Source organism: Vipera berus (assembly GCF_964194415.1).
Source record: "Vipera berus genome assembly, chromosome: 6".
In the NCBI taxonomy this organism is placed as follows: domain Eukaryota; kingdom Metazoa; phylum Chordata; class Lepidosauria; order Squamata; family Viperidae; genus Vipera; species Vipera berus.
In genome coordinates this window covers 41,700,441-41,844,619 of record NC_138208.1, presented here as the reverse complement: position 1 = coordinate 41,844,619, position 144,179 = coordinate 41,700,441, and the positions used below count along the sequence as shown (strand labels likewise).

The window sequence follows — 144,179 nt, the reverse complement described above, 5'->3', positions numbered from 1 at the left end:
TAGCTCGACCAAAACCCTGCATAATTCCACCTGAGAGGTTTCGACATCAAGAAGGGATCCTGACCCTTGGGGAGCTCGGCCACTTCAAGGAGGCTCCCAACGATGGAGCACCTCCAAGGCTGCCGAGGTGGAATTTCCTCCGATTTCATCCCACAGCCTTTGATCGCATGCACCAAGGAAGGTGGAAAGGCCAGCTGGATGGGATGATTCCAGAAAGTGGAGATACCCGACGGCCATCTACAGCCACTCAGTCAAGAGATTGAGAGAGAAGTTTGACTGGCACGAGGTCGGGGAGATGCTTGTTCTGTAATCTCTGCTGGACAGGATACCAAATGCTCACCGACTCTCCTGCTCCTCGTCGGAGCCCAAGCCCAATCGCGATGGCCCAGGCAGCTTTCCCTGCCACCTTGGCCAGCTTCGCCATCCAGTACCCAGGCCAAGCCTGCAAGCCCAGAGGTCCAGCTGAGGGGGTTCCAAAGGGTGGCACCTCCGCGACCAGTATCAAGTGGCTAGCCACTGCCCAGGATACTGGGGGCAACAGCATCTCCTATCAAGCCTACATTTGATGGAGACCCTGAGTTGTCCTTTTTCTTGAACCCGGTGTAGGCTCACTTGAACCACTATGCCCATTTACCCCAATGATGCCGGGATGATGGATGCAGAGTGGGTAACCAGCCTACACAATGAGCAAGCACCAGAACTGTGGGACATCAATCTATTTACGGGAGAACTAAGAGCCAGATTTGAAGATGAATCCCAGGCTCTGCAAGCTGAGAAGGAGATCCATAGCCTGAGGCAGAGAAGATAGGATGACCAGCCAAAGACTACATCTGGGAATTTCGGAAAGTTGTTTGCAGGATCAGACAGTGGCCGGAATGATCGCTGATTCACCATTTCTTTTTTTATATATAATATTTTATTAGTTTTCTAATTTTACAATTAAGTATTTAAAAAGCAACGTGGTGACTGGGTTAATCAACAGTTCAATAACATATGTAAATCTTTAGTATAAATCTCAAGTTACAACATCAGATATTTCCTCTCTTTTCCCCTTAATATCTACTATCTCATATTAGGCTAATACAGTTCTTATTATTAACTAAGTAAAAACATCTTTATTACATTTATCTATAATTTTTAGCTTATACATATCTTAATTATGTTTGCATTCAATCCTTAAATACAATCAATGTCCTGTTATTGCTTTTTTCCCAAGCTTTAATTTCCCATCAATATTCAAATTAACATTTGTTATTTGTAATTTCCAAGTTTTAGGTAACCAAAGTTTCCCTTATTCTTCCTTTTCCCCTTTTCATAACAAAATATAATATTCTAAATACATATCTATTTGAATATAGTCTTGTTCTGTTTTCTAAACGTTATCTATTTTCCACCATGTTAAACCACCTAATTAATAATACAATATCCCCCCTAATAAATCACAACCAGTATATGTATTGTCTGGGTTAACCAATAAATCAGTAATATACATATTTTTGTTTAGGTCTAATTTTTTTAAGTTATTGTTTTTCCCCATACATTCAGTAATATTTATTCAACAAACATGCTGTCTGAATTTACATTCGCTAACACATATTTAGTTCCTAATCCTTTATTCTTTCCTCTAGCCATCGATAAAATAAGTCCCAAGTTTGGTAATATTCTGTTTCTTCTTTTTCTTTCAGTCTCATAGTCAGTCTATCCATCTCTGTGCATTCTAGTATTTTTTTAAATTATTTCTTCATCTGATAGTATTCCTTCATTTTTCCAGTATTGCGCAAATATAATTCTTGTCGCTGTTGTAACATGCAAAATCAAATATATACTTTGTCTGTCTTTTCTGGCATTATACCTAATAAAAATGTTCAGGTTTAAAATCTACATGTTCTCCAAAACATCTTTTCTAGCCAAGCATGTATCTTTTTCCAACAACTCTTTACTTTGTCACATGTCCACCAAACATGGTAATAAGTGCCTGACTTATGTTTATATTTCCAACATCTATCTGACGTTTTTAAACATTTTTGCTAGTCTTGCTGGTGACACGTGCCATCTATAAAACTTTTTATATAAATTTTCTTTGTAGGAAGTTGACATTGTAAGTTTATAATTTCCCATAAATTTTGCCATTTTTCTAGTTCTACATTGTATCCAAAAAATTTCACCCATCTTATCATTGTTTCTTTAACTTGTTCGCTTTCCATTTTCAAAGTTAATAAGAAATTATATTTTCTTAGTTTCTCATCAGAAGTTACAATATCTTATCAAACTGTTTGTTCCTTATAAAAGCCATAGAGTTTAAGATCTTTATCATACCTAGCTTGCATTTGTAAATGTGCCCACCATGATATTGATACCCTGATTTTCCATTTCTTGTTTAGATTTTAAATTCCCTTCAGAGTTTAGAATATCTCTATATGACCAGATTTTTTCAAAGTCCACTAAATTTGGGTGTACAAATGCTTCCATTGTTGACAACCACCCTGGAATTTTCAAATATATTTTACATTTTATTTTTTTCCATAATGCATTTCTTATATAGTGATTTTTGAAGTATCTATGAATTTTATTTTTCCCGTACCATAAAAAAGCTTGCCACCCCAATTGTAAATCATACCCCTCCAGATATAACAGCCTTTTGTTTCTAAGAGTTATCCATTCTTTTATCCATGTTAATGCAGAAACTTGATAATATAAAACCCACTCTGGTAAACCAAAATCTCCATTTTCCTTAGCATCTTGTAACATTTTCATCTTAATTCTAGCTTTCTTTCCTTGCCAAATAAATTTCAAAATTAATGAATTTAAATCTTCAAAAAAAATTTCTCAAGTTTTATAGGTATTGTTTGGAATAAAAATAAGATATTTGGTAGTATATTCATTTTCACTGTAGCAATTCTTCCTAATATTGACAATTGCAAGTTTTTTCATTTTTCCAAATCCATTCTTATTTGATTCAATAGTTTTGTATAATTATCTTCTTTTATCATTGAACATCTTGCTGTTAAATATATTCCCAGATATTTGACATTTTTAACCAGGGCTTTTTTCCTTAAAAAAAGGTGCCGGAACTCAGAGGTGCTGTCACTGGGAGCGATGCCGGTGTCTGTAAGAACCCCCTCTTGCTACAGCATCACCGCCTGTCCTTTGCATCCCCGCCCCTGCGGCTTGGCGCCACAGGCCGTGGGGATTCCCCTCCCTGCAGTTGCCACGCTGCAGCCCATGCTGAGCCCCCACCTGGAGCTGCTCTGAACCCCGACCCAGAGCTGTGTTCCTTGTGGCAGCAGTCTCTGGTGCTGAACAGCTGATGGTCTCCGGCACCGTCCCTGACACCAGCTGAAGACGCCCCAGCCATGGAGCGTAGCATTGGGCCACCCAGCGTCTCCAGCGCCAAACAGCTGATGGCCTCTGGCCCCGGCACTCGTTCACTTACTGCCCCGTTGCTTCCAAATGCAGTAAGTGAGCAAGCAAGTGGCGTTTGGAAGCATTTAGAAGTGACGGGGCAGTGAGTGAGCGAATGAGCAAATGGCATATGGAAACATTTGGAAGTGTTTAGAAGCAATGGGGCAGTGAGTGTGTGAACGAGCAAATGGTGTTTGGAAGCGACGGGGCAGTAAGTGAGTGAGCAAGCAAGAGGCCTTTGAAAGAGATGGAGTGGGGAAGAGACTGAACGAGGTGCCTTTGAAAGAGATGGAGTGAGTGAGAGCGACTGGAGACTTTTGTGAGCAAAGTGTGAATGAGTGGGGGGGGCTTTTGCAAGTGAAGGGTGAGAGAAAAAGGGAAAAGTGAGGGGGGAAAGGGAAAAAGAAAAGGCACTGACTTCTGACTTCCTCTGTTGCAGGAGTAGAAGGAAGCATTAACATTGAACCTCAACTTTTTACTTTTCTATAACATTATAAACTAGCCATTTCTATAATAGCATTTTCAAAATAGAAGACATTATGGGTGAGTGAGTGAGTGAGAGAAAGAGATGAGATTCTTAACTGAAATGTACAAAGAATATGGAAGAACTATGCAAGGACTTAATGTGGTTTGGGGAACACTTCCTGACACATAATGTCAGCTGACATTTAGGGCTGAGTTGGTGTCTTTCATTTTTTTTAATGTGGCTTGTTTGAACCTGGAACAAATCTGTTGTTCTTTTTGTTTCCAAAACTTTATTTCTTCTGAGCTAATGTATGATTCACTTTTCCACTGAATGAACCATTTCTGTTTCTTGGACTTTTCTTTCTGTTATTTTTCTTTGTGAGGTTTTTGTCTTTTCTTTTTGGAGATATCAACTTTTAAATGTGGTGTGTTAAAGCAATTCAACACGGATTTTTCCTTTTTTCACAATACAATAGCCTCTCATTATAATAATTGAGAGCCAGGGTTGCTAGCAATTGTAAGGGCTGAAGTTAATTTAGAGGGATTTGATAAAGTAAATCATATTCTCCTTTTTGATAAAGTGGAAAAAATGGGCTTAATGGCCCTACTGTGCATGGATTCACAGTTGACTTCAGAGTCATCCTGGTGAGATAGTCAGCATATAAATTTAATAAATAACTTTTTTTTTCAAATGCCCCTATCAGGAATTGAATTTGAATGAAGTTTCAGAAAAGCAAATGTTCTGTGCTGGTGGTACTAAAGTCCCAAAGATCTAACATGGGATAAAATCACTCGGATTCGGACCGGTCTGGACTCCAACTGGGCAGAGTCCGACGATCAGGACACGGGCGGTCTTGTCGATGTTATCTGGGAGGAGTTTGATTCTGTGACCCCTGAGGAAGTGGACAGGATTATGGGGAGGTTGAGCTCCACCACATGTTTATTGGACCCGTGCCCTTCTTGGCTGGTCTATGCAGCTCGGGAGAGGACACGAGGCTGGTTCCAGGCGGTTATATCTGCTTCTTTGAGTGAGGGTAATTTCCCCGCCGTCTTGAAGGAGGCGGTGGTGAGACCTCTCCTCAAGAAGCCTACCCTGGACCCAGCTGTGTTGAATAACTTTCGTCCGGTCTCCAACCTTCGCTTTCTTGCGAAGGTTGTTGAGAGTGTGGTGGCGTATCAGCTCCCCTTGGTTCTGGATGAAGCGGATTATCTAGACCCGTTCCAATCGGGTTTCAGGCCCGGGTACAGCACGGAGACGGCATTGGTCGCTCTGGTGAATGATCTCTGGAGGGCCCGGGACAGAGGACATTCCTCTGTCCTTGTCCTATTAGACCTCTCGGCGGCTTTCGATACCATCGACCATGGTATCCTGCTGCGGCGTCTCAGGGGATTGGGAGTGGGAGGCACAGTTCTTCAGTGGTTCTCCTCCTATCTCCTGGGACGCTCGCAGTCGGTGTTGGCAGGGGGGCAGAGGTCGACCCCACGGACTCTCGTTTGTGGAGTTCCTCAGGGGTCGGTCCTCTCGCCTCTCCTGTTCAACATCTACATGAAACCGCTAGGTGAGATCATTCGTGGTTTTGGAGTTGGGTATCATCAGTACGCCGATGATACCCAGCTTTTCATTTCGACCCTAAACCACCCCAGTGATGCCCTCGATGTGATGTCCCGTTGCCTGGAGGCGGTTCGGGTCTGGATGGGGAGGAACAGACTTCAGCTCAACCCTGACAAGACTGAGTGGCTGTGCATTCCGGCATCCCGGGACATTCAAAATATTCCACCTCTCTCTATGGGGGGTGAGTTTTTACCCCCCGTGGATAGGGCTCGCAACTTGGGAGTCCTCCTAGATTCACAGCTTACCCTGGAAGACCATATAGTAGCCGTGACTAGGGGGGCTTTCGCCCAGGTTCGCCTGGTGCGCCAGTTGCGGCCCTATCTGGACCAGGATGCCCTGTGTACGGTCACTCATGCGCTCGTGACCTCTCGCCTGGACTACTGCAATGCTTTTTACATGGGGCTTCCCTTGAAGACCACTCGGAGGCTCCAACTGGTACAGAATGCGGCCGCGAGAGTTGTCTTGGGAGTTTCCCGGTACTCCCATGTTACACCTTTGCTCCGCGAGCTACATTGGTTACCAGTTGTCTTCCGGGTGAGATTCAAGGTTTTGGTTATGATCTTCAAGTCCTTACATGGCATGGGTCCGGGGTACCTCGGGGACCACCTGCTGCTGGCGTCAACTTCACTCCGCCCTGTGCGTTCCCACAGAGAGGGCCTCCTCAGGGTGCCTCCGGTCAGAGAATGTCGACTGGTGGCCCCCAGGGGGAGGGCCTTCTCTGTGGGCGCTCCGGCTCTATGGAACCAACTGCCAGTTGAGCTCCGGATGGCACCGGACCTTCGCTCCTTCCGGCGCGGTCTGAAGACCCATTTATTTGAACAAGCTGGTCTGGCCTGATGGGGGGACGTTAGGGTTTTTTAATGGGTTTTTTATATTGTTATTGTTTTTTATCTGGGCACTTGTTTAATTCCCTTTTAATTTTTGTATTTGCTATTTATATATGCCCTGTTCACCGCCCTGAGTCATTTGGGAGAAGGGCGGTATACAAATTTAATAAAATGAAATGAAATGAAAATGAAATGAATTCTTCCTAATAAAAATAACTTCCTGCCTTTTTCTAATCATCCCTACAGCAATTTGAAAAGTAAAACAAAGTGAAACAAACCACTACTCCCTCTATGCAGGGGAAATTTCCTTGAGTCATACTTGGATATCCTATTTGCAAATAATATCTTACTTACCTAGTTGAGATGGTGTAGTTGGGGAGCAGGGAGGAGTACAAAGTTCCTGCCTTCGCTGCAACTTGCCTGTGCAACATTTCCCTGCCGAGTCTTTTGGCAAGCTCAGCAGCAATTCCTATTGGCTTTCAAAAGCCAATAGCATAGCTGACTCAGGAATTCTGGGAGTTGAAGTCCATGAGTCATAAAAGAGCAAAGCCTGCAATAGGCTTTCGAAAGCCAATAGCAGCACAGCTTGTTTAAAGGTGCTGGAACGCCGTTCTGAGTGTTCTATGAGAAAAAAGCCCTGTTTTTAACTATTTGCAATTCTATTTTTTCTGACATTTTTTTTGTCTGTAAGATTTTTAACTATTATTTTGGTTTTTTCTCTGTTTATTTTTAGTCCTGTCATTTCTCCATATTATTCTATCTTTCCCAGTAATTTAGGAATCATCTCCAAAGGTTATTCTAAAATAAATACCAAATCATCAACAAATGCTTGTAATTTATATGTTTTGCCTTTTATTTCTAGTCCTTTAATTTCTATATCTTGTCTAATATTTCTATTTAGAACTTCCAAGGTCAAAATAAATAACAATGGAGATAATGGACATCCTTGCCTTGTACCTTTTCTTATCTCAAAGTTCTCAGTATAATCTCCATTCAAAATCATTTTTGCTGTTTTGTTTATTATATATTGTTTTTATCCTATTTATAAAGTTCTGTCCAAAGTTCATTGTTTTTAATTGCTGAATCATAAATTGCCAGGAAACATTATCAAATGCCTTTTGGGCATCCAGAAATATTACTGCCAGTTGTTTCTCTGGATGTAATTCATAATATTCCAATACATCCATTATCACTCTTAAGTTATTTTTAATTTGTCTCTTTGGTAAAAAAAAAAAAAACATTTTGGTGTGAATGTATAAATTCAGTTAAGAATCTTTTCAGTCTCTCTGACATTATTGAAGTAAAAAATTTATAATCCACATTTAGTAACGATATTGGTCTATAATTTTTTATCTGTCTCAAATCTGAATCTTTTGGTATTAAGGTAATATTTGCTTCTATCCATGTATTTGGGAATTTAGCCTCCAACAAAAGTTCATTGGAAACATCTTTCAACGGTTCACTTAATATATCTTGTAAAGCTTTATATAACTCTGCTGGTAGTCCATCTGGCCCCAGTGTTTTCTCGTGTTTTTTTTTTGTCTTCTTATGGCTTCTGTTATTTCCATCATTGTAATTTTTTCCTCTAACATAGTCTTAGAAGTTTTTGAAATTTTTGGAAGATTATTTTCTTCCAGATATTGAATCATTCTCTCTTGGAATTTCTTCTATATCATAGTTTCTTATAATATTCTTATAATAGTTTTCAATTATCTTTTTTATTTCATCATTTTTAAATTGTAGGCAACCTTTTTTATCTACTAAATTCTTTATCAGTTTCTTCTCCTTCTGTTTTTTAAGTTTATAAGCTAACCATCTTCCTGCTTTGTTTGCCTTTTCAAGAAAGTTTTGTTTTGCTCTTTTTATTTGCTGTGACAATTTTTCTGAATCCAACAAATTTAATTTGTGTTTTATTGTTTCCATTTCTCTTTTCAGAATCTTCTTTTGCGGATTCATTTGTAGTTCTGATTCTAGTTTTCCAAATTTTTCTTTTAATAATACATATTGCTATCTTTTCTGTTTTTTTGGGGGGGGGTGTTGCATGTATGTTATAGCTATACCTCTAAAATATGCTTTGGCTGTATCCCACACATTTTGTAATGTTGTATCTTCTTTATTTTCTTTGAAGAAAAACTTTATTATTATTTTTTGCTAGTTCTATAAATCCTCTTCGTTTTAATATAGATTTGTTCAAAGTCCATCTTGATTTTTTTGGTATTCCTCTCCATGTCACTTTTAAGGGGTTGTGATCTGCCCATGTGCCTAGTTCTATCTTAATTTCCTGCATACTTGTCTTCAGTTCAGATGTCATCCAAATCATGTCAATTCTGGACCAGGATTTATGACTGTTTGAATAAAATGTGTATTGTAATTTTCCTGGATTGATTTTGCTCCAAACATATTGTACTCCCAATTTCTTCTATCTTGTAAAAAAAAGTCTTAGGTAATCTTTTTCTTCCACTTTTCCCTGTTTTGCTACTTTTATAGTCTAATGTCCCATCCACTATTGCATTGAAGTCTCCTATTAAGCAAATATTTTGATACTGCATTTCTATTATTTTTCTATGGAGATTTTGATAAAATTCTTTCTGTTTATTTTTTGGTGCGTAGATTACTACTAACAATGATTGTTTGGGATGTAGATATATTTCTACCATCACAATTCTTCCTTCTTCATCTGAATAAATTATTTTAGAATCTATTGTCTCTTTAATATATATGGCTACACCTCTTTTTTCTGTTGTGCTGATGCTTGATAAAGTTTCCCAATTTTCAAGTATTCCAACAGCTTGTAATATTGTCTTTTTATATGTGTCTCTCGCAAACAAATTATATCTATATTTAATTTCTGTAGCTTTCTAAAACATGTGTTTCTTTTTGATGGGGAGTTTAGTTCATTTATATTCACTGAAAAAAATCCATTTTCTTTCTCCATTTCAATTATTTATATTTAGGTCTTATTGATCTTGTGGTCCTGTTTTCTGGGAGTTCCTTCACTCTCTTGGTCAAGTTTCTCTTTCTATTCTACTGTTTGTATAGTTGCTTCTTCAGTTGCTTCTTCTGTTTGTTACTGATCTTTTCTCTCCTCTTGTTGATATTGCACTCCTTCATCTAAGAATGCTCAATTTCTTTCATCAAAGTCTTCTGTTTTCCAAAATGAGTCCATTGGGTATTTTGTATTATTCCACTTTATTAAGATCCCTTCTGGCATTAACCATATGAAATTTGTGTGTTTTGCAATTAGCTTTGTAGTTAGAAAGTGATATTGTCTTTGGGTATCTCTTACTCTCTTGGGGATCTGCTTTAACACCACAATTTCCTTATTCTTGTATTGTAATGGCTCATCTCTAACTTTTCTCAATATTTCATCTCTTTGTTTTCTTTATAAATCTTACATGAACTTCTCTGGGTACTTTATATACTGCTCAAAAAAATAAAGGGAACATCCTACTATTAAATACAGTACATTGTGTTGTTTAAGTGTTCCCTATTTTTTTTGAGCAGTATATTTCCTTGCGTAGCTTGAATTCATTCAAAATATTTCATCTATCTCCATGTGCATCTCTGCTCAGTCTGCTTTCAAATCCTCTGCCAGGAGATTGATAATCACAAATGCTATATTTTCTTCACTGTCTTCAGGAATGTTTTGAAATCTTAAATAGTGTTGCGCTTTCTCCATTTCTAAGATTGCCACTGCCCCTTCTAGATTTTTCATTTTCTTGTATTAGTATTTCCATTTTTTGTCAATATCATCTGATTTATTTTCCATTTTCTGAATTCTTTGTTCATTTTTAACAATAATTTATTGGTGTATTCAAATTGTGTCTTTATATTCGACATTTGTTTAATTTATCAAAATTACTTTTTCTCTTCACAGATTTTTTTGTATTGATTCTTGAATTGATTTTAATGTAGTTTGCATCTCGTTTGGAGCAGTGGTTATTTTCTCACGCTGCATCATTGTTTCAATAGATTCCTGGCTTGTTGGGCTGGATGTTCCAACAGAGGATGCAGAGGAAGTCTTTTTCATAAGTCTGGTGAGATTTGATGCACTCATTTTTCAAGCCAACTATCTTAGGCTAAAATCCAAACTGTAAAAAGAGCCAACTACTTTAGGCTAAATCCAAATTCTCAAGGAGGGAAAACAAGGTTAAAAAAAGAATAAGGAAAAAATTCAACAACAAAAAAATCGAGCCAACTACTTTAGGCCAGATCCAAACCTCCATTCAAATCACAGATGTGAAACGCCCACTGTCCCCCAATAATTCCTGTTTTGGTTATATCCAGAATCAACAGATATAACTGTAGAAAGTCTTTTCACTTACAAACTCACGTGTTGTTTCAAGGTCAAACACTTTTCAAATTCTTTTATTTGGTGTTACTGTGTATCTCCTTTCACCACTAGATGTCCTCATACACTGTTTTGTCAATATCTGGTTTTAAAAGATTGTTACAAAATTTTCTTTTAAAGTTCTTTGTAACTTATTCAGCCTAGAACGTAGATCTATTTTTTCCCCACATCCTGTAAGTTAAGCAATCTTTCTTTGAATCAATCTAAGTTCAATTTTTAAGAATTCTTTTATTTTCCGTAAAATTCTTTCCCCTCCTGTAATTGCTCACTGCTTTAAACTCTCTTCTCCCCTAGTCCTTCAGGCATTTTTACTTCATAGCTTCTTCCAAATCAGGGAATCAACATAACTCTATAAGGAAAAGGAGTAAAAGAACAGGCTCACCCAGTTTCAGACGCTGTTGACAATCAGCTGTTTAGCGGAGCGCTGCAGCTCCTCGCTTTCCTTCCAACTGGTGATGACTTGGGCTGTCTGGGCTTACCAGTCAGCCTTTCTTCCGTCATTTTAGAAGGTTTCTTCAGTCCATCTGGACCAATCGGCATCTGGTCCGGACTCCCGAAGCATCCCTCCTTCTTCGTTGCCCCTCCAGGACAACTTTCCAACCCCTTGGGGTCGCCAGGCAGAACAAAATCGGACTAAGAAGCCGATGCCCTGGTTTCTTCCACCCATCTCGTCAAATGCCAAACTGGAAGTCCCGTTTAGATCTAATTTTTAAAAGCTCAAATACTCCCTCTCTTTTTCTGGTAATATCTATTATAATCATAATATTTATAATATCATAATGGGCAAACAGAATTCTTATTTCCAAATATTTTATATTAGGTGACCAAAAATTCCCTTATTATTCAATTATGTTACTTTATTTTCTAAAATTTATCTAATTTCCACCATATTCAACCCTCTAAGTAGTAATATGAAATCCCCTCTAATAAATCAAACCCTTATTTTCTTCAGCCTTACTCTGGTTTTCTTCCTTTGCTTTTGAATCATCAAATAGTTCTCCCTCTATTATATATATATCATTTGGAATAAGAAAGACCATTTGGTTGCAGGTTTTTTGGAAGAACTAGCCCATTTGTATTTATTAGATCACCTCCCTATTACTCCAATTTCCCACAATTGTCCTGATAGGTTTATCTTCCATTCAATCTGTTCTTCTTCCTTTCCCTCAAATTTCTTCTGATTTTTGTAAAAAGTCTTTTCTATTTTCAGTGTTGTCACTCCCTTTTCTGATTTTTCTGTTGGCTGGATCTGTTGGCTAGAATCCTCAGTCTTAATGTTTGGTTGTTCCACTCCTCCTGTTATTTTCTGCATTGTTAGTTCTTTGGTTGCAGTCAGGATCTGGGTTTGTATAGTTAAGCTGGCATCTTGTTCCTTTACAATGCATCTCATTTCGTCACAAGCTGAAAAAATGGTTTCATGATTTGATTTCAATATGGAAAGGATTTTTTCCTGATCTTCATCCATATTCTCTTGATAGTATGTTAAGTTGAAGACTTTAGAATCAAATGTTAAAAATAGTTTTTTGTTTTTATAGCTAGATATGGGACATCTATTTCATGTGTTATAGGTGGTCTTTATAGTAGAAATTGTTTTATCAAGTAAGTGTATAGTCCAAGGTATTCCATCGTCTCATATAACATATGCTTCTCATGTAAAGAAATAGGAAAGCAATTCCCCACATATAGCTCTAAAAGTCAGTAAAAGTTTATATTCATAGTTCAAACAGACTAGATATGCCACCCATTAAGTTCCTTCTTTGTAGCTGAGTTTTTCACAGGTGGTAGCTGTCAAGGTCAAAGAAGTTTTTTCTGGAGTCTGGGCTTCAAGCCAAGTCTATTTTAGTCAATAACAAGTTGTAATACCATACTTCACCACAAGATGTCACTGATGCTGTTTAACGCTTTTTAAGTCCAAAGTTTTTATGATATCAATTCTTCTTTTTTTTAGATAAAAACAAATGTCTCCAGTAAGAATAGGAACACTTTTAGTCCGCAAGTTTCAAAAGCATATACATCCAATTAGGTTGCTTATAGTTGCTCTGTTTCCCCTGGGTAAATTAATCGCTGCTTTTCTTAGAGGGTGGGGTAGAAATTCCCTTCACTCTCTCCTCACAAGGGAAAAAATACTTTGGGCAGCTTTTACAGGCAAAAAATAATTAAAGTTTTTTTTTAAAAAGATCAGATTTCACCCAGTTTCATCCGTGTTGCTTTAAAGGTGCTTGGTGGTGATTTTGATTTCGGCTATCAGCAGCTTAGTGACAAGCCATATTGCTATGGCTGGTCTCTTCCTCCACCAGTTTGCAGGGCTTCCCCAGATCCAACGGAAGGGCTGCTGGCCTCCCACGGTTAAGTGAGGGTCCCCTGCTTGCTTGTCTCCCCTACAGGGTGACTTTTGACCCTTTCCAGGGTCCCCCAGTAGGACAAAATCGGACACGAAAGACAGAGCTCATCTTCCAGCATCTGTGGTGCCGCGATGGGAAACTGGAAGCTGCTGATTCACCCTTTCACCCTTTATTCCAAACATGCACCTACCAGGGAGTCCATGATCAGCTCCGGGAGTGGTAATGCATGGCTGTGACTCTAGGCATCAAACTGGGTTGTTACCAGAGACTCGCCACCACTGAATCTAAGCTAAAGCGGAGCCAAGAAAAGCACCTATTTGGCAAACGTCCCCAAACTACTGCCACCACCAGTTTTCTCTTAGCATCCACCAGACCTCCGATCAAATGTTTCCAGTGTGGGCAATCAGATCATTGGGCTGCTGATTGTCCGGTTCCTGTTCCCTAGGCCAAAAGTGCACCTGCCACCACCACAAAGCCAAAGAGGAACCCACGACCAGACATGAGAAGTCGAATTGGGCCTGTCAATAGCAAGCTATCTGGGTCACTCCCCCTCTCCAGGGAGAAAAAGAAGCTCCACCTGAGCACCTGCTGATGCCAGCTCCTTATGACAGTGAAGAGGAGGGTGAAGACGACCCGATGGTAAGTCAACACATCCCACCTTTCACCATCTCTGCCTAAATTATAGTACCCAAAACAGGTGCCCAAACAGATTTAAACCTCCTAATTGACTCAAGTTGTACCAGATATTTAATCAAGCTCCCTACAGTGCTGAAGTGGGGGATCCCTGGCCATAAAATTTGAGCAGACAGATGGATCTCTTATCGAAGGAGCTCCTGTCATGCACCTGACTGAACCAGCGCATTTGGAAATGGGGAGACACTGGGAAATCATCTGTTTCATGGTAGTTCTTAAGATGATCGAGGCTGTAATCCTGGGTCTGGCTTGGCTCGATAAGTGGCGCCCCATAATTTGGTGGAAGGATGGAGTGAGGACTCTAAGGTTATCAATGTCAACCATCCACATCGACCAGCTGAGACCCAAGGAACTCTTAAGACTCTAAAAGCTGTTGTAGAACACGTTCCAGGGATCCAACTAATATCGAGCCAATATTGAGATTTGGCGGAGGCATTCAGTGAAAGGGAATGTGATGTCCTCCCCCCACACCGGGCGACTGACTGTGCCATTGAAATCCAGCCTAGAGACAAGCTTCCAAAGCCCAAAATGTACTATATGACACCCAGAGTGATGAAAGAACTGAGAGTACATTGACAAGAACTTACCCAAGGGGTTCATCCAGCCAGCCAAATCACACGTGGCTGCCCCTGTGCTTTTTAAGGAAAAGAAAGATGGATCAATAAGTTGCAAGTCATGTAGCCATGGGAGCAGTACTTTTACAAAGAAACCAAAAAAGGAGACCTACAACCTTGTGCCTACACTTCTAGAAAACTGACAGACACTGAGAGGCAGTGGGCTATGTGGGAGAAGGAGGCTGTCGCAGTGAGGTGGGCGTTGCTAACTTGGTGCCACATCCTTGAAGGGAGGAAAGGGCCTTCTTAAAAACCTTGCATTTAGTTTGATGGCAGTTTTGGTGGCCAGGGATGAAAAAAGACAATGAAAGCTATGTAAAGAGCTGTGCCACTTGTGCAGCCATGAAGAAACGTCCTGAGATCATTAAGCAAATACATGATTGTTCAGTGAATTTGGCTTTCTCTATTGACTTTGCTTGTCAGAAACCACCTACAAGGTCGCAAATGGTGATCATGTGACACTGGAATGCTGCAACCATTGTAAAAACATGCAGATTCCTAAATGCCACAATTTTAAGCATAACTATGAGTTGAACATGCAATGTCTGGCTGTAAAATCACTTTCTTCAGCTCTGTCATAACTTTGAATGGTTGCTAAATGAATGGTCATAAGTCGAGGACTATCTGTAAATTCATGGGGGCACAGTGGTGGTGAAAAAAACTAAGCATCAGCAAGGTAATGGAAAGTGATGCTCTCTCTTCAGTATGATACTATGGATGGACTGTGACATTTCTTGCTTGGCAAATCTAATCTGCAGGCAGTAGGTCTGTGACAAGCCATCTCACTTCAAGAGATTATAATTGCATGCCTTTATACCTCCCAGTTATACAACTCTAAGTACACTTCCAAAAAGCCAGAACTCTGGACCCAATTATCTGATACAAACTTTGCTTTGCTTTCAGTAATATAAGGTGAATGCAGAATAAATCAATTTTCATTTTGACACATAATTAAAAGAATTTAAAAAACATCTACTGATAACTATCACAATATTACTTGTACTATCTAAAGCAGAGTTCTTCCTTGGCATCTGTTATGGATTTTACAATAAAAAATGAAAACAAATTATTGTTAAGGCAGGATTCTCTGTAATCAATATAGTTCATAACATGGCCAGTGAATATCTTCCAGACTGAAATGCTGACTATGTTAAAAACTCTGGATACAATAAAAAACCAGCAACAACATTCTTTGAAGGAATTCATACATATTCTTCTGTAAGTCACCCAGAGACACCATGAGTGAATTGGGTGGCTATGTAAATTTTCTTTAAAAATAAATAAATATACAAGGAAGAAAGGCAGTGATTCTCAAAAAACCTAAGATGGGCTCCAAAGTGTCTCGAAAATGTTGGAAATCCAGTCTTTGGTCAAGGGTATTACAAATTTTAAAAAATGTTTTATCATACTTTTTCACTTGTAATATATGTACAATATATAATCACATAATTATGTCCACTGTAATCACAGAATTAGTCTTTAAGTGCTGTATAGTAGTACTTTAATTTAATTGGATTTTTTAATTTTTGCTAGTCAGTTAACTAAGGTATGTAGGAAGCTCATCACAATAATAATGGGGGACTTTAATTACCCTGACATCAACTGGGAGACAAAACTCTGTACCAAATGGAAGATCAAACAGATTCCTGACAAACATAGCAGACAACTTTTGTCTTCTAAAAAGTAGAGAACTAGAGGAACAGCCATATTGGACTTAATTCTCACTAACAGAGATGAAATCATAGAAGTTGTTGAAACCACAAGAACCTTGGGGGGGGAAGTGATCATGGAATATTGGAATTCAACATTATGCAAGCACAAGCAATACAACATAGTCAAACTAGAGTCTTGGACTTTAAGAGAGCTAATTTCAATAAACTTAGAGAGAGTTTGGGAAGGATTCCATGCATGAGAATCCTCAAGGGGAAAACAACTCAAGTAGCTTGGGAAATTTTGAAAAGTGAGATTATAAAAGCCCAGTCTAACACAATACCAATGAAGAAGAAAAATAACATCTCTCAAAAGAAAGCAGGATGGCTGCATAAAGAACTGTCTGATAAATTGAAAGATAAAAAGGACAAGTAAAAAAAAGTGGAAAGAGGGTCACATAACTAAGGCAGAATATCAGCAAATAGCCCGAGCCTGCAAAGATGAAGTGAGAAAAGCTAAGGCTCAAAATGAACTAAGGCTTGCAACAAAAGTCAAAAATAACAAAAAAAGCTTCTTTCAATATGTAAAAAATAAGAAAAAGGGTAAGGAAATGATTGGTGCATTAGTGGCCATGTAGTGCTTTATCTTCCCATGCCTCTATTCTGTTCTTCATTTGGTCTTTCTTGTAGGCCAGTTTGGTCTCTCCAGTAGTCAGTAAGCCTTCCTGAATTTCAGTGCATCTTCATCATTGTCCTTCAGATATTCTTCCAAAGCCATTTTTTATTCTTCAACCATCTGATGTACTTGCAGCATTCCATGTCCACCTATTTGCCTTGGTAGATAGAGTCTGTCAATGTCACTGCGTGGATGAAGGGCATGATTGTCATTATTTTTCTGGTCTTCCTATCCATTGCTTTTAGTTCTCCTTGAGTCCAGGCCGCTATACCAGCTGTGTGTCTAATGACTGGAATTGCCCAGGTGTTGATTGCCTTCACGATATTTCCTTCATTGAGTTTGGACTTTAAGACAGGGGTCCTCAAACTGCGGCCCGCGGAGCGCATTTACCCGGCCCGCCGGGTGTTTTTGTCTCAGGACATCCGTATGGCCAGATCCGTATGGCCAGCCCCAACCTCCGCAAGTGAAAGCAAGGGAGATTGCAATTGGCTCCTGCGATCTCCCTGCGGCCCAGCTTTCTCTTGCAGAAGGCAGGCTGAAACGGAGCAAGGAATGCGAATCGCTCGATCTCGCGCTCCTGCGATCTCCTCTGCTCGGGTTCAGCTTCACTTGCTACAAGAGAAAGCAGGCTGAAACAAAGCAAGGGAGATTCCCTCGCTCCGTTTCAGCCTGCTTTGTCTTGTAGCAAAAGAAACTGAAACCGAGCAGAGGAGATCGCAGGAGCGCGAGATCGGGCGATTCGCATTCCTTGCTCCGTTTCAGCCTGCCTTCTGCAAGAGAAAGCCGGGCCGCAGGGCTGCCTCCGTAGGTACTGCTCTAACGCGGAGAGGGAAGGACAAAGAGGGAGGGAAGGAGGAAAGAAGGAAGGGACAATGGGAGAGGGAGGGAGGGAGAGGGAGAAAGAGAAAAATAGAGAGAGAGAAGGAAAAAGAAAGAGGGAGGGAAACAGAGGAAGAGGGAGAAATAGAGGGAAAGAGAAAAATAGAGAGGGAGAGAAAGTGGGAGAGAGAGAAGGAGAAAGAAAGGGAGGGAAATAGAGGGAGAGAGAGAAAGAGGGAGAGGGAAAGAGGCAGAGAAAGAAAGGGAGAGAGAAGGAGAAAGAAAGAGGGAGGGAAAGAGAAAAATAGAGAGGGAGAAGGAGAAAGAAAGGGAGGGAAACGGAGAGAAAGAGGGAGAAAGAGAGGGAAAGAGAAAAATAGAGAGGGAGAGAAAGGGAGAGAGAGGAGAAAGAAAGGGAGGGAAATAGAGGGAGAAAGAGGGAGAGGGAAAGAGGGAGAGAAAGAAAGGGAGAGAGACAAGGAGAAAGAAAGAGGGAGGGAAATAGAGGAAGAGGGAGAAATAGAGGGAAAGAGAAAAATAGAGAGGGAGAAGGAGAAAGAAAGGGAGGGAAACGGAGAGAGAGAAAGAGGGAGAAATAGAGGGAAAGAGAAAAATAGGGAAAGAAGGAAAGGGAGAGAGAGAAAGGAGAGGAGAAAGAAAGGGAGGGGGAGAGAGGGAGAGAAAGAGAAGGAGAGAGAGAAATTAAATTAGTAACATGATTGTTAAGTGAATCTGGTTTCCCCACTAACTTTGCTTGTCAGAAGGTTGCAAAAGGCAATCACATGACCCTGGAACAATGTGACCATCATAAATATGAATCGATTGCCAAGCATCTGAATGTAAATCACATGACCCTGGGGATGCTGCAACGGTCATAAATGTGAAAAATGGTCATAAGTCACTTTTTTCAGTGTCGTAACTTTGAACGGTCACTAAGTGAATCATTGTAAGTTGAGGACTACCTGTACTTTATCATTTTTTTCCTTTTTTAGGGGGGGTGTCAAGTTTTTGACACGTTGCTGGGTGACTGGTGGTACTCGGACATTGCCTTGTCCTAAAAGTGGTACAATGGATGAAAAGGTTGAAAAGCCCTGTTTTAGTATACTGGTGCTATTTGGTTCAGAATATTTTTTTTCTTGTTTTCCTGCTCTAAAAACTGGGTGCGTCTTATGGTCAGGTGCATCTACTTCCACAGATTACAGCTTTTCTGCTTTCAAAAAACAAAGAAGTACCAGAGCTCAATGATGCAGAATGGAAATGGCACCTTGCCTTTCTAACAGATGTAACAGAGCTACTCAACAGTTTCAATGTGCAACTTCAAGGAAAAGGGAAGCTCATCTGTGATATGCAATCACATGCCAAACCATTTGAAGTAAAATTAGGCCTCCTCATCAAACAAGTGAAGGAGGAAAACTTCTGCCATCTCCCCACAACTCAAAATCTGTTAGCGGAAAAACCATTGGTTGCATTCCCAAACAAAACATGTGTGGATTCACTGGAAAAATTGCAAAAGGAGTTCCAATTTAGATTTAAAGAGCTTCATCTCCATGAACAGGACATACAGCTTTTCCATAACCCATTTTCTATTGACATTGAAAATGTGGATACAATTTACCAAATGGAACTGGCTGAACTGCAGAATTGTGACTCTCTGAAAGACGCATTCAAGTCAAGCAGCCTTCATAGTTTCTATGCATCTCTCCCCTCTGAGACATATCCTCATCTCAGGAACCATGCACTTAAAATGGCAACCATCTTTGGCAGCACTTATGTCTGTGAACAGACTTTTTCCAGAATGAAACATCTGAAATCTCCAACCAGATCTAGACTAACGGATGAACACTTGCATCACTTGTTACGACTAGCAGTGACAAATATGGAACCGGACATTGACCATCTCATTAGCCAAAAGCAGCCCCATAGTTCCCATTGAAATACTGGAAAGTTTGTTGATTTAACTTTACTTGTTCTTCATTTTAAATATTGTATTTATTCCCGTTTTGTTTCTTTACTTCAAAATAAGATATATGCAGTGTGCATAGGTATTTGTTCATAGTTTTTTTTAAACTATAGTCCGGCCCCCCAACGGTCTGAAAGATCGTGAACTGGCCCCGTTTAAAAAGTTTGAGGACCCCTGCTTTAAGATCTTCTTCACTCTCTTGATGTATTCACCTCTAATCTTTTTCTTGACTTCAGTGTGCTTGATGTTGTCAGCTTGAAGGATACCCAAGTATTTGTAGTAATCTTCCTCATCCAGACTCGTGGGGCATCTTTATTCCTTCAGTTTTCACTATTTTTCCTTGTTTGAGAGTAAGTGTGGCACAGTGTCCAAGCCAAACTCCATTGCTATATCTTGGCTATACATATGGACAGTGTTCAGCAGCGATTCTATTTCAGATGATGTTTTTCCATACAGCTTCTGATCATCCATGTAAAGGAGGTGGGATATTCTGGCAGATGTTTTTGATGTTTGATAGCCATGTCTTGAGTTATTCAGTATTGTTGACAGAGGAAACAGTGCAATAATGAATAGTAGTGGTGATAATGAATATTGAAATATTGAATATTGAATATTGAAATATTCCTCTCTTGATATTAACCTCTCCCAGTCTTTCACCAATGACCTGCAACTGTGTCTTCCCTTGTGCCATCAATGTTTGCACAAATTTTCTGATGTTTCTACTGACTCCTGTTATTTCTAGGCACTTGATTATCCAGTCATGTGGCAGAGAGTCAAATGCCTTTTTGTAGTCAATCCATGCCACATTCAGGTTGCTCTTCCTTTTCTTGCAGTTTTCCAAGATCATTTTGTCTATTAGAAGTTGATCTTTTGTTCCTCTGCTATTGGGGTAGTTTCCTTTCTGCTTGGGTGGAAAGAGATTGTTTTCAACTAGATGCTGTTGTACTGCATCAGCTACCACACCAGTTAGCAATTTGAAAATTGCTGGTAAGCAGATAATTGGCCTGTAATTGCCTGGTGTTGCCCCTTCTGCTGGATTTTTCATTATTAAGTAGGTTTTCCCAGTTGTTAGCCACTTTTCAATTTCTCCTCCTTGTAGTATATTGTTGAACTGCTTGGCAATGAGTGAGTATATAACAGTTAGATGTTTCAACCAAAACCCATGCAGTTCATCTTCACCTGGTGCTGACCAATTTTTGATCTTCCTTGCTCTTTTTTCTACCATTTTTGTTGTTATTACTAGTTCTTTCAACTTCTGTTTTATTTACATCCACCTCTTTTAACCAAGCCACATCCTTGTTGTGTTTCTTTGGATTATCCCATATTTGCTTCCAGAACTGCACTGTTTCTTCCTTGTCAGGTACTGACTGATTCATTGCAGTTTCTCCATTGATGGATTGGTAGAAACATTTCTGATTGGATTGAAATTGCAGGTTCTGCCTATAATCTGCAATTCCAGCGTCGTATCTACTGATTTTCCTGGCTATAGCTGTTATTTGCTGCTTTATTATTTCCAGTGCTTCCTTGTTTCTAAGTGGTATTTCTTGATTAGATATTCTTTGGTCTTCTTGTTCTTCAGCTTTTTTCTTTCATCTGTTCTAGCTTGCTTGCATGTGATCTTAACTTGCTGATCTTATTTTCCAGTCTAACCTTCCATTTTTGTGGTGCACTGTTTGTTTTTCTTCTTTGTTGATTTTGCATCCCAGGTATTCAGTTATAACTGCAGTTGGTTTGTTTCTTGCAGTGAATTGGTGCTTATGCTTCATATTGCAGTATTTGCATCTTTTAATGCTTGTGCTAGCTGTTTCTTTGGAACAAGCTTCAATGCAGGCAGCCTTATTCTGTTGCTTTTGTGCTGTTCTAGATGCCCAGTTATTCTTTGTTTCAATTCTTTTATTTCTTTGAGTCCTGGGTCCTGTAACCCATTTTTCACCAAATATCCAGGAATTCCAATAACTAGTGTGGACCTTAACCCGGGTGACATCCGAGCTGGTATGGTATTCTGAAATTTATCTCTCACCTTATTATTATTTATTATTATTATTATTATTATTATTATTATTATTAATTTATTTAATAACTTTATATTATACAGTTTATGGAAGTTTTTAAGAAGAGACTGGACAGCCATTTGTCTGAAATGGTATAGGGTTTCCTGCCTGAGCAAAGGGTTGGACTAGATCAGGGCTTTTCAACCTTTTCACCCATTGTACCACTTTTAGGATATGGCAACATCCAAGCACCACCAGTCGCCTAGCAAGGTGTCAAAAACTTGATGACCAAAAAAAAAAACCCCCGGAAAAAAGTGATGAAGTACAGGTAGTCCTCGACTTACTATAGTTTGCTTAGTGACTGTTCAAAGTTACAATGGCACTGAAAAAAGTGGCCCCCAAGCCACAGCCGAGCAAGACAACTGCCTGCCTGTCCAGCGGCGCTCTTCCTCCTGTCCAAGGTTTTCACTGTTGTGAGCATTTCTGTTGAGGATTGGCAGTGGGGGTGGGGTGGTGGGTGTTTGGTTTTTATTCCTGTCTGCTGGGTGGTTGCAGGAGGTTTTGGTCACTTCACATAACCCTGGGACACTGTGACTGTCATAAATATGAATCAGTTGCCAAGCATCTGAAGGTAAATCACAAGACCCTGGAGATGCTACAAAATTCCAGCTGATCGGCGCTTCTTCTGGGCTCAGCAGAAGCACTAGGATCAGCACTGAGTTGCTGATCCTGGTGCTTCCACTGAGCCCTGACAGCCCTGCAGCTCCAGCCATCTCTTGCTCAGGCTTGTGCGGTTCAGTTCATTCCCCTCCCCCACTACCACTTTTCTAGGATGGTCGCATACCACCTGCCAGGTGCCAATGTACCACAGGTGGTACCCGTACCACTGGTTGAAAAGCCCTGGACTAGATGACCTCCAAGGTCCCTTCCAACTTTTATTATTATTATTATTATTATTATTATTATTATTATTATTATTATTATTATTATTATTATTATTAATAATAATAATAATAATAATCTTTTATCACTTTTTATCAATTATCCAATTTCTAGAGCTATTAAATGCAGCATAGGAAAGATGGTTTACAGATTCCACTTCTCAGAATGTTTCAAGATGTGTACCAGACCTTGAATAGTACCTGAAAGCAAACTAGTAGCTAATGCTACTTGTGGATCAATAGTATTTATTGTGCCAAATAACAACTGCCATTAATTGCCTGTGCCACCATATTCTGTATCACCTGAAGTTTCTAAACGCTCTTCAAGAGCAGTCCCATGTAGAGCAGTGGTCCCCAACCCCCAAGTTGCAGCTCACTACTGGGCCATGGCCTGTTTAAAACCAGGCTGTGGAAGTGGTGGGCAAGCCCATGCAAATGCATGCAGTTTCACTTGCATGCACAGCAGACAGGGAGCGCAGCCCCATTTCTGAGAGTGGTGTGCGTGCCCGCTACTTGCACAAATGGAGCTGCATGAATGCGCTTGTTCACCCATACACAGAACCATCCCCTCTCCCCTCCCCCCACCGGTCTACAAAGCTGGAAATGTAGAGCATGCTGTAGTAGTCCAGTCAAGAGGTAACCAGCACATGAATAACAATAAGCAGGACTTCTGATCTAAGAACAGGTGCAACCAAACACAATCAGAAGCGGTGTATCCAAGGATATCCCCAGATTGTTCACTTTTTGTCAGAGACAGTGCAACCCCATTGGACAGCATTACAAAACACTGACCTTAATTAGGAGCTTTACATTCTCATGTACAGGCAGGATTTAGAAAAGGTACAGGAACTAGAGATCAAATTGCCAACATACGCTGGATCATGGAGAAAGCTAGGGAGTTCCAGAAAACTGTCTACTTCTGCTTCATTGACTATGCTAAAGCCTTTGATTGTGTGGATCACCACAAACTGTGGCAAGTTCTTAAAGAGATGAGAGTACCAGACCATCTTATTTGTCTCTTGAGAAACCTATGTGCGGGTCAAGAAGCAACAGTGAGAACTGGACACGGAACCACTGATTGGTTCAAAATTGGGAAAGGAGTCCGGCAAGGCTGTATACTGTCGCCCTGCCTATTTAACTTATATGCAGAGCACATCATGAGAAAGGCAGGGCTAGATGAATCAAAAGTTGGAATTAAGATTGCCGGGAGAAATATCAACAACCTAAGATGTGTAGATGATACCACTCTAATGGCAGAAAATGAAGAGGAACTAAAGAGCCTCTTGTTGCGGGTGAAGAAGGAGAGTGCAAAAGTTGGCTTGAAACTTAACATTAAGAAAACCAAGATCATGGCATCCGGCTCTCTCAATTCCTGGCAAATAGATGGGGAAGAAATGGAGGTAGTGACAGATTTTATTTTCCTGGGCTCCAAGATCACTGCAGATATGGACTGCAGCCAAGAAATTAAAAGACGCTTGCTCCTGGGGAGGAAAACTATGGCAAATCTAGACAGCACACTAAAAAGCAGACATCACCCTGTCAACAAAAGTATGTATAGTTAAGGCTATGGTCTTCCCAGTTGCAATGTATGGCTGTGAAAGTTGGACCATAAGAAAGGCTGAGCACCAAAGAATTGAGGCCTTTGAACTATGCTGCTGGAAAAGACTCCTGCGAGTCCCTTGGAGTTCAAGGCGATCAAACCGGTCAGTCCAAGAGATCAACCCTGACTGCTCTTTAGAAGGCCAGATCCTGAAGTTGAAACTCAAATACTTTGGCCACCTAATGAGAAGGAAGGACTCACTGGAGAAGAGCCTAATGCTGGGAAAGATTGAGGGCAAGAGAAGACGACAGAGAATGAGGTGGCTGGATGGAGTCACTGAAGCAGTAGGCGTGAGCTTAAATGCACTCCAGAAGATGGCAGAGGACAGGAAGGCCTGGAGGAATGTTGTCCATGGGGTCACGATGGGTTGGACACGACTTCGCAACTAACAACAACAACATTCTCATTAGATAAAAGTTATTTGCCAAGAGGCAGTTACTATGATCTACACACAAAGGAAGAACTGTTGTATCTTTTAGCAATATAAAACACTGCTGGCCACTGTACTTCATTTTTATTAGCCTTTATCTCTCCTATACTATTCATTATTTAATAGCTCACACTGCGTGAAGTTGTATTATGTCTACCACTAAAATGGCATTTGAGAACTTCTCTAATAGCACACATCTATTCTGTGAAACTGATGGGAATAAATGACCAGATAACAATAATTGGGTGGCAGCAGCATTTTCTGCTCACAGTTGCTCTTTGAGATAGAATAGCTCTTAAGTATGACTGGAGACAGAAATGCAAATTCGCAACAGGGTTGAAAAATACCTTGCAATTGTACCTTATGGGAAACAGAATGAGTGAGCAGTAATAGTAATATTGCTGCTAAATAAAAAATAGGCTGCATCAAAACAAATATAATATCGAAATCATGAGAAGTATGATTTGTGTTCACTAAATTCTTTATTGGCTATATTCCACCTCAACATTGTGTCTACTTCTAAGCATAACAGAAGAATTTAAACAATAGATTAAGAGATGGAATAGATTTAAGAGATGGGCAATAAGTGGATCTGAAAACTAGATTCCATGATAAGAGACTGAAGTAAGTAGAAATGTTTAGTCTTAATAGATAAAGCACTTTTCAAGTTTATGGTAGGCTTTAACACAGAAGGTCTGACCTGTTTTTGATTTTCCAAAAGAGAGATGAGAAATAATGATTTAATCTATTAGAAGGTAGGTTATTATAGAACATTTGGAAAAATTGTTGTTAGCCGCCCTGAGTCCTTCAGGAGATAGAGCGGCATATAAGTCCCATAATTAAATTAAATTAAATTAAATTAAAAAGTTCCTTGTATTAGGAGCAATCTGGTAAAGGAATTAACCAGAGAACTGGCAGATTTCTGTTTACTGGATGCATTCAAGCAGAAGCCATCAGTTACCAGTTAAACCACTATTTAATTTGGGTGCTTGCACTGAGCAGAAGACCAAATCCCATGGCTACATAGCTTCTTCAGCTTTATGATTCTCAGTCTACGAAGATGAGGCCTTAGTGATTAGAACAGGTATCCAGTCTGTAATGCTTGTTACATACTTTTTTCTCCCCTAAAGCTTTAGTAATTAAAAAACTGGAACTATTCTTACCTAGCTTGTAGAGCATTTAGAATTCACACTTCCTCTCTCATCACCTAGTCCTCATTATCAGCTACTAAAGATTCTGATAAGCCATGTGTTCATGACTAATTTGCTGTTTAAATTTTTATAATAAAACCGTATTTTGTATTTCCCTGCATCCAAAGCATGATTTTCTCTTTCTTTTACAATCCTAAAATAAAGGCTTGGTGGAGCTTCTTTTTGCAGACTTCTCAAAATTTTCCTTCTTTGTCAAGCTTTGTGTTGACTTGTTGGGCAGGTGCATCTTTCATTGGACTGAGGACAGGTGCTTAGTTCTGTGTGGGCTGTCAAAGAGGGCACTCTAGGAGTGAGCCCAAACTTGGGGATGGAGCTTTTATGGGTAAAATGGATGCTTTAAGCATCTGCAGTAGTTCATTCTGACTTTAAAAGTGCTGTCTTTTTATATGCAAACTAACTTGGGATTCATATATGCTGAGAGGTCAACAACCGGTTAATAAATATAATAAAAAGAATACCACAGGACCTAACATAAGAAAGACAAGCAGATCAGATGTTCTGTATGCATCCCTCCCTCATAATCTTGAAGCACTTTACAATGTAAGGATCAGGTCCCAGTACGTGTAACCTGGGAGAACCACGCCGCCTGTTAAAAAAAAAACCTGCAAAACTAAACTCTATTCATAAAATCTGTTTAAAAAACCTCATAAAGAATTCACTAAGGGACAGACGACACACAGAGTAAAAAGAGCACCGGTTACATAACTTAAAAAAAAATACTCCCAACTTGAAAATTGCCGTGCTCCTTAAAATATTTAAGGCTGAGGGGGCAACCTACACTCACCTCCAGGGAGTGATTCAATTTAAGCGGGCCTACTTCCAAGCCGAGGTAGAAATGCGTGGCAACTTTCTATTCCGGGAAGACTAATATGGATTCGCCGTTTGCCCTTAAGCCAATTCCCTTCGGTTTTTTCTTCTGCCTCCCCGCCCCCTCGGCTTTCACTACTCGGACGCGAGGCGACGCTCCCTGCCCGCAGCCAGGCCAACCACCGCCGCAGGATCTCGGGGACTGCATCGCACTGGCGGAGAGCGCGCTGCCGCAGCCCAAGGAGTAGGAAGTTCCCGTGGCCGACCAAGCCGGGCAGCTGTCGTCACGTGACGCAGCGCGTGGAGCCGCGCAAGCCGCTCGGCTTGGGTCGACTTCGGGGATCGGCGGCCGCCGTTGCTGTCTTGATAGCGCCACGGTGGCTGCTCGCTTCTCCTCCCCGGCTCGGCGGTTTCCGCGGGTGGCTTCCTCGCCATCCGTTCCATGCAGCCCTTCCGCGGTGGAAGCGTTTCTGCTCCAGGGGCGACGGTAGCAGCGTGAGACCTGCCGTGCCGTAGCCTCGCGCGCCTGCCCGCTTTGGATGGCCCTGTGGGTGCCGCGGACGGCGGGACTACTGTAATATGCTCACTCGGATGAAGTCTGCCGTGGCCAATTTGGTGGGAGGCATCATGTCTGGCAGCTCGGCTTCGGAGCCCGGCGGGGGCTTGGATTTGCCTCCCCGTTTTCCTTACGGCAGACCCGAGTTCCTGGGGCTCTCTCAGGACGAGGTCGAGTGCTCCGCCGATCACATAGCCCGACCCATCCTCATTCTCAAGAAGGAGACCGAGCGCTTGCCCTGGACCACGGGATACGCCGAGTGAGTAGCCGCTGGGGGTAGGCTAGGCTGGGGTTGTCTGTGAAGGCAGAGACGCTCCCCTGGGCCCTCGGTTTGCTTAAGGGAGGCGCCCCGTGCACGCCGCCTTCCTGGCAGCAAGGACGCTGCAGCAGGAGAAGGGGGAAGAGGCGACGGGCCTGTCACCGGCTTGGTGGGAAGAGGGCTGGAAGCAAAGGGGGGCGGGGCGCTACTTTTCTGAACTAAAGGCAGTGCTTAACTTTTCAAATGAGAAGCGCTCAGGCCGGCTTGGAAAAAAAATCTTGCCAAAGATATTGCAACATATCTAGGAAAATATGCTTAATACCAAACCCATTTACTAAATATCAGGTTCAGTTGAAACTTCCTCCCCCAACAAGTCATGGAGTAGCTGTTATATCTTTGTTTTTCTTTCATTTTTTTTCCTTAAGTGAGCGTGAAACACAGTTGGTACGTCAATCGCTGCAGTGTTTTGGCTTTGATTCATCTTTAGTTTGAAGCAAGTCTTTTACCTGTGTGTAGTTTTGCAACCTTGACAGCCAGTTCTGTATACTTGCATGGAAGCAAGCCTCATTCTTAAATTGTTAAGCATATGTAATACATCAAAGTGCTTACTTTTGGCATGTGGTGGGTAGTTGTTTTTGTACATTTGTGCCAAGCAAATGTACAGTTTATAGTACGTAATATTACTGGACTCCTTAAAGAGGGAAAGTACAATAAAGGAAAAAATGAATAAAAAAATAAAAAATCTTGCCATTAGATGTTCATTTCTATAAAAGTCCATCATAGAGCTGTGCCCCCCTCCCACCACTGTTTTGCCTTTGCTTCTGTAGAATAGCATTTAGTCCAGCAATTGGTGTTTGTGCAAGCCCCTGAATTGTTATGGGTGGATAAGATGTCCTGAAAGTATGTGTGTGTTTGTAGGATGATTTAGCATAGTTTTGTTTTCTTTATGTTTTGGTGATGACAAAATGGCATTTAGCTAAAACAAGCCTCCAATCCCATTTTCAGGCCTGTGCTGCAATGATGATATCTAGAATGTTTGCCATTGATCCCTTTCATTCTCAAAATTTTCCATCTTCCCTCCACATGATCCCATGTTGCTGTGAAAGCTGTCCTCCAAAGGTGGAATGAAGGAGACTACAGTCCTTTGCTGGTTTTCCTTTTCCACATTCTTCATCTTTCTGCTTACATGTGTTTTAAAATTATTGTCTTAACTGATTATAACATTTTCTTAAAATTCAAGTACTAAGTTATTGCCACTTTAATTGTTTTAATATAAGAATAAGATGCAGCTTTTCAACTTGTAGCAAATGCCTTGAAAGTCCATATATTGGTTATATTTCTAGGGCTTTAGAGATTTCTGAAAGTTCAGTCAAGGAAAGACGATGAGGAAGAGACAGAATGTTTTGAATTTCATGGTTACCAAATCTGATCCATTTGGTGTACTGTATGTGCGTGTTTTTTGTTGAAAATTTGGAGTGCTACATTACTTTCTCAGTGGCTGATATAAGTAACATAATTTGTTATAAAATATAATAACCAATTTTCTCTGAATATAATAGTGCAGAATGAAAAGTTCAAGAACTTTTCAAGCACCTTTTTTTAAACATGATTTCTTACATGTTGTTGATGTAGTTTTAGAGGCTTACCTTCAAAGATCACCAATGATAGACTAACTTGAGACAGAAGGTTCCCTCTTATCACAGACAAAGCTGTTCAAGATGATTGACAGGAAAAAAAGTATTGGCTGATGTGAGGGTATTTTTATGAGGGGATCTAATTGTCCATTCAGTGGAAAAATTCCTTCATCCATATTATTGACATGTATTCAAGAAATGGCTTTATATTAACCAGTGAATGATGAATAGAATAGAATAGAATAGAATAGAATAGAATAGAATAGAATAGAATAGAATAGAATAGAATAGAATATCTTTATTGTCATTGTGTAATTCACAACAAAATTAAGTACCGGTAGCTCTTGAAATTGTATTAATGTGGGTATTGGTCTTCTGAGCGATTTCTTCAGGTATTTGCCTAAACAATTAGAACTAAGGAATAGGCATACTAATTTTGCCCTTTACTCTTTCTTACTTGCATATTCAGGCATCTGAAAGTGTTCTGTACTTATTGTTGAGCATTTGAGGACAGAACTCCTTGTAATTATGTTTTATTAGAACTCCATGTTGTGCAGGTTTATGTTCAACGTGTGTTCCTTTGAATTTACGATTTCTTTGCATATTATAACAAACTTTGTAGTAGAAATATGGAAAATGGAAAGCTTTCCTCTATATATTTACTGAATTCACAGATTTCTTAATAAATACATATGTAATAGGCTAACTCTATATCCAGATAACCATTGTTCTGAAAACCTATGCACATAATCACCATGTTTCTAGGGGTGAAAAACCATATTCATTATTGTCTGCAAATGCATTCATTTTGTCTATTACTTCTTTATTGTTGCTCTTCACAGGGGCTTTTAAGCAAACTCCCTTGTGACTCACAACACATAGTTCCAGCTTTTAAGAGAGATGACTTGCTACTGTATTGATATCCTTGTATTACTGTCAAACTTCTATTTTTAATGTCCTTATAATTTGAGGGCTATTAATAGTTCTCTACATCTATTTTATGCAGTCTCCTGCTCAGCAATTATAGCAAATGGTGTTCTGCTCATTTTACAAAACAATTCCAGAACAAAAGCTTAAAGTATTAATGTATCATTTCATAACCATGTTTGTATTGACTATTAACTTAAGTGTAGCCCTGGAGTTTTGGGGGTTTCCTAGCTTCACCTGGGTATTTTTTGGAGATTGCCCAAGTTAAAAAAAATCTCTTTGCTTTGAATATTTTAGGTTGTTATAGCATTTGCCTTTCATTAAAGGCAGGGAGATCTTATTACACAGAATTAAATGAAACAACAGCTTTTTTAGATTAAAATGTATTTTATTTATTTATTTGTATTCTGCCTTTATTATTTTTACAAATAACTCAAGGTGGTGGACATATCCAACACATGAAATGAAAATGTATGCCTCTTTAGAGTCTGCACTGCTTGTATGTACAAGATATAAACTGTCAGTTCTGTAACAGAGATGTAAGTGGATTAATATTGTTACATAAAAATGTAATTGCTTTTGTTCAAAGACATACTGTAACATTTTAAAGCTACATTTCATCATGTAGCCAATATAAGTATTGACTTTATCATTAATATTTTTGTGGAAGCACAGTCCCTTTTCTATTTAATGCCCCCTTGGGCATTTGGTACTAGTAGGATTATACCATTAATGTCATTCTTCTGTTAAAATCAGAATAATTTAGAAGAATCAGAAGAAATATCAGAAGAAAAATAATCCCACCGTTCTTAAGTTTTTCCAGAATCTAGACTGTCTATTGTCAATCTCCAAGTCTCAGCTGCAGCTGAGTTACAACCCCTATTGTTGGTTGAGAGTGATAAGAACTGCATCCAAGCATATCTGAAGAATGTGGTTTGGAATATGAAGCTCTTGTGCTGTTCTTATGTCATGTTTGTCCATCATCAAATACATCTCATTTGCCTGCATTTCATTTTCTAAGCTGTAGAAGGCAGATGGTTATTTGCTTTGCCATGGATAACAATAGAAAGGAATCAATCGTTTAATCACGATGCTGACTTACTAGAAATGTGGACTTGTGACATGTTGTTGGGCAGCTCTTTTTTAAGTGCAGAAGATCTGGCCATTTTTTTTACCATATTTTCTGAGGCTGAAAACTATATGATGTCATTGAAATTAGGGATAACTTATTTCTAGGGGAATTCACATGCAAGTGCGCTCTGTTTCTGGTAGGTAATGGTTTGATTAGGAGTATTTAAGATAGGGCTACTTCGCTTCACTTTCAAAAAGCCTTGTTGTATTAAGGAGGAGAGCTAATACCCACCCCCATGTTCTTTGTTTTTGTTTTTAAACACTGTTGTTTAAACTGGCTTTAACTATAACTTTGAAGTCTTCAAAGATTTGAAGTACATTAAAAGCCCAATTAAAAGATTTATGCTCTGATTGGTTCAGGGCATGATTTTTGTTTACCATAACGAGATATTAAAATCTACCCAAATTGTGCGTGTTTGTGTGTTTTTAAAGCTTTGTTTAGTAGTTCATTGAGGGGGATAAGGTAATCTTTGTACTGATCTGAACTGAACTGTGAGTTATTCACATATGGCTAGATCTTCCATCTGTTGAGTGGAGGAGGTTATGTAAGTGCAGTTGATGAATTTGGTGCACTCGGAAGGGCTTTTAATTGGTTGCTTTCTGAAATGCTAAGAAAACCAATTAATGCCACATCAGAGGGATGCAGCTTCCTTGAAAGTATTGTATTTTAAGAATGAGCAGTAAGAGATTCAGTAATATAATGTAGTGTTTATAGAAAACTGATGCTTACAATGGGTGATTATTTGCTAAGAACCTGTTTGACAGAACACCTTGCTTAGTATGGGTTCTTCCTGGATTTGCCAACAAACATTTGGCTTTAGAGAATGTTTACAATAATTAAGCACTGGACAGTTCAGAACAGCCATTATTCTGTTGTAGAGTTAATCCATTTTATGCACAGATCTGGGGAAAATATAATATTCATGCACACTAAGTTGCTTGGGGAGTTAGTAACTAGCCATGAGAAAACTGGTAGATCATGGTTGATCTGAGACTTGTATTCTCTTTATGTACTTGACCATATTGATTTGGCTTCATATCTTCCAAAGGATATGCAGTTTGTGAATAGATGCACTATAATTGTTGAAGTGCTATTTTAGGTGTAATAACCAATCAAAGAATTTGTCTAATTGGAGAAAGATTTTTGACATGAATATATGGATAATTTAGTTAACTGGGTTTTAGAACTTTCGCTGGCTTTATTAGTTAAGGAATTCTTATAGGAGTTACATGATCCATTTCAGTACTTAATAAATAATTTTGAAGAATTTGGACATATATTAATGTCATATCTATGTCTTTGATAGCAGGAAACACATTTTTCTCCACTATGTAATCTACTTGGATATGATTTCCTGTATACCATTATTAAAACCCTCTGTATAAATACAATAATTTAGTCAAGTTTGTTAAAAAAGACTACAGAATCTTTGGTGCATGGTTTTTGTTTGCCAATCATGATAGTTGTTAGATGATCAAAGGAATTGCATTTTTATTGTCATTATTTCTTGCATTTCCTCCAAAAGCTCACTGTGATTTTTATGGAAATATTTATTTTATGATCATAGCAACCAACCTCATGTGTAAGTATCCATAGATGAATGTGGACTTATCCTGAGTCTCTATAGTCCTAATTCATCATCTCAACCACTACACTACCATGAGCCCTTTCCAAGGAAAATTATGTATATTCAGGCTAATTTATAGTTTCCATCATTTTACTCTCACATTAATTATAAATGGAACTGTTTGTGAAAAACGTCAGCATGTATAATTTGTATTTGATCAGAACCTGGTTCTTTCCTAGCTATCATGTTTGTTTTACATACAAGACCTCTCTATACTTGAGCTGTCCTTGAAGACTAAACAAAATTATGTTTATCTACTGGGCACTTTCCTTACTGTCTTAATTTTGCTGTAGGAGCTGCATTGACTATTGATATGTTTCCATGTACAATTCAAAGTGTTGTTTATTATCTATAAAGCCCTATCTCACTCAATACCTAGATATCTATGAGACCATCTTTCCAAGATAAGCTTTGCCTGTTGACTTTGAGTGAACAGAAAATGTCTGTTGAAGATCTCCAGCTACCAAAAGATAAGAGTGGAGGGCACCCCAAAATGGTTATTTTCTGTGGTGGCTTCTCTTCTTTGAAATGGCTTGTTACCTAGAACAAAGATGGCCCCCATTTTCATGCTCCCCAGGTATTTTATAAAAACCTTACTGTTCTAAAAAATCCTTGGAATTTGACTTTCTGTTGGTGCCAGGTGTAAATGCTGCTGCTATTATAACAATTATTATTATATAAGATTATTCTATGGTTTTTGTTATATATATTGCATTGTTGCATTGGCTGTGTTGGTGTTGTATGCTGTCTAAAGTGTTTTAGATTGTGAATAATCAGTCTTTAAGAGAGTTCCTCAATGTGGTTGATGTTTAAATCTTATGATCTGTGAGTCCATGCTGGAGAAGGTTGGTCGTCTATAAGTGGTCAGATATCTTTCAGCTTACACCATTTTTTTATTTTTTCCGTTAAAGCCTTTTTATTTTTGTTTTTAAATCTGTGAATTAAAAAAAATCAGAAACTTATAATGTAATGAATAATTTCTTCAGAATAATATTTATATGCATATTTAATATATTTAAATTGCCAGAAAAATGTCCTGAATCAAGTTTTGTAAACATTCCTAAAAAGAATGTTCCTAAAAGTTCTTTTACATAAAAAGAACAGATCACATTTATGTATGCTTTGTGTTACAGAATTGTTTTTGTTAGGAGGATGGTTCTTGGCAATTCCACAGTTGTGGAACAAGGCTTGGCATTGCATCTTGCACCACATCTCTTAGTAAGGTTCTGTTTATTAAGCTTTTTAGAATTATGAAGGCTACTTTATCTTGATGTGCAGTACAAGAAAGGAAATTTCTGCTTTACCTTCTTGTAATATTTTGCTTTCTGTCCCACTACTTTCTGTCAGCATGATTTAACCTTTCTCTTCTTCCTCCCCAGTGATATTACTTGTACTATATGCTCCAGTTGTCATTATAGATTCATAACTGTTTGATATCAATTATTGCTACTTCACTGTGTTGCTAATGATGGCTGAGTAACATGATTTGTCAAGATAAATAAAACTACAGCCAAATGAGACATTATCTTTTGAGAATGGCAGCTCCTCGTTCTCCCTTCATGCTTTGATGTCAAAGGAATAAGTAAAAGAAAATCTCATTTAAGATGTCTTTGAATTTAGCCATTTATATTTTGTTGATTATTGCTTTTCATTGATCTGCATGCTAGTTAGTATGTAAATAAATGCTCAAATACAGATGAATAGATAGAAAGAAGCTCATGTATGTGGAAAGCATTGTTGCTGGTATTGGAAGCAGAAATATAGAAGTCTGCTAACTTTATTAGTAAGTCTGGAGATGTTCACTTTAGCCATTGTGTTGGTGTTTTTAATCAACTTATAATTGAGAAGCTAATTTATTGGAAAAAAATTATACTCAGTAGCTAGATGCCTTTTCTGAGGAAAAGGGATGGAAAACAGCTCATTTTTTTTTTAAATACGACATCTTTTTTTCATACAATTCAATAGTATTTATTCAACAAACGTGGGGGGGCGGAGCCAGCTGTCAGAGCGGGCAGCTGTGTGAACGGAGCTCTCTCCACGCACAACCTCTCACCCAGCGTTCGCGGGGGCTTTTCGGAGCTTCAGGAGGTCCTGTAGGGACATCCGAAGTTGCAGGCAGCCCGGAGAACCTTCATGAGCGGCGGTTCGTGTTGGAGATCCGGAGAAAGTCTGATGCGAGCGAACCGGGGAGAAGGAGGCCAGTAATGGCCAACATGAAGATCTGACAGAGGGATGGAGCTAGCACTTATTCAGCGGGACAACGGTAGAGCGGAGCTGACGGAGAGTATATCCGAATATTTAATAGGAAGCGCTTGAGAAAGAGGTACTGGTTTGAAGTGGGTGCCTCACGGAGAGGGAATAAGCGGCGATAGAAGTCTCGAGGGAGGCGTTTGGCAAAAACAGCAAGAAAAAGAAATTCGAAGACTATATGACTGCATTCTAGCTGGAGATAAATTACAACAGGTCAAAGTCTGATCTTGGAGCCTTGGAGACTGAACTCTTGATTGTCGGGCGTGGAAAGCGATCAACTTGGTTTATCCTGGTCTATCCTGGTAAATTTTGAACTTTTGAACTTTTGAAATTTTACTCTACTTGTCACGGGCGGCCATTTGACATAGCAATTTAGCAACTGGAGGTTTGTTTAGTGGGACACCTACTGGTCTTTGACAGTAGAGGAAGACGGAAAAGGTGTTAACCTCTGCGCCGGAAACGGGGTAAAAAAAAAAAAAGAACGTGACTTTGAATATATCCAGACATATATATTACAGAATTCTATTATATAAATTGCTTAGTTGGTAATAAGTATCTGGTTGTAACTGTTATATATACTTTTTGTCATAGAGTTAAAAGGTTTATATAAGATTCAGGGTATTACATACTGATAAAACGCGTGTTACAACCGGGAAAACATGACAAGTATTTCGGGAGCAACTAAGCCTAGCGCTGGCAAAAAGGCGGCAACACAGGGACAAGGGATGGCCTCAAGTCCCTCCAATCAGAAATCTATAGAGGATATGCTGCAAAGGGAAAGATCTAACTCAAATTCTTTTAAAGATCTACATGCCCTTTTGCAAAACTTACACGAGGTAATGGCCAAAAATCATGAGGAGATGAAGAGAGAAATAGGCCAAATAAGAAACGACACTGGTGAATTAAAGGGGAAAATCCAAGCGATAGATGATAAATTTGAAGGGATTCAACAACAATTAGTCAAAAATGAACAAAGACTTCAAGATATGGAAGCTAGAATGGAAAAAGAGGAAAAGAGAGTAGATGATTTAAATGAAACACTTCTTCAGGCTAATAAGGAGTTAGAGACAACAGTCATTTTTCTGGAAGCAGAAAAGGCTGCTCATTATTTACGCTTCCAAAATGTTCAAGAAAAAAGAGGGGAAGATTTGTTGGTCATGATGGCAGAACTGATGGCAAAGGCACTCGGTGTAGGGAAGGAGGAAATGCTGGCGGAAATTGATGAAACATACAGGGTTCAAACTAATTATGCGAGAAGGCACAACCTCCCAAAAGAAGTACATGTAAGGCTAGTTAAAAAATCAATTCGGGATGAGCTTCTGCATAGATCTAGAGAGGAACCATTAGAATTTCGGGGCCAACCAATTACCATCCTTAAACAGATACCTAAAAGGATGAGGGATCTGAGACGTGGCTATCAATTCTTAACATCTAAATTAATTAGGGAAAATGTAAACTTTAGATGGCTAACTCCAGAGGGTATTCTAGTCACGTGGCAGGATAGAAGGCATAGACTGGACACGATAGAGAAGGCAGAAGATTTTTACAAACTCCACTTCCATAGCCAAGAGGAAGCAGATTTAGAAGATCAAGATGGAAGGGAGGTAAGAGAAAGAGACACAATACGAGTAGCAATGGATGGGAAGGTCTTAGCAACAGAGGATAGAAGGAACAAATCTGGAGAGTTAACAGAGAAACATGGAGCCAGAGACAAGGAAGACAGAGAGCCCCGAATCACGAGATCTACAAAAACCAGAAATAAGTAAGATGAAGGGAGGTGAGTGTAGTATTATGTCTGTGAATATTAATGGACTGAATTCGCCAGTGAAAAGGCGGAAATTTTTTAATAGGCTTATTCACCAACAACTGGATATCGTTGCAATACAAGAAGTCCATATAAAGGAACAACAAAAATATTTGTTAGTACAACCAAAAATAGGGAATCTATTCGTTTCCTTAGACCGACACAAAAAAAAGAGAGGAGTGGCATTATATGTAAACCCAAAATTGATAGCAAAACAAATCTATAATGATAAAGAGGGTAGAATACTGATAGTCGAGGTTGTAATAAATCATAGGAAGGTCATGATGGTAGAGATATATGCTCCAAATCATAACCAAGAACAATTTTTTAAAACACTTCACAATAAGATATGTAGCATTGATTATGGGGAGATCTGCTTAATAGGAGATTTTAATGCTATCCTAGATATAAATTTGGATTATATGGGTAAGACGCTTAGGAAAAAGAAGAGAAGAACTCTACCGAGATCTTTTCTCAACTTGGCTAATGACCTAAATATCCAAGATGTCTGGAGGGAAAGAAATCGTAAGGCTAGACAATATACATACTACTCCAATCGACATAACTCATGGTCTAGAATAGACATGGTATGGATGACGAAAGAAATTAGTTCTGAAATAGACGAGGTGCATATAGCGACAGGTACTTGGGCAGATCACAATCCTATTAAACTTAGCTGGAAAGGCTCCAAAAAAATACCCAGATGGACGCTACAAAGAGCAATCTTAAAAGAAGACGAATTTAAATCTAAGATGGAGAGGGAACTAAGTTTTTTCTTTAAGGAAAATAAAGCTATAGACACCTCAGTACAAAACAATTGGGATACAGCCAAGGCAATGATGAGAGGGGTAGCGAGGGCATATATGGTATACAAAAACAAGGGGAAAAGACAACAACGGGAAAGATTAGAAGGGGAATATAAGAGTTTAGAAGTTATACTCCAACAAGATCCACAAAAAGAGAATATCAAACAATCTATGGACTTGATTAAACACAAGCTTAATATTTTAGACAAAGAGAAATTAGCACAACAACTGAGAAACACGAAACAAAATTTTTTTGAAAATGCAAATAAACCGGGCCGTTGGCTCGCATATAAATTGGGAAAACAAAAGGGAAAAAACTGGATTCGCGAACTACGAGATGAGAAAGGGAGAATATTCCACCAGGAAGAGGAAAAAAAAATCATAGCCCAGGAATTTTATGAGCATTTATACAAAGAAGATAGCCAGGCAAGTGTGGAGAAAATGGAGGAATATTTTCAAAAAGCCAAACTACCCAAGGTCACAGAAGATACCAGAAATATGCTAAACGAGGAAATTCGGCTATCTGAGGTGATAAAAGCTATCAATGCACAAAAGAACAATAAAGCATCGGGCCCTGACGGTCTTCCGTCAGAAATCTATAAAGAACTACAAAATATCTTAGCACAACCCCTAGTGGAGGTATTTAACGCAGTGTTAGAAGGCGCAAGAACGCCTAAATCTTGGTCGGAGGCAGACATAGCCCTTATCCCGAAAGATAATACGGACCATACATTAATCCAAAATTATAGACCCATATCACTTCTTAATTCGGACTATAAGATATTTACATCAATTATAGCGGAACGATTGAAACGATTTCTGAACGATTTCATACACATAGACCAGAATGGTTTTCTCGCTAAGAGACACACTAAGCACAACATTAGAATAATATTAGATATGTTGGAGTACTATGAATTACATAGTGGACAACAGATGGCATTACTTTTTTTAGACGCCCAAAAGGCATTTGACAATGTTAAATGGTCTTTTTTGCACCAACAACTTAGCTTCATGAATATGGGTGAAAAATTTATAAATATAATTAGGGCAATTTATGACAACCAGGAAGCAAAAATAATTATTAATGGGGAAGCATCTAGGAAGTTTCAAATTCAAAAGGGAACACGGCAAGGCTGCCCCTTATCACCATTGCTGTTTATATTGACACTTGAAGTATTAACGAGAATTATAAGAAACGACCCAAAGATAAAAGGATTAACCATTAAAAAGGAAACCTTTAAACTTCAAGCATTCGCGGACGATCTGGTTTTTATTATGGAGGATCCATGTCAGACGGGACCAAATCTATTGGAAGAACTATCTAAATATGGTGAGGTTGCCGGACTGCGAATAAACAGAAATAAGACCAAGATGATTGTCAAAAATATGACTAATAAACAAAAAGAAAATCTGGCTGGAATCATGGATATAGAAATAGTCAAGAAAATAAAATATCTAGGGATTAATATTACGGCTAGATGCACCTCACTCAAAAAAGATAATTATGATAATGTAGTGAATCAAATAAAAGGTGATCTGGAAAGATGGGGAAATCTAAAACTCTCATTATTGGGAAGAATCGCTGTCATTAAGATGAATATTCTGCCTAAAATCCTGTTTCTGTTTCAGAATATCCCAATACAACTCGATTCTAAGTTTTTTCGAAATTTGAATAAATTATCATTAAATTTTGTTTGGCAGGGGAAAAAACCAAGAATTAAATTGAAATATTTACAGGACACGAAGGAAAATGGGGGTTTTGGATTGCCAGACTGGGAATTATATTACCACGCCGCGGCTCTGAGTTGGATTAGAGAATGGGTAATTTTGAGAAATAGAAGACTATTAACTTTAGAGGGTCACGATTTGCAATATGGCTGGCATGCTTTCCTATGGACGGAGAAACAAGGTCTTTTCTCACATTTTCAAAAACATCGGATCAGGCAAGCGTTACTTAATACCTGGAAAAAAATTAGATCTCACAATTACACTAAAGTACCGGTCTGGCTATCCACCCTTGAAGCGATTGTTTACCCAAATCTATTTGATTTGGGTAACATAATTTCATACAAGGATATTCTGAATGAGGAGGGGGAATTGAAACTTAGGAATGAACTAGAATTACAAGGTATAAAACTCGATTGGTGGGCCTACTTACAAATCCAATCAAGATTTAGGAAGGATAAAAAAGAATGGGGGATATATACCTCTGAAACAGCATTGGACAAAATATTATTGGGCCCAGACTCTAAACAAATAAAGAATTTATATAAATTGCTTTTGGGATATAAGCTGTTTGAAGAGCAAGTGAAGGATCCCATGTTGATTTGGGCTAACAATTTAGGACATAACATTGACTTAGGTACTTGGCAAACAATTTGGGACAGAAATAAAAGGATAACACTGGCCTCATCGTATAAAGAAAATTTATTTAAAATGTTTTATCGATGGCATCTTCCCCCAGCCCGTCTAGCAAAAATGTATACAACAGCATCTCCCAAATGTTGGAAGTGCTCTGAAGAGATAGGCACATACTTCCATACGTGGTGGTCTTGCAGTAAAACACAAAAATTTTGGAGAATGATTTGGATTTGGCTGAAAGAAATATTAAAACAAGATATTGAGTTTAGTCCAGAACTTTTCTTGTTGGGAATTACGAAAGAGAAATATCCTAAAGATGTGCTATATTTAACGATCCATATTATCACAGCAGCTAGAATGTCATTTGCACAAAAATGGAAAAAGAATGAGATCCCAGGAGAAAAAGAGGTTATTAGGAAAATTTGGGATTGCGCAGAAATGGACAAACTAACTTTGGAACTAAAGAATAAAGATCAATCAGACTATTATAGAATTTGGAACAAATTGTATCTTTGGAGGGATAAAAAGAAAGGTCTCTAATAGGTTTTACAGACTAGCTCATTGTCTTAAATATTCTGTTATTTCACTGATTTGTAACTTAAGTGTATTTAAGTGTATCTTTGATGTACATATATACATGTATATATATATATTTGAACATTGTAGACAAGAAGGTTTGTCAGCCCGCTGGTACTGTGTCCAATGTTTTTAAACAATAAACTTAATAAAAATTTAAAAAAAAAATAGTATTTATTCAACAAACGTGTTGTCTGAGTTTATCATTCAATAATACAAATTTAATTCCTAATCCTTTATTCTTTTCTCCAGCCATTGATAAAATAAGTCCCAAGTTTGAAAGTATTCTGTTTCTTCTTTTTCTTTCAACATCATATTAAGTCTGTCCATTTCCACACATTCTAGTATTTTTTAAAATTATTTCTTCCTCTGGTGGTATTTCTTCATTTTTCCAATATTGTGCGAATATGATTCTTGCCAATGTTATCACATGTAAAATCAAGTATACACTTTATCAGTCTTTTCTGCCATTATACCTAGTAAAAAACGTTAAGGTTTAAAATCTACATGTTTTCCCAACATCTTTTCTAGCCAAGTATGTATTTTTGTCCAGTACCTCTTTGCTTTAAAACATGTCCACCATACATGATAATAAGTACCTGACTTATGTTTACATTTCCAACATCTATCTGACATATTTGTAAACATTTTTGCTAATCTTGCTGGTGGCAAGTGCCATCTATAAAACACTTTATATGGGTTTTCTTTATAAGAAGTTGACATTGTCAATTAGTAATTTCTTTCCCACAGGTTTTGCCATTTTTCTAAATCTATGTTATATCCAAAATTTCTTGCCCATATTATCATTGTTTCTTTAACTTGTTTATTTTCCATTTTCAAATTCAATAAAAAGTTATAATTTTTTTTAATTAGTTTGTCATCAGAGGTTAATAATGTCTGATCCCACAAGGTCTGCTCTTTATAAAATCTGTACAGTTTAACGTCTTTATCATATCTAGCTTGCATTTGTAAGTATGCCCACCATGATAGATCCGTACTCTGATTTTCCATCACTTGTTTAGATTTTAAATTCCCTTCGGAATTTAGAATCTCTCTATATGTCCATATTTTCTGAAAGTTGACTAAATTTGGATGTACAAATGCTTCCATTGTTGAAAGCCATCCTGGAATTTTCAAGTATATTTTACAGTTTATTTTTTCCCATGTTACTTGCAATGCATTTCTTATATAGTGGTTTTGAAAATACTTATGAATTTTGTTTTTCCCATACCATAAGAAAGCATGCCAACCAAGTTGTAAATCATGTCCCTCCAAATATAACAACCTTTTATTTTTAAGAGTTATCCATTCTTTTACCTTTGTTAGTACAGATGCTTGATAATATAAAACCCACTCTGGCAAGCCAAAACCTTGATTTTCTTTCTTGTAGCATTTTTAATTTAATTCTAGCTTTCTTTCCTTGCCAAATAAATTTCAAAATTAGTGAATTTAAATGTTCAAAAAAATTATTTCTAATTTTATAAGTATTGAAGGGTTCTGGAAGAAAGGGAAATTGTTTAGTTTAATTGTTGCTTTCTTGCTTTTTGTAATCGGCTTTTGCACCAGGGAAATCTCATTCAAGTGTGGGAAACATATACATGGATGGGATATACTGAAGGAGGGAATAAGGGAGTGTACAGGAATGATTGATGTCTTCTTTATGGTATAATGACTCTGTTGTCTGATTTTCATTGGCTAACGAAGTTTATAAACCAATGCTACCAACTTTCTAAGGTGTGGCACTTCTGGATGTAACCCTGCCAGCATTCCAGATTGTTGGCCACCCAGTTGCTTAATTTGATCAAATAAAGTGCTGCTTGATCAAGAAGTCTCTGCTTGGGTTTTCTGATTAGATTGATATGGTATCTCAAGTTTAAGGAAGAGACTTACATTTCCATTTGAATTAGAAACAATATTTTTGGTATTATATTCATTTTCACCATAGCAATTCTTTCTAACATCGACAATTGCAAGTTTTTCCATTTTTCCAGATCCAGCCTTATTTGGTTCAGTAATTTTATATAGTTATTTTATTGCTGAACATCTTGCTGTTAAATATATTCCCAAGTATTTAATCTTTTTGACTATTTGTAGTTCTATTTTTCTGACATTTGTGGTGTTTTTTTGTTTATCTGTAAGATTTTTAACTATCACTTTAGTTTTTTCTCTGTTTATTTTCAGTCCTGCTATCTCTCCATACTCTTCTATCTTTTCCAATAATTTAGGAATCATCTCTAAAGTTTCCTTTAAGATAAATACCAAGTCAACTGTAAATGCTTGCAGTTTATATGTTTCACCTTTTTTTTAGTCCTTTAATTTCTGCATCTTGCCTAATATTTCTATTTAAAACTTCCAAGGTTAGAATAAATAACAATGGAGATAGTGCACATCCTTGTCTTGTACCTTTTCTTATCTCAAAGTTCTCTGTATAGTCTCCATTTACAATCACTTTTAGTTTTGTTTATAGTATATCATTTCAATCATATTTATAAAGTTTTGTCCAAAGTCCATTGTTTTTAGATGTTGAGTCATAAATTGCCAGGAAACATTATCGAACGCCTTTTGAGCATCTAAGAATACTAGTGCCAATTGTTTCCCTGGATGCATTTCATAATATTCCAATATATCCATTATAAGTCTTAAATTATCTTTAATTTGTCTCTTTGGTAAAAATCCATTTTGATCTGGATGTATAAATACAGTTAAAAATCTTTTCAGTATCTCCGCTATTATTGAAGTAAAAGTTTTATTATCCACATTTAGTAATGATATCGTTCTGTAATTTTTTATCTGTGTCAAATCTGAATCTTCTTTTGGTATTAAAGTAATGTTTGCTTCTGTCCACATCGACTATGAAGGCTACTCCATTTCTTCTGAGGGATTCTTGCCCGCAGTAGTATACCTGATGGTCATCTGAATTAAATTTACCCATTCCTGTCCATTTTAGTTCGCTGCTACCTAAGATGTCGATGTTCAGTCTTGTCATCTCTTGTTTGACCACGTCCAGCTTTCCTTGATTCATGGATCTTACATCCCAGGTTCCTATGGAGAGAAAATCTTTACAGCATCAGACTTTCCTTTTACCACCAGACACATCCACAGCTGAGCGTCCTTTTGGCTTTGGCCCAGTTGCGTCATTCTTTCTGGCGCTACTAGTACTAGCCCTCTGCTCTTCCCCAGTAGCATATTGGACGCCTTCTGACCTGAGGGGCTCATCTTCCAGCGTCATATTGTATTGCCTTTTGGTACTGTCCATAGGGTTTTCATGGCAAAGATACTGGAGTGGGTTGCCATTTCCTTCTCTAGTGGATCACGTTTTGTCAGAACTCTCTGCTATGACCTGTCCGTCTTGGGTGGCCCTGCACGGCATAGCTCATAGCTTCTTTGAATTACGCAAGCCCCTTCGCCACGACAAGGCAGTAATCCATGAAGGGGCCAACTGCTTTAGGCTAATCCTAATGTTCCAGGGGACGCGGTGGCTCAGTGGGTTAGCACACTGAGCTTGTCGATCAGAAGGTCAGCAGTTTGGCGGGTCGAATCCCGAGTGCCGCGTAACAAAGTGAGCGCCTGTTACTCGTCCCAGCTTCTGCCAACCTAGCAGTTCGAAAGCACGTAAAAATGCAAGTGAAAAATAGGGACCACTACGGTGGGAAGGTAACAGCGTTCCATGCACCTTTGGCGTCTAGTCATGCCAGCCACATGACCACGGAGACGTCCTTGGACAAGCGCTGGCTCTTTGGCTTTGAAACGGAGATGAGCACCAGCCCCTAGACTCAGAAACGACTAGCACGCATGTGCGGGGAAACCTTTACCTTTACCTTTAATGTTCCAGTTACTTTAAAGATGTAAAAAGCCCTCTGTTTTCAAATAGTTTCTGTTGTAGTTATATCCAGGGTCAGAAGATATTGTAGAAAATCTTTTCTGGCATAGAGTCACATAAAGTTCTTTTGTTTATACCCGGTGTTGTTTTAAGGTCAAGAGCATCTCAAGTTCTTTCAGTATTTTGGTATTGTTGTAATATCTCCTTTCACCACTAGATGTCCTTATTTACTGTATTGTCTATATCCGGGTTTAAAAAGTTCTTTTTAAGTTGTTTTCTCATAGAAATTTAATAGAAAAAGATTTTCCATGCTATTAGAGTTAATTAAATTTTCTTTAAATCAGTCCGAATTCCATTTTTATATATTTTTTAAATATTCCTTAATTTCATTCCCCCTGCTTATAATTTCTTGCCACTTTTAACTCCCTGGGGTCTTTGCTTTGGAACTTTTTTCCAATCGGGGGGGGGGTGTCTCTATTTCCAAGTACATAAGGAAGAGGAATAAAAAAAATGGTCTCACCCAGTTCTCAGCACATTGTTGACAGTTACCTATTCTGCGGCTTGCCACAGCTTGCTTTTTCCTCAGTTGTTGATGACTTGGGCTGCCTGTGCCTACAGGCAGCCTTTCTTCTGTCCTTTTGAAGAGGTTCCTCGGTTCATTTGGACCAACCACCATCTGGCCGAAACTCCCAAAGCTTCCCTTCTTCGTTGCTTCTCCAGGGCAACTTTCCGACCCCTTGGGGTCTCCAGACAAAGCGAAATCGGGCTGAGAAGCCAGAGCTCCAGTTTCTTCCACCCATTTCGTCATGACATCCTTCGTGAATCCATAAGCTGACATTTCTTATTGAGGTGTCATTATCAAGGGAAGCTTAGAGGACTTCCTCATTCATTTTATAAAGTTAAATCCAGAGCTTAGCATTATGCCTCTTTTTTCACCCTAGAAGATGATTGGAGAAAAAAAGAATAACAGCTGCTATTTTACCAAGCTAGGGATCTGGAAGCTAAATCTGCTTTTAAAGTCTACCCACTGGAGTCTTCAAAACAGCACCTGTTGTGTCAAAAGTCCTATTTAAGATGAAGATCTTATTTGCTTCTCTTCACTTAAAAATCTAAAGCGTGATTCCAGTTAACATTTTTAACAGACACATTTGTTATGCAGGTGTACTATTAAAAATCAGGGTTGCTGATAGTTGACAGAAAAGAGGGAAATCAAATAAAAGGAACCATCCTAATCAAACTCAGGACCTAACTAAGTCTCTAACCTGTTTCCATGATGGTAAATAGGATGTTTATAGTGAGTGCAGGTGATGAATATAGTAGCCCCTTACCATTGCATCTAATCATGAAGTTATCACATACAGTAGTCTTTCTTGATGTTATCACTGATAACTTTATCCTCTGAGTATTTGTTGAATCCCCTTTAAGACAATTTGTTGCTGTTACTGTAACTTGTGAGAATGAATTCCCTACTTTAATTACATCTGTAAGGGTCATGGGCCACAGTGAATTTCAGAGTAAGAAAAATGCACATCCTTTGAAATAAATACAGATGGTCAAAATGATATTAGGCAACATGGCAGTTTACTTTTTATACAATACATAGAATTCTAATTATTGCAAAGAAAAACCTCCCCAAAATTGTTTCCAGACAAAAATGTTATTTAGATATTTTATGTACAGGTTAGGCAGGAATAGATTTATTTATTTATTTTTGAGCTAGTTGAGACATACAGGTTTTTTGTTTTTTTTAATCCCATTTATATCCCGCCCTTCTCCGAAGACTCAGGGCGGCTTACAATCTAAAGCACAAATCAATGTGCTTAGCAATACAATCTTATGTTCAATTAAAAGATGACAACAGCTAATGCTTGTGTAGTATTATTTTAAGCAGACTGTGTTTTTCTGTTTTGTGACTTACATGACGTTTAGAGCGCATTTTATGGCCAATTCATGCAAAACTCCACATAATCCCAAAGGGTTCACATACTTTTTCTTGCAACTGTATCCATGAATATACTGGCTGTCAGTAAGAGAAAACAGAACAAATGAAAAGAAGATGATTTCTGACCAGATAAGAGAACTAAGAGTTGCTGTTTATCCAGTGTAGTCTACAGAAGTTGAACCTGCTGATTCATTTGAAGTTCTGCGAAGATTAACTACTGCTTCAAGGTCAAAAAAGGGCTCTAGAGCAGAGTTCACCAACCTTTGTTGGTTGGTGGACTGGAGGAAAAGGGAGGGGGAAGCATTTTACATGCGTGCGTGCATATGCGCATGGGGCCGCGAGCACATGTGCGCCGCAAATGGGGCAGGACTAGTGGCACAGCACCTTGTTTCTGCACCCTGTGGCATGGCAGCGGCCATTTTTGCATCTTGTACGGTGGTGGTCCATTTTTGCGCCCTGCGGTGCGGCAGTGACCCATTTCCGCACCCCGCAGTGCGACAGCTTTCAATTTTGCACCTTGTAGCATAGCAGCAGCCCATTTTTGTGCCCTGTGGCACAGCAGCACTTTGTTTCCGTGCCCTGAGGCACAGTGGTGTCCCATTTTTGTGCCCCAAGGTACAGCAGCAGCCTCTTTTTGCCACCTGTGGCGCTTGCGCAAATGAGGGGGTGTGCATACACACATGCATGTACTGGCCAGACTGCCCTGCAGCCCGGTGGCCAGCAGGCCACTGCCCACTACTGGGCGGTGGCCCACAGGTTGAGGACCCCTGTTCTAGAGAGTGTAGCAGTGCTATTTAGATGCTTCCTAGCTAAGTCTTAATTTGGCACAATCTTAACCACTTAGAGCCTGACGTTGATGGCAGTTGGCAACAATAATAGGTCATAATTCAGTTCACTTTATTTGAATTCAGTGTATTAATTGAAAGATATTTTTAATTGTCACAATAAATACATTGTGACACTTTTTACTTCTCTCTTACTTGCTACCCTAAAATAGACAATTGTGCTTCAGATCTATCCATCATTATTACAACATCTTGCAAATCAGAGTTTTTCTGAATGAAGAAAGAAACAGCAATTTCGATTGGATCCATTGAAAACATGATATTTGTCTGTAAATTATTCTCTTAAGTTCATGTTAACTTCTGTTGATCATGTTAACTTTTGTTTTTGTTTTCTCTTTGTTCAGCAAAAATCCAGTGTTGAATTTTGGAGAACTTGAAAGATTCTCTCCTTCATTGCCTTGCATTTTGATTAAATTTTGTTCTTCAGTAGTCTTTTCAGAACCCATTCCTATTTCATTTCTATCTATCCCCTCTGACCCAAATCAAATCTCACCTCTCTCTGGATTCTGCCATCCTCCCTAAAGGGAGGGGGGATGTGCCCGCGGGTTTATTGCCTCTGCTTCCTATATCCGCTACAATGTAACCTCTTGCTTTCGTTTATTACCTCTGTGTCCACTACTCACTACGGTGTAACAATTTGCTTCCTGCGTTATCTCTCTCTCTCTCTGAACTTTATCTCCCTAAACTGTCAGCTAGAACAAGGGAGGGAATAAGAAATGTATCCTCAGTGCCTGGTTTATTTCTATGCACTCAGAGGAAGGTGTGAAGAGCCTCCGACCAATACTGTGTGAATTGGAGACGGGCCGATGTTAACTCCCCATTTCCCACGATGGACCTAACACCTGGGGATTGGCTGTCTCATACTGGCCAGGCGGACTATGGGGTGGAGTTTTACTTGGGGATACCTTAATTTATTGTTCTGCGCAGGAAATCTCAGATCCTGTCTATTATGCCTGCTATCAACTGCTTTTAATAAAAGTTCCTGTTGGAAGAAATTGTTTCCAAGAGTTCTGCTATCTTAAGATGTGGGGTCGAAGTGGGTCCTGACAAGTCTTTACGTTATTAATTTTGTTGAAATTCCCCTCACAGTCACTGTTTTTTGGCAGTTAATGAGGAAGCAACCTTGAACTCTGTAAGTAGTCTGATACGACTTTAGGTCCAGGAAGCCTTCATTAAAAAGTCACAGACAAAACAGAAAACAAAAGCCTTAATTTAAAATACCACATGTTTATGTACTTTTCTTCTTAAAATTAATTATTTTGAAACTGGAAATATTTATTTTGCAAAACTATTTGATAAAACGTAGTTGTAAGCCCAAAGATTTCTAGATTTTTTCTTTGAGCTGCTTTCCACTGTCATGTTCAGACAATTTTGGTTTGCTACTTTCATATTCATTGTCCACAGAAGACAAATATGTTTAATCTCACTAGTTATTTATTGCCTCCATTTTTCAAAGTATTTCAGCTTGCCAGGATATTCTGTGGCAGATCTCTAGTGACTGTGTTGGAAAAGCAGGAATTCAAGGATAACCCTGAGTGAGAAATTGATGAATATCAAAAGTTTTCAGGAAATCTCAACAAACCCATTAGTTCCTTAATACATTATAACTATTAATTGATAAGATACTAGTAATTTGTCTAAAATGTAACCTGCATGTGCATAACCAGCCTCTTCCCTTCTTCCTCACCCTAGCCCCAATGTAAACATCAGTCTTATATCAGTCATCACTTGTGCATCTGATGAAGCATGTTGCATAGCTTATGTCTTTTAATAAAATTGATTAGTTGAAAGATGCTATCAAACACCTTCTAATTTTTGCCAACATAGACTAACAGAGCTCTTCTCCAGCAACAATCTGGAATCTGTGTACCAGTCATAGATCTCTATTACGTTTGCTATAATAACATAAAACAATAGTTTATCTTGTTTTAGAATACCCTTTCCTTTATATTTATTGCAGAATTTGATTCATTGCTAATTTCATTCATGACCAGTTGCATTAAAGTGTTGATTAATTTATTTACATATCCTGCTTTTATTATTTTTATAAATAACTCAGGGCGGCAAACATCCTCCTTTCTCCTATTTCCTCTACTACAACAACCTTGTGAGCTGAACTGGGCCGAAAGAGAGTAATTAGGTCAAAGTCACCACCTGGCTTTTATGCCTAAGATTGGAATAGAACTCACAATCTCCTGATTTCTACCTGCTGCCTTAACCACTAACCAAACAAAATATACCAGTTTCTTCAATAATTTTGCCCCTAGTTTCTGTTTGCAGTTGAATGAAACAGGAACACACAAAGTAAGTTGATACACAAACAGCAAAGAAATTTGCAACAATTATTCATGTAAATCTTGCCTATAGCTACCCAAAACCTTTTCATCTAAGCAGCCAACAAAGTTAAAGCTTATATGTTTACTAAATCTACTCCAATAGAGATTGTAATTCTTGGGGGACATGTTTTTAGCAAGCTGGAATTCATGTTAAAGTTTGTCCTGATTTAGCATTATGCTAAAACCTAGCTTTAATTTATTAGATAGTATTGTTTTGAATGTTGATTGCATGCCAAGCTAAGAAGTTCCAGATCAAGAAATATAGTCCACATCCCCATGATCTCTCAATCATGCAGAGATTACACAGCGCTCTTCCAGTTGATTGATTGGTTGATGATATGCTATCAAGTCCTTTTCGACTTCTAGCAATCACATAGACTTCTCCTGTAAGAAAAAAAAAACCCATGGAGATTTCTCCTTCAGTTAGTAAAAGAAAAAAGGTTTGATCATATTTTCAACAGAGACAGAAGTATAGAAAAGCTAGAGAAAGAAGCTGAGTAAAGATTGGGGATTCCAGGTAACCTTGGAATAACAAAAGCTTATAGCAGTTCAAGGAAGAAAGAGCATCATTTTGCTTCAGAAAGTATTCCATAGGTAAACTAAGAAATATTAGACAAGGTGTGATTTGTTTTGTGTGTTGGGTTAGATCTAATTCTCTGCAAATTAGACATTTTCATACTCTATAATCTGTAATATTAATTTGTAGAGTTCTTGGTGGCCTCTGAGCTTGGTTGTTTGCTTGCAGATAATTCATTATCCATCAGTATAAGGAAGTATGGGATTTGCTGTCTATAATATATATGTAGTAGCTTGCCTTCTTAATTTTGGTTAGGGTGTAGTTTCCTCTTTAGTGGTTCCTTGATTATTGTTTCCTACCTGATAGTTTGTCTGGTCCTGATCCATGTTTATCTGACTGTTGGCTGCTGGAGGGGATGTGTTTTAGTTGATTTGTTTCCTTCCTAGTTTTTTATTGTCTCTTTTGAATGGTGTACAAATGTGGTTTATCTCTATGTGTCTGTTGATGACTGATTTGTCTGGCTTTGGCTTAGTTTAAGCACTAATAGTTTCCCAGTTAAAACTATGTTTGAAGTCTGTTCAGGTGTTGTTTAGATTATTAATTAAAATTAATAACATTAAAATGAGTATTCATATGATTTTGTGATACTATTTCATTTCATAATGGAGGAAACCAATGCCATGTTTTGGTCTGCTTGGAGCACTGGATTTTCTTTAGATATTACCTATTTTGTTGAGTTGTCAGGTTGAGAACTCTGTTCTCACATCATGATATTGAGAATTCTACAATTAATCTTTTTCAGCATTTAATATTTGCATTTTAATATGTGAAGTTAAAAGAGAAGCTTGTCTTTTATTTTTTAATGGTTTCATTTTATGTCTGTTGATTTTGGCTTGTCTTCTGAGGAGAGAGGGAAAAGTTAAATGATTTAGTCACATTCCATATATTATCCACATTCCATAAATTAATATAGTTATCTTCTTTAATTGTAATACACCTTGCTGTTAGCTGTACTCCCAAGTATTTAACTTTCTTCGCTATTTGGATATTTACTTTCTCCATCAGGTCATTTTTCTGTGTACTACTCATATTTTTAAGTATCATTTTTGTTTTGTCTTTGTTGATTTTCAATCCAGCTACCTCTCCATATTCTTCTAATATTTCCACAAGTCTTGTACCCGAATGTAGCAGTTCCTCTAAAATAAATACAAGGTCATCCGCGAATGCTTGCAGTTTGTAGGCTTCTTTCTTAATATTTAAGCCTCTAATTTGACTTTCCTTTCGAATCATTCTAGTCAGTACTTCAAGAGTTAGTATAAACATTAGCGGCGAGAGCGGACACCCTTGTCTTGTACCTTTCCTAATTTGGAAGCTTTGTGTCGCTTCTCCATTGATTATACCTCTCACCTCTTGTTTATCGTATATGGCTCTGAATATCTTTATAAAATTTCCGCTGAAGTACATATAGCCTAACTTCCTCAACATGAAATTCCAGTTTACATTGTCAAAGGCTTTTTGTGCATCCAAGAACATCAGAGCTACTTGTTTTTCACTGTGAATCTCGTAGTACTCCAAAGTATTCAAAATTGTCCTCATATTGTTTTGAATTTGCCTTCGTGGTAGGAAACCATTTTGATCTACATGTATAAATTCGTTTAGGTATCTTTTTAGCCTTCCTGCAATTATTGCCATAAATATTTTGTAATCCAAATTTAAAAGCGATATTGGCCTATAATTATTGATTTTCGTTAAGTCCGAATTTTCTTTTGGAATCAGCACAATGTTCACTTCTATCCAGGATGCTGGCATTTTTGCTTCTTTTATTTATTTTGCTTCCTAAAGAATAACATTTCTCTCTCTTTCTCTCTTTAAGTTTTGTGGTATCTATTGTTACCATTGATTATGGCCATTTTCCTGCAATAAATGCAATCTTCATAGTAGTAAGTGGTATGGTTTCTTTTAAAAGTCCATGTGATAATCACCTCCCAAAGAGGTTAGGTCATTTGATTATCATTTTTTTATGATAACAGATATTTATAAATTCATTTCACTTTAATACAGTAAATGGGTTTTATTTTTATTTTTTTAAAAAATAACTTCTAAGTCTTACTGCTAAAATTGGAATTTTGAATAATCTACTGATGGCTTTTCTTTTTGTATAATTACTTTCATTCATCATATTTATTATAAAGTTAAGCTCAACATGCTTATTTCTTACAAACCTTCAATTTTAGTGCTCCAATTTCAATGGTTACTGTATGTAGACTGAGGGGGGACAACCTACAGGCTTGTGGCCAATGTAGACTTCTGCTTAATTTCAAAATTACATTCCTCCAGTGACAGTGGATTTATGTTTACCAAGCAGCCGATCCCTTGATAAGGAATAAGAACATGAATACAAAAGAAGGGGTATGTTTGTTATATAAGTGAAACAAGGGTTATATGATACACCTCTTTATTGTTCCTGTCCTTGACCAATATTGTTTTTGCCATCTCTCCAGTGAAATTTCTGATAGATTACCCCTAAAGGAATGCAGCACGTTTTTCCATGTTTGGTATAGATGGAGTCATTTACTTGAGCTTCATATGCAGCTTTGATCATGTATTTACATACAGCATGAGAGGTTATTATTAATGAAATGCAAAGCTTCATGACCAGTAGTCCTGAATATATGATTTCCTAGATATTAATCATTATCTTGCATGTTTAAATAATAATAAGAACAATTGGCCAAATCCATCCTGAAAACTGATATATAGATCAAATTGCTACAAAGCAGGTTGCCATCTGTTCATATTGTGTAAGAGAATCTTGGATTGCATTCAATTATGTTGCATAATTTTCACCACCCAAACCTGCATCTAATCTTTTCATTTTCACAGTTCACTGGTGTAATATACAGTAATCTCTAATCATTGATTCCTACTTTCATATATCCACAATATGACACCAATATGTACATTCATATATATTTAGTCACTTTGTTTCTAATTAAACCTATAACATGTTCAATTTTCTATCTATATCAGTTCCATTACAGAAAACAAGACTATTTTCATTCAGATCTCTCACATTAGTCTAGTTCTCATAGCTTCACAGATATTAATTTGTTTTTTGTTCATTTCATTTGATCCATACTTCATCATTTACTCCTCTTTAATTTTAGTCATAATCTTCTATATACTATGGTTGTTACCAGAGGTTACCTGTCTATATACCACATATAGAAATGATTGTGAACCTTTTGGGCTTGGCAGAAATTCAGAAAATGCATACCTTGACTTTGCTGGTATGTCACACACAGCCTGCCCAAGAAAAGCTGTCTTTCTGACTTTCTCTCTGGATTGTCCTTTCCTGTCTTCCAAACGTACCTCACTGGACCCTCTGGAAGTCCTGTCAGAGATACTACTGTTGGGGGGGTCTGGAGTCCTAGAAAATAGTGTGAGAATGCTCTCATGATTTTCAGATGCCACAGGTTGCACAAGAGCAAGGCCTTCTTGTGCAACTTCCAGAGGCTGTAGAGGCCTGGTGTGTCACCAAAATGGCATGTTGTGTCATAGGTTTGCCATCACTGACATACATTATTCATTGCTAAAGTGAGCACAGTATAGGTCACTTTTGCATTGTTTGGCAACTGAAATCCAGTTTTATTCCTAACACGCTCTCACTGTTCTTTGCAGAATTAGATCTCAGATCTAAAAAAATGCCTTGCAAGCCATCATTTTGCACATCCCACTCACATGTCAGTATATGCAGTGTATTGACATACTTCTAAAAAAATAAGATAATGAACACACTGATTTAGAAATTTGTCCAGGATAAAAAAAATAGGCATCATTATTTATAATGCGTTAATGAAGTATACTAAGAATGCATTAATGCATAATGCATTAATGAAGTTAATATACAAGCTCAGCCCTTTTGTTCCATTTATGAATGTTCTTTCCTAGCCTATTTAGTTTTCATGATTTCATTGTTGCTCATCTCATTTGTTCTTGCATAACTACCAGTGCCAGATCTTTTGTTATAAAGCAGAATTGTGCTGCAGGCAATTCACTAAGGAGATGGGAGCAGACTTTCAAAGCATTTAATGGAAAGCAGCAAGAATTCACAAATTATATGTGTTTATGTAAATTGACAATAGAAAGTAGCACATATACTTACAGCTAAAGCAGACCATGGAATATGTGGGAAAGTCCTTCAAAGAATTAAAAGCCCAACTGAAAGAGCACCCAGGGTCGGAGGAAGAAGCAGAGGAAGAAGAGCTAGCAGTGCTGGAGGCAGTGGCAGCAACTGCCCCCACCAGCAGCACTACAACGAGGGTGTCCTTCCCAAGGACCCAGAGAGGGGCCACCCCAACCCACAGAGATGAAAATGATTCTGTTGGGGGTGAAATTTGATGGAAATTCCAAATGCTTGGGATTCTTCCTTGCCCAGGTGTTCACCTACATGCAGATATACAGGAGAATGCTGCCAATGAATGGGAGAAGGTCAGGGTGGTTACTTTGGCACCGGAAGATGCTGTCGCTGACTGGATGGTGACCCTGTACAACTGCAACATGCCAACATTAAGAAATTTCAACCATTTCATGGAAGCCCTCTGCCATAGCTTCAAAGATCAATTGGCAGACCAAAAAGCCTGTCAACGCATAAAAACAGTGAAACAGCTGACAGTCGGTAGCTGAATACATGGAGGAGTTCCAAGAGATGGCTAGTCCTTTAAACTGGCCAGAGGACATGCTGGTAAGCTATTTCCAGGATGAACTGAACGAAGATCTGTACAATGCCTGTGTGGCCCATGGAGCACCAAGGTGATTGTATGATTGGTGTTTGTTGGCCAAGGAGGTGGAAATAGATCAACGCAAGCACTTGCACTGCCCGGTAAGAACGAACTTCAAGCCGCAACCTGAGAGGAGAGGAGAAACCGCTTGTACATTCCTGGCAACACCTGTCTCCACTGCTTGCTTCAAATGCGGAAAAGAGGGGCACCGAGCAGTCGACTGCCTCAGCAAAGTGCCAGCAAAGAGGGGAGACCACCAATCTACTGGGAGACCTATGAAAGCCTCACTGCACCTAAGGGAATCATCAATGAGGTCTGAGGAGTTTGTAGACCTTCCCCGAGACCATGGGGCAGAAGGTCAAGCTCCAACTCCACTGAATGAAGACTCGGAGGCAGCTGAAAGCAACTATGAGAATGACCCCTTGGTAAGTGAGCCAATCGAACCCATAACTGTGTCCCTAGAACTGTCCATACCGGGCACTGGTAAAAGAGTAAAATTAGCAACTTTGCTAAATGCGGGGTGCACCCGCTGCTTAATCAGCCCAAAACTGGTAGGGAGAATGGGAGTGCCCCTCAGGAGACTCAAGACTCCAATCACTTTTTGCCAACTTGATGGGTCCATCACAGGTGTGTGTGTTTCCCACCAGTTTTGCCACCAGACCCCTCCATTTAACCATGGGCGATCACTCAGACACTTTAGCATTTGTTGTGACTCCTGGCATGGAGTGGCCGTTAATGCTGGGACGGACATGGTTAAAGAAATGGAAAGCCATAGTTGATTGGAGGGAGGAACGCCTAAAATTCCTGAAGAGGAACGCCCCTCTCCCATCCAAAGAAAAGAATGGTAGGCGTGGACTATGTTGCAAGTTAGCCTCTGCCCTCAGCGAGCTGGAATTACAGAGCCTCCCACCAGAATACCAGGACCTAGCCGAAGTGTTCAGTGAGCAGCAATAGGATGAGGTTCCGCCCCACCGACCCACATACTCTGCCATTAAGATTATCCCAGTGGCGAAGCTCCGAAAACCAAAGATGTACTCCATACCTCCTAGGGAGTTGAACAAACTTCACAATTTTATTGAGAAAAATTTGGCGTGGGGGTTCGTTCAACCTGCCAGACCCTGGGTGGCAGTCCCTGTGCTATTTAGAAAAAAGAAAAATGAGTCTCTTTGTCTGGGCATGGATTATAGCGGTCTCAACGTGATATGCATGGAAAATGTGTACCCCCTTCCACTAATGAGATTCTGCATAAGGGGTTTTTGGTTTATATTGATGATATCATGATCTACACTGAAACCAAGGCGGAGCATATCAAAATGGTCAGAGCAGTTCTAAATAAACTACTCTCTGCTAAGCTGTGTGCTAAATATCAAAATGTAAATTCCACAAAGATTGCATTGATTTATATGTTAATTTTCCAAACAACGTGTGAACTGAGTTCATTAATACATATACATATACATATACATATACAAATTTCACTCTTTCGTTCTTTTTTCTAACCATTTATAAAATTCCAGCTTTCATAATATTCTGTTTCTTCTTTGTCTTTTAGTCTCATAGTTAATCTGTCCATCTCTGCGCATTCCAATATCTTCTTTAGTAGCTCTTCTTCTGATGGTACTTGTTCATTTTTCCAGCATTGTGCATAGCTTATTCTTGCTGCGGTTATGATATGCAGAACCAAGTATGTGTTTTGTTTATCAGTCTTTTCTGGTAATATACCTAATAAAAATAATTCGGGATTAAATGCTACATGTTCTCCTAATATATTTTCTAGCCAAGCATGTATTTTTCTCCAATAAGCTTTTACTTTATCACATGTCCACCAAATATGATAATATGTACCTATATTATGTTTACATTTCCAACATTTGCCTGATACATTTTTAAACATTTTTGCTAATCTGGCTGGAGGTAAATGCCATCTATAAAACATTTTATACAGATTTTCTTTGCAGTTGACATTGTCAATTTGTAATTTCTCTCCCATAATTTTTGCCATTCTTCTAACTCTATAGTATAACCAAAATTCTCTGCCCATCTTGCCATTGTCCCCTTAATTTGTTCACTTTCCATCTCTAAAGTTAACAAAAAAATATACAATTTTTTAATTAATTTTTCATCAGAAGTTAGTAATATCTTATCAAACACGTTTTGTTCTTTATAAAATCCATACATTTTCATATCTTTTTCATATCTATTTTGTATTTGTAAACGTACCCACCATGACATGTTGATACCCTGATGTTCCAGTTCTTGCTTTGATTTTAATGTCCCATCAATATTTAAAATATCTTTATATGTCCACGTTTTTTCAAAATCTAACAAGTTTACATGTGAAAAAGCTTCAATTGTTGATAACCACCCTGGAATTTTTGCATATATTTTCATTTTGATTTTTTTCCATACAGTTATCAAAGCATTTCTAATACAGTGGTTTTGGAAATATCTATGAATTTTGTTTTTCCCATACCATAAAAACGCGTGCCATCCCAACTGTAAGTCAAGTCCCTCCCAGCATAACAACCTTTTATTCCTAAGCATTATCCATTCTTTCACCCATGTCAATACTGATGCTTGATAATACAAAGTCCACTCAGGTAAACCAAAACCCCCATTTTCTTTAGTATCTTGCAAAGTTTTCTTTTTTATTCTAGTTTCCCCCCCCCCTGCCAAATAAACTTCAAAACTAAAGAGTCCAACTCTTTAAAAAAAAGTCCCCCAAGTTTTATCGGAATTGTCTGAATCAAAAATAAAATCTTAGGCAATATATTCATTTTAATTGTAGCTATCCTTCCTAGTAATGACAATTTTAAATTCCTCCATTTTTCCAGGTCTAACTTTACTTGTTTCAATAGTCTTATATAGTTGTCTTTTAATGTTGAACATTTGGCTGATAAATATATACCCAAATATTTTACCTTTTTCACTATGTGTACTTCTGTCACCTCTGATAATCAATTTTTTTGCTTATCCGTAACATTTTTCACTATTATTTTAGTTTTTCCTTATTAATTTTTAATCCCGCTACTTCACCATATTGTTCCAATTTCTTCCACAATTTTGGAATCATCTTCAAAGGATCTTCCAAAATGAATACCAAATCATCAGCAAATGCTTGTAATTTATATGTTTCAGCTTTCAACTCCAAACCTCTAATTTCTGTATCTTGTCTTATATTTCGATTTAAAACTTCCAAAGTAAAAATGAATAGCAGAGGGGACAGAGGACATCCTTGCCTTGTGCCTTTCCTTATTTCAAAACTTTCAGTACAATCTCCGTTCACCATTACTTTGGCAGTTTGTTTACTATATATTGTTTTTACCATATTTATGAAGTTCTGTCCGAAATCCATTGCTTGTAGTTGATAAATTAGAAACTGCCATGAAAGATTATCAAAAGCCTTCTGAGCATCTAAAAATATTAATGCCATTTATTTCCCTAGATGTAATTCATAGTATTCCAGTATATCTATTATCATTCTTAAGTTGTTTTTAATTTGTCTCTTTGGTAAAAAGCCGTTTTGGTCCAGGTGTATAAATTCAACCAAATATTTCTTCAATTTCTCCGCCATTATTGAAGTGAAAATTTTATAATCCACATTAAGTAGTGAAATCGGTCTGTAATTCTTAATCTGAGTCAGATCTGGATCGTCTTTTGGTATTAATCCACGTCACTGGCATTTTAGCTTCTATTAAAAGCCCGTTACAAACATCTTTCAACGGATCGCTTAGTATCTCTTGCAAACTTTTGTATAGTTCTGCCAGAAGCCCATCTGGGCCAATTCTTATCATCTCTTATTACATACAACCTTGAAAGTGCTCTGCTGCTATGTTATTATGTCTAACTAATCCCCCATCCATATTCTTCCTCCCCTCTCCCATCTTCATTTAACTCTAACTCTAAAAGTGATACACAAGTAGAAATATAAAATAGCTGCTGCTTCACCTTTTGTCAAAGCAAGAACATCCGATGTTAGCAGCGTTGACACTGGACCTGGAGGAGGCTTTTGTTATTCAGGCTGATGCTAGTGATGTGGCTGTAGGAGCAGTTTTCCTCCAAAGAAGTAAGGAAGGCCAATTACAACCCTGTGCCTACACCTCCAAGAAGTTATCTGAAACTGAACAGAGGTGGGCGGCCTTGGAAAAGAAAGCCTATGCAGTATGATGGGCTCTCCTAAACGAGGCATTTCCTAGAGGGGAATAAAATACTGTTTCAAGTATGGCTGATCATAAGAATCTTGAAGCTATGAAAACCCCTAGGAAACTCTCCCTTAAGCAAGCAAGGTGGTCTTAGCATTTCCACTGGTTCAATTTTACCATCTATTATCTCCCTGGGGGAAGGATTTTCTGGCAGACACCCTGTCCAGAATGCCACAATATAACAGTGTGATATCTGAAGTAGTTAAACCATTTCTAACTCCTAAACAGTTAGCAGCACCTGTCACTACTAGAGCACAAATCAGGGCTACAGTGTCAATAGACAAAACAGAGGCCCAAGAGTTCAAGAAAGCATTGGAAACCGATGAGTGGTTTCAAACCCATAAGAATTTGTGTGTAATAAAGGATGATCTGGCTTAGGTAGGAGAAAAAAATTATGTTCCAGCAGCAATAAGACTGAGAGTGATGCAAGCAGGACACAATTCAAAGATTGCTGGGCTCTTTGGCTTCATCAAAACCCTGCACCTCGTTAAGAGACAATTCTGGTGGCACTCTTTGAGAAAGGACATAGAGAGCTATGTGGCCTGCTGCCCCACATGGGCCACAGCTAAGCAGCGACAGGGAAAAACTCCAGAGCTACTCCAGCCAGTAGCAAGCCCTTCAGCACCCTGGAGAGAGATCTCTATGGATTTTATTGTGGAGCTTCCTGAAAGTGCTGGAAATACAGTTATTTAGGTGGTTATGATTAGGTGTTCTCTAGGCAGGCCCATTTCATCTCGTACCTGAAGATCCCAATGGCCAAAACTCTGGCTAAACTCTTTGTGCAACACATATATCAGTTTCATGGAGCCCCACAATGAATTATCTCAGATGGGGGTCCAGTTCACCTCCACGTTCTGGAAGACTTTTCTGGACCTTTTGGGTTCTAGTCGGGTTGTCATCTTGTCATCATCCTCAAACGAATGGAGGGATAGAGAGACTGAGCTCAGTTCTAGAACAGTACCCTAGTTCTAGAACAGTACACTATCAACAAGATAATTGGACTGATTTGTTATCTTTTCCTGAGGTTGCTTATAATGCTGTGAATTTGAGTACTGGTTTCACCCCTTTCCATGTTGGAAATGGTCAGACATTTGTCCACATGCCTGAATTACCCACTAAAGAACGTGACATTCCCTCTTTGCAAAAGTGGATTAAACAGCCGGTAGTGCGAAAGGCCTTAGATGAGGCTAGAGAAGCCTATAAGGCTCAGGCAGACAAAAGGAGGGTGGAGCAAACACCTTTTAAGGTTGGAGACAAGGTGTATTTCTTTACCAAATACTTGCAATGATGATGATGATGATGATAATGATGATGATGATGATAATGGACCTTGGAGGTTATCTAGTCCAACCCTCTGCTCAGGCAGGAAACACTATAGCATTTCAGACAAATGGCTGTCCAATCTCTTCTTAAGAACTTCCATTGTTGGAGCATTCACAGCTTCTTTAGGCAGTTTGTTCCACTGATTAATTGTTCTAACTGTCAGGAAATTTCTCCTTAGTTCTAGGTTGCTTCTCTCTTTGGTTAGTTTCCATCCATTACTTTTTCTTTTGCCTTCAGGTGCTTTGGAGAATAGCTTGAGTCGCTCTTCCTTGTGGCAACCCCTGAGATATTGGAACACTGCTATCATTTCACATCTCGTCCTTCTCTTCATTAAACTAGACATACCCAAATCCTGCAACTGTTCCTTATATGTTTTAGCCTCCAGTCCCTTAATCATCTTTGTTGCTCTTCTCTGTACTCTTTCTAGAGTCCCAATATCTTTTTTACATTGTGGTGACCAAAACTGGATGCAGTATTCCAAGTGTGTCCTTACCAAGGCATTGTAAAATGGTATTAACACTTCATGTGATCTCGATTCTATCCCTCTGTTAATGCAGCCTAGCACTGTGTTGGCTTTTTTGGCAGCTGCAACACACTGCTGGCTCATTTTTAAGTGTTTGTCCACTAGGACTCCAAGATCTCTCTCATAGTTGCTACTATTGAGCAAGGTACCATCTATACCAGGGGTCAGCAACCTGAAACAGTGAAAGAGCCACTCGGAACCGGTTCCCTCAAAAAAGGAAAAACTGGGAGCCGCAAAAAATGTGTGCGCATATGTGTACATGCGCGCATGTGCAGAAAAGGGTTTGACTGAAGAGTGGAGCCAAGGCAACATATGCACCTACCCTGCATATTTGAATTGATTGGTTGAACTTTTTTAGTCCCACTTTTTTTTTGGATTGCACATGGCAGAGAACTGGGAGCCACAGGAGACGGCTGAAAGAGCCGCATGTGGCTCCGGAGCCGCGGGTTGCAGATCTATACTGTACCTGTGTATTTAGTTTTTCTTGCCTAAATGTAGAATCTTACTTTTTTCACAATTGAATTTCATTTTATTGGATACCGCCAATGCACAAGTCTGTCAAGATCCTTCTGTATCTTAAGCCTATATTCTGGAGTGTTGGCTATTCCTGCCAGCTTGGTGTCGTCTTTAAATTTGATGAGTTCCCCCTCTATTCCCTCATCCAAATCATTGATGAAGATGTTGAAGAGCACTGGGCCCAGAACAGAGTCCTGGAGCACCCCATTACACACTTCCCTCCATGTAGATGCAGTTCCATTGAGGACCACATGCTGAGTACATCCAGGGAGCCAGCTATGAATCAATATGGTGAAGATGCTGTCCAACCCACATTTTTCTATCTTATCAAGTAGTAGGTTGTGATCCACTTTATCAAATGCCTCACTGAAGTCCAAGTAAATTATATCAACAGCATTCGTCTCATCCACTAATTCTGTCACTTTTGTCAAAGAATGCAATAAGATTTGTCTGGCATGATCTGTTTTTGACAAACCCTTTTGGTAAGGACTTCATTTGCCTCTAGGTGTTTGCTGATTCATTGTTTGATTATCTTTTCCAAAATCTTCCCAGGTATTGAGGTCAGGCTGATAGGTTTATAGTTTCCTAGATACATTTTTCCTCTTTTTTTTTGAAGATGGGGACTACATCAGTTCTTTTTCCAGTCCTCTGGTATCCCCAGTGCTCCAGGATCTTTGAAAATATAGTTCAGTGGTTCTGAGATCACATCTGCCAGTTCCTTGAGATTCTTGGGGTGTAATCCATCTGGTCCTGGTGATTTGAACTGATCTAGGCTGGACAGGTGTTCACTTACCATTTTCTTGCTTATCTTAACTTGTGTTTTTATTCTGTTTTTACGGTACTGTTTTTGATAGGTTGGACTATTTTTTCCTTTTGTGTAAAGACGGATACAAAAAATGAGTTAAATAGTTTTGCTTTCTCCCTGTTGCTTGTCACCTTCTTGTCACTTTCTCCCACTAATGGACCAATCATTTCCTTAACTTTTTTCTTGTTTTTTACATGTTGAAAGAAGCTTTTTTGGGTTATATTTGACTTTTGTCACAAGCCTTAGTTCATTTTGAGCCTTAGGTTTCGTTACTTCATCTTTTCAAGGTCAGGCTATTTGCTGATATTCTGCCTTAGTTATGTGCCCCTCTTTCCACTTTTTTTACTTGTCCTTTTTTTCTTTCAATTTATCAGTTCTTTATGCAGCCATGCTGGTTTCTTTTGAGAGCTGTTATTTTTCTCCATTGGTATTGTGCTAGACTGGGCTTTTATAATCTCACTTTTCAAAATTTCTCAAGCTTCTTGAGTTGTTTTCCGCTTGAGGATTCTCATGTGTGGAATTCTTCCCAGGTTCTCTCAAAGTTTATTGAAATTATCTCTCTTAAAGTCCAAGACTCTAGTTTGACTATGTTCTATTACTTCTGCTTTCATAATGTTGAATTCCAAATTGCATGATCACTTTCCCCCAAGGTTCCTGTGGCTTCAACACCTTCTATCATTTCATCTCTGTTAGTGAGAATTAAGTCCAATATGGCTGATCCCCTGGTACCCTTCTCTACAACGTTGTCTGCTAGGTTTGTCAGGAATCTGTTTGATCTTCCACTTGGTGCAGAGTTTGTCTCCCAGTTGATATCAGGGTAATTAAAGTTCCCCATTACTATTGTGATGTGCTTCCTACATACTTTAGTTAGCTGACTAGCGAAAAGTTCATCTATTTCCTCTGTTTGGTTGGATGGCCTATAGTATACACCTATGGCAATGACATTTCCCCCCCTTTATATTGACCCAAATGCATTCAAGACAGTTTTCATCATTGTTGTGCTCTATTTATGTAGAGATGTAGTTATTTCTTATATAGAGAGCAACTCCACCTCCTCTTTTATTTGATCTGTTTCTTTTAAATAATTTAAATCCCTCTATCTGTGGGTTTCATCCCACCAAATTTCCGTAATGGCAACAATATCTTATCTCTACAATCTTCCAAAAAATTGGATCCTCGTTTGTAGGGCCCTTTCTTATTAAACGCATCATCAACCCAGTAATGTTGAATTAGAGCTCCCTAAGAGCCTACGATAAGTCCACCCTCTTTTCCATTGTAGTTTACTCAAACCTGAAACTACTTCTAAGCTTAGACTACCAGCACCTCTCATCAAGGTGTGAACAACATTTTGAAGTACGAGACATTTTGGATTCACACAAATATCATGTTTCCACACAATATTTGGTGGCTGGGATCTTCCATCCTCTGAAAATGAATGGGTATATAAAAACATATTAGGGCACCTAGGTTACTTAAACGTTTTCATGCTAAGTATCCTGACAAACCTGAGCAATGTGATTGTTTTGTTTGTTTCTTCCCCTCACCCACTTTCTATGTTCAGCAGGTGGACATGTCATTTTTCTAGGAGGGCTGTATGTCAGGTCCCCAAAGAAACACCTGCTTGTGTAACCCATTATTTGGAGCTTGCCATTCTATTGGGAGGGGGGATACCGTGCGGATGCTTTGCACTGTCTGGCCACTGTGCTTTTCCATCAGGAGAAAGAATGCATCTCCCTTATCTAAGAGATGGTTGGCATTTGGAGGCAGAAGGAAACAAAAGCGAGAGAGACCTTAAAGAGCGCACCAACAGAGCTAGTTACTAAAACACTATGCCGCCTGTGGATTGGCTGGATTTCAAACGGACCCTGGGACCCTGGGGGGAAGAGTAATAATATTGCTTTTAATATACTACTTGCACGGGTTTTTCCTCCAGATCTCGCTTTGTTTTCCCTGCTATCACTAACCCCTAATAAAAGTTCCTTTTGAGACAGTTTTCAAGAGTTCTGCTTTCTTGGGTGGCTTGGTTGAGGTAGGTCCTTACACCTGAAATTGATATAGCCTTAAAAAAAGTTTCACAATCTGACCATGGTCATTTCTGTTTCCTCATATGAATGATATCAAATTATCATTTGGGCACTTTAATGATCAACTGCAATATATATTAGTTTGTAAAGAAAAGTTTATTGATAGTTTTACAGCTAAATATGTGCTTGCTTGAACTGATTGCAACTTATCTGGGAAATAAGTCTCACTGAAATTAATGGGCTTTGATTTTTCTATAGACATACAATTGCACTGCATGGCTGGTATTCTACTAACTGAACAGAATGTATTTTTACAATAATCATACATAAAATAAGGTACAAGTGGATAAATCTCATATTGATTGAGTGATTGAAATAGTGATGTCTAAAGAGGAACAAAAAGGGAAGAGAACTTTCTGATTTGCAGATTTCAGTAGTTCTGATGCATCCTGAATTTCTGGCTCCTCTTCCATATAGCCTAACTCCAGAATAGTGCAAATAAAACCAAGACACCTTTAGTTTTCCTGAGAAGTATGGCTTTCTGCATATGGGTATGTATGTATGTACTCTCATTTCACTGAGAATAGTTGCAGAAGTGTTTTAGTGCATGCACATGTGTGCATAAGTAGGACAACTTTCAAAGCAGTCATGTGAGCCTTCAGAAGGATCCTCCTACTTCAATGTTTTTGAGAAACAATGTTGTATTCATACCAATAGCTTTGTGTAACATCTGTTCTGGAATAATTTGCAAAGCTGTTTTGAGTAATACTATCTAAGGACAAAGTTGCTCGGTGTATTTTGGAGCTCCTTGAGTGAGCAACTAAAAAAGAGGTCCCCCAAATATTTTACTTCCCCTTGATAGGCTTTTCAGGTAAGAGTTTTAGAACTGAATCTTTTGAAGTCTTTTAAACTATAGTGTTCTACAGTATTATAAAGTACATACTCACTTTGTCTCAAAGCAAATTGTATATTATATTTTAGTACTGTTTCCTATTATTAGTGCATGGGCATATTATTTAAAGTACTGTATTAAGTAACAAGGAATGAATGAGACAAAATATTGGTAGAACAGAAATGCGTATCTTTCACCTGCCTCATGATGAATCCTGTTTTAAGTTGACCCAAGGCCCAAAGTTGCCCCAGTTGGGGAGATGTTAGAGGCACAAAAGCTTAAGACACCAATTGAATTGCCTCCAAAAAGTTAAAAAAGCCAGTTGTTGAGGCTTGGAAAAAGAAATTCTGTCAGGCTGTCCATTTTGTATCCCTCATGTATAAATGAAAAAATATTAAAGTTCCTTTAATAATTTAATCTCCAATTGTACACAAATCACATATCTGGTTTCTTAGTGGAAATACCGTATTTTCCGGCATATAAGATGACTTTCTAACCCATGAAAATCTTCTCAAAAGTTGGGGGGGGTCGTCTTATATGCCCAGTCATTTTATACGCCGGAAAATAGTACATAAATCAATCGAGCGCCCCCGTTCTTGCAAAGCAACTTCAAGCCTCCTTAGTCCAGTCCCCCCTCCAACGTGACTCTCCCTTCCCACCCCCAAGAGCCTCTAAGCCCCTTCCCCTCCCCCTTGCAAACGCCAGACCCCGGGAGCTCTTGCGTTTATTCCAAAGGGTGGGTGGAAGGAAAAGCCCCTTTCGGTTCTGGCGTGGCTGCAAGTCGACGAGCTCGGGAAGGCACGCCCTCCCCTCTCACTGTGGAGGAAGCAGGGCAGGCTGGCGTCGGGCGGGAGCCGGCAGGGCAGTCCTGCGCATGGGCGCGCTCCCCGGCTGCTAAGGAGTCCTCGGGGAGCCGTGGCAGGCACCTCACGCCCTTCCCTCTCGAGGCGGCACCGGTGGAGCCGTCCGGCGTCGGGCGGGAACCGGCAGGGCTTTGCACCATCTGCATCAGACGGGTCTGAATCGGGCTTGTGTCAGACACTTGGCAACTGGCATGTAAGTATTTTCCAGCGTATAGGACGAAAAATCTTGAAAATCTTCTCAAAAGTCGGGGGTCGTCTTATACGCCCAGTCGTCTTATACGCCGGAAAATACGGTATTCACTTCAGTTTGAAAAGAAATAAATCTTGTTCAGATTAAGCAGCTTTAAGTCCAAAGAAAATACCTGAAAGAATACATCATTTGTTTAGGTGGGTAGAAGAAATGCTTCTTCATCAAAAAGTTTTTTTAGAGGGGACGGAACTAGGCTAATGCCTTGTAATCATTGTTATGATGCTTAATGAGTTCAGAGCAATCCTAAGCCTAATTATTTTTAAGATAAAATATGAAACTAATGATTTGAATGTTTCTTATTTTAGGATCCTGAAATTTCTTAATATTTCTAGTTATTAATACTATTTCAAATGGGTCCCATTCATCAGTTGTGAGTTACTGTCAGAAAATATGGATTTCTTTGGATTAATGTTCCATTTAAAATGTAAATTCAAAGTCAATTCAAAAGTTATAGAAAAGAATTTGATGCAATATAGAAATTTGAGTTTAGATAAATATTGGAAGGCATAAATATGGGATAAGGACACCATTATGTATATTTTGCAGGAAGTGTTCCCTGGTATGAATACAGATACAGAGATACATGTTTAGTTGAGTGAGACAGTTTCATCATTTGTAATAAATATTATTGTAGGAAGCCCCCCCCCACCCCGAATAAAATATTCCACAGAATAAGAAAAGAAACGTAGTAAAATATTTCCCTTAAAGGAGAAAAAGAGAAAAATCTCCTTAATACAGGCAGAAAGCAGCCCTAATCTTTCCTCCACTAAAACAGCCTGCAGGCAAAGCTTAAGGGAATTAACTTTCATTCATAAAACAATGTATACATTGTAAAATCGGACTTGGCTAAAACAATCTCCAAATAGATGGCAGAATAGATCAAGTGCTGAAACTGACTGACAGGATTAGATCAGGGAGACAAACACCCTAGGATTTGCATTTACCTTTTATCTTTAGGGCTGGTCAAGACCTTGCAGATCATAATAGAAATCTTGCAACACAATTAAATAATAAAGGACACAGAGACTCATTCATCTCAATTATAAAGCCCCAAAAATATATAAAAACTCATCTACTGACCAGACCAATTTGCCAGCTGCATCCAGAAATGCTTGCTGCTGTCACTGCTATTACTGGGCCAATAAATCTCCTTTCCAATTGCAGCCTGCCTCAAAGTTTTCCTTGGTCTGTGTTTCCCTCCTGGCTTTGAATAAGATATGGTCAGATTTAACTTCCAACATTATTTATATGCAAGATGTTTTGCAACCTTTTGTTTTTAATACTGTATAGGATTCAATATGTTTTCAGTGCACAAGAATTGTGCTGCATTAGGTTTATTTTTATCATTTGCATAGGATTGTGAATGCTATGAGCATTGGAGTAGGCATCAATTACTGTCAATAACAACATATTTTGGAAGCTCTGATTTAAACTGTCAGGGAGGCATCAAGTTACCTATGCTTTAATCAAGTTACTTAAAATACATTGTTTTAAAAATGCATAACTTTAACAAACTGAAAGACATCTATCCACACCAAGTAAAAATCAGATTATCATTTAAAAAAAAATCAAAAGAACCTTTGAAATGATGCAGCATAACTAATTACTAGTTCCTACTGTATTTGCAGTCTACATTTTTGTAAGAATTAAGCAAAACAAAACTTTTAAGTTAATTTTTAAAAATTAATTTTTAAATTAGACTTTGAAAAATATAAACAAAGTAGAATGCATTGTAAGGTTTTCCACCTAGCCCAGGCATGTCAAACTGCCTGTCCGCGGGCCGGATGCATCACGACGAAACCGTGCCCTCCCCATTGCTGGCAACCTAGCCTCACAAACTTCTCTGGGCTACTCAGGAATTTTGAACAGCCAAAGCAACTCCTGAGCCGAGGTTTCAGCAAAGAAAACAACTTTATTTGGCCAAGACAGAGATGGGTAACCTTTTCTCTCTTTGTGGCTGCTTAGAGGGATGAAGGCACGCACACCCAGAAGAGACTTCTTCCCCTTTTTATATCTTTTCAGAACAAAGAGATTCAAGTCTCTGTACCAGGAGCAAGGAAGCACAGAAAAACAAACTCCAAGGTGATGACTCATACACATCAGTCCAGGCTAACTCACCTTCCCCCTCCCTATTTCCTGGACCACTGGATCTTACCTTGCTCCCTATTTCCTGGACCACTGGATCTTACCTTGCTCCTTTCATGTAAGCAATCTCCTGTATATTTAGCATGAGACATTTACTTTTTCAATATACACTTGCTTCTATCTATAAAGCTGCTTGCATATAAAAATTTATATAAAATAGCTACAAAATAACACTGCTAATATCAAGCTTAAGCGTAATAAAATCATAAGCACAATAAGATCCCTTCAATCCTCCCTTTCTTTTCGATAAAGTCCAATAGGCTTAGGGACTCTTGAAGAGGGGAATGTAATCAGAAGGTAATGATCTTAAAATCATTGCTTTAGCTCAGACATGTCAAACACAAGGCCCGGGGGCCGGATCCGGCCCGCGAAATGGTTTCATGTGGCCCGCGAAGCCATCCTGGAAACAGTGAGGGAACGGCCCCCACTGCCTTGGCCCTGGCCCAGAGACCCTCCTTCTGCCAGAGACCCCCAGATCTGTCCCACTCCTGCCCAGGCCCCCATAGGCACCCTTGATGCGAATGATGTAGAGCTGGCCACGCCCACCCATTAAGCCATACGCACTCTAGCCACGCCCACCCAGTAGGCCACGCCCACCCTGGCCATACCCACCCGGCCCCCTGAGGGCAACCTCAATGCTGATGCGGCCCTCAGTGAAATTGAGTTTGACACCCCTGCTTTAGCTGGTTTATCATTATAGATAGGAGTGACAGCAAAAGTTAGTCCAGATATAGTGGATCTAACAATTCTCTGAACAAGCGGGATAAGGGATGGTATACACAACAACCCTCCCAAGGCCAAGACCACAATGAACAATATCCTTTTCCAATTATCAAATATTCCCGAAAACCATCCTCCAACATCCAGTGCTTCTGTCCATATCTGGACAGGGACATGAGCCAATGTTCGCATTCTGTCAGTGATTTCTGGGACATATTCCTTGTATTTAATGTCAGACTGGGGTCTAATAATGCAATTTAGGACCACAATGATGGAATGGAGGGCCCATTTGGTTGGACGGTCCTTTTCTTTCCAGGTCAAATTAAAATAAGAAGTGATGTTCTCCAATTGAATCTCTCGAGCTTCCCATGGCCATTGTTTCCCCATGTTAGTGCCTTCACATGTAACAGTCACATTTAGAAATGAAATAATTCTTTTGGGCCAGATCAATAAAAAGATTCTTTGATACTGAGGGAATCTCACTTGTGGTTTCCAGTTCATGAAAATCAACTTGAACCTATATTTGTATCTGGTTCAATCGATAGCTAGTACAAATGATGCTGAGAAATCTGCTGGTCTGGTTATCTCGAAGCACACCGGGTTGCAGGAATCCTTTGATTATGCCAGGTTATGTAGGATGTGCAAACATATTTGGCATTAAATGAGTAGGCCTGTCTCCACACTTAGTCCATGTAGCTTGATTATAGTCAAAAGCATTAGATGCGTCAAAGAAGATTCTGGCACTTGTCCATAAATTTTGTGTTATTCTTCCCCAAGAGGTAGTGTCTGTATGTCTCTCCATATGTCCACATTTGAAGTTGTTGGTAAAGCTTCACTGTATTGACAGGAGCATAACAAGTGACCCTATTCCCCCTTTGCAAGTGGAATATGTAGACTTGTTATAAACACAACTCCCTTTTGTTCCTGTAAGTATTGGGCCCATGGTCCTTCCTTCTACCAAAGAAGGTACAAGGGAAACAATAGTAGCAGAATAAAAATATTGCAGTACGTAGTCCAGTTTCTAGGAACACAATTTCCAGGGTAGTCCAATCCATTGAGGTTTTTCTCCTACTTAGATGGAAACAATTCAACAGGTGAGGCAGGTCAAAATGTCACTTTCAGGCCATCCAGCTGCAGAGCTTGTCACTGGAGAGGGAATGATGGGACTTTCCATTGACTCACGCCTTGATTCCTTCACTCTCGCTGCAGTTGAGATCAGGAGGACTTAGCATGGTTGGGACCACTCAGGACTGGTATTTCTAGGTGACAGTTCTTTTCACATGAACCCACTCTCCAGAAACAACAATGGCCAGAGACAGGTGGTAGGGCAGCCTGGGCTTGTACTGAGATAGAAGACAAACCTGTGCCAGATTATGCAAATACTGAGTAACTTTCTTCTCTTCTTCATTGAGATTCTTAAAACTTCATGTAACAAAAGCCTCCCATACATCATTTCAAAGGGACAAAGACAGCTTTCCAGTTGAGGCCCATACTGAAATAGCCTCACCACTAAATGTTGTAGAGCTTTTTTATTTACCGGTACTCATTTACATGTCATATATTAATCAACCATTAACCATAGAAAAATATCAACCATCCCTCCCTTCAGTGGCTGTTTCTGTGTCCTAGCTATTGCTTTATTCAACATCTGTCTCCCATCTGGCAACATCCACCTCTCACTTTCTTCTACTTTCCATTTTTCTCTCTTTCCATCATATGTTTGAGCTGACCACGTTAATGGCAGTCTCCCTGCTTAATGCATGCAATTCACAAGTCTGTGCAACTTAAAAGCAACTTTCCTGCTTCTTCCTTCTATTATCCATTCCTTCACTTCGCTTCTACCACTTACTAACTTCTTTCTTTTCTTCTTCCACAAGTACATCTTCTATCAATTTTACATGAGCCAACTCTTTCCCCTTACTATTAATCAATCCTCTTCTTTATTCAAGACTCCATAAAGCATACTTGGAGTCAGTGTATATATTCTCCTTCTCCCTTATTAACAACCTCAGAGCTGCCATAAGGCATAAAATCCACATGTTTGAGCTGACTAAGGGAAGGAAATTCTTCCAGCCTCCACTCACATTTTCTCCTCCCCATCTACTATTGCATCTATGAACAAGTGTTTTCCTCCTTTCGGCTTTCTGATTCAAAATTACCCACACTTGATAAGAAATGCTAGCCACCAAGACTTCCCCAAATGCCAATTTTAGACAAAAATGCCACTGGCTGCTTCTTTTCCCCCACTTCTGGTCAAACCCCCTCCCCAAGCCATTCCTTTGTCCGTATTTACAAACAAATTACTTAATAAATAGCCAACAAAGCAGCGCTCACCAAACTCTGCTTGCGTTTGTTAACATAAGCTCTTTTTTTTCTAACAGTTTTGCATAGAAATCTTTAGTTAAAACAACATAGCTATTTATAATCCCAAAAGTTTTCTCAACTCCTTCTTCGTTTTAGGCAAGGATTGAATTACAATTCCTTCAATTCTCTTAGATATTATTTTCTATCAGTGTGTCCTGCATACAGACATAAAAACATAAAAGGAAAAAAAAGAAAAAAAAGCAACTCCACAAAAAAAATAAACAAGCTTAATGAGATATTCTGAGTTACTGAAATAAGCCACTACTAGGCTATTCCAAAAGCTAAAGTTTTGTATCAAACCCTAGTATTGCTTTTAATTTAAATTTAGTCAAATTCCAATTTAATCAGATTTCATTCAGATGGAAGCAAATTTCTATTAAGTAGGTTAAAACATTTACAAATCTAAGCAAAACAATTCAGAGTCATTTCTTTTGGTTGATGAATATATAGATCTAACTAAAACTCAAAAGATTTCCACAAAAGATTGTCCAACAATTACTGTCTCCTCTTTCCAGAAAAAAATGCAAGCTGAAACTGCAAAAATGGGCATTAAATTTCACATCCACCCCGCCTTCCTCAGATTAAAATTCTAAGCAGAGGAAAAAAAATAGTTAAACTGAGCAGCCCCCCCTTTTCCTATCTGTATCTCTCGCTCTTAAAGCAACAGCCAGCGAAAAAGGAGACAGGAAAAAGAAGAAGAAATTACACAAAAATCTGACCATAAAATAGTTTTCTCTCCTTCACATGCATTTTTCATGAATTCTCTCACAACAACAACAAAAACAACAAAATCTGCAATTTACTCAGCCTGGGGCTGAGGGTTTGAGGGCTGACACACATTTCCATATCAACAGATTTAACTCATTCACTTCCATTCTGACTGCTTGCATAAACAATTTCACATACAGATATTTCATTTCATACTTTCTCCAGGCAAACCATTTATCTTTAAATTAGGCCTTGTCATTATCAGAGAGGGTTTTGACCCTCTTCCAAGTCTTGGAAACCAGACACAACAACACAGACATATATGCACAGATACTATTAAGACAACTTTTTTTTTTAGACGTGTGACTTGTCCTGCAAGAAGTGAGAAAAATCATGAGGTGATTCCAATCAAACATGGTTTTTATAGGACCCTTTAACCATCTCTTATTTTTCTCACCATTCCAAGTCCAAGCTTAATGTTCTGGATGGCCAAATATGTAAAAACATTTATCAATTTGGGGTTTGAGGCCAAAGCAGGCCTCCCTTTTAATTAATTTACAGTTGCTTCCAGTTTTTCCCAGCAACTTCAAAGGACAGTGGGGAAGGACTAAAATGAATATTGAACCTGGGGTCTTTGGCAGGTGTGAAGGGGGAGGGGAAAATTAGCAACCTCCTCTCCTCACATCTGACAATAGGGATAATTTCCCAGGACAGTAAATGGCGCCATTGTCTAACAGAGGGGAATTAAATAGTCCAAAGAGCCAAATTAAAAGGGGGGAAAAGAGGAAAAAAACTTGCTTTCAGTTCTTTGAATTTTTCTTTTCTTTTCTTCCATGGCTTTAGTTGTTATCAGATATATTAGCCAAATGGAGGTTTACAAAGTTTTTCAACATTGCCTTCTTAAAGATTATTTTTACTGCCACACATCAACACAAAGTACCACCAGACGTTGTTTGACAGGGTTAAACTTAACAGCCTCTTGAGGTTTCAAAACATCCCAATTTTTCAAAACTCCTTGCAAAGGAGTACATTTTGATTTAATTTCCTTTTCTAAATTACTCTGACGATTCCCCATTCCTGTATTATAAGATAGTTTCTTGGCCCCCTCCCTTCTTGACTTCCATGGGGATGCTTGGCAATGAAGGGGCCGATTGGGGCCGATTGAAACCACTGCAGGATGGCTTTGAGTGGCACAGAGAGACGCAAACGCATCTCCACAGGAGAGGCAGCAAGCACAGAACATGAGGTGGTGGCTCACTGGTAAACCAATGGTCTCTCTCTCTCTCTCTCTCTCTCTCTCTCTCTCTCTCTCTCTCTCTCTCTCTCTCTCTCTCTCTCTCTCTCACACACACACACACACACACACACAAACACACACAGAGAGAGAGAGAGAGAGAGAAGGGGGGAAAGAAGGAGGGGGTCTGGCAGCGCCCGAGACTCCATATGCTGCTCAGAAACACCACCACCACCCCCGCATGCCCCATCTGACCGACCCACTCACCTTTCCAGCAGTCTTCCTGTCTCTTCCTCCGCTGCCGCCACGTGCAGTCTGAAGAAGAAAAGAGGTTTGTGCACAGTCCCACAAACCAAAGAATCAATCAATTCAAACTTCACAAGTTTTTTTCCGTGAGAAGTTTGAATTGATTGGTTGAACTTTTTTAGTCCCACTTTTTTTTTCTGGACTGCACATGGCGGAGGAGGACTGGGAGCTGCAGGAGACAGCTGAAAGAGCTGCATGCGGCTCCGGAGCCACAGGTTGCCGGCCTGTGGCTTAGATGGATGAAGGCACACCCAAAAGAGACTTCTACTTTTTATAACTTTTCAGAGCAAAAAAATTCAAGTCTCTGTACCAGGAGTAAGGAAGCACAGAAAAACAAATTCTAAGGTGATGACTCTTACACATCCAGGCTAACTCACCTTCCCCCTCCCTATTTCCTAGACCACTGAATCTTACCTTGTTCTTTTCATGTAAGCAATCTCCTGTATATTTAGCATGAGACATTTACTTTTTCAATATACATGAAACACTTGCTTCTATCTATAAAGCTGCTTGCATATAAAATTTTATATAAAATAGCTACAAAATAACACTACTAATATCAAGCTTAAGCATAATAAAACCATAAGCACAATAAGATCCCATCAGCATGAAGTATAAAATTGAGGGAAATACTTAAATGTTGTGTGAAAATGTTAATTGGAAGTCATTTGCCTTCAGAGCAAATGACTTCTAAATATTTTTCCATATTCACACTGTGCTGGAACCTTTGGGAAATTAGTGGTTAAATTGTGACAACTGTTATATAGTCTGCAGGAATTGATGCATAAGTATAGAAAAAAATCAGTGTAGTTGGTGCTTTTATGTGAGGTATACAAAGAAATTTGTGGCTAGAAGATAAGAGAAGAAACTCAGTGTACTTCTAGTTTGGTATGCCAAAAATATCAAGGAAGAAATGGTGCTATTTGGAACATTCCTATGAAGTTACACAGTAACTATATTGGTTTTAAAAAGACAATCAAAGTACCACATGTCAGTAAGCCAGAAAATGGCTGAAGTCTCTTGGGAAGCTGTGGTATTCTGTGGTGCCATTGTATAAGACAGGGTAGGCTAAATATGCTGACATAAGAGAAAGAACAAGTTCTACAAATATTTTTTACCTTATTCGAGCTACTTATAAACAATGGACAATGAGTAAAAAAGTACAGTACAAATAGATATGCTCATGCCAATTAATATACAACCAACAGATTGGGTTTTTTTAAACATACAACTAATATATAACTAACAGATATGGCTTTGCCAAAAGTGTAATCCATATTAAGTAACATAACAAAGATAGTAAAAAGTTAATACAAATATATAAACAGCACAGTGTGACATCTGATTACAATCTGAAAAGAGATCATGGATGATACTATTTCAATATAAAAAGATAGGACTCAGAATATTACTTGGGCTGTTAGAGACGACAGACCTAGAAAGGATCGCACTGGATAATATCACAAGTTTGCCTTCTGATAGGTTATTTATGAATTGTTATGAGTAAATGATGAATATACAAACAAAAAAACACTAGGATAGTTGAATGTATATCTTAAAAGGTGTTAACAACATTTATTAAGAAGGTTTGTGGACTATTAAGCTTCATGTCTCAGGTTTTACTAAACAAAATACCTGAATCATAATCATATTTGAAATAGTAATTTTTTGGACTGGGAACACATTTAATTTTTTGAGAAAATATTATGGGCCTAATATGGTAGGTCTAAACATCTGACTGTGTGACCATAACAATGCAATTAAAAATATCAAATGGCTAAAATTAATTATCAAACATCACTAGAATTTGAAATACTCAACTGAAATCTTATAAGATATTAGAGAGCAATCCTAATATTGCATAAAGTTTGGCAATTTTAAGAGTTTCTGGCATTTTAATTTTTGTGTTCATATCTGGGACTACAGGTATATTTTACAGGTTGTAAAATGGTATCTCAAATTATTCAAAGTTTTGGATGCCTTTTCATTCTCTTCTTCAGAATTTCTGAATGGCTTGTTAATGTTTGAGGGAGTCACACTGAAGTAATCTTGCAGATCCGATTTCTCAAGCACTGGATGAAATTTCTATTTTAAAAAGAGCTTCTTATGAATGCCAAACTGCATTCATAAGTGAGTTTCTCTCAAATCTGAGTTGCCTTGCCCAGGAACTACTGTAAATCCTAAAATGTTTTTTTTATGTGTTATAAATTTTATAAATTACAAAGTTTTCTTCAGTGGGGCATTTAATTTTCAAGGAGTTGAATATATACAAACAAACTAGGTTTTTTGAAAATACTCTTTTGATTGTTCCTTTTTCTTCATAGGGTGATCAATGCAGGGAAAAGTACACATAATGAGGACCAAGCAAGTTGCGAAGTGCTTATGGTGAAGAAGAAAATGGGGACAACTAATTCAACACCAAACAGAAATTCCTCAAGTAAGCGAAGATCGTCATTGCCCAATGGGGAAGGATTGCAGTTGAAAGAGAATTCAGTAAGTCTCTGTGTCTTCTTGGTGATCCAGCAAGACAATTGGTTCACCTATAAACATTTTTGTACAAGAATACACATACACACACACACACACACACACACACACACACACACACACACCCTAGTGTTTTCTTAACAAGTTTATCTTCTTTTCAAAAATGTGGGAAATACTGTTGTGAAACATACTACTAGAGGGCACTATTACTCTAGAAGTAAAGCATTTTGTTTTTTAGTCCATACTACAAGTCTGGAATGATGAAACCGAATAATCATAGCATAATTATTATTACACTAAAAGTGTAATAATGCATAATTACATGCTGCTGGAGGTGAGAGTTCCTCCACCCTAATGCATTTGTTTTATCTGTGTGATAAAGATCTTCCTGTGTGCTGTATTAACATGTAGCAATACAAGTGAGACATTCTAGGTAGGGTATTTAGAATTATTAGTGAAAGTTCCCTAATAGCTTGATGAGTTTCTAAAGAAAAGGTACTCCTGGATTCTTGACAAACCTGTATGAATTGGATCTGAGCCAAATGCAATTGTTGATTCAACTTGAACAGATGAGTTGAGCTGATTTGATAGTTTAAGATTAAATCTCCAAATTATATATAGACATATTCACATCTGTGCAAAATAAAACTTTGAATGTTTTTCAGAGTTTGTTCACAAAATGTTCTTGTACAAGCAGAAAACAAGGGAAGTAGATTGTAGAGTTAGATCAAGAATTATGTTGTGCTTAGATTTTCTCCATATATTCTCCCTCAAAATTATCTCAATCATTTGGGGAAATGTATGAACCTGCTTTATTCTACTAATGGGAGAGTCAATGAAATATATTTCCTAAAAATGCTTCTTTCCTTAAACAGGAATTGGATTGCATCTCTTTTCATTATTGGTCATTATTTGATGGCCATGCTGGATCTGGAGCAGCTGTGGTAGCCTCCAAGTTGCTGCAGCATCATATTGTAGAGCAGTTGCAGGAGATTGTGGACATCTTGAAAAACTCTGCTGTTCCTCCCCCAACTTGCCTGGGGGAAGAACCGGAAAGCATGAATGCCAATAGCAGAACGCTAACCCGGGCAGCCTCATTGAGAGGAAGTGTCGGAGCTCCAGGTTCACCTGGCACTCCATCTACTCGCTTCTTTACGGAAAAGAAGATCTCGCAGGAATGCCTTGTCAAGGGAGCTGTTGAAACTGCATTCAGGGAAATGGTAAGTATAGTTTGGTGGTTTGGGTGTCTTTGGAATAACACTTACTTATAATGGTAAACATATCATATATATAGTAAATGGCAATGGGAACTGACATCTAAATACATTGATAATCTAATACATTTTTAAAGGTTGAGCATATAATAAATGTTTGGCTCTGCAATTGTAAACCAGATGATCATTGCCAAAACACATAAATGGATTATACATCTTCCTAAGGTTGGTGACATTGGATGTACCATTTGCCCTTTTCTCTCTAATGAAAGGCAAGATGTATGAAATTAGGTGCATGGAGAAAGTTAATGATACATTTGTTTAAAATTACTGGCTTTTTCCTCACTGAATGTTGCTGTGGGGAAAAAGTATGTTGTAAACATCACTTTGTGCTCCTAGAATAAAAATTTTAAAAAAATATTTAGTGAGTTTGAGAGGATTTGCAAGGAAGAATGGCAAAAATTCCCCAATCCAGGTGTGCAAAGCCTATCACTCTTACCCAGAAAGATTCAAGGCTGTAATTGCTACCAAAGGTGCTTCAACAAAAAACTGAGTGAAGGGTCTAAATACTTATGCCAATGTGATATTTCCATTTTTTCTTTTTAATAGGTTTACAGACATTTCTAAAATTCTGTTTTTACTTTGTAAATCATGGGGTACTTAGTGTAAATTAATAAGAAAAATTCAATTTCAACAACTGTAGAATCGGGCTGTAACATAACAAAATTAACAAAAGTGAAGGGGTCTGAATACTTTCTAAATGTATTGTACATGTATAATAAGACTATGTCCGGTTTCTGAAACTGATCCCTGACAGTTCATCTAATGCAAAAATGCAAAAAAGTACACAGTTCACACATGAGACAGGAGGTGGCCTCATTAGTTAATGTAGCATTTGCCATCAAAGAGCTATAATTGATTAAATGCTATTAAGCCATCTGTGCTGAATAGTGCTGAATCTTATTTTTGAGAAATGTTATTATCACTGCAATTCGTACCCTGTTTTAATCAGCTTTGAGAGTACTGCAAGGACCTGTTGAGACACTAGTCTTGTCTTTCTAGTGTAAGAATGTAAAAAGGCTGAACGGGCAACTTTTTACAGGTTTTCATACACGTAAAGGTATTTGTATAAGGAGTGTATCTGTGTTGTGATTCAGGGTCAGCCTGTGGGTTCGGCAGTTGGGTCGGACGACTCAGAGGAGGAGGAGGAGGGGGGTGTTGAAGAGCTTGCTGATGATGGCCTTGAGGCTCCGCAGAGCCCTCAGCCAGGCCCCTCCCACCTGGTCACGACGCAGACCCAGCTGTGTGAGCCTGACAGCGTGCATGAAGATGACCCATAGCTGGTCCTGTTCAAGGACGCCCGACGCAGGAGGCAGTCAATCAGGAGTAAACAGAGGAAGGCAATGGGGCACCTCGGAAGGAGGCAGAGAGAAGCCACGCCCTGAACTGTATAAAAGGGGAATGCGTGGGAGGGCTGGTTTGCTGAAGGCAACCGCTTGAATAGTTCCTGTTTCATAGCTCCTGTTTCATGGTTGGTGTCTTGTTTTGCTCTGTTTTATGTTAATAAATTTGGCAGGCTTTATTCCAGCCTCTTGCCGTTTGTAAAGGGGTTGTCCCTGCTTTTTCTGCAGGGCCGGTAGCAGGCTGGTACAGAACAATCTGTAGGAACTAGAAGTAGATGAAGCACAGCCCCTGTTTGACATTCAGCTTCTCTGAATACACATGCAAATACACACACACACACACACACACACACACACACAAACACAAACACAGAGGGGGGAGGAATAATAGGCATGTCCCATGCTTCTCTCTTTAACCCCATTTGCATGGTTGTTGTCTACTCTGCATTTTCTGTACCTTGGAAAGAACATTTCTATAATGGGGAATCTACTCTACTTTGTAGATCCCTCATGTGATTTAAAATCCTGGGTTTCTGGTTTTTAGATTAATAAATGAGTTTAACCATAGATGCTCAATGTGTAGACCTAGGATTTATGTGAGTCACAAACTTTGTTGTGTATCAGGATGGCAGAAAAACTAACATAAAAATAGTATTTTAAAAAGCAATTCCTGTTCTTCATATTTGTTGTGATTCAGGGTCAGCCTGTGGGTCCGGCAGCCGGGTCGGATGACTCGGATGACTCAGACGAGGGGGAGGAGGAGGGTGTTGAAGACGAACTTGCTGATGATGGCTTGGAGGCTTCGCAGAGCCCCCAGCCAGGCCCCTCTTCTCAGCTGCGCGAGCCCGACAGTGCGGATGATGATGACCCACAGCTGGCCCTGTTCAAGGACGCCCGACGCAGGAGGCAGTCAAGCAGGAGCAAGCAGAGAAAGGCTGTGGGACTCCTCGGAAGGAGGCACAGGGAGGCCACGCCCTGAACTCTAATAAAGGGAGTGTTTGGGGAAGGGCTGGTTGCTGAAAGCAACCGCTCCGTTTGAGGATCAAAGTTCCGGTATCTTGTTTCATGTTTTGTTGCTTGTTTGTGTAATAAATCTTGGCAGACGTTTTCCAGCCTCAGACGCTCTCCAGCCTCTGCCGTTTGTACAGGGGTTGCCTTTCTGCAAGGCCGGTAGCAGGCTGGTACAGAACAATATTTGGTAAAGTGAGATGATTTTCATTTGAGGCTGCTCAACTTGCTGCAAAACAGAAAGAACAGGAACAATAAGGAAACTTTATAAACAACTATAAACCAATAAGTGAGTAGAGGTAGTCCTTGACTTATATCCATTCTTTTAGTGACTGTTCAAAATTACAATGGCACTGAAAAAAGAGATTTATGATTGTTTTTCACATTTACCTCCTTTGGAGCATTCCCATGGTCAGTGACAAAATTCAGATGCTTGACAACTGGTTCATATTTATGATGGTTGCAGAGTCCAGAGGTCATATGATCACCTTTTGCAATTTTCTGACAAGCAAAGTCACTTGGGAAGTCAGATTCACTTTACAGCTGTATTACTACCTTAATAACTGCAATATTTCGCTAACAACTGTGGCAAGAAAGGTCATAAAATGGGGCAAAACTCATTGAGTAACTGTCTCATTTAGCAACAGAAATTTTGGGCTCAATTGTGGTTGTAAGTTCCGTATTCTGCTTTCTGGCTCTAAGGTTTTGGTTCGAAGATAATATATTCTTGCATCTACCACTCTTTTCTGTTGCAGAACTTATTTTTGGAGTACTCTTCTCCTAAGCTGTAGTTGGCTCTAACTCTGATAGCCTTTAGAAAGGCTTTAAAATTAGGATTTCTTTTCCCCCATGGACTTTATACAAGATCAGAGTGATATATTTATTGCTTTAATTGCAATTTGGGTTTTCTTCTAGTTTTATTGCTTACACCACATGCAAATGTGATCAGGAGAGTTGGGGATCAATATAACTTCCTAATCACTTGGTCAATCAGTATAGTCCATTTTACCACCATGCTATGAGTTTAGTTTGTATAATGTTATGGTGGGGGTGGGGGCGGGGGCAAGAGTTAACAGCAGTTCTTCTTACTTCTGCTAGTGAAAAATTGTTGAATCAAGATATGAACTAAGATTAAAACCATTGTATTTGACCCCTTAGGTTTGGACATGCAAGAACCATTCTGTATCATGCAACTTAAATTATTACAGTCCATGTTGTTACTCCTATTACATGGTGTATCTTTCAAATAAATGTTTAATAGTACTTTCTTTCTATCTTCCTTAATCAGTTGCTTTTTTCTGCTCAAGAGTTAAGCATTCATTATTTTTTATTGTCCTAGTATGCCAAAGGCAGAAGAAAAAGCCAAGCATGATCTACTTTTCAATCTAAGTATCACTCAGATTTATTATGCATGTTGAAATTATTTTCTAAATCATGATGTAACTTTTTTTTCTCCTCAGGATTTGCAGATAGAACGTGAAAGAACTGTCTTCAATATATCCGGTGGTTGTACAGCTCTTGTGGTAGTGTATTTACTGGGGAAACTCTATGTGGCAAATGCAGGTGATAGCAGGTAAGCTAAATTTGTCTTTGGCTGGAAAGTTGTAAGTAAAGTTTTTTTATATTTACATGTGTGTGTGTTCAACTAAAACATAAGATGTATTTCTGTCCTCTTTCATGAATTCCAGTTTTCACAAAAATTAACTAGTTCTAAATGAGATGTCTCAGTTGTGTCCTTTGCCACTTTCTGATGCTAAATCTCTCAGTTCTGACATCCTTCTGGTTCCTTCTGCCAGTATCTTAGCTGACCTGAAGTTTCTGGGACAATCTCTGAGATTTTTCTTCTCCTACCCTTGTTTATTTTAATGTCCTACCATTTCTTCCTACTGCATCACAAGTTAAATATGTTTCAGTGTTCGTCCTTTTTTTGTCAGTTGAACCAAATAGGCCAGCAATCCAGAGTGAATGCATCAATTTAAAGTATTGAAATAACTTGTAATTTATATTTTATGTGATTGATTTTTTTGCCTTAAAAATAAAACGTTGATTCATTTGGTGAACTCATATATTAAAGTATCCTTAAAATGGGATCAAGTACTTGGGTGAAGGCCAGGCCAATTCTCCTGTCCCCAGTGGAAAAATACTTCTATAGTTCTCTCTGTGTTGTGGTTTGTATACTCTAATTTTTAATGATTTTTAATTTTTTTTCCTTTTTTTAAGGCACGGATTTTAGCATTATTTGCACAAAGTTGCATTGCTGTTGTGCAGCAGCATTTTTTATTAGTTCTGCTAATGTTTCAGCAGTACATTACAACATAAATACAATGCATTAAGCATAATGCATGTCAAGTGCACTGGCTGCCGATCTCTAAAACTATTCTTATAAATGCAGAATTTACAGCAAAATTCTTAGCCAAAGATTTGTATTCTGGATCAATATATAAAATTTACTCGTCTCCATAATCAATCATTTCTTTTATAAGAATTTTCTTAGAAGAATTTAAGAATAACACTTCTTTGACTGATTTCTTTATCTGAGCCTAACATGCTAGACTATTATGAAAACAACAGACTTTCTACAACAGTGTAGGAAAATGCTTTCAGTAACTGCAATGTTAGAGCAGTTCAGGTGGTAATTGGGAAGTGGCCTGGCAGAGCAGCAAAAGTCAGTAAATCCAAATGAAACAAATTTGTTTTAAAGAAATCCAGAACAAAACTTCTCTAGGTGTACATATATGACTGGTACTAGTCATATTACGGTAGAAATGTACATATTTACTACAGTATAATTTTTAAGCCATTGCTAGAAAATACTAACGTTTATGTTTCCTATTTATGCAAACAGTTAGTAGATGCATATCAAGAACTAGTGTATTTAATTGCAGGAGTCAGTGGGGAAGAATCATTCTTATATAATTGAGTCTCTTTTTCTCTTCCTTTCCTCCTCTTGCTGTTTTCTGATCCATGTAATAAATATCTTCTTGCTGAGAATATAGTAAACTCTTGTTTGTTCATTATATCTATCCGTCTTTGCCTTTATCACATTCAAAATACTTCTTCAAACAGGCAGATGTTTCTGCCCCCCCTGTGCAAAATTCCTAATGCTTGGGGCCTTTTGACAAAATGAGCACATACTTCCTATGGCTTCAAATTCCTAATAGTTATCAAAAAGGATTGGTAAATGATTTCTCTTTGTTACTTCTTAGCAGATTTTTGAATCTCTTATATTGCAGTTCATTACTGTATTTCAAATAATTTCTGGCTGAAAAGGTATCTAATAAAATCAGGGCATCCTATGAATACTTTTTCACAGCAGGAAAAGAGTGTTTCTTTTTTTCTTTAGAGCATTCAAATGCCAGATGACCTTGTACAAATGAAATTATTCTTTCGACTCTGCAGCTTGGTAGTATTTCCTCTGCAGCTTAAGCAGGATAGCTTTTTCCTGCAGTACAGTATTTGGATTTCAGCTTTCCCTCTTTACAAGAAGCTTGAAATCTAGGCTACATCACAGAGTTGTTAAAATGTGTTGAGTGTGTTAGTACCCTGTATGTAACCCTCCTATTTGATGGTTTATGAACCAAGGTATGCTAGATAACAGATATTTTCCTTACATAGAATCATGTGAAGATGCCTTGGGAAAAAGTAGGATTTGGATTATGGTTTTGGCATACTGGACAAAGTGTGATTTATGAACTTTTATCATCAGGGAATTCTGTATGTAGCCTGGATATGACTTAAGACTTCAAACTAAGTCTATTTCTGTGTTTTACTAAAAAGCATTATGTGAAAGACTTGATTGATTAAAGTGGTGATGGAAGTTAGTATCTGTAGGTCCACCTGGTGATAAACATATGGAAGATTGGGTTTAGTATTTTAGAGGAGTACATTATGAAGAGTTTGATTTAACAAATGAAATTATAGAAACAAAACTGGGCATGTTGTATGTCTCTGAATCTAAGAAAAAAGAATATTACAAATCTGAAGAAAGGTAGACTGGTGTTATGGAATAGAGTTCAATACATGCTGAGAAGTAAAAGTGTAGCTTTAATTATGAATGACATGGCTAAAAGGTATGTCAGAAGAGGTGTCATGTAGGTTGATATAAATGCATATGAAAGTACAATAGGACCCTATAGTGATTACATATATTATATATATGCCTAATTAAAGATGATAATAGAAGAATTAGATATGAAGCGTGATAGGATTGCCCAACATTTTGAATACATGTGATCCAAGAAAAAAATAAAATTCTGTCAGCTACTGTGAATGGATTGAATTGTTGGGGAAGAAGATGATAAACTGGTTACAAAATGTACTAGTTCTGTCATTCCTTAAACGTTATATACATGAAATAATTTTATTCTCCTTTATGAATAATAGAGTTGTTGGATACAAGATGGATGTCAAATAAATGTAACAATAAAAAAATCATAATAAAGATTCAAATAGAGAAAAGTACCAAAAGGATAGTGTCAAAAATTTGGGGTTTCTGGAAAGCAAACTCAACCCTTAGAACACTTGTGGGAATGAGAACATCATAAAAATGCCAGAGATAGAAAATTGAATGCTTTATTAAGTCAGAACATCATCATATTATGACTTTAACTAAAGAATGGGTTCCTAATTACATATACTATAGCATGTTATCTTGCCACATTGCTCAACTCCTTTTGTTTCTTCAGTATCCTGGTCTCCACTTCGACTATAAGAATTCTTCCTTTTTTGAATAAGCCTTGTGTATCAAATTTATAGTACAAAAATAGGTAACATCTTAAGAATTGCTTTCCTACTGCTGCCATGACTCTGCACTTCAGCTTGTACACAAGATCTCTCTAACCCAGGCCTGCATTTGTCTTCAATTACTGGACCACATGGTGGCTGTGACTTCTCTTGTCTTTGAGCGTGTTTCTTATGCTCCTTTTGCTTCTGTTTCATTTTTCCAGCAGGGATATAAGACAGCCCTTTCTCTCAGTTCTACCTGGAGTCAGAGGAGTTTTCCATTGGTGGCTAATTTCAGACAATCTCCCTTCAGATGCAGCATTTCAGAGAAGCAATTAAATTACATCAATGCGATAAACTCTGAACTAAATCTACATTTACACCATCATAACTTAAAGAAAATTTATACAAAATGTTTTACTGCTGCTACACAACTTCATCAATAATATGTAGGATGGTCAAATCATACAATAATCTTGGAAATACCGTGACAGAGATGGCATATCACATATGGTAGACATGTAGAAGAACTGAGATAATCTCACTTGGAAGTGTTCTCTTTGTGCCTCCCTCTCTAATATATGTTATCATCACTGGAACATTAATGCCTCATAGGGAGTTCACCTTTGTACTCTTTGCATCTAAGGTGCCCAGGCATGACAATTGCAAACAAAATTAAATTTGAACTAGTCAAAGTTTGGAAGTTATTCCAAACCTTCATGGGCTGCTCCATGGGCAGCCCCAGAGCTGCAGTGCTCCAAGAAGTCTGAGCTTCAGAGTACCATGAATCCCCAGACAACCTTACCTAGCCCAGTAGCCAAGCACAAAGCTGCAGCTGACCCTTTCCAGCTGAGCAGCATAGCTCAAAGCCCCAGCATAGATAGCACTGTGATGCAACATCCCTGCCCCAGCCACACTGGAGTCTAAGCTCCTGCTACCCATCTTCTGATCTTTACCATCTTCTTGTTCCCATGGCTGCTGAGTCTACCTGTCCTTTGCAAGGCAGTTGCTGACCACACAAAACTTTGTTCTTGAAGTGTTGCAAGGAAACTGTTGTGTGTGACCTCAAGAGGAAGGCCTGCATCTGCTTTCTAAAGGACCAAGCCTACTGTGCTCCATCAACAGTGGCAGCCAGAAATTGGCAAAGGTCAGTTGGGGATGGCAGAGCATAGGGGGTAGGGGCTGTGGAATGGAGAGGGCCAAGAGGGCAGAGAGGGGGAGAGATAGGCAGTGGAGATGACTGAAGTGTGGTTGTAAATATTGTGGACTGCCAAGTGCCTGAATTTTGATCGCATGAGTGCACTCCAACTGCTATAACTCTGAGGACTGGGCTTAAGTACCATTTGTTCAGTGATATTGTAACTTCAAAGGATCACTGAATACTATAGTCATTGCCTAATGTAACACATAATTTATGGTGCATATAGATATATACAGAAGGCAAGAAAATGTTGCATAGCAGCCTAAGCAATGTGTGTGTCCCGTTTATCAACTACAAGGCAAGAGTGTGTATGTTTCTTTATTAAATACACTTGAAGAATAATTTGGGAACCAATTTAGGATTTTCACAAATGCTTAGTGATAATTAGTCCAGATTCAGTTCTTGCATTCTTAGTGTCAACTAGTGGTCACAAAGGGTCTGACAATTGCTGTTTGAAGGGCTTCTTTTGATAGCTAGTTTAGAATGTAGAATAGAATGGAGCTGGAAGGGACCTTGGAGGTCTTCTAGTCCAGCCCCCTGCTCAAGCAGGAGAACCTATACTGTGACTGTCTAGCCTCTTCTTAAAAATCTCCAATGATGGAACACGCACGATTTCTGGGGGCAAGCTATTCCACTGGTTAATTGTCCTTACTGTCAGGAAGTTTCTCCTTAATTCCAGGTTGCTTCTCTCTTTGATCAGTTTCCAACCATTGTTTCTTGTCCTGCCCCCTTGTGCTTTGGTGAATAACGTGACCCCCTCTTCTTTGTGACAGCCCCTCAAATACTGGAATACTGCTATCATGTCTCTCCTGTTTCTTCAGACTAGCCAAACCCAAGTCCTGCATCCGTTCTTCGTATGTTTTAGTCTTCAGACCTTTGATCATCTTAGTTGCTCTTCTCTGAATTTTGTCCAAACTCTCAATATCTTTTGATTTATTTATTTATTTATTTTATTATATTTATATACCGCCTTTTCCCGAAGGACTCAGGGCGGTTTACAGGGTGATTAAAACGAAAAATACAAAAGTTAAAAACAATTAAAAAAATTATATCAATCCCTGAACAAATAACCCGTTAAAATTAAAATTAAAATTCTCAGCCTGGGCCAGAGAGCTCGAAGAGCCAGGTCTTCAGGTCCCAACGGAATGAACGGAGGTCGGGGGCAGTCCTAAGCTCCACTGGCAGCTGGTTCCAAAGGGCAGGCGCACCCACAGAGAAGGCCCTCCCCCTGGGTGTTATCCGCCGGCAATCTTTTACCGGCGGCACCCTGAGAAGACCCTCCCTGTGGGAGCGCACTGGACGAAGGGAGCTTGATGCCGGCAGCAGGTGTTCCCTCAGATATCCCGGACCCTCGCCATTTAGGGCTTTATAGGTCATCACCAGCACCTTGAATCTCACCCGGAGGGCAACCGGGAGCCAATGCAGCTCGCGGAGTAGAGGTGTTACATGGGAGTATTGGGAAACCCCCATCACAACTCGCGCGGCCACTTTCTGCACCAGCTGAAGCCTCCGAGTGGTCCTCAAGGGCAGCCCCATGTAGAGAGCATTGCAGTAGTCTAAACGGGAGGTCATGAGCGCATGAGTGACTGTGCGTAGGGCATCTCGGTCCAGATAGGGTCACAACTGGCGCACCAGGCAAACCTGGGCAAAAGCCCCCCTGGTCACGGCTCCTATATGATCTTCAAAGTTGAGCCGGGAGTCAAGGAGGACGCCCAAGTTGCAAGCCCTATCAACGGGGGGTAACACCTCACCCCCCATCGTTAAAGGTGGAATGGTCTGGTTAACCCGAGATGCCAATATGCACAGCCACTCAGTCTTGGCAGGATTGAGACGAAGCCTGTTTCTCCCCATCCAGACCTGGACCGCCTCCAGGCAACGGGACATCACGTCGAGGGCATCGCTGGGTTGGTTCAGGGTGGAAAGAAAAAGTTGGGTATCATCAGTGTACTGATGATACCCCACCCCGAAACCACGAATGATCTCACCCAGCGGTTTCATATAGATGTTGAACAGGAGGGGTGAGAGAACCGACCCCTGAGGAACTCCACAAACAAGAGGCCTCGGGGTAGATCTCTGCCCTCCCGTCAACACCGACTGCGAGCGGCCCAGGAGATAGGAGGAGAACCACCGTAAAACGGTGCCTCCCACTCCCAACCCCCTGAGACGCCGCAGTAAGATACCATGGTCGATGGTATCAAAAGCAGCTGAGAGATCTAATAGGACCAGGACAGAGGAACAACCCCTGTCCCGAGCCCGCCAGAGATCATTCACCAGCGCAACCAATGCCGCGTCCATGCTGTATCCAGGCCTGAAACCCGGATATTTTTGTGATATGCTGACCAAAATTGGCTGCAGTATTCCAGGTGTGGTCTTATTAGGGTTTTATAAAGTGGTAGTAATACCTCCCGTGATCTTGATTCTATGCCTCTGTTTATACAACCCAGGATTGTATTAGCTTTTTGGCTGCTGCTGCATACTGCTGGCTCATGGTTAAGTGATCATCCACTAGGACTCCAAGGTTCCTCTCACAGTTATTGTTTTTAAGCCAGGTCTCGCCCAATCTGTACTTGTACCTTTGATTTTTCCTACCTAAATGTAAAACTTTTCTTTTCTCCACGTTTTGTGGGATAGGGCCCATTGTTCAAGTTTATCAAAATCTTTTTTGATCCTGAGCTTGTCTTCTGGGGTGTTGGCTACTCCTGCCAGTTTGGTATCATCTGCAAATTTGATGAGATACCCTTCAGTTCCCTCATCTAAGTTATTGATGAATATATTGAAGAGTACTGGGCCTAAGACAGAATCTTACCCCACTGCTTACTTCTCTCAATGTGGATGTAGTGCCATTGAGGACTACTTGTTGAGTATAGTTTGCCAGCCAGCTACAGATCCATCTGGTAGTGATGTTGTCTATTCCACCTTTTTCTAGCTTACCAAGGAGTACATTGTGGTCTACTTTATCAAATGCCTTACTGAAGTCTTAAGTATACTACGTCCACAGTATTTTGCTAGTCTATTAGTTTAGTCACTTTGTCGAAGAATGAAATAAGATTGGTTTGGCATGATCTGTTTTTAACAAACCTGTGCTGGCTACTAGTTATAACTTTGTTTTCTTCTAGTTGTTTGCAGATCCGTTTTTTGATTATCTTTTCTGGGATCTTCCCAGGTATTGATGTTAAACTGATTGGTCTGTAGTTTCCTGGGTCCGCTTCCCCCCCCCATTTCTTGAAGATGGGAACCACATCAGCCCTTTTCCAATCTTCAAGTATTTCCCCGATGCTCCAGGATTTTCTAAAGATATGGTGCAGTGGTTCTGAGATAACATCTGCTAGCTCCTTCAGAACTTGGATGTAGTCTTTTGGGTCTCGGTGATATATATTCATCAAGTTTGGATAGGTGTTCTCTTACCATTTTGCTGCTTATTTTAATTTTTGTTTGTAGTTTGTTTTTTGCAGTGGTTTTTTTGGTATGTTGGGCTGTGGTTTCTTTTTGTGTGAAGACTGATGCAAAGTATGAGTTAAACAGTTCTGCTTTCTCCCTGTTGCGGAGGTAAAGAACCGGTATACCAGATCCCCTCTCCCCTACTCCGCCTGCTGATGGAGGGCTGGCCCGGTATTTGCAGTGGGCTGCGGAGCCTCAGAGTGTGCTGGTCGAGGGGCCGGCAGACTGTGGCTGCTGATGGACACAGTTGGTACGTGCACTCGCTGTGTGCGGGGGCCGATGGTGTCAGGCAGCAGCCACCCCGGTCCCTGTCTCACCTTGCCTTGCCCTGTGGCAATGGCACCCCTTCCCTGTCTCCTGCCTGGCCTCGACTCACCCTGCAGGACAAGCTTCCTGCCCACCATCCCACCCATCAGAGACCCCCTGGATCTCCCCCAACCCTGCCCGGGCCCCACAGGCGTCCCTCCCCATGAGCAACATTGAGGTGGCCACGCCCACCCCAGCCACGCCTACCCAGTCTGCCATGACCACTGCAGCCACGCCCACCCAGTGGCCATGCCCACCCACTGGGCCATGCCCACCCGGCACCTGACGATAAATAAGTGGGGTTTGGGTTGCAGTTTTGGCACTCGGTCTCTAAAAGGTTTGCCATCACTGCTCTAGCGTATTTGAAATTGGTGGGTGCAAAAGCCTCTTTCAGTTTTTGCAGCACCGCAAAGATTTAAGGCTTTTCTATTTCTATTAGGGTTGTTATAGCCAATAACTGTAGCAATTTCATGTCTCTAAATAAAGAATTCTGAGGAAGTAGGTTGATGTGTAATCATCCCAACTAGGGAGATTTCTCACCTCATTCAACCTTCTCTGATGCCAAACCAATAACAAAACCAATAATCAAGCAGCACAAAGCATGCTTTTCCACAATAACACTTAATTGTCATTCTGATCTTAGCACTCAAGAAAAACAAATGGGAAATAATGAACTTATCTTTTAAAGCAATCCTTGAAATAAATTATTTTTAAAGTCAGTATCGGGCTGTTTCTCCATTGAGTTCTTTGTTGGGCAATATAGGGGTGGCTATCTTTCCTTCTATCTCTCCTTTAAAAGACTGATGGAGAATATTTCAAATTTTTTATTGCAGTGAAATTCTTGCAAAGTATTCAGTCAAAAATTTGTGGGGCTAATACTTTCTCTACGTGTCTGCTATCTTTGCCACTTTTCCCCCAATCAACTAAAATAATGAAGCAGATGCTAGTGCTTCCCCATGTTATGGATATTTATTTTTATGGATATTTTTTAATCTATACGTTTGCCTTTGAATCAAAAACATCTGTTGGGTCCAAACCTAATCTCCACCTACATCTCCACAACCCCCTTTTTCATTCAGTTCTCTTTAAAAAAGAATTGTATGAAATATTTTCCCCGATCTAGTGCCAGTTGGGACAAGGGTTTGGGATCAGACAACTTAACTTAGGCAAAAGGGAATAAAAATGAGCATCATTCTAAAGTGGTGAGTGTTTTTTTGGTCTTTTGTTTGAATAATACGTCATTTTACACCATGTTGAATAATACGTCATTTTACACCATGTTAACAAGATATTTGATCTGAAAGATGCATAGAATTGCATTATTGTTTGAGGGAAAACGTATTTCACAAAGCTGCTTTGTCACTGAGGAGTTTTCAGTTAGTGTTCACATTCTCCCCAGCATGCATCATTTTGCCTCATATCAAACAAGTCCCCAAGATTTAATTGTGCTTATAAAATAAGTTAGTATCTATAGTCAGCATTACAAAGTGAGTGGTGAAGCCTCTTAATATCTAGTAATAACATCCAGATGTTTCCTTGAAACCCTTCTTTATAAGGAGGATTTATGTCACAACTATATTTTTACATCAGTGTATGACATAATACTTTGAGTTGCATTTTGTCAGTCTGCTCCATTCCATGGTCCTGCAGGAGCACTGGACTTCAGCTCCCATAATGCCCACCCAGCACAGTTTCCACATAGCACTACTGCAGAGCTCTAGATAAATGAATACTTTTCAGATCCTGAAAATAATACCCTCAACTTTAGAATATCAAAATTGTTAAGGCCATTGATTTATACTGTTTCTTCAAATGCATGATGAAAAGTGGATATTCTTTTCAGAGACCCAAGGTAGTTTCCTTTTGAAATAGCTCATGTAGTAGTATTCTTAGGCATCTATTTCAGTTAAACAAATTGCTCAATTTGGTCCTTTTCATTAAATATAGTATTATGTAAAGTGATTTAAGAATTCATTTACTGAATTGTTAATGACTGAAAAAGGAATTCCTATTGAATGATCTCAATTTGGTTGCCAACAGAGCTGTTGCTGGCAGTTCTGAATAATTAACAGTATCTGCTGAGACTGTTTAGAACAGGGGTCGGCAACCTAAAAAAGGAAAAGAGCCACCGGGAACCGGTTCCATCACAAATTAAAAAAACTGGGAGCCGCGTGCGTGTGTCCATGCATGCGCATGCGCGTGTCCATGCACGCGCATGCGCAAAAACCGTTTTGCGCATGCACAAAACGGTTTTTTGCGCGGACGCACGCGATTGCCATTTTTTTAAAAAAAGTGAGATGGAACCGGTTCCCGGTTGCCCGACGGCGACGGCCCGTCTGCAAAGCTGCCGCTTTCGGCAGCTTTGCAGACGGGCCGCGGCAGCTTCCTCAAAGAGCGGCACCGCTGGCCGTTCGGCCGGAGGTACGCGCACACCTCTCCAAAGGTTTGGGGAGGTGCGCGCGCACCTCCGGTCGTTCGGAGAGGTGCGCGCGCACCGCTCGGAACGGGCCGCGGCGTCGCTCTTTGAGGAAGCTGCCGTGGCCCATCTGCAAAGCTGCCGCTTTCGGCAGCTTTGCAGACGGGCGACGGCAGCTTCCTCAAAGAACGCCGCCGCGGCCCGTTCGCGCGGAGGTACGCGCGCACCTCTCCAAAGGTTTGGGGAGGTGAGCGCGCACCTCTCCAATCGGGCAGTGCCACTCTCCATTTGGAGAGGTGCGCGCGCACCACTGCCCGTTCGAAGAGGTGCGCGCGCACCGGGCAGCTGGGAGCCGCAGGAGACGGCTCAAAGAGCCGCATGCGGCTCCGGAGCCGCGGGTTGCCGACCCGTGGTTTAGAACATCAACAGATGATTGAATCACACATGGCAGTGCAAGTATGGTGATTGACCTGGGCAGGTTCATTTAAGACAGTACTATAAAGTTGCTTAATGATCAGAGACCTTCGTTCAGTATTCACAGGATTCATGGTTTCTTTCTTTATAACAATAAAGAGCATAACAATAAACTTCAATTCCAAAAAGAATTGCATGGGTTTTGGCACATGTGAAATAAGCAGATACCCAAACATCTTCCTTTCTGCTAGTTAGAAATAATTTTCTATTCTAAAATTAGACTGAAATTGCGGGATGAGAGTTTATAAACCAATAAGATTTATGACTCCTCTTAGTCTTAGAGTTAAGGTGAAATTTGCAAGAAGTAGGATTTTACACATAACAAAATACAGAAATAACCTGTTCCAAGGGTTACCTATTCTGCTGAGTAACAAGAAAAGATTAACTATGAACTGCACTAAATTTAATTTCTTTTCTGTTTGGTAGTAGTTTAATTTCTTTTTTGCTTTTGTATTTTATTTGTTTCCTCAATAAGTTATATGTTTTTATGCAGTTTAGCAATTCTTTATATCAGAATTACTTATTAATTGGTAGTGATTTTATTATGTTAAGTTTGCTCATAAAATTATGTGGTCTTTATTTTTATTTTTTTTAAATAGGAGATTCCTTTGAGCTGTTATTAACAATTATAGCAGCTCTGTGTTATAGGAACAGATCCCTGATGCTGTAAGTTTAGTTTGGATAGCAAGATATGAGAAATACACTTATTACAGATGTGGTCAAGCAGAAGAGGATTTACAGTTGTATGCCTGCCTGCCTGGCAAGTTACTGGTATTATAGCAAAATAATCTGCAAACAATTCTTTTATTAATCTTTTTTTTATTAAAAAGTTTTACAAAAACAAGATTTTACAATATATCCCCAAATCCCCCCCACCCCAAACCCGCCCACTTCCCCCCCCACTTCCCAGAGCTAAATACAGGATTATAGTTATAATAATCATATTCTAAATAAAAATTATGCATAATATACAATTAACCAAATTCATAATGTGCTTTAACTCCCCTTTAACATAAATACATACAAAGTACCAACACTAAGATCAATAACAATATCCCTCTAAAATCTACTCATAAGCTAAATGGAACTTTTTAGTCCCATATTTATTCTGAATATAATCTATCCATCTCCTCCAAACTGAAATATATCTTTCCTGTGAATGATCTTTCAAATAAGCAGAAATCTTAGACATTTCTGCAAGATTCGAAACTTTAAACACCCATTCTTCTATAGTAGGCAAACTATCCTTCTTCCAATATTGTCCCACCAGTAACCGTGCTGCTGTTATCATATTCAACATCAAATTGGTTTCTTTAACATCACAATCTACAACAATACCCAATAAAAACAATTGCGGAGAAAACTTTATCTTTCTCTTAAAAATCTTTTGAATGTTCCACCAAATTTTAATCCAAAAAGCTTTTATATTTCTACAAGTCCACCACATATGAAAATAGGTGGCTTCTAAACTACCACATCTCCAACATTTAGACTGTAAATTAGGATACATGTTAGACAACCTCTTGGGATCCAGATGCCATCTATAAAACATTTTATAAAAATTTTCTCTTAAGTTTTGAGCCTGAGTAAATTTAACATTTCTGACCCAAATTATCTCCCAAGTGTCCAGTGAAATTGGTTCCTGAATATTTTGTGCCCACTTTATCATACAATCTTTAACTAATTCCATTTCCGAATCCAATTCAATTAAAGCATTATATATCCTCTTTATATGTGCACAATTTAAATCTCTAATTTGTTTTACTAAATTTTGATCTATAATTGTGATGCCAACCTTTTGATCTAACTTCCACCTAGCTTTCAATTGGGTATATTGAAACCAAGAGTGACTTATGTTTTCTTGTCTTAACTCATCTAATGATTTAAGTTGCCAATCATCCCCTTGCAATCTAAGTAATTCCTTATAAGAAACCATATCCAAACTCACTCCCATAGATACGCCCTCTATCGCGTGTCCAGGAATTCCCCAAATCGGTATTTTATAATTTAACTTATAATAATACTTTTTCCAGACACGCAATAAAGCACTTCTAAGAATATGGGATTTAAAAGCCCTGTCCACCTTCTTATCGTAAAGCAAATATGCATGCCATCCATATACCAAATCCCAACCCTCAAGATGAAGTATTCTCTTATTAGTTAAATTAAGCCAATCACTAACCAATGTCAAGGCAACCGCATCATAATATAATTTCAAATTCGGCGCCTTAAGTCCCCCTCTTTCCCTAGCATCTTGTAAAATCTTAAATTTAACGCTTGGTTTTTCCCCCGCCCAAATAAATTTATTAATACCCTTCTGCCATTGATCAAGGTTGGCATCCTTTTTCAATATAGGTATCATTTGAAACAAAAAGGGAAATTTGGCAGAACATTCATTTTAACAACTGCAATTCTTCCCAATAAAGATAATTGTAATTTTTTCCAATTATTTAAATCCCTTTGTACCTTCAACCATAGTGTTTCATAATTATTCTTATACAATTTTACATTTGAAGCTGCAATATATACTCCTAAATATTTAACCTTTTTCACTATTTCAAAACCTGTTAATTTAGATAACATATCCCTTTCACTCATAGATAAATTCTTAGATAATATCTTAGTCTTATTACTATTCACCTTGAACCCAGAAACCTTACCATACTGAGTTATAATTTCCATCAAATCTATAACCGACTGTAACGGTTGGGATACTGTCACAACCAAGTCATCAGCAAAAGCTCTCAATCTATAATCATTCTTTTTTATTTTAATTCCCTTTATCATAGAGGACTCTCGAATTTTAATTAATAAAATCTCTAATGTTAAAACAAACAATAATGGTGATAGGGGGCATCCCTGTCTTGTACCTTTTTCAATGTTAAAGGTCTCTGTTAGCCCCCCATTAACTATAATTTGTGCAGTTTGTTGTTGATATATAGCTTTAAAGGTAAAGGTAAAGGTTCCCCCGCACATGCGTGCTAGTCGTTTCCGACTCTAGGGGCCGGTGCTCATCTCCGTTTCATAGCCGAAGAGCCAGCGTTTGTCCGAGGACGTCTCCGTGGTCATGTGGCCGGCATGACTAGACGCCAAAGGCGCACGGAACGCTGTTACCTTCCCACCGGAGTGGTCCCTATTTTTCTACTTGCATTTTTACGTGCTTTCGAACTGCTAGGTGGGCAGAAGCTGGGACGAGTAACAGGCGCTCACTCTGTTACGCGGCACTCGGGATTCGACCCGCCAAACTGCCGACCTTCTGATCGACAAGCTCAGCGTCCTAACCCACTGAGCCACCGCGTCCCTTTGATATAGCTTTAATAGTATGTAAAAAACCTTCTCCAAAATTCATCTCCTCAACAACTCTCAATAAAAATTGCCAATTCAATTGGTCAAATGCTTTCTCTGAATCCAAAAATATCAATGCTGCAGAGACTTGGTTGTTCTTATCCAAATATTCAAGCAAGTTTACAATTTGTCTTACATTATATTTCATATACCTTCCAGATATAAATCCCGATTGATCACTATGAATCATTTGTTTCAAAACTTGCATTAATCTATTAGCCAATACTTTAGCAAAAATCTTATAATCTGTATTCAAAAGCGATATAGGTCTATAATTTTTAGGTTGAGTAAGGTCTTGATCCTCCTTTGGAATCAATGATACAAAAGCTGTCCTCCATGATGGAGGAACTGCACCTCCAGTCTGAATTTCATTAAACAAAATCTTTAAGGGTTCAATCATTTCGACCAACAACATTTTATAGTAAATTGCTGTTAATCCATCTGTTCCCGGAGCCTTGCCCAATTTCAACTGTTTAATAGCTAAAGAAATTTCTTCTGATGTAATTGGGCAATTCATCTCAAGTTGTTGTTCTTTTGAGAGTCTCGGAAAATGAGCTCCCTGTAAATACTTGTCTTATATCTAAAGCTTGTATATTTTGTTTAGAATATAATTTCGAATAAAAATCTAAAAAACTCCTCTTAATCAAATTTTGTTGGTAGACTTCTTTTCCTTTATATTCTATTTTATCTATAGTACGTGATTTCTGTTTCTTCCTCAATTGGTAAGCCAACCATCTACCAGGCTTATTAGCGTTACAAAAAGTATTATGTTTAGCATAGCGCAAATTAGTTGCTACTTGATCAGCCAGTAGCATGTTAAATTGTTCTTTCAGTAAATGTATTGAAATCCTTAAATTATTATCCAATGGGTTCAAAATAAGCTTTTTCTCCTTAGATTTAATCTCTTCCTCAAGATCTAAACGTTTTTGCTTTTGCTTACGCCTGTAAGCATTGTTCATATAAATCAAAACCCCTCTCATATAAGCTTTACTAGCATCCCAAACCATTTCCATCGATGTACCTTTATGCATATTTGTAATAAAAAATTCTTTCATATGTTCTCTACATTTCTGCAAGAACAAGTCATTTGTAAATAAATTCTCATTCAGCCTCCAGGATCTTCTACTACCATCTTCAGCAAAAAACTCCAACCAAACAGGACTATGATGAGACATTGTCCTAAGGAAAATCTTAACGTTCTTAACCGAAGAAAAAAGATCAGTAGTAATCAAAATAAAGTCAATCCTAGAAAAAGATTTATGTCTATCCGAAAAAGGTAAAATCTCTGTCTCTCATATTCCTTTCCCGCCATACATCTCTTAATTCCAGATCCTCCTTCAAATAAAAAAAAACTTTAGGCAATTTTGAATTAAAAAAGTTTTTGGAGGATCCCTTCTTGTCTTTAGATGGGACCAAAACTCCATTCCAGTCCCCCATCATGATAACAGATTTATAATCCAATTCGATTAGTCTCTGATGTAAAAATTTGAAGAATTTTTGCTGTTGCTCTTTCCTTGTAATATTAATTCAATACTAACATATCTCCCTTGTTTATCCGATTCAATCAATCTTGCCGAAAAATCTTTTCTTAAATAAATGACCACTCCAGCCTTCTTGTCCGGAGCAAAAGATGCAAAATGTGTTCCCAATCGGGAATTAATCAGATACTTTTGGTCTTTTAATGCAATATGTGTCTCTTGTAAGCAAACAATGTCATTTTTATGTTGTTTCAGATAAAAAAATACTTTCTTTCTTTTCTGTGGTGAATTTAAGCCATTAACATTCCATGTCAGCAACTTCACCATCTCTGGTGACCATGAGCCTTTGGAACATAGCCTGAAGATCAGCTGTTGCTCTCTTCGGACGTGCTCCTCCCACAGGCTCTGAGACAGTCTTGTGTAATTGGACCAGATACAGGCTTCTGTTTTTGCTCTTTTTCCATACGCTTATATGCAGCCCTTGTCATCCTCTGTTCTTTTGGGTCTTCCTTTAATGCCAAACTCTGCTCCATAACCTCCGCCTGCCGTATCTCCTCAAGACGCAATGACATTGCCCCTTCACTCAATTGTTTATCTTCTTGTCTTGCTTCTGTTCTTTTGATTCGAAGAGACGGTGGTGAGCCTGCTTTCAGGACCTTAGTGTAGAAATCTTTTGCTTTTAAAATTGTATCCAATCTGTATCTGGTCCCTGCGTAATTTACTACAATTCCATTAGGTATTTCCCATCTGAACTGGATTTGTCGCTTCTTAAGCTCATCGGACAGAAAGGCAAAGTCTTTCCTTTTTCTAAGAATTTTTGGAGGCATCTCCTTTAAAATCATAATGTCTTGGCCTGCAATTTGAAATCTTTCCCGATAAAAGGCCTGGATAATCTAAAGCTATTAGGTTATAGTGAGTCTCTTGCAAGCCAGCAAAGATCAAGAGCCACAAGATTACATAGATCTTATAAAGCAGGCATGTCAAACTCGTAACATCATGTGACATCACATGACATATTGTGACTTTTTCCCCATTGCCGGCAGTGGGGTGGGCACGGTTTCGGCATGACGCATCCAGCCCGTGGGCCGGCAGTTTGACATGCCTGTTGATCAAAAACAGTTTGAGCATCAATCTTCTCTAGCAGACAATCCCAGTTACAGTTGCATTACTGCTGATAAGGGAATAAAGGAAGACGTAGATACCCTTCATGTGTGAAAACATTAAACACATTCCTAGAACAGAGACATAACAACTTTCATAAGGAACTTGTGCCAAGGCTGTAATTGTTATTCTAAGAAGCAGCTAAACAAATGCCTCAAATCTTCTGTTTGGTTTTTTTCAAAATGTGAACTTTAATCAGTCACTACCAGACAGATTTGTACAAATTAATAATGTGTGTGTGTGTGCTATTGTGCTTCATAGAAATATTGTTAATGGTCCCAAAAATGCATAAACAAAAGTGTTTGAGTAAGTTGTGATTTTGTCCTCTTTTGTCAAATTAATTAGAAGCTCCAGATGCATTTAAAGATGCAAAGATTCTCTGTTGTATCTTTATGAATTAAAGTGTCCTCTGGCTCAGCAAAGGACCTGGATTCATATTCATGGTCAAACTTTATTATTTCAGAAAGAATTAATTAATAAATTGCTCCACTGATGATATTTCAATTACTGTAGTTTAAAAAATTGAAGGCAGTTTTAACTATAGCATGACATATTAAGCAGTATATACTCATTCTTTCTGTTGACAGATACCTAGTTTGGGTTTTTTTTGTCTAAACATGGTTTTGTTTCTGCTAAACATGCATTCATTTCTGCTAAAATGGGTATTTTCTGAAATGACATGTGACTATTCAATTCTGAATAAATAAGCCATTTACATAAGTCATGTGGAGCCAGAGACTGAAGACCCCTGAATCCTCATACAAGATCCTAGCCTGCAGAGAGCTGTTCAGCAATGTGATTTGTGCTATACGTTTCCTGTGGCATAGGCAAATGTGCTTTTCTTATATTTTTTGATGCAATACATAGTACAGATAATTTCTTAAAGAAAGCCATCTTTCTTTAGGGACTGTTCTCCACTCTCTTACTTTGTGTTTTGATTTTTCAGAGCCATAATAATTAGAAATGGAGAGGTCATCCCAATGTCTTCAGAATTCACACCAGAGACAGAGCGTCAGCGGCTCCAGTATCTGGTAAGAGGCCTAAATCATTATATTAGTAGGTGGTAAGAATGGATTTTCAAAACCGAGATAAACAACGTCAAATGTGCTAAGCACATTGATTTGTGCTTTAGATTGTAAGCCGCCCTGAGTCTTCGGAGAAGGGCGGGATATAAATGGGATTAAAAAAAAATTAAAATTCCTGGATTGTAAACTGTCTCCAAAGCCCAGAATTGTTGCTAAATTATTGCTTTTTAATATATCTGGAGATGATTACAACGTTTCCCTGAAGACCCACCCAGAAAATAAGATCTAGCATTTTTAGCATGCGCCTAATATAAGCCCTACCCCCAAAACAAGTCCTAGTTAAGAGCCAACCCACTCTATCCCACCGTCTGTTTGCTCGCTGCTGCAATGAGGCAGGAGGCGCACGATGTGCCAATGCCGCTGCCATGAGTTGAGGCGAAGCAGGTGGGGTGGAGCTGCCCCACATGCCCCGCACCGGTTTATCTCAGGGCCCCCGCAGCCAGGCCACTCCCTGCTAGGCAAATTCCCCCCACCTGCTGAATGACCTAGCTACCTGCCCACCTCTTCTCTTTCACTCCCCTCCCAAGCCGGACTGCCATGCAACGGAGGATGGGTGGGGGAGGCTTGGTCGCTTTACCCAGTCCCCCTGTGCTGTTTCGGAGCCAGGGAGAGTGATGGTGAAAGGCCTCTGCCGCCGCTGTGCAACAACTGCATCTGCTGCTGGAGGAGCTTTCTTTGATCCCTGCCAGCCCCGCCCCACAGATCACCTGCCCGGTGGCAGCGTCCTCCTCCTCCACCTGCCAAGCCTTCATTTTCCATCCTCTGTAGCATGGCAGTCCAGCTCAGGAGGGGAGTGAAAGGAAAGAGGCGGCAGGGGGGCAGCCCGGTCATTGAACGGGCAGGGGGAGGTCACCGAGTGGGGAGTGGCCTGAATGTGGGGGCCCTGAGATAAGCAGGTGCAAGGTGCATGAGGCAGCTCCCCCCCACCTGCCTTGCCTCACCTTGTGGCAGCAACACCCGTGCAACACTCTCCTACTCCGTTGCGACCGTGAGCAACCAGACAGTGGGATGGAGTGAGCAGGTGGCCGCAAAGTCAGACATCTCCCAGAAATAAGCCCTGGTCCAAAAAAAATACAAGACCCAATCTTATTTTCAGGGAAACACAGTAAATACATGAAGACTGCATACTAACTGCAGAAGTTCCATGACTTTAGAAACATATCCAGTTCCTGAACAATATAATAATCCACACATTCAGTATAGTGAAGAGCTGTGGCACAACGCTAATTAATTATGTGCCATCAAATTGGTGTCCTCTCTTAGTGATAATATAGATAGACTTTCTCGATGACGATCTGTTCTAACCTGGTCTTTCAGGTCTTTTAACAGTACCCCTCATGCCTCTGTAACTGCCACTGTCCATCCATCTTGCTCCTCTACTTCCCATTCCTTCCACCTTTCCCAGTATTAGATCTAGTTCTTTGCATAATGTATCTGAAGTAGGATAATCATTTGAGCTTTGAGTGTAAACTCTGGGTTGATTTGTTTGATAATACATTTGTTTATTTTCTTGGCTGTTCATGATATTCTCAGGACTCTTCTCCAACATGGCAAAACTTACAAAGCAATCATCATTGCTTGAACTCATTGCAATTAAAAGCTATGGCAGAACATACTGCAAAGCAATAGAGAATCTATGACACTAAACACTAAGAGACCAGTATAATAAAATGTTCATATACCATCCCTGCATTACACTAAATACTACTATATTTTTATTTGTCAAATTCAAAGTGGACAAAGAGTCTGGTATATTATTCCCTCTGTGCCTTTGCAGTTGTAAGAATATTGATGGTGATCTCTGTCCTTCCTGTATCCATTTCTTAAAGCCAGAAGAGCCATCTCTTTGTCAGGTTGAGAAATCTGCCAAGTGTGGCCTTTATATAAATTTCCGAAGGTATAGCTAACTCCTCAAGCAAATGCTACGCACAGATCTGTTTCTCCCTCCCTTTCTCCCTTGTGTCCCTTGCTTTCACCCATAATCTCTAGCGCATCATCATTTTAGTCACCGTTCCTCCCACTGAGGCTGATTGGGGCAGGTTTGGGAGACCAGAAATCTTTTCCTTTTTAGAAATGCTTGTTCTTTAGAACTTCGGTTGGCTGGCTATAAAAAGCAGGAACAAAGGACATAGGGAGAGTGGACTGATTTTTATAAGTGTCTTAAATGTTTTGGAAGAGAGAACTACTCATGCAGGTTTACAACAACAAATACAAAGCAAATGTAATGAATATTCATGCCTCTGTTATTTAAATATTTTGTGTGCCTTTAAAATCAAGGAAGTTCTATGGCATTTTTAGAGTATCATCTTACCTGAAGGAAACAGAGTCAGAACATTATCTTTGAAGGTCTCTTCCTTTTTTCTGGTTGGATTTAAAAACACTTCTGCCATTTCCCTAAAACTTATGTACCGGTATTTAGTTCAACTCCATATGTAGCAAATGTATAATAAAGGTGAAATTACATTAGAGAGAGTTTCAAAAGCAATGGAAGTTATACTGTACAGTATGTATATAATGAAAAGAAATGTTATATTATGCAGTACTTATTTTTCCCCCCTTTGTTTTGTGCCCCAGTCTTATTGCTGCTTACCACAAGTTGTTGGGATGAGACATGTGCAGTCTAGATATCACTTTTCCCAATAGTTTCATTTTCCAAGAAAAGCTGAGGGTATTGGCAATCTATTAGTCTGGCAGGCTGCCAACAGCTCTTATGCAAGATGAGAAAATGCAAATTAGTATTACTGAATTGTGATGTTCTGCCCTAGGTCAGTGTAGGATCAAATGTATAAGCAGTTTTCCCGATCATAAATGCTAGAAGAAAGTGCGGCAATTGTGCAAACCCAACAATGAAAAGGTGTAACAGGGATTTTGGGATAGTTTGATGAGACAAGGGAGAAGTGTGAGTTCCAATTATGGATTTCTGGGATTATTGCCCAGTCAATGTCCTCTCTTAATTTACAGGCATATATGCAACCGCATTTGCTGGGAAATGAGTTTACACATTTGGAGTTTCCAAGGAGAGTTCAGCGAAAGGAAGTTGGGAAAAGAATGCTTTATCGAGATTTCAGCATGATTGGCTGGTAGGTGCATACCCCTTTTTGGAAAAATGAAAAATATGCTTTAAAAACCTTCCTACAGATGTGATCATACATATGCAACATTTAGAAATATAAGGGTATGATAATATACATTTCAATTACAAAACTAAAGAGATTATATTGGAACCCAGATGTGGAAAACTGGTTGTGTCAAAATGTGGGAGGGGGTGAAAACAAAAGTTTATCTTGTATTTTTTTCTCCAGTGAAGGATGATTGGAGGGGGGAGGTTGATAGGTGGGGGAGTGCTGCAGCATCTCTGGGGCCAGGCATAAGGGTGAAGGACCACAGGGTGTGCTGCAATGGCTGTAACTTCGGATCATAAGTAGATTTTGAGGGGTCCACTGTAACTTTAAAAAGCCACTAAGTGACATATAAGCACTTTGTCTACATATACATCTACAGCAGAGTTTCCCAACCTTTCCAGGTTGGCGGCCTGAAGGGAAAGAGAGGAACAGAGAAATGTGTGTGTGTGTGCGCGCCCATGCACAAATTCGTGTGCATGCACAAGTGGACCATGTGCACCCATGGCAGTGCTGGTGACAACACTGGTGCTTGCACACCCGTGCAAGTGGGACTCTAGCACCCACAAACAGGCTGCTAGCGACGGCATGCATGCGCATATGGGCTGCTAGCGACTGCATGATGCAGTCAGTAGTGTGAGTGGGGGGGTCACGCACTTGCCAGACATTCCTGTGGCCTGCTGGCCAACAGGTTGGAAACCCCTGATCTATAGTATATCTTTATTTTTTATTTATTTATTTATTTTTATTTTTTTATTTTTCTTAGTTAATAGGGGTGGTGCTTACTTTTCTATGGAAACATATTTTAATCTAGTTGGTTTTCCTAACATGCCTGATAAATATGATACCTCATGGAGCTTTCCATTTGTGTAATTTACAAACCTTGCTTTGCAAATATAGTTACAGTAGGCCTTCAACTTTCATAGTTCCACAGAATGTGTTATCTGGCTGACAAGGGTATATGGGGAGTGGTAGATGAAGGCAAGGCTAATTCTGTCCTTTCCAGTCCTGTGATATAAATAGTTTTATAGAGTCAAGAATTAAAGTCCTGTTAGGCTTCACTATACCAAGAGTCATATAATAAAAGAGACTCCACTGACAGTCTCCATTAGCTTTGCCACAAATACCAAAATAAAATTTAAACTGGCAGCGTCCCTTTTCCTGGCCTGGATTTACCTTCAGTCTATACCAAGGAACCTTATTAGCTGCTGCTTTGTCTTATTAAGGGTGTCAGCTATAAAGATTACTGAGCCGTTGTTTGTGTTCTATTTTCACTTGTTGAGCTGTGCTTTGTTTCCAAATCCACATCAGTTCCCACTTCAGTCACCCAGAATATATATAATGCATGGGTGTATATTAGAGCAGTGTTTCTCAACCTCAGCAACGAAGATGCATAGACTTCAACTCCCAGAATTTCCCAGCCAGCAAACACTCTTAGAAGTCTGCAAAAGAGCAGTGATTTTCTCTTAATGGTGTAACTAAACCATTCTCTTTAGTTATGCATACAATTTTATCCATGTATAACTAGTCCTCAAATTACAACAGTTATGTCAGGACCCACCTCAATCCACATCTTAGGAAATAAGAACTCTTGGATGCAAGTTTAGTCCAAAAGGAAAATGTTTACTAGGATGGAATCGATTGTGGCAATACAAGACGGAATCTGACAAAAGTTACATTTCAATCCTATATAAAGCATTCCCATTTCAGCCCCTCCCCTCATCCATTTGGTCAGGCTCTCATCAGTTGCTAGGTGTCAGGGCCTTCCATGGGAAAGGGAACTCTCCTTGGTTTTATGGTTATTGCTTTCCTTTTCAGCTGTAAATGAAGATGCAATCCAGACCTGTCTGTCCCCCTCCCTCCCCCAGTTAAAACATTCCCTGTTGTTTGAAAATCGCTTTAGTAATCATCCTCTCCCCCCCCTCGGAGAGATGGCAGAATCCCCAGAAATAGCACATTGTTCTACCTATACAATTATGAAATGTGATATAAATGGATTCTGACATTCGGCTCTCCTTTCAGAAAAAAGATGAGTCCATCTGTGGGGAAAGAAAACATATAAATGTTAGCCTGGTTTGTTCGGATATTCTGTATGAAACCTCTTAAGCAACTTAGGTGCTTTAACATGGAGTTTGTTAACCCACTCATTTTCTGAGGAGGGGAGGTGTTTCCATGCCACTAAATATTGTATCGTTCCATGGTGTTTTCTGGAATCTAAGATTTCTTTCACTTCAAAATGTTGTTCTCCTTCCACCATGATGGGGGGTGGTGGTGGTGGGATTTTTGCTCGTAGTGGTGATTGTTGTTCTCTCTTTAATAGACTGCAGTGGAAGGTTGGGTGTATTCGTCTAAGATTTTTGGGTAATTCTAATTCAACTGTTACTGGGTTTATGATTCTTTTAATTGGAAAGGGTCCAATATATTTTGGTCCTAGTTTTTTACAGGGTTGGAGTGATTTCAGGTATTTTGTGGATAGATATACCATCTCTCCTACCCTAAATGGTGTGGGATCGGTTCTTTTTTTGTCTGCCTGTGTCTTGTATGCTTTTCTGGCATCTTCCAACGCTTTCTTAACGATTGGCCATGTATTTTGTAATTGAGCAATCCATTCCTTCAGATCAGGGATAACCGGTTCTTTTGGGGTTAGTTCTGGTATTGGGTTGAAACTCTGGCCTGTAGCTACTTGAAAAGGAGTGTAACCTATGCTTGAGTGGACTGCATTATTATATGCTACTTCTGCAAAAGGCAGTAGGTCCGTCCAGTCGGACTGCTGAAAATTAATATAGCATCTCAGATATTGTTCAAGTATATTATTAAGTCTTTCAGAAGCTCCGTCTGAGGATGGTGACTAGATGACAGTCCTTGGGTGGTTCCTAAGAGGGATAAAAATTCTTTCCAAAATGCCGACGTAAATTGCACCCCTCTGTCAGATATGATGCGTTGTGGTACCCCGTGCAATCTGTAAATATGCTGTACAAAAAGTTTTGCTAATGCTTTTGCGGTCGGGATTTTTTGGCAAGGTATGAAATGTACTTGCTTAGAGAACAGATCTGTGACAGTCCAGACTACGGTGTTTCCATTACTTTCTGGCAGTTCTACGATAAAATTCATGGCTATTTCTTTCCATGGGGCTGAGGGGTTTGCCACCGGTTGTAACAGACCTGGCGGTTTCCCTTGCAGTCTTTTGGCCATCACGCAAATTTGACAGCTACCCACATAGCTTTCTATGTCCTTTTTCATAGATGGCCACCAAAATTGCCTTTTAGTTAAGTGTAAGGTTTTTACAAAGCCAAAGTGTCCTGCTGATTTTGTATCATGGCACAGTTGCATGAAATTGATTCTCTGTGTGGCAGGTATATATAGCTTCTCCCCCACCCATGGCAGTCCATCTTTAATTGTGCACACATGTTTATTTTTCTGGAACCATTCATCACTTTCCAAAGATTTCCTGAATTCTATTCCAGTTTGGCTATCTACCTTCGGCTTCATTTTTTCTTGTGCCCTGGTGGTGACTGGTGCTGCCAGTTGTTGTTCCGGTACAAGTGGTTTAAAGTCAGTAACTCTTGTGCTGTTATATTGGGGCATGCGGGATAATGCATCTGCCAGGAGGTTCTTTCCCCCTGGTAAGTGTTTGAGAGTGAAATTGAATCGGTGAAAATGTTGGGACCAGCGGGCTTGCTTAGGAGTGAGCTTCCTGGGCGTTTTTAGTGCTTCCAAATTTTTGTGGTCTGTCCAGACCTGGAAAGGTATTTTATTTCCTTCTAAAAATTGGCGCCATGTTAGTAATGCCCACCTCAACGAGAATGCCTCTTTTTCCCATATTGGCCAGCGTTGTTCTGTTTCTGTGAGTTTTCTGGATGTGTATGCGCATGGTTGCAATGTCCCCCCATCATTTTCTTGTAATAGTACGGCTCCTACAGCTACATCACTCGCATCTGCCTGTATTACAAAAGGTTTGTCGGGATCTGGGTGTTTTAGGACAGGTTCAGCAGAAAAAAGTCTCTTTAACCTCTCAAATGCTGCTTGACATTCCATTGACCATTTCAGAGGCTGGCTGGGTTTCACGGGTGACCCCCCCTTCGTTTTCAACAAATTTGTGAGGGGCATGGCTATTTGGCCAAATGCGGGGATGAATTGGCGGTAGAGGTTTGCAAACCCCAGGAAACTTTGCAATTGCTTCCGTGTGCGGGGGGGTGCCCACTCTAGTACTGCCCTGACCTTCTCAGGGTCCATTTCGATGCCCTCTGGAGATATACGATATCCCAGGTAGTCGATTTTTTCCTGATGGAATTCACACTTCGATAATTTAGCATATAAGTGGGCAGCTCGCAACTTCTTCAAGACTGCTCTGACTAGTTTGATATGTTCCTCTTTGGTTTCTGTGAAGATAAGGATGTCATCGAGGTAAACCAGGACCCCCTTATATAGGTGCTCTCTGAGCACATCATTAATTAATTGCATAAAGACTGCGGGGGCCCCTTGCAGTCCGAATGGCAATACTTTGAATTGATAGCACCCCATTGGGCAGTTGAATGCAGTCTTCCATTCGTCTCCTTCCTTAATCCTAATACGGTAGTATGCTTCCCTCAGGTCTAGTTTGGTAAAAATCTTTCCTTTCGATAGGTGAGATAGCATATCCTTCATTAGGGGAAGGGGGTACAGATTACATTTACTAATTGTGTTCAAATTTCTATAATCCACAACCAAGCGAAAAGACCCATCCTTCTTCTCCCTGAACAGAACCGGGGCGGCCACTTTGGGTTTGGCAGGCTCAATAAATCCTCTTTCTAAGTTTTTCTTTATGAATCTCTCCATTTCTGCCATTTCCCTTGGGCTCATGGCATACATCCTGGGTTTTGGGAGTTTTGCCCCAGGTTTGAATTCTATGGTGCAGTCTGTGGGGTGGTGGGGGGGAAGCTCATCTTCTCTTTCCTCACTGAAAACCTCAGTCAGGTCCCTGTATTCCTCCGGTATCTCTGGTAATCCCTTCTCTTTCCCCACTGCTGCTGTCTCCTCCCTCTGGGTTGGGGGGGTGCTTTTGGAGTCTAAGTTCTTCTGCCCCCCCTTTGGGAAATTGAGTTCTGCTGTCCTCCAGTTTATCCCGGGGTTCCATTTCTTCAGCCATTCCAGTCCTAGGATCATTGGGCATTCCATGCCTGGGGCCACTATAAACGTTATGTCCTCCTCATGGGGCCCCAGTGATAGGTGGATTGGTAAAGTGGCTAGGGTGGCTGGTCCTCCCCCTGCTATTGTCCCATCTAATTGACTAAAAGAGATTGGTTGTTTTAGCCTCCTCACTGGGATGCTCAATCTCTCCAGCAGCGTTGGGCTGATAAAGCAGCGGATGCACCCAGAGTCTATCAGAGCTTTTATTTTGGCTGCTTCAGGCATAGGGGAAGCTAATATAGTCACTGTCTTAAGTATGGGTGGAAGGGGTCCACTTACCAATGGTTCTCCCTCTGAGCTGTCTTCCGAGTTGTCCACCGTCCCTGCGGTGCAGGCCGGAGTCCAGTCCCAGTTCCTGGCAGGAATTGTGGACTCTACAGCCTCTGTCCCCTTCATGGAAGATTCTTTTGTGTTGCCTTGGGGCTTCCCCGGCTTCTTGGAGGATGATGCCTCTGGTTTTCGTGGGGGGGCTTTTGAACGACATTCTGCAGCACGGTGGCCCTCTCTCCCGCAGTTGAAGCAACCTGTTGATTTTTTTGGCTGTGGCTGGTGGTTTTTCCCCCTCGCGTGTTTCCTCGGGTGGCAGGCGGCCCCATGGTTTTCCTCTGCGGTGTCTCTTCAGTAGGTCTATTTCCACTTCCTCCGCCAGGATGTACCAGTCGTCGAGGTGGGGTGGGTCTCCTCGAGGCAGGCAAGCGTCATACAGGTCGTAGTTTAGACCATCTTTGAAGTGGCTAAGGAGGATGTCTTCTGGCCAGTTCAGCTTGCTGGCAATGGCTCGGAATTCTTGGGTATAATCAGCCACTGCTCGCCTGCCCTGCCTCACCATTTTGATTCTCTCCCGGGCCTTACGGTCAGCCAAAGGATCCTCGAACCGCCACCTCAAAGATGACATGAATCGGTTGAAGTCGTTGAGTTCTGGGGCGTTGGAGTCATGCAAGTTCACCACCCAGTCTGCAGCCGTCCCGTCCAGGGCAGATTGCACAATTCGGATGCGTGTTTTGTCACTGGGGATGTCCCATCCGTACTCTTCCATGTAGCTGAGGACTTGGGTTAGGAAAAATCCCAGTCGTGATGGCTCCCCCTTGAATTTGACTTCCAGGGGCGGGAGTCTTTGGTTGGAGCGTTGTCTGCGCCGTGGCTGGTATCGCTCCTCATCCTGGTCCCCATCTGTGGTTCTGGGGGGTGGGTGGGTACTGCTGAGGCAGCAATTCCTGTTCCATTGGACGGCCCCGGGGTTTCAGGTGTTGGATCCCCTCCGTTACCTTTCCAGTTGCGTCCCCAGGCGCTGCCTCGGTTGCGATTCTCAGCTCTCTCCTCCCTCAGTGAGCTCAGGGTTGCTTTCATCAAATCAATGGCCTTTTCCAGGATCCGCTCCTCCTCGCTGGCGTGCAGGGAACTCTCCATCGCTTGCCTCCATTCCGGTTGGTGGTTATTCCGCCTCAGGGTCGTTTCTCCCGAAGCCTTTTCCCACTCACTTTTCCTTCCAATGCCCATCGACCACTGGGGTTTTCGGTCGTACTGCTCCACCGCTTCTTCCCCGGGGGAATATGCTGCTTCAGCTTCCCATCGTCTCTGGGATTCCATTTGGGGGGAAGACTCCCCCTCCATGGGGCTTCCCTCCTCTCTTGCTTCGTCGCCAGACATTGTATTTGTTGCAAAGTCCCCCGGTAAGGTTTTCCCTTCCAGGTTGACTCTTAAATTCAAAGTTACAATGTTAAATTCAAAGTTGCATTCAAAGTTACAATGGCACTGAAAAAAGTGATCTATGGCAGTTTTTCAGTTACAACCCTTTCAGCATCCACATGGTCACGTGATCAAAATTCCAACACTTGGCAACTGATTCCCATTTATGACGGTTGCCGTGTTCTGGAGTCACATGATTACCTTTTGCGACCTGACAAGCAGAGTCAATGGGAAAGCCAGATTCAGTTAACAACCATGTTACTAACTTAACAACTGCACTGATTTATTTAACAACTAGGGCAAGAAAGGTAATCAAATGGGGTAAAGCCCACTTAACAATTAACTTGCTTAACAACAGAAATTTTGAGCTCAGGTGTGGTTGTAAGTTAAGAACTATCTGTAGTTCCCTTTTTAAAAATCTATTTAGTGGGATAGTTGAACTTTCCTCTCAGATGAACATGTAACTGAGGATGACTTTTTTAATGTAATGGTAGCTACAGGATCCACAAACTGGCAAGCAAACAGAGAAAAAAAAACCTAGAAATATTAGGTTATATAGAGATATTTGGGCTCTAGGTCTTTTTTGGTTTCTGACTACATAAGCAGGTGGCCTAGAGTTTCATGGGGGTTTTTTGGAGCCTGGTTCAATGATGATAAATGGTTGTATACAACATGCATGTTCTGCATTTTGCTCAAGATTTGCAGCCGTGGCTCCTAAGATAGCAAGGAGAGGGATCTGACCTGTTGTGTATCATTTGGCAGTGACAAATGAGCTTGTTTTCTGTAATTGCACACATGGCAGAGGAACAGAAACAGTGGCATTGGGGCAAGATGAGCTAGAGAAAAAACTAACTTCACAGATATCTCTCTAAAAAGATGAGGAACGAGTTAATCATTTAAAATTTAGGGATCATCTTCACACCATCCCTGCCAAATTGGCATGAACACATAATAATTTTTCTATGAGTTCCTGATCACGTTGTCTACACTCATCCCTGACCTGCAGCTCAAGCAACTTCCAAGCCCAAAGGGCTGTTACAGGCTTCTTTTCCTATGGTTGCTGTTGCTGCTGCTGTCCATGACCATTTCAGCTGGGGCTTTGGGAGGATAGAGCCTCGCTTGAGCAGAAGCACCTGGCCCTTGTATGGAGACTGTACTTTCTGAAGCCCTTTCCAGTTTTAATGGACATCCTTATTGTATACCATTTTAACATTCATTTGAGAGCACTGGATTTCCTTTTTTTTTGCCTTCAAAATACGAGTTTAGTCTCTTTTGAAAGAGTATTAGTGCTCTTTTTAAAAAACAGCATTCTGTTTAGAAACCTGATTTAAGCCTGAAACCAATGATAGTTTCTGTGAGCTAGATGTTGCTGGTTGTGTCACCAGCAACGGCTTACATGGCCATGCTATTGGTTACTTTGAATGGGTGTGGATGTGCTTTTTTTCTACCCCTTCTTTGGTTTTTGGCTATTCTTTGGTTGCTGGACATGCTTGTAGTGTTAGCTGAGGATGAAGCTGTAGATATTCACTTCCCTTAACTTGTCTCACATTTAAAAAAACGTAAGGACAGGACCACTTGCAAGTCTTGAGACAAAACAGGGATTCAATAAATCATTCTGTTTATTACAGCCTTAAGGCCAGGCACAATCAAAATATATAACAGCAGTAACAATCTTACATCCATATTTACAGGATATAAAACCACCAAACAATCAGTATAATACAATCCAAAATTCTCAAAGTAAAACATCATATTAAATTTTTTCAGACCTTAATAATGGTGCGACGTATTGTGCAGATGGTGGCACAAAACTGGGCAACCTGAATTGATATTTTCGGATCCTTATCCGAAAGTAGTAGCATTAAATAAAATTCATATCCCCTCCCTGGAAATTTCTTCAATATCGGATATATAAAAATCTGTCTAGAATCTTTATATAGAGAACAATGAAGCAGCATATGGCTTAGAGTTTCTATAGAGCCATGACCACATGGACACAATCGAAGGTGCATAGGAATGCCCAAAAAGGACTGCCGAGGCCAATGCATCCAGCCTGGCTAAGGTGAAGGCTTTACAAAATTTCAAAATTGTGATGGAAAATAGATAAGAGGCTGGGAAGAATCCTTCTGGGAACAAGTGACAAATGTTGGAGTGTGCCACCTTACTTAGATTTGTTTGGCTTACACCACTATGAGTTGGAACTGCTTTAGATAAATGTCCCCAGGGGGTACATCTAATTTTTAGGGAGGTATTTGAATAGAGTGACTGAATAAGAACCAACAGCCTTTTATCAATCGTGGAATGTCTTAGAGACTTAGACTATACCACAATCTCTCCCTTGGTATTAGATCAAAAGCTGACTTAAAATCAACAAAGGTTGCATAAAAGAAACCACAAGAAGGGGTAGAATATTTTTCAGCCAGATGGTGCAGAATTTGATAAAGTAGATCACAAACTACTACTTGATAAGATAGAAAAATGTGGGTTAGATAGCATTACCACCAGATGGATTTGTAGCTGGCTGACAGGCCGTACTCAGCGTGTGGTCCTCAATGGAACCGCATCTACATGGAAGGAAGTGTGTAGTGGGGTGCCCCAGGGCTCTGTTCTGGGCCCAGTGCTCTTCAATATCTTCATTAATGATTTGGATGAGGGGATAGATGGGGAACTCATCAAATTTGCAGATGACACCAAGCTGGCAGGAATAGCCAATACTCCAGAAGATAGGCTTAAGATACAGAAGGATCTGGACAGACTCAAACACTGGGCACTATCTAACAAAATGAAATTCAATGGTGAAAAAAGTAAGGTTCTACATTTAGGCAGGAAAAATCAAATGCATAGGTATAGTTTAGGTGGTACCTTGCTCAATAGTAGTAACTGTGAGAGGGATCTCAGAGTCTTAGTAGACAATCACTTCAATATGAGCCAGCAGTGTGCTGCAGCTGCCAAAAAAGCCAACACAGTGCTAGGCTGCATTAACAGAGGGATAGAATCAAGATCAAGTGAAGTACTAATACCACTTTACAATGCTTTGGTAAGGCCACACCTGGAATACTGCATCCAGTTTTGGTCACCACGATGTAAAAAAGATGTCGAGACTCTAGAAAGGGTACAGAGAAGAGCAACAAAGATGATTAGGGGGCTGGAGGCTAAAACATATAGGGAACGGTTGCTGGAATTGGGTATGTGTAGTTTAATGAAGAGAAGGGTGAGGGGTGACATGATAGCAGTGTTCCAGTATCTCAAGGGCTATCACAAAGAAGAGGGAGTCAAGCTGTTCTCCAAAGCGCCTGAGAGCAGGACAAGAAGCAACGGATGGAAACTAGTCAAGGAGAGAAGCAACCTAGAACTAAGGAGAAACTTCCTGACAGAACAATTAACCAGTGGAACAACCTGCCTCCAGAAGTGGTGAATGCTCCAACAGTGGAAGTTTTTAAGAGGAGACTGGACAGCCATTTGCCTGAAATGGTATAGGGTTTCCTGCCTGAGCAGGGGGTTGGACTAGATGACCTCCAAGGTCCCTTCCAACTTACTTATTGTTGTTGTTGTTGTTGTTATTGTTGTTGTTGTTGTTGTTGTTGTTGTTGTTGTTATTATTATTATTATTATTATTATTATTATTATTATTATTATTATTATTATTAATTGGACAATGATCCAATGTTGAACGTTCCTCCCTAAATCCAGCCTGTTCTTCAACAATAATGTTTTCATTTTGTACCCAATCCACTAACTTTGTATATAAAAATCTGGCATAAAGTTTATTAATTGTATTTAATAAACTAATAGGCCTATAGTTTATAGGATCAAGTCCTGTTATAGGACTGTTCTTATTAAATGATTCTGCCAGTTTCATTTTCATTTTTATAATCCTTGTAGGAAAATTTAGCTGCTTAAAGGTCAACAGGACTTTTTTAAAACCCCTTGAACCAGGCAAATAATAAAAATCTCCCAGATCAATCATTTTGCTTTGACAGTTTAACAGCTGTGATAGCGAGAGCATGATTGCTTTACGATTGCTCCACCTGTGAGCATTTTGGTGAATTTCTAAGAGGAGTTGCTTCTCTTGTAGCACAAGGTGGTAATTCGGTGTATCTAGTGCTCTCTAATTTCCCAATGACGACAAAATGGGAGGGGAGGAACAAGCCTCCAACAACCCAGCATCTAGAGAGGTTTTAAACCCTCGTCTGCTCTGCATATCTCGCAAACCCAGTGATTGTTGAAAATTGTCCACCTTTAGACTAAGATCATTTAATCTTTGCAGACAGAAGGCATACCTCTTGAAGACAATTATATGAAGTGTTGGAAATTTGTTCTGAATATTTGCTTTTTTTATGGATTGAGGATAACAGACACTCCCAGTTAATACAGTTGTAATTTGGAGGAAAATGTAACTGGTGTCATCCTAAAATGGCTGCAAGGAATTTGTTGTCAGTGATAAACCTATCATTTTACCTATTTAGAAAGCCAAACTGGAGGGGTGAAAGACAGATTCTACTTGCATGAGGAAGTTGGTAAAAAAAAATTGGTACTAGCTGCCCAAATGAGAACCACAGGATTATTTCTTGTTCTTTTTCTTAATCATATTCAGGAATACTTTACAAAGCCTAATTACACATTTGTGACCATTTAGCCAGTTTAATACATTTCTTTGCTTCTTGAACTCTCTCTTGCTTTTACCTTGCCTTCATTCTCCTGGTTACTTCAATCTCCCTGCTCTTGCTAACTTGTTTCATCACCCTCTTCGATCTTCATCCTTCTATGTGTCTGCTGATTGGGAGCTGCTGGGCCAGCAGCTGGGATAATCAGTAAGGGATCTAGCTTAGTTTCCCATCTTTTATTATACCAAGGAGTATATTTTTATTCATAAAATTTATATCATACTCCTTATATTTACTCTTGTACAAGTATTATAAGCTGGTGGGGGAGCGCAAAAGAGGTAAAGAAAAACATGGGAATATGTTGCAAAGGTGAAGCAAATAAATATGCAGAGAAAGAGAACAGGGAGAAAACGATGTTCAAGGACTGGATTGATACATGAGTCCAAGCTTTACAAAGTTCTTTTATTCCTTCCTCAGGGCATACAAAACCATTGAAGAGGATGACCTGAAATTTCCCCTTATATACGGAGAAGGCAAGAAGGTGGGAATAAGCCTTGTGTCAAAGGAACTTGATTGCTGCATCATATTTACTACTCAATTTAGCCCTAAGCTGTTTGGGGTTTTCTACTTTCTTCACTTTATTTTGCTTTTCTGACAAAAGAATATTGTGTTTCTAATAATTCAGTTCCTAGGTTCCATGACAAACAAGAAGCCTGTTTCAGAGAAAAGCAGTTTCATTACTTTTACTGCGGATCTTATTTTGCTTTTTGTTTGCTTTTTGTAAGTATGCCTTTGAAGGCAGTCAGGATAGAGAGATTTTGAAAAGAAAAAAGTTTGGATAGGTAGTTCTGCAGTTTGATTGTATAGTTACATGTGATCTTTTAAACTGGGAAAAAATAAAACTTTTTTTATTGGTTTTGAGCACTTTTGGAGAGTTGTGGAGATCAAATAAGTTTAGGGCAATAAGGATGCCTGCTGAATTTCTAGTTACTAGAAATGTTAGCTGCATTCACAGTTCATTCTTGGAATAAAATTTTCTTTCAGGGACGGGGATCAAAGACAGAAATAATTCAGAATTCAAATAATTCAAAAAAATGGAGAATTAGATAATAAATTACCGGTATTAGCACTGATCCCTGCAATTCTGAAGGTGTGGATCTGTGATTAATGTGAGGACTCTGATCTCAATATTGTTTTTATTTGCTCATCACATTTATAAGTCCTTCTCCAATGGCTTGATTGCTTATTTCAGTTGATCATACAAATTTCTGTGTTGGTCTGGCTATTCTGGTCAGCTCTCATGTAACTTACCTGTATGTTTTGATGAGAATTTTGTTTTTTCAGCTGTATTTCTGCACCTTTCTTTTCTCTGTGTATGTCTGTAACAGTTCTTCTTCTCATTTGCTACATATTTTAGAAGAGTTTAGTATCTCTGAAAAGCAAATTCTTCATAAGTAACCTGAGAATCCCACATTGTAGCTAGGGGAATTGGAGATTACAGTATTATAACAGTGGTGCTAAAAAGTGTCAGTCTTTGAGAAAGAAGATCCAAATTCTGTTTTCTCTTTAGATTGCAAAAAAGAATATTGATTGGTTCTCAAACGTTTGGTCGGAGGATCCCTGGGATCCACAAGGTCAAATATTTTAAAACTTAGCTTTAATATCTAATACAGTAAATATTGATAAATATAACCTGCATAAATCAAAGCACTTTGGGGTCCTCAATAATTTTTTAAGAAGGTAAGGGGCTCCTGAAACCAAAATGTTGGAGAACCACTGGTTTATGCTATGAATTTCTGACACCTGATTTTGAGTCCTCCTAGTGGTGACAAACATCCTACTGCAAAGTGTGCATGAGGACACGGCCAAACATATGCTTATGATCTTTTCTAGTTCTGTCAGTTGACATCTAGTTGACATCTGAGAACTAAATTTTGAATAAGATTAGCCCTTGGTCTGATTAAATATATAAGAGTATAAAAGGATTCCTACAGTGAAGGGAAAATGTATTTGATCCCCTGCTGATTTTGTACGTTTGTTCACTGACAAAGAAATGATCAATCTATAATTTTAATGGTAGGTTTATTTTAACAGTGAGAGACAGAATAACAACAAAAATATCCAGAAAAACGGATTTCAAAAAAGCTGTAAATTGATTTGCATTTTAATGAGTGAAATAAGTATTTGATCCCCTATCAGTCAACAAGATTTCTGGCTCCCAGGTGTCTTTTATACAGGTAATGGGCTGAGATTAGGAGCAGTCTCTTAAAGGGAGTGCTCCCAGTTTCAGCTTGTTACCTGTATAAAAGACACCTATCCACAGAAGCAATCAGTCAATCAGATTCCACACTCTCTACCATGGCCAAGACCAAAGAGCTGTCCAAGGATGTCAGGGACAAGATTGTAGACCTACACAAGGCTGGAATGGGCTATAAGACTATCGCCAAGCAGCTTGATGAGAAGGTGACAACAGTTGGCGCGATTATTCGCAAACAGAAGAAACACAAAATAACTGTAAATCTCCCTCGGTCTGGGGCTCCATGCTATCATAGTTCTGACAGACAGAGATGAATAAAGCAGAACTCTGAGGCTTGAAAGTTCATCAAAGAACATGTTTATTAGTTACAAAGTATCTGCACGGTCAAAAGTGAAACCAAGGCTGAATACACAGGTAACAATTGCCCAATTACAATGTTAAAGGTCTCACCACAAAACTATGCAAGCAACTACCTTCCCCAATATACTTATTTGGCAGGCTTTTTATACAATGCCCAGTTCCTAGCCTCGGGAGCAGCAGATGACCTTGGTTCCCATGGGACAGAAGATTATTTTTGTTAATGAATTTGTTGTGCAGAGGTCTCCTTGTGCTACCAAAGAGTTGCACAGACAAGGAAGGGTACTGAGAGCAGTAAGAGTCACACACAGGAGTACACTGAGTTGTAAAAGCAAAAAGTAGTTTACTTTTAGGTGGTGTAAAAACAAAAATGCACAATCAAAAATAAACAGTCCAGGTCATAAACAATAGCAACAGTCCAAAGAGTAATCCAAACTACAAAGTCTTCTTACCGGTCCAGAGGTCAATACACAGTTCAGGCTTACAACAGTAGTAAACCAACAGCAGAGCAAAAACAGTAATAGTAGAGATCAGTGAATTCAGAGAGAGAGAGAAGCTACATTCCTAGCTTCCTCTTATGGCCATGAGAACACTTACACACCCATTGGCCAATTAACTTCTTAAAGACATAGCATTATGGTTAATATATTTTCAACCCAACATTGTAGGCTAACACCATATGCCTAACAATTTTGACTAATGAAGCACCTGGGCAACCCCCCTCCTCTATTCTATGTGGCATCCTAGAAAGAGAAGAAAAAATGGCTGCAGCCATGCTCATTGTAGAGTTGATACATGCAAGATCTCACCTCATGGAGTTTCAATGATCATGAGAACCATGAGGAATCAGCCCAGAACTACACAGGAGAATCTTGTCAATGATCTCAAGGCAGCTGGGACCATAGTCACCAAGAAAACAATTGATAACATGCTGTGAAGGACTGAAATCCTGCAACGCCCGCAAGGTCCCCCTGCTCAAGATAGCACATGTACAGGCCCGTCTGAAGTTTGCCAATGAACATCTAAATGATTCAGGGGACAACTAGGTGAAAGTATTGTGGTCAGATGAGACCAAAATTGATCTCTTTGGCATCAACTCAACTCATTATGTTAGGAGGAAGAGGATTGCTGCCTATGACCCCAAGAAAACCATCCCCACCATCAAACATGGAGGTTGAAACATTATGCTTTTGCGTGTTTTTCTGCTAAGGGGACAGGACAACTTCACTGCATCAAAGAGACAATGGACAGGGGCATGTACCATCAAATCTTGGGTGAGAACTTCCTTCCCTCAGCCAGGGCATTATAAATGGGTTGTGGATGGGTATTGGTGGAGGGAGCTGAAGGTTTGAGTTGCCAAACATCAGCCTCAAAACCTTAATTATTTGGGGAGGATCTACAAAAAGGAGTGGGATAAAATCCCCCCTGAGATGTGAGCAAACCTGGTGGCCAACTACAAGAAACACCTGTGATTGCCAACAAAGGTTTTGCCACAAGTACTAATTCATGTTTTGAAAAGGGATCAAATACTTATTTCACTCATTAAAATGCAAATCAATTTATAACTTTTTTGAAATGTGTCTTTTTATTGCTTTGTTGTTATTCTGTCTCTTACTTTTAAAATAAACCTATCATTAAAATTATAGACCCTTTGAGAGCTGTATGCAACGAAATTTCATTTTAATGTATGCCCATTAGTGTACATCCAAAGTGACAATAAAGTTATTATTCTGTTCTATATTTTATTGTATTTCTTTGTCAAAATCAGCAGGGGAACAAATACTTTTTCCCTCACTGTAGCTCTTCAAAGCAAAATTCATCTAGACTTAATTTGTGTCATAACAACTGTTAGTTTATATATATGTATATGTATATGTATGTATATGTATATATGTATATATGTATGTATATGTATATATGTATTTATGTGTATATGTGTGTGTGTGTGTGTGTGTGTGTGTGTGTGTGTTGGCTGATTTGTAGCATGCTGGGTAATGGGCTGTGTGATGACATCCTGAGCTCTATTGTAGTGATTTCCTGAGTTCTGTGTTACACCACAGCCCTCTGCTCGGGACATTACATCAAAGAATTCAGGAGGTTACAATGCTAAAACCCGGGATATCACAACACAGCAAACCACCCAGGATATTTCAACACAGAACTCAGGAAATCACTACAATAGAGCTCAGGATGTCATCACACAGCCCATTACCCAGGTCGTTACAACACAAAGGACTAACGAGCACACAGCCAGCACCTCAGCCACACAGGATGCTACAAATCAGCCAACTAATCCCCTAACAATAACCCCATCAATCAATCATGATGTAACATCACAGCCAGCCAATCCGCTTAAAGCAACAAAGCCAGCACCCCACACATCCCCACCAGTATTTATAGAGAGATGGCAGCTCCGATCACGCTTCGCTTGCACAATCACAAAACCGAAGACACCAGCCTGAAGATGACGAGTGGGACCTCGTCGAAACGTCGCCAAGACACCCTCAACCCAAATACGCCAAGACCTACATACCTATACCCGTGAAAATCTACGAAAACAAATATATACATATACATATACATATACATATACATATACATATACATATACATATACATATACATATACATATACATATACATATACATATACATATACATATACATATATATATATATATATATATATATATATATGTCAAATGCTTGTTAACTATTTTTTAGATTACTTTGCTAGGCCCCAAACATGGGACAAATCTTTATTTCCTGTGTCAGGCAGTAGTCACACTGGTGACAGCTCATATTTGTGTAAATTTTTATTTTATTTTATTTTATTTTATTTTATTTTATTTTATTTTATTTTATTATTTCATTTTATTTTATTTATTTTATTATTTTATTTTATTTTATTTATTTTATTTTATTTTATTTTATTTATTTTATTTATTTTATTTATTTTATTTTATTTTATTTTATTTTATTTTATTTTATTTTATTTTATTTTATTTTATTTTATTTTATTTTATTTTAATTTATATACCGCTCCTATCATAAGTCAGATAGGAAGACAATAACTTTCTCCAGCTGTAAATATTTAAGGTATGCTAGTAGTGTCAATTGATAGCATACGGCACTTAGGACAAATAGCACCTTTGGAATCATTTAAATTGGTAGCCATTCAATAATATCTAATTGTATCATTTTATTATGTTTTGGTTTTTTTTCCTCCTCAGGAATCTTTTCCCTAGTCTTCTCTGGTATTCCCATACTTTTATGGTTTTCATCTCTTCCTAGGCCCGTGTCATGGCAACTATTGGGGTTACAAGAGGACTTGGAGATCATGACCTGAAAGTGCATGACTCGAACATCTACATCAAACCGTTTTTATCTTCATCACCAGAGGTAGAACATTCATATATCTATTATGGGGGAACATGAATTAAACCAATATTTTCCTTAAAAACCAGTGAAACATGTATAAGCTTCCTTTGTATTATTATTTGTGCATGTAAAAGATTTAAAGTGAAAAATACTTAAGAAATATCATTACTTGAGGAAGAAATGATCAAACCAAGTATTTAATGAGATTTATATAAATTTTCTAACTTAAAACTATTAGAGCAAGTAGGCATGTCAAATCTTTTTTATTGTAAATCTGCAGGCATAATCTCTTTTTTAAAAAATACTTTATGATATTAGTGTTGATTTTATCTGAAAACTTCTATGAGCCTTTCCAATTGAAAAAGAGGACATATGTGTAACTAAATAGATATGAAGTCATTTTGAAAACCCTTTAAAAAAAAGTAGAGGTAAATGCCTTGAAAGGCTCTGACATACTGTACATGTATTATACATATAGAAGGCTAGTCATAGACAGCATAGCTTTTTTCTGATACATATGTGATATCTATGTTATCTCGCCCCTTCAAATAATCTTTCATCAATGTTGTAATTCAAAAGTCAATTTATCAGTCATTCAAAATTACAGTTCAGTTGTCAACGCTGCTAACATCGAATGTTATTGTTTGACAAGAGATTTAGTTTAAGGTTGGGAGGGGGGACAAGTAGGATTGCACCTTTCAAGGCCATCTCTAACTAGAGAAGATAAGACCTTGGTGGTTTTCTAACGGAAGGGAAACTGATTCTTTAAATTAATTGGAGAATATGATTAATGACAAAATTAGAAAGGTGGAGAATTGTGTTTTAATATATTGTGCAAAGGGCGGAGATTTCAGATTCCAGCTTCCTTCGAGCAAGCATTTGCTGGTGTATTAGGCTAATAAAGGACTTTAAAGGTAAACAATGCCTCAGAGTCACTTGAAAAGCTCATACGTCGGAAACTTGACATCAAGCTGGAATCCACACTACTTTTTAAACTAATTAGGGAGTCTCAACCTCCCGTCTTTTGGTACTGACCATAGGGTAACATACGCTGGATCATGGAGAAAGCTAGAGAGTTCCAGAAAAACATCTACTTCTGCTTCATTGACTATGCTAAAGCCTTTGATTGTGTGGATCATAACAAACTGTGGCAAGTCCTTAAAGAGATGGGCATACCAGACCATCTTATTTGTCTCTTGAGAAACCTATATGCGGGCCAAGAAGCAACAGTGAGAACTGGACACGGAACCACTGATTGGTTCAAAATTGGGAAAGGAGTCCGGCAAGGCTGTATACTGTCGCCTTGCCTATTTAACTTATATGCAGAGCACATCATGAGAAAGGCAGGGCTAGATGAATCAAAAGTTGGAATTAAGATTGCCGGAAGAAACATCAACAACCTAAGATATGCAGATGATACCACTCTAATAGCAGAAAGTGAAGAGGAACTAAAGTGCCTCTTGTTGCGAGTGAAGAAGGAGAGTGCAAAACTTGGGTTGAAACTAAACATTAAGAAAACCAAGATCATGGCATCTGGCCCTCTCAATTCCTGGCAAATAGATGGGGAAGAAATGGAGGTAGTGACAGATTTTATTTTCCTGGGCTCCAAAATCACTGCAGATGGGGACTGCAGCCAAGAAATTAAAAGATGCTTGCTCCTGGGGAGGAAAAGTATGGCAAATCTAGACAGCACACTAAAAAGCAGAGATATCACCTTGTCAACAAAAGTGCGTATAGTCAAGGCTGTGGTCTTCCCAGTTGCAATGTATGGCTGTGAAAGTTGGACCATAAGAAAGGCTGAGCGCCAAAGAATTGAGGCCTTTGAACTATGGTGCTGGAGAAGACTCCTGCGAGTCCCTTGGACTGCAAGATGATCAAACCGGTCAGCCCTAGAGGAGATCAACCCTGACTGCTCTTTAGAAGGCCAGATCCTGAAGTTGAAACTCAAATACTTTGGCCACCTAATGAGAAGGAAGGACTCACTGGAGAAGAGCCTAATGCTGGGAAAGATTGAGGGCAATAGAAGAAGAGGACGACAGAGAATGAGGTGGCTGGATGGAGTCACTGAAGCAGTAGGCCCCTGAAAAGAAAACTGCCACAAAATATTGTTTTCAATGGTGCCTTGACAATTGGAAACGTACTGGATTATAAAACCATTATATAAAGACAAGGGGCCTTATAATTATCAGCCAGTCAGGAATCAGTTCAAAGTATTTGACCATCTAAAAGTTTTCCAATAATTTCTCCTTGAGAAGATTAGCCAAAGGCCAAAAATTTTCTTTCTTTGCAAACAGTTCTTAGGTTAAGATTTAAGAATGCAGTTTATTTATTTATTTATAATTAGATTTCTATACCGCCCTATTCCTGAAGGACTCAGGGTGGTTTACAGGGCAGCATAAAATACAATATAAAAGATAATATAAAATTAAAATAAATTAAATTAATTAAGCCCAACAATTAAGATTTGGCTGTTTGGATTTTAAGATGGACTGGCTTGATAAAACTAATTAAAAAGATTATGACACCGGTGGAAAACTACTTGGGGAGAGATAAAATGGATATTATATACCTATCTAAAAGTAATATAAAACCATATCTAAGACTTCTTCCTGAAGAACCCAGTTTGAAGCTTCAAAGATCTGCAGGTACATTGACTCAAGACGATACAAATACATTCCAGGAGAAAATATACATAATGCTGTGACAGATTCAGACGATAATTGTTTCAAACCATGATGAGATTAGAAATCAGTTGACAATATAAACAAACATATCTCTAACATAAACCTACAACTAAATGACACTCAGAAAATTACAACAAAGAATGAACAAACAAATCAGACAACAGAATATAAATTAACTGAAAGTGACTTAAATAGAAAAGCTACAAATGAAGAAAACTACAATTTAATACAAAAAAATATATCTGCAAAACCTTACTATAATAAAGAAGACAGATGGCTTATCCTCCAGTACTTCAAAACAAATTTGAGGATAAAAAAGAAGAACAAATAAAATGGATTAAAGAATTGTCAGAAGAATCATCAAAATGTGGGAGACAAAAACCTGATATCTTACTTGATTTGTCTTACTTGATTTGTAACACTTACAAAAATACAACCTGGCAAGCCAAATTTACTGATCGGAAAGCAACTTGGCAAAAGAAGATCAAAGTTGGAGTCAAGAGACGTGATTCAACTTATCAGATGGAATATTATATGACTAAGCATTTGTTTGAATATGGTTAATATATATATATAAAGTTTGGATATAGAGAGGCCCTAGAGAAAGATTATTAGATGGTGTATTATAGGATTAAATATTGTTGGAATATAGCCAAAAGAATAGATAAAGCTTGTAAAGGGGCCCTATAGCAAGAGGAGTATAAGTAGTAGTATAAGTAGTATAATACTTTTAGAATATATGAAATGTTAAAACATTGAGAGGGTCTACAAAAGTTTGGATATTTAAAGGTAATGAATTTTGAGAAAACTATGATAAGAGTAGTTTGAATACTGAGGGGAAACTAAGCTTCAATAAGAATCTTGAAAATAGGACATAATGATTTAATAAGATGACTTTTATGAATACAATAAGATGACTTTTATGAATACAATGGAAATAAGCTGATTAAAAACATTATATGTTGATATTATTATATGTATATAAAAATGTTTATATTCAACTTGGCATATATATATATATATATATATATATATATATATATATATATATATATATATATATATATATATTCATTCTCATAGATTTTCACGGGTACAGGTAAGTAGGTCTTGGTGTATGCCAAGACATACATACACACACACACACACACACACACACACACATTTGCATTGAAATGTGGGTTCTTGACCAATTTTGCAGTTGTCAGCATGTTAGTGCTATACTGTTACAAAGAGGCTAAAGCAAATATGCCCTCAGTATGGTGTCTCTTGGGGTTCTAGGAAAGTAAATAGATTCTGCAAGCTTGAAGGAAGAAAAGATACGAGTTATGTGTGTTAGTGAACTTTCCAACTTCTGGACTATAGTTCTACCATTTTGATATTTTTAATGAGGATTGAATAATTATATGTATGTTGAGTAGTTTAATAGGTACCACTTTGGTGGAAGATAACAGCATTCCATACGCCTTTGGCATATAGCCATGCTGGCCACATGACCATGGAAGTTGTCTTAGGACAAAAACGCTAGCTCCCTCGGCCAAGAAACAGAGTTGAGCAGTGTGCCCTAGAGTCAGATACAACTGACAGGGAAACTTTTACCTTTAGTTCATCGGTGTTTAAATTCTTGGTTGATTCTCCCATTTCAGCAAATCAATTTAAAATGACACTTCTTTTAAACTCTATTTTGGGGTTATTTAACAGGAAAACAAAAAGTAAGTATTGAGACCAAACTTCTTAAAGTGTTGAAGTTCTGTTTCTCTCTCCTAGATTTCAAACATGAATAGAACAAAATACCATGAATGGCTCTTTTCTTGCATTGTCAAAACATATCTCAAGCCATCAACTGTCAATTACAAGGTTAATGTAATATTACAGACAAGGTGCATGTTATTCTAAATCCTGGTCTAAATAGTAAATTCCTCTTATCTGTTGTGATAAGGTTACTTCACTTCTTTAAAAATAGTGATGAAATAATTAAAATCCTTGATAATTCAGTGATTTTTTTTAAATCAAGGAATCACGTGATTTGACAATGAAGGAATACATGTAGGCAGTTAGAAACTAGTGTTTTACAAAACAGGCAATGGAAAAAGAAAGTATTTAATCTGCATGTGAGAATAATTTTAAATGAGACTGTATTTTTTTCAATATGTGAGTATGTGTAATCTAAACTTTGTAATGTTCTCCTGATAAATTTATTTTTAAGGTGGAAGGTTTGTTTTTTTTACAGATTCTGATCCCTGAATTCTTTCAAAGCGAAGAACAGCCTTTTAACCTGGTGTTTCCCTTTTTGATTTGAACTATTTCCCCCACCTCAAGTCAACTTGGTCAAAGGCTGAAATTACAATGATTGGATTACAAAACATCCAGAGAAAAGTAAATTGGAACAGACTGAGGAATCACCTTAGAACTTGGGAAGAGAATTTTATGCCCAAATTTTGATTTATTGATAATGGAATAAAGCATCATTGTTATGCTGAAACAGGTAGACATAATGGACATTTCCTAAAAACTTTTCTTTTTTTCCTTTCCATGGGTTATTTTTCAGGTAAGAGTTTATGATCTTCTCCAATATGAGCATGGACCAGATGATGTCCTCATCTTAGCTACCGATGGACTATGGGATGTACTATTAAATGAAGAAGTAGCGGAAGCCATCACTAATTTTCTGCCAAACTGTGACCCTGATGATCCACACAGGCATGTAACCTCTCTTCTGTAAAGCTGTCTTTGAAATTGTCTTGCTTTTTCCTGAGGATAACATTGAGGGTATTTTGTTATAACATGATTAGCTTATCATATAGAACAAAAAGCATTTTCAGCAAGGTTTTCATACTATATTTCACAAGAGGCTAATTTTAGTTCTACAATTTTAAACTGAATACAAATAGATACAAATTTAAAAAATGATTGTAAACAAAAATGTGATAGGAGCAGTTCAGTTTGCACCAAAGCAAATTTTTCTGATTTCTGAATTCTGAAAAGTTAGACAACGAAATAAAAGATTTATTCCTGTCTGCACATGCTTATAATTAAGAGATGCACTTTTATGAAGTACAGATTTAGGAAATTCAGCTATTGCTTATAACCTAACCAAAGCTGTTCTGTGCCCTGTAGGGAAGAAGATCAATTTTAAAACACATTTAAGCTGATCTGATTTCTGTCTCTGATATTCAGTTACTTTTTTTGTGCTGTAAAGACAAATATGAATGCCTGCATATAGCAGTGAATGATGGACTGATTGTATGGTCATATTCTGAAAAATGCAAGCAGACAGAAATCCTAGAATACAGTATTACCCAAGAATGAAGTTCCCTCCCCCAGATACAAAGTAACAAGTTGTAATTCCCACCCCAGAAAAACTGTCATAACTCACATTCACCAATTATTCTAAAACAGGGGCTCTCCTCCCAACTTCTCAACCCGCCAAAGCTTTATCTAACATTGACCTTGAGTTCACACACATTATTATTATTATTATTATTATTATTATTATTATTATTATTAATTATTATTAATTATTATTATTATTTATTAAATTTATATGCCACCCTTCTCCCTAAGGACTCAGGGCAGCTCACAACAATAAAAAATTAAAAAAAACATAGAATACAAAGATTAAAAAAGAATTAAACAAAACAGAGAAATAAAGGACAATTTAAGCCGATAAAAACCAAATTTAAAAACCATGATCAGTCCAGGCCTGCTTGTTGGAACAGCCATGTCTTCACGTCACGGCGGAAGGATCGAAAGTCGGGGGCCATCCGCAGCTCCGGAGGCAGTTTATTCCAGAGGGTCAGCACGCCCACAGAGAAGGCTCTCCCCCTGGGGGTTGCCCACCGGCATTGCCTGGCCGATGGAACCCTGAGAAGGCCGACTCTGTGGGAGCAAACTGGGCGATGGGAGGTTGACATTGGCAGCAGGTGGTCTCGTAAGTACCCTGGGCCTAAGCCATGTAGGGCTTTAAAGGTAATTACCAGCACCTTGAAACGCACCCAGAGGGCAACCGGAAGCCAATGCAGCTCGCGCAGGAGTGGTGTAACATGGGAGTATCTGCAATCTGCAATTGTGATGGCTAACTGAAAACTCTCAAGCATTCCCCTCATCCTCCCTTCTACATCTAAACATCTCAAACAGCAGAAAAAGCACAGTAAAAGCAAAAGGTAAAATGGTTGCAGTTTCTTAGTTGTCACAACATTGACATCTGGCCCTCCTTAACAGAAAGGAGAATTCTGCAAATCAAAAAAAAAACACCACAAGTTGAGGATTTCCCCTCTGTTTGGATGTTTGTCATAAAATTTAAAAATAAATTATCAGCTTTTACATCAGTACATTTAATCCAAGTAGCCTCTAATAAGGGGTAGCCTTTCCACTGCACCAAATATTGTAGTTTCCTCTTGTATAATCTAGAATTGAGAATACGTTTCATGTCGCCGGTGGCAGTCAGGACTCAGCAAATACCAACGACAGTTGGGGCTAGCACGCTGCTGCCGACGATCTGGGCTTCTCCTCTGCACTGGGCTTGAGGTTAAAGCTGGTGGCTTCAGTCGCGGGGAAGCGGCTGGCCCCTCCGACGGGACTGGGCTTCTCCTGGACTGGGAACGGTCTCGGAATCACCTGTCATCTCGCTCACTGGTCAGCAACGGGTGGGTGTCCTGCTCCTTAATTCCCATGTCTAGCCCTTCAAATATCTCCCTCAAACACTCGACTGACTGGCTTCGGATTGCTGTCAGATACTTCCACTCACCTGACTCATCCAATAACACCACCCACTTAGCTTCTCTATGATCAGGAGAGCGCGACTCCTGGGAGGCAATCAGTGGAAATTCAACTTCAGCAGCCATTGAAGAACTCTTCTTCGGCTGGGCCATCTCTGAACACCATGAGTCTCTGCTAGGCAGAGTCCATTCCAACAACCACATGTGCTCCCTGTTGCTGGAGTCTCAGAAACCATACTCTGTCAGTGCAATGGCCTGCGCTCCATCCGCCGATGTAGTAGCTGTTGTTGTGCTGGTGACAAGTTCTTCTTCTCCATTTTGGGATCTTCCCTGAGTCTTTGTCAGCCTTCCTTCTGCTTTGGCTAGGTGACTGGAGCTCAGGACCCTGTAAAATTAAAGAAAAAGGCAATTTTCGGTTAATGTCATGGTTCTGATAGATGAAACCAATTAAAAGAACTTCAAGGCAAAGATTTCTTCCTTAAAGAACATTTTATTCAGGAAATAATGTATTGGCACTTACATAGTTGAACCCAAGACTGAAGTTCCCTCCCCCAGATGCAAAGTAACAAGTTGTAATTCCCACCTCAGAAAGACTGTCATAAATCACATTCATTATTCCAAAACGTTCTCAACCCCCCAAAACTTTATCTAACATTGACCTTGAGTTCACACACATCTGCAATGGTTATGGCTAACTGAAAACATTTGAGCATTCCCCTCATCCCCCCTTCTACATCTAAATATCTCAAACAGCAGAAAAAGCACAGTAAAAGCAAAAGATAAAATGGTTGCAGTTTCTTAATTGTCACAACGTTGACAATAGCATTCTGAAATTTGAGCACATCTTTTGGTAAATATTTTTCTTAAATTGTCTTTAAGATCCACTCATGTATTATCACTTCTTAGTGACATTATAGGAGTAGATTTAAGGAGAGTTCAAATGAGAGCTGTGTCTCATTTTTCTTCCTGCTCTTCCCTTATTATTGTTTGCAATAAGCGTTACTTTTTCAAGGGAGTAAATAAAAATGAACAGTTCAGATTGCTGGCCCGAAGTGCCCCCTGTTATCTTTGCAGTAGTTCCATGATCAATAAATTTCAGGAGGAAGCAAATGTATATTCTGAAGTGCTATACCAATTAGGTACTTCATTAGGGATGACTGCTTGAAAGCTACTTCAGCAATTTTGTAAAGTTGCTTTAAAAGTTGCATCTCAAATTCACTACATTAGAGAAGATTTTTTTTATTAATATTAATCCTCAGATTACTTGAAACATCTTCTTCTTCATGTATTGCCAAGAGAGAAAGCAGTCTTCATTATTTAAATGCTTTTATCTATTTTCTAAGATTTTTTTACTTCTATTTACTTGCTCTTATTTAATTTTAGTATTGTTGCTTCTGTAATATCTGTATATTTTTAACTATTGAGAATCTTATGTTCCTTAATTTTCATTACACTTAAAGCAACCATATTTAAAGGATGAAAGATTATAAGCCTTTTCTAGTTCTACTGTGCTGGTTATACTTATTCTAGATTACAAGTAGGCAACTTGGTTTGTTCCAGATGCTTTGAACTTGTTGGCTTCAACTAGTATGGGCAAGAGTAGAAATTGTGGGAAATAAAGCTCACAATATCTGAAACAGATGAATACTCTGCTATATATATCAGTATGTTTTTGCATATATATCTGTGGCTCTTATTGCAGATTAGGTGCCTCTTGGCCCGTGTAAATTATCCTTTGTCTTCTGCTATATTTTTATTTGATAGCCCCAAAAGAATTATAATGTTGAAATTAATTTTCACATTCATCATTATCACTGTACAGTTGCAAGAAAAAGTATGTGAACCCTTTGGGATTACGTGGAGTTTTGCATGAATTGGCCATAAAATGTGCTCTAAACATCATGTAAGTCACAACAATAGAAAAACACAGTCTGCTTAAAATAATACTACACAAACATTAGCTGTTTTCATGTTTTATTTTATTTTATTTATTTTATTTTATTTTTAATTCCATTTATATCCCGCCCTTCTCCGAAGACTCAGGGCGGCTTACAAGCTTAGCAGTAGCCTTCATTCTATGTATATGCCTGCTTATTAGGGCTTTCATACACCCCCCCCAAGCGGCATTATTACAAAGTCAGCTTATTGCCCCCAACAACATAAGATGGAAACATTCACAGTGCAGGGTGGAAAAAGTATGTGAACCCCTAGCCTAATGACTTCTCCAAGAGCTAATTGGAGCCAGGAGTGAGCCAACCTTGACTCCAAAGAGGGTGATGATATTGGATGTGTTGCTGACAGCCGTCCTGCCCTTTAAAAACACACACCTGTTTTGGGTTTACTGGTCTCAAGAAGCACTGTCTGATGTGAACCATGCCTCGCAGAAAAGAGCTCTCAGAAGACCTACGATCAAGAATTGTTGACTTGCATTAAGCTGGAAAGGGTTACAAAAGTATCTCCCAAAGCCTTGATGTTCATGTGTCCACGGTAAGACAGACTGTCTACAAATGGAGAAAGTTTAGCACTGTTGCTACTGTCCCTAGGCGTGGGCGTCCTGTAAAAATGACTGCAAGAGCACAGCGCATAATGTTTAATGAGGTAAAGAAGAATCCTAGAGTGTCAGCTAAAGACCTACAGAAATCTCTGGCACATGCTAACATTTTTGTTGACACATCTACAATAAGGAAAACATTAAACAAGAATGGAGTGCATGGGAGGACACCACGGAGGAAGCCATTGCTGTCCAAAAACAATATTGCAGCACGTTGGAAGTTTGCAAAAGAGCACCTGGATGTTCCACAGCACTACTGGCAAAATATACTGTGGACAGATGAAACCAAAATTGAGTTGTTTGGGAAAAACACACAACACTATGTGTGGAGAAAAAAAGGCACAGCACACCAACATCAAAACCTCATCCCCACTGTAAAACATGGCGGAGGGAACATCATGGTTTGGGGCTGCTTTGCTGCCTCAGGGCCTGGACGGATTGTTGTCATTGATGGGAAAATGAATTCCAGAGTTTATCAGGACATTTTTCAGGAAAACGTACGACCATCTGTCTGCCAGCTGAAGCTCCGCAGAGGATGGGTGATGTAACAGGACAATGACCCAAAGCATACAAGTAATTCAACAAAACAATGGCTTCAACAGAACAGAATACGGCTTCTGGAGTGGCCCAGTCAGAGTCTTGACCTCAACCCGATTGAAATGCTGTGGCATGACCTTAAGAGAGCGATTCACACCAGAGATCCCAAGAATATTGCTACACTGAAACAGTTTTGTGAAGAGGAGTGGTCCAAAATTACTCCAGATCGTTGTGCAGGTCTGATCTGCAACTACAGGAAACGTTTGGTTGAGGTTATTGCTGCCAAAGGAGGGTCAACCAGTTATTAAGTCCAAAGATTCACATACTTTTTCCACCCTGCGCTGTGAATGTTTCCATCTTATGTTCAATTAAAACATGACAACAGCTAATGTTTGTGTAGTATTATTTTAAGCAGACTATGTTTTTCTATTGTTGTGACTTACATGACATTTAGAGCGCATTTTATGGCCAATTCATGCAAAACTCCACGTAATCCCAAAGGTTTCACATACTTTTTCTTGCAACTGTATATCCCTTCAGCTTCTGTCTCCTTATCTGTATATCTCAACCTTCATCCAATATTGCCTTATACCAAAATCTAAATTGAAAGGGTCATCATCAGTTTCTGGATGATCACACTATAGATGTTAGATTAAGGCTGGATCCCAATCTATTGTTAGACTTTAGGATGATTTGCAGGAGATAGGGCAAGATTTCTGAGTTCTAATTTTTTAAAATTTACAACAAAAATATTCTTTTTTTCTAAATTAAAAGAGCAAAATGAAAAATACTTGGAATTATGTTAGTTCTATCCAGAAAGGCTATTCGTTCCATCCAGCTCTGGTACTGAAAACAAATGTGTATACAGATAGTCCTTGACTTACAACCATTCACTTAGCGACTGTTTTAAATTACAACAGCACTGAAAAAAGTGACTGTTTTCACACTTACGACCATTGCAACATCCCATCACATGATTAAAATTCAGACACTTGGCAACTGACTCATTTATGATTATTACAGTGCAGGGTCACCAGGTGATCATCTTTTGCATCCTTCTGACAAGTAAAGTCAATGGTGAAGCCAAATTCACTTAACACCTGTGTTACTAATTTGACAACTATGATTCACTTAATAATGGGCAAGAAAGGTCATAAAATGGGACAACTCACTTAACAAATGTCTTGTTTAGCAACAGAAATTTTGGGCTCAATTGTGGACATAGGTCGAGAACTACCTGTACTTATAGGTTACCATATCTGGAAGGCTATTGGTTTTATATTCCTATTTTACAACCAGTGTAGAGTTAATTAAATAATAAGTCTTTATTGATTAGCCCTTGGGCCATATCAAAGTGCAAAGTTCCAGCAACAAATTGTTACTAAAATTTGATAAAAGCAATTTAAAATGGAATTTGATAAAATACAATTTAAAATGGAATTAGAATAAAATACGATTTAAAATGAAATGGTAATAAAATACAATCTAAAATGAAATTGTAATAGTGTACAATAATTTAAGATATAGATAAAATATGATAAAATTATATTTTGGAGTCACCCTTGCAATCTACCCCAATCAGTCCCACATATGCAGATCTCAACCGAACCATTTTGTTTAAGTACTGTGCTATGTTAAATGTTATTTTCAAGTTCTGGCCAGACATAAGGTAAGTTATTTTGATGTGGGGATCCCAATGGGTCATTCGTTTGATATACAGACCAAGATACCTGTCTCTCATCCTCTTATACAGGCAACAGTCAAATAGGATGTGAGCCAGGTCCTCTACCTCTGCCGTTCCGCAAATGCAGAGACGCTCATTGTAGGGTATAGCATGAAATCTCCCATATCTGACCACTGTGTCAAGCTGTTTGAATCTAGCTCGCGTAAATATCTCCCTAAGATGTTTTGGGAGTTGTGACTTCAAATAACTATCTACTTGAAAAGTACGTTTGTATTTACTCAGCCTTTCAAGTTATCCACCTTACTAAGGATAGCCAGTCTTCTGCTATATGATGTAGGATAAATGGTCTCTTCCTGCTCCTCTTGGAAAAAAAGTAAAGTTTAGAGACATTAGACAAACAATAGATATCTTGCATTTATAATACATGTATTATATGAAATCTTATGTCTTACACATCTTATGATTGATGTTTTATTTCAGTTTGTTTTCCAAAATGAAGAAAAGATTTAATTTCCTTCTTTTGCAGCATTCAAGCCCTACTTCAGTTTGGATTCCTCCAATATAGCAGGAAATGTAATAACAGATCTTTCAGTATCTTCTCTAGTTTAATCTGAGGACTTCAGGTTTGCAGCTTTGCCTCATGTGATCATAATTACGTTTCCTAGTGTCTAGTCAGACTTGCCCTACCTTTCTCAAGATCCTAAGGGTAATAGCTTTGCAGTGTTTAGATTGGAGCACTTTTTCCTTCCACATTGGAAATTGTGTGCAAACTATGTTCTTATCTGTTGAGCTTATAGCTTTTTTCAAAATATTCAGAACATTTGGTATTGTCTGAAGACTGTGAATGAGGTAGCTAAATCTGAACGATAAAGCATATTTATGGTGATTAATATGGTCCATCTATCAAATAATACCTTTTTAAAAGCAGTTTTCAATATTGGCTTTTCCTTCTTTGCCCACAGGTACACACTAGCAGCTCAGGATTTGGTAATGCGAGCTAGGGGAGTGCTGAAGGACAGAGGCTGGAGGATATCCAATGACCGATTGGGCTCAGGAGATGACATTTCGGTCTACGTCATTCCTTTAATACATGGAAATAAACTCTTGTAAAAGCAGTATCAGTGCTAGTAACAGGAAATGTTTGATTATTAACAAGCTCCTTTGGAAAAGACATTCCTCTGATAAATGAGAGTAATGGTTCAAACATTCTTTTAAGCTCGAGTAACCTGAACTCTTTGTACCTGAAATCTAGGGCTAATTTGTACATAAGCTCAGCTTCCCTAAGCTTATATTATCGGTACATATCAGGACCAGAACTTCAATGCTGCTAGTATATTTAGTGCTTTCTTTTTAATGTCCCTCCTGGTGAGGACACTGTTGTGATCTAACTGAATTTATTTTTCCCAGTTTAATGTAGCCTAGAATGCTAAATAAGAGGTGAATTGGGAAGACCATAATTGAAACTGGATAGGCAGCTTTTCTTTTCCCAATTTCTGTGCTAGCTGACTTAATTTAGAAGACATTTAATTTATAATTATTAAAATTACAAAACCTGATATCTATTTAGGTATTGTTTGCTGAAGGTAGCGATGTTTCAATGGAGAGGTTTTGGAGTTTTGCTGATGCATATGAATTCAAGCTTTTTTATCTTCATTGAAATGAAAATGTATAGATCTTTCTGTGTGCTTGGGTGGTGAAATTAGCTTTTTTTCTGGTTTCAGTCTTAGCACCTGTCAATAAAATTGCCTAAGACAATAGGGAAACATTGGGTGGTAAGTCTATTTTTGTGTATCTTTTTGCCAAGTGTGTAGCTATGATGTAGCAGACTGGGAGATTATTTTTACTTAATATTTATTTGTTATCAGATTTTTCATGCATTAGATACTTTGGCCTCCTCTTTCAGTAGGGTACTGTATTTCTATTGAAAGAATTTTCTTAAAAATTCTGTTGATTTGGATGTACTGGATAAATGTGTGTCTTGTTTTTTCTTTAGCTGTTTAATGGTAGTATTAGAACATTCCTTTAGAACAATAAGCTTCTCCCATTTTCCTACTGTACTCTTTGAACACTAATTTCTTTTATTGCTCCTATTATATTCCATTGCCAGGATGCAGTAGGTAAAAATGTAAATTATAAATCCATGTCTGAAGAACAAGCTTCATTAGTTTATTTGTAATTGTCAATATTAATGAAATATCAAAATAGGAACAAATATTCCAGTAAGAAACTTACACAAGCAAAGTATTCATAATTATACATACATACATAATACAAGCCATCTCTTCTGGAATACGATGCTTGAGTTGGATTCCTCAGGTATTATCTTCTCAGTCGAGAAATCTAGTAACATACTTTGTATCATTTAAAAAATAAATGATATAGTTGGAAAATAAGAGATTAACCTTTGAGAGATCTCAAATATTTTAAATATTTTCCAAAAAAGAAATTTTCAGCATAACAAGGAAATGGTTCTAAACGTTTTCATGTCTTTTTTCTTTAACATTTTCCCCTCTTCATAATATTAAGTTGATATATTTTGTGGGGCAGGCATATCATATACTGTCTTTGCATCAATACAAACATTTCTCTCAGTAGGGTAGTGCTACTGTAAATAAGTTTTAATCTATAACTGAACAGTTCAAAAGATAATCTATGGCATTTCTAAATATGTATGCAATAATGTATTTTACAGCAGGCTTCATGAAACTTACAAACAATGTTTCATGGTACATAGTCTTCAATTGTGTAAAGAAATCTGGAAGTGGATATTACGCAGAATGTATTTCTGCATTCACAGTATGTACTTTTCAGCTCAGGTAATTCTTAATTGTGGGTCATTGTTGATGTTCAGTTTTATTTTATGCACATATGAAATCAGTGTTTTCTGGGTAAAATACTGTCACTAGTTCATCACTTTCTAATGTAGCATGTGTATGGAAAAAATTTGCTGTTGTCTTATTTGTCTTCATTTTGCTTTTAATATATTCCTCACTTCCACCACTAAAGCTCTCTTTAGATACAAATCACCCCACTAGGTAATTAAAAGTACAGGTTTAATTTTTATGTTGCTCTACCACAGAGGTCCCCAACCCCCGGCCTGTGGACCAGTACTGGTCCGTGGCTCATTGGGAACTGGGCCATGCAAGTGGCAGGCGAGAGTGCAAAGTTTCATTTGTGCATGCACCAGAACTAGGTTATGTGCGCAAAACTATCCCCTCCCCCTTGCTGCCACTGCTGCTGCTGGTCCCTGGAGCTGGAAAGTTTGGGATCACTGCTCTATCACATGGACACGTTGTATTTTATTACAGTCCTATTAGACCCCTCGGCATAAAAATGGGTCAAAATAGTCAATAGCAGGAATTGTATGCATTTGCCACTAATACATTATCTGTGCAGTTACTTTTTTCTGTAATTGCTGGTTTTATAGTAATCTAATACTAGACAACACAGATTTAATTCCAATGTTGTGATTTTACATTAGTTTTTTGTGATTGCTACTTAATTTGCATAAAGAAAAACATGAGTATCTGCAGAAGCTTCTTGTTTTTCATCAGTTATGAAAGCAACATCCTGCCATTGTGCATCTTTTGGATGTAGATGTGATCTTATGCCATATATATAAAAGGGATATGGTTTGCATCATGACAGTGCTATATTGCTTTTGTCAGTCTATCCCCACAGTAATATATCCATTAATAATATCTTCAAAAGTAGTTTTAGAATTGACTGCCTTGTTTTTCCAGTAGCAGTAGCAATGACATATCAAAATAATATATGGAAGCCAATTATAAATATATTTGTAATAGATTTGTCTTAATAACACTGTAAAGGCTACCAAATACTTCCTGGAAATACTGAAAGTCCTAGTCAGGAAAATTTTAAAAAATGTAGTCATGTCAATCTAAGCAAACGAAGTAACATTGACTCCCTAACTAAATTCAGAAATTTAAGCTGACACGTTTCCCTCCATCTCTATTGCTGCAGAGCTTCTTCAAATTTTTGATCTTGTTCAAAAGATTGCTTTTGAGTCAACAATGATTCTCTGCCCCTCCCACAAAGAAGTCTTTTTTATATATGTCTTTGAATATCCAGATGAACTTAAGTAGCAGCTACAGTGAGGGGAAAAAATATTTGATCCCATGCTAATTTTGTACGTTTGCCCACTGACAAAGAAATGATCAGTCTATAATTTTAATGGTAGGTTTATTTTAACAGTGAGAGACAGAATAACAACAAAAAATCCAGAAAAATGAATTTCAAAAAAGCTATAAATTGGATTGCATTTTAATGAATGAAATAAGGATTTTATCCCCTATCAATCAGCAAGATTTCTGGCTCCCAGTTGTCTTTTATACAGGTAACAAGCTGAGATTAGGAGCAGTCATTTAAAGGGAGTGCTCCTAATCTCAACTTGTTACCTGTATAAAAGACACCTGTCCACAGAAGCAAGCAATCAATCAGATTCCAAACTTTCCACCATGGCCAAGACCAAAGAGCTGTCCAAGGATGTCAGGGACAAGATTGTAGACCTACACAAAGCTGGAATGGGCTACAAGACTATCGCCAAGCAGCTTGGTGAGAAGGTGACAACAGTTAGTGTGATTATTCGCAAATGAAACAAACACAAAATAACTCAATCTCCCTCAGTCTGGGGCTCCATGCAAGATCTCATCTTGTGAAGTTTCAGTGATCATGAGAATGGTGAGGAATCAGCCCAGAACTACATGAAAGAGTGAAATCCTGCAGCACCTGCAAGGTCCCCCTGTTCAAGAAAGCACATGTATAGGCCTGTCTGAAGTTTGCCAATGAACATCTGAATGATGCAGAGAACTGGATGAAAGTGTTGTGGTCAGATGAGACCAAAATTTTGTTCTTTGGCATCAACTCAATTCGTCGTGTTTAGAGAAGGAGGAATGCTGCCTGTGACCCCAAGAACACCATCCCCACCGTCAAACATGGAGGTGGAAGACACATTATGCTTTGGGGTTTTTTTCTGCTGAGGGGACAGGACAACTTCACCGCATCAAAGGGACGATGGACAGGGCCATGTACCGTCAAATCCTAGGTGAGGACCTCATTCCCTCAGCCATTGTGGATAGGTATTCCAGCATGACAATGACCCAAAACACAAGGCAACAAAGGAGTGGCTCAAGAAGAAGCACATTAAGGTCCTGGAGTGGCCTAGCCAGTCTCCAGACCTTCATCCCATAGAAATCTATGGAAGGAGCTGAAGCTTTGAACTGCCAAATACCAGCCTCAAAACCTTCATCACTTGGGGAGGATCTGCAAAGAGGAGTGGGACAAAATCCCTCCTGAGATGTGTACAAACCTGATGACCAAGTACAAGAAATGTCTGACCTCTGTGATTCACAACTATGGTTTTGCCACCAAGTACTAAGCTGTGTTTTGCAAAGGAGCAAAATACTTATTTCCACTCATTAAAATGCAAATCAATTTATAACTTTTTTGAAATGCATTTTTCTGGATTTTGTTGTTGTTATTCTGTCTCTCACTGTTAAAATGAACCTATCATTAAAATTATATTGATCATTTTTTGTCAATGGGCAAATGTACAAAATCAGCAGGGGATTGAATATTTTGTCCCCTCACTATATTTATAAATGTTTGCAAAGTATTTGGTCTTCTAGAACAATGCACGATTGAAGGAATTATATCAATTCCTGCAGTTTCTGCATATGATAGTTGGAGTGGATCTCATGCCTTTATGTTATTAGACCAGGGCTTTTCAACCAGTGGTACGTGTACCACTGGTGGTACGCGAGCACCTGGATGGTGGTACATGGCGTTGCCTTCCTCCACCCACCGCCTCCCCCCCGCTCCTTACCAGCTTACTTGCTGCCAGAAAACATGCTGCTTGCCTGCAGGTGAAGAGCGCAGGCGCAGAGTGAGACCCCCGCCCTCCCCTTGGACTCATTGTCAGCAACCTTCCCCCAGAAGCAAGCCTGAGCCTGAAGGGCACAGAGACATCCTTGGCAGGTAGGTGTTCTTTTCCTCCTCCCTCTCCTTCCCGATGTTCTTTATGGAGGGGAAAGCAAAGCAGCATTGAGTCCCCAGGAGTCATCCCACAGCAGCCGGTGGGAATCAAGGCCCACATTTTTTTCTGATCTGCGCCAAGGTAGGCAAAGCCATCAAAATGTGGAGGGAAAAATGTGCCCGCCTGACTCCCTCCCCCCTCCACTGTTGGTGACTCTGTACAGCTGGCCCTGACCTCTGCCGACTGGAGCCCATTGGCAGAGGTCAGGGCCGGTGGTACAGAGTCGTCAGCTGATCAGTGGCCCTGTGTATGCGTCCTCCTGGGCCCATGGGATCTCTGGCGACTCCGTAAGGCCGGCCCCGACCTTCACAAGTGGAAATCGAGGGAGATTGCCAGGAGCACGAGATCGGCATTTCTCAGCCCGCACTGATCTCACACTCCTGACAGTCTCCCTCTCTTTGTTTCAGTTTGCTTTCTGCAACAGAAAGCAAGCTGCAACCGAGCAGGAGAGATTGCAGGAGCATGAGATCGGTGATCTCGCGCTCCTGACAGTCTCCCTCTCTTTGTTTCAGCTTGCTTTCTGTTGATCAGCATGCGCGGAGAAACACCAATTCCCTTTGCTGCGCCGTCCCAACTGCTTTCCTTGCAGCAAGGCAAGCAGTTGGGACGAAGACTCGGGATCCGGCGTTTCTCCGCACGCGCTGATTAGTGCATGCAGAGAAACGCCAATTCCCTCTGCTGCGTTGTCCCAATTGCTTTCCTTGCTGCAAGTATTTACTGGCCTCACATAGTAACTTCAAGCTCCCAGAGAAGGAAGGGAGGGAGGAGGGAAGGGGAGATGGGAGGGAAGGAAGGAAGGGACAAAGAAGGAGGTAAGAAAGGAAGGAAAGAAGGAAGGGACAATGGGAGAGAGGGAGGGCACCCACCCCAGTCCCACCCCCCTCCACCAGAGACCCATGGATTCCTCCCACACAGGCACCCTGCAACCTGAGTGATGAGCTGCCCCCCCCCAGCCATTTACTTCGCTTGTCAAAAAGTTGCAGAAGGTGATCACATGACTCTGGGACACTGACCATCATAAGTATGAATCAGTTGCCAAGCATCCGAATGTAAATCACATGACCCTGGGGATGCTGCAACAGTCATAAGTGTGAAAAATGGTCATAAGTCACTTTTTTCAGTGCCATCGTAACTTCGAACAGTCACTAAGTGAAATGTAAGTCGAGGACTACCTGTACTTTATTATTTTTTTCCTTTTTTTTTTGGTCACGTTTTTGACACCTTGCTGGGCGACTGGTGGTACTCGGAGAGTGCCTTATCCTAAAAGTGGTACAATGGGTGAAAAGATTGAAAAGCCCTGTATTAGACTGCAAATGAAGTCTTGCCAAGCTCAACAGAGAGATAACAAATGGTATCTCTCTTTTCTATTTGAGAAGAGAAAGTTCCACTGTGCTAGCAAAACCTAGCTTATACATACATAACATTACTAATAGATGAAAGCATGTAAAATAATACTCCAATATTGTAGAATTTACCATTTTTAAAGCAGGTTTCTCTAGATATACTAGACTATATTTTCTAAATTAGTATTTGGATTACTTTGGGCTTTGATCATTTGGGGCTTTGGAAGAATTGTCCAGAACATATGGAGCAAGACAAGTTTATTTATTTATTTATTAATTTTATTAATTTTATTTATATACCGCCCTTCTCCCGAAGGACTCAGGGTGGTGAACAGGGCAATACATGTTAAAAGACAAAATACAAAAATTAAAAGAGATTAAACAAATGCCCACAGCTCTTACAATAAGTTAAAACACATTAAAAGTAATAAAAAAAACCCCAACCCATCCCATCAGGGTTGGGTGATTGACATTAATGATTGACATTAAAACCAATTAACAGTTTAATACCCTTGTTAAGGAAGACAACCTTAAAAATAATGCTATACACCAAAATATTGAAAATTAACAAAATTATAACTTCATTATTATATATTAAAAATCTTGAAGAAGTGTTGTTAAACAAAACCAAATACACAACCTCACTCTTCTACTCACCCCCAACTGAGGAAACATGTTTTTTTTAATAATGACTGTCTCAGTTAAAGTCTAACTGAAAACATTTCTAGGAAAATATAAATTCAGCTAAAATATATAATACATAATAATAGAGCAATTTAAATTATTCATAATGTTCTTTGCCTGGTACTAACTCAACGTGTATCTTTCAAAATTCCAAGAGATGTATTAAGTTTAGGTTTGACAACTGAGTAGTCAAAACTTTCTTTTATACTGAATTAAGCAGTATTTTGGGGTGATTCTTCTAATATCTTATTTCCAATTGTAGCTAACAATTGTAATTTTTAATGAAATATTCCAATTCAAATTATCTAAGGTCTTGTTTCATTATTCACTAGTGCCCATGAAAAGGATTTATCTTAATTACAACCTAAAACTAGCAGCACAGGATCTTGGACTTCAAGCAATATTGAAATGGTTTTGTATCAAGAATTGTCAAAGTGCTGAAAGTAAAATAGTCATTGTATGTATTTTTTCTGAGGTTTGATTCTTGTTTTTTAATAATGAAGCACTACAACCCTACAAGTCCATTTTAGTACTTTTGTCCTTTGTACATGCACGTTCTCAATTTATTTTCTTTTAAAGAGATGTAGACAGTGGCCAATACCTCTACAATCATTCTACCAAATTACACCTGTATGTTACTTGAAAGAACCTTTTCCCTTCCAATCTTTGCTTTATTTGTTCCATTGTATTTCATTTTAATTCAACAGTTGCCCATTATTTTAGTGGTACAGTGTTGTATTTATGGAATCTAGGCTCAGCATTCTAAATGATGAAAAGAATTTGATGGATAAAATGATTTAGATTAATGTAATTAACATTGTGACTGTGAAATGTCAAACTTTTTGTAATTTAAGAACAAAGATGTTTTGAAAAAAATTCAGTGTAATGTAATTAAGAAGAAAGCTGAAAAATCAGAAACATGTATGCACAATGAAGCTTTAAAATGAAATTGTAAAAAAAAAAATAAACAGAAAAACTCATCTTGGCTCTTTATATTGGTGGTGTTTCTGTGAGATTTATATCTGATTGGTAAAAGCATAGCAATTTGCCAGGGATGATATGAAATCAAATGAAGAAAGTTCCCAGTTAAGAACAATCTAAATTCAGTACCATACTTTATTGTGAAAATTAAATGAAAATTTCCAGTTTGCAAATTATGATTATACTATTGCTTTTCCACCAGTATATTTTAGGATATATATATATTCAGCACACAAGTCTTCTGCTTGGTGAAAAAGTGCTAAAGAAAACCAACAGGAAGGATGCATTACTTATTGTTCACAAAATTGTATTCATTTCATTAAGCTGGCCGTCAGAATTTTATTGAGTACTATCAGAAGTCATCCAAGTCAGCTTTTTCTTGCTAGTTTATTTCAATTTATTGAATAATGCAGAATTTATTTATGGGTTCTGGTATAGAAAATGCATGACTACTGATGAGATAATGTACTGCTGGCACGTAATAAATTGATTTTAACTAGAAATACTTTTCCTTGGTCCTCTTTTCTTCCAATAGTGTTCTGCTTTTACCAACATAAAGCAAATATAGTTCTTAATACTATCAATACATACAAATTTAAATATAAACATTTTCTGATATTTAACAATAACATCAGTACGTAATGTCTTCTCTAAATCAGTTTATTTTACAGTTGCATTTGCAAAACAATCATCTTATATACCATTATAGTCCTGTTTTCAGAACTCTTATTTATGCTTAGTTTCCCCTCAGTAATCAAAACATTTCTTGACAGTTAGTTTTCCCAAGATTGATTACATTTAAATATCCAAAATATTTCATACGTTTAAATCATCCCAATATTTTTACATTTCCCATATCATAAAAAAGAAACAAATAAAGAAAAAATACTGTACAACTAATAAATCACATTTCTCTTACTGTAAAACGCCTTCATTTCCAAAATTTAACTATTCTTTTAACCATATTTAGATAAATGTTTGGTCTTATAATACTCCGTCTGGTATGTCAAGTCATCTCTCTTAAGTCTGGTTCTCACCTGTTCTTATTTAAACTTAGGTTCCCTTCAGTATTCAGAACATTTCTAATCAGTTTGTCAGAACCCTCTTCAGCCCACATCTTATCATTCTGAAAAATGAAATGTCTTCCATTTCCAATATTATAACAAAATCTTAACTTTTTCTTTACCTGTGTTAAGTTCTAGTTTTCTTCATTTGTAGCCTCCATCTTTGAATCACTTTTGTCTAGTTTTTGTTCTATTATCTGATTTGTTTGTTCAGAGAGAGCTGTTGGAGATCCAGCCAATCCGAATCCGACCGATTGCGACTAAGAACCTATATTAGGTCTTATCTCGCAGCGATAAGGGCGGCGAGGTCTAATCACTTCGCTACCCTTATCGCGTCCGCAGATAACCGCCCGGCTGCCCTGTTCAGGGTGACCCGCTCCCTCCTTAATCAGGAGGTGAGGGAGGAACCCTTGCAGGGTCATGCCGAGGAGTTTAGTCAACATCTGTCGGACAAAATCGCTCGGATTCGGACCGGTCTAGACTCCGATTGGGCAGAGTCGGACGATCAGGACACGGGTGGTCTTGTCGATGTTATCTGGGAGGAGTTTGATCCTGTGATTCCGGAGGAAGTGGACAGGATTATGGGGAGGTTGAGCTCCACCACATGTTTATTGGACCTGTGCCCTTCCTGGCTGGTTTATGCGGCTCGGGAGGGGACACTTGGCTGGTTCCAGGTGGTTATATCTGCCTCTTCGAGTGAGGACAGTTTCCCCGCCGTCTTGAAGGAGGCGGTGGTGAGACCTCTCCTCAAGAAGCCTGCCTTGGACCCAGCTGTGTTAAATAACTTTCGTCCGCTCTCCAACCTTCGCTTTCTTGCGAAGGTTGTTGAGAGTGTGGTGGCGCATCAGCTCCCTCTAGTTCTGGATGAAGCGGATTATTTAGACCCGTACCAATCGGGTTTCAGGCCCGGGTACAGCACGGAAACGTCATTGGTCGCTCTGGTGAATGATCTCTGGAGGGCCCGGGACGGGATATTCCTCTGTCCTAGTCCTATTAGACCTCTCAGCGGCTTTCGATACCATCGACCATGGTATCCTGCTGCGGCATCTCAGGGGATTGGGAGTGGGAGGCACAGTTTTTCAGTGGTTCTCCTATCTCCTGGGACGTTCGCAGTCGGTGTTGGCAGGGGGGCAGAGGTCGACCTCGAGGCCTCTCGCTTGTGGAGTTCCTCAGGGGTCGGTCCTCTCGCCTCTCCTGTTCAACATCTACATGAAACCACTGGGTGAGATCATTCGTGGTTTTGGAGTTGGGTATCATCAGTACGCTGATGATACCCAGCTTTTTATTTTGACCCCAAACCACCCCAGTGATGCCCTTGACATGATGTCCTGTTGCCTGGAAGCGGTTCGGGTCTGGATGGGGAGGAACAGGCTTCAACTCAACCCCGACAAGACTGAGTGGCTGTACGTACCGGCATCTCGGGATATTCAGAATATTCCATCTCTTCCTATGGGGGGTGAGCTATTACCCCCCGTAGATAGGGCTCGCAACTTGGGAGTCCTCCTAGATTCACAGCTTACTCTGGAAGACCACATAATAACTGTGACTAGTGGGGCCTTCGCCCAGGTTCGCCTGGTGCGCCAGTTGCAGCCCTATCTAGACCGGGATGCCCTGCGTACGGTCACTCATGCGCTCGTGACCTCTCGTTTAGACTACTGCAATGCTCTCTACATGGGGCTGCCCTTGAGGACCACTCGGAGGCTCCAACTGGTACAGAATGCAGCCGCGAGAGTTGTGTTGGGAGTCTCCCGATACTCCAATGTTACACCTCTGCTCCGTGAGCTGCATTGGCTCCCAGTTGTCTTCCGAGTGAGATTCAAGGTTCTGGTAATGGTTTTCAAGGCCCTACATGGTATGGGTCCGGAGTACCTTAGGGATCACCTGCTGCCGGCGTCAACTTCCCTCCGCCCTGTGCGTTCCCACAGAGAGGGCCTCCTCAGGGTGCCACCGGTCAGAGAATGTCGTCTGGTGGCCCCCAGGGGGAGGTCCTTCTCTGTGGTTGCCCCGGATATATGGAATCGGTTGCCGGTTGAGCTCCGGATGGCGCCCGACCTTCGCTCCTTCCGACGCGATCTGAAGACTTATTTGTTCGAACAAGCCGGCCTGGCCTGATGGGGGATGGGTTGGGA

The 144,179-nt window shown here is 39.1% G+C and overlaps 1 protein-coding gene across 1 annotated transcript; it reads left to right on the top strand.

The window, feature by feature from the left end:
* The first annotated feature begins 25,846 nt into the window (after positions 1-25,846).
* PPM1H (protein phosphatase, Mg2+/Mn2+ dependent 1H) lies at positions 25,847-140,358 on the top strand. The gene is made up of 11 exons (XM_081330952.1): positions 25,847-27,205; positions 75,766-75,934; positions 76,804-77,148; positions 81,014-81,126; positions 99,041-99,125; positions 102,141-102,259; positions 114,232-114,295; positions 119,663-119,770; positions 124,982-125,133; positions 132,886-137,920; positions 140,338-140,358. Exons 1-10 carry the CDS (start codon positions 26,970-26,972, stop codon positions 133,031-133,033), a joined length of 1,539 nt encoding a protein of 512 aa, XP_081187078.1. The 5' UTR covers positions 25,847-26,969; the 3' UTR covers positions 133,034-137,920; positions 140,338-140,358.
* The last annotated feature ends 3,821 nt before the right edge of the window (positions 140,359-144,179 follow it).

Coding starts and splice junctions, on each gene's coding strand:
- PPM1H (XM_081330952.1), top strand. CDS start 26,970: ATGCTCACTCGGATGAAGTCTGCCGTGGCCAATTTGGTGGGAGGCATC. Junction 27,206..75,765: donor TGGACCACGGGATACGCCGA/GTGAGTAGCCGC, acceptor TTTTCTTCATAG/GGTGATCAATGCAGGGAAAA. Junction 75,935..76,803: donor TGCAGTTGAAAGAGAATTCA/GTAAGTCTCTGT, acceptor TTCCTTAAACAG/GAATTGGATTGCATCTCTTT.